The 144,179-nt window shown below is 42.7% G+C and overlaps 1 long non-coding RNA gene across 2 annotated transcripts; it reads left to right on the top strand.

Moving 5' to 3' along the window:
* The first annotated feature begins 43,139 nt into the window (after window positions 1-43,139).
* Window positions 43,140-99,703, top strand: LOC142012008 (uncharacterized). 2 transcript variants are annotated; one of them, XR_012645243.1, is made up of 3 exons: window positions 43,140-43,259; window positions 93,359-93,472; window positions 99,599-99,703. It is a non-coding gene; the product is annotated as an uncharacterized LOC142012008 (long non-coding RNA). The 2 variants fall into 2 exon arrangements; XR_012645242.1 differs by lacking the exon at window positions 99,599-99,703 and adding an exon at window positions 95,322-99,336.
* The last annotated feature ends 44,476 nt before the right edge of the window (window positions 99,704-144,179 follow it).

Genomic DNA, 144,179 nt, shown 5'->3' with positions numbered 1-144,179 from the left:
GAAACTTATTAAAAGAAATGTATTCAGTGCATTCCATTAGCATACTTGCTGCAAAGGGGAGAAAACAAGATGGAATTAATCTAAGAATAAATCCACATCAAAAGATATTATTAGAATGAAAAGTGGCATTTCTTTTGCAAGCCCATGGGAAAATTTCAGGAACAACTGATAAACTAAGATTTTCTTTCCTCTCCCACAATCTTAAAACAGTGGCATGCTTTGCTAGCCTTATTTATGAAGAATACTACTTAACTCGTCAAGATTAATGAGATTTTAAGAACAACATATAATGACAGTTATTTCATTCATAAAATGTTTCCGTTACGTTTATTTGGAAATTAGGAACGACAAAAATGCCCTCTCTTCTTTACTCCTCGCAGATTAATGCATTACACTCCACTTGCTTTAGACACAAAGATAGACATAAAGCAGAGAGATCATCAAAACATGTTGAGCCTGTTAGTGAGGAACCTAGCTGCCTGAAGAAGAACCTTCAAAGAGGATACAAACCCACATCACACATCATCTTGCGCAAAGGCATGGAGGGATAAATATAACTATAACTTTAGTACACAATTAGGAATATAGGGATTTCCAAAGGCCCTGGGCCAGACCTATGTGCTGTTGAAATAAAGATGATATATACAACCCTACATATGACAGATATGCATACGGTGCGTCAGGATGTGGAGATAGGACCATAACCAGGCATTTTGCTGTTCTTCTGGAATTTCAGTGAGTGTATCAGCCAATCCGCCTCCAGTAACATCCCCAATGTTTAAAATACACTCAGTGGCATTCAACTGCCTCATTTTTTTTTAAATGTCTTCGTAGCATTTGTTCTTTTATTGTTCATTTTTCCCTTCTCTTTCTTTCACTCTTATCTTTTGTTCGTGTGTACCTTGATGTATAATTTTCTTTCTCTCTTCCTCTTCAATGTCTGATTTAGTCAACAAGGTCCGAATGAACCTCCCTTCAGAAAAGGGGCAACAGTCCAAGCTTCAATAAATAATCTGTGTAAATGTGTTGAACTGACTTTTGCTGTTGTTGTTGTTTTGGTGCCTTCTGCTTTGAAGATTGCTCTTCACTCGTGGAATTATAGGGTTGACTGTTTTACCGAAATTCTAAAGTCCATCAATAATGACATGGATTTATATTCTGATACAGGAAAGTTCATGTAGTTTAAATAGTCCACGTTAAAAAAGTTAATTTAAAACCATGAAAAGTGAACTACAGTGCATGTTCTGGGTATAGGAAGGCTAAAGTTGTGAAAGGATGAATGGGATGAACGTTGCAACTCATCAGGCAGTGAAAATAAACAGAAAGTTACAAATGTTATTCATGAGTTTGGCATAAATCCCAGATAAGCAGATGCATGCAATGATGAAGAATGACATAGAAATTACCACAAATAAAAAAAGTAGGGCCTCTGCTTTATAGATAACATCAGCAAGATCTTTCCCAGCTCATTAACCAATATTTTAAACTCACTGTGGGTAGCCATCAAGCAACTGTTCTTCATCCATTATGAACTTGAGCTCAAGACAATATTATAACAGAAAGATTGATTACATGAGACAGGAAAGTGAAACTGGGTGTCAGCAGTGCAATGGTGACACCTTACACCATGCTGCTATGACATCTCCCTGAGTGACTTCATGTGCACATTGAATGAGAGTAACAGAAATAACCCTTGTGGAGCTACAGAAGGAGGACTTGCTGGTTCAGTGAACTGTACTATGAGCACTAACTGAAATGAACAATGCCACTGTAAAGCAATCCCATCACTCTGAGCTACTCCACATAAATAGTTTCATGAACTACCAATTTGGTTTAAAAGCTGTTGGTCTGGTGGCATGTGAACAGACTGATAATGGAGACAGCTTTGTTTGTTCCTCCAGTAAGCTTTTCTTCTTGTTCGTCTGCAGATGGTATCTGCTTGGTTACATGTTCAGCAGAACTTCCTCCCATCATGGTGATTTTCATTTGATGTACAATTATTTCCTTCCTGTGAAGAAATAATAAAATGTAATTATTTTAATATCTGCAGAAAATGAACACAAATAAGATGTGGCATAGAAAAGCTCACTGTTAAATTTGAAGGAATATTTGCAGACACTGTTATGGCAACGATCTTCTAACTCTAATAAACAAGAATTGTAACAAACACTTCAAATACTACAGTAAAACGTATTTGATGATATAATTCAGGTTCATAACATTTTACATGGCATCACTTCACTTTATAGGAATAATATTTACAATTCAAACATGTAACCCCAATGTCACTGAGGTGTATAAAAACTTTAGTCCTTATTATAAATTAGTTAACTGCTTTATAGAGATAATACAAAGCAGCCTCAAAAGCTTCCTACCTGGATCTGTAAAAGGGTAATAATTAACAGCTCATATAATATCAACCACACATTATGTTCTCTTTGGAATGTTGACACAGACAATAGAAGATTTTAACACAAGTCAGTAATTGTCTGGCTCAAATAAACAGGACAAATACATTTTGAGAAAGTAAATTCTCATCTCAAAAATAAGGCAAAGGGTTATTTTTTAATTCTTTTTGAGCGCATGCTAGAGAGCATCTCTTAGGATTAATAATGTTTAGGCCCCTACCTATATAGGAGCCTCTGGCTATGTCTACACTACAAAATAACTTCAAAGTTGCTTACTTTGAAATGCAACTTCGAAGTAAAGCATCCACTCACAAAAAACACCCCTCGCTTACTTCTAAGTAAGTGCTCAAGGTTGCCAGGCTGCATACAGCAGGACAGACCACATGCTGGGGAGCAGAGCTGCACACTGTGTCTGTCCAGACGTTCCCTGAGGAGGATCTCCTCACTACCAGCAGCACATTTAGATCACTCCCATGGGCCTCATCCTCCACGCCTTGGCCTGGGTCCTGTTGCTCCTCCCCCACACTCCACTGATCCAGCTCCAATGGGCCTTCACCACCAACACTGAATGGTAGAACCAGCTGGTGCTGGGGGACTGGAACAACAGGAGATGGCTGAGGAACTTCCAGCTGACCTGGCAGACATTCAAGGACCTCTGCCACTGGCTCGCCCCAGTCCTCTTGCACTGGGATACCCAGATGCTGCCAGTGTTCCCAGTGCAGAACAGGGTGGCCATCACACTGTGGAGACTGGCCACTCATGACAGCCACCGGTCTGTCAGCCACCAATTCAGAGTCAGCAAGGACACTGTTGGAGCGGTGCTGTTAGAGGTAAGCCTGCCGCAAACTACAGACCTACCCTGGGGAGGGGGATATTGGGCAAGGTAAAAGGAGTCCCTGGTGGGGAGGGGACAAGGAGAAGGGGGGGCAATTGGTTTGGCATTCATGGAAGCGTCTTACTGCCACCCCCTCAAGTCATCTGAGCCATCAACACAGTGATCCTGTGATGCGTCATCACCTTTGGGGACCTGGATGCTGCCCTTGAGGAGTTCTTGGAGCTGGGGTTCCTGAATTGTTTTGGAGCCCTGGATGGGTTGGACGTGGTGATCCAGGCCCTGGATCACAGTGGGGGTGCCTACATTAACAGGAAGGGGGATCACTTGGTGGACCTAGTGGACCTTGAGGGGCTGTTTCCTGGACATGTGAGTGGGATGGCCAGACAAGGCCCATGACATCCTCGTGTTCTGGAATTTGTGGCTGGGATGCCAGATGTAGGAGGGTGCTGATGCCCCCACACAGGAGCTCCTGAATGGGGACACCATAGTGCCCCCCTGCATTGTGGTTGATGTCATATACCTTCTGCATCCATGGCTCATGCGGCCGTATACCAGATGCACCAACCTGACTCAGGATGCCTTTAACAGCCGCATCAACCATGCCAGGGACACAGTAGAGCAGGTATTTGGGAGGCTGAAGGGGAGGTTGCACAGCCTCCTCATGAGGCTGGATGTCAGCCTCCCAAATGTTCCCGCAGTCACCTCTGTCTTCTGTGCCCACCACAATCTTATGGAGGACAGACAGGAGCTGTTCTACCAGGACTGGGCTGTGGATCCAGGGACTGGGTATGAGCAACCTCCCACTGTCCCATGCTGCCAGACCCAGAGGGATGACGTCTCGCTCTGGGAGGCCTTCTGCCAGGCCTTTGCCTGGGGTCTGCCCTGATGCTCCCACCCACACTCTGCACCACAGGCCCCCCAACTTCCCCATCCCTCATGCTCCTCCCCTTACCACTCTCCCACCATGCACCAGGGACTAGGGGTTAGGATGAGAACATTACATAGAACTGTTAGGGAACCTGGAGGGGTGCTGAGATGGGAGAGGACTCAGTTGCCCAGCAGCACGGAGGGCTGGGCACCAAGGCAGCCACAGCTGCCTCTACTGCCCCCTGCTGTGCTGCAATGGTGCTGGGACCATGAGGAAGTAGGGGTGGGATGGGGATGCCGTGGGTTCAGCCTCAGCAGTGTGTGCTTGGGGAGGGCACTGGTGCTGGGCCAGGTATGCCCACCCCAGCCAGAAGCCACTGAGCCAGCTTGATGTGGCACTTTTGGGGGAGGGCACCTTTGGGCGAGGGCTGCCAGAGCGGTGGCTGGGGGGTTGGGCTGGTGAGAGGGTGAGAGGTTGGGAGAGGTGGGCAGCCAAGACCTGAGCTAAGGTGTCCAGGCTGTCAGCCAGCTGCACCCACACCTCCCGCTCCATCTCCAGCTGGTCCCAGAGCATGCCAGTCATCTCCCACATGACCAACCAGTTGGAAGCCACCTCCTTGTCCCACCAGCATTATCTTCATGTGGCCTGGCCACAGCCACACAGGAATGCAGTGGGACAGCCTCCGGGGCCCCGTGTGTCTGTGGCCTGCTCGGATGGGCTGTGGCAGCTGCCTAACAAGGGACCTGTGGAGACAGAAGGTATCAGGAGAACAGCCCATGAGTGCTGGGTCCCAACCCTGCGGGGGAGTGGGGGGCAGGGCCCCTTCTGTTGGCCTCCACCCTGCTCCCCTGCCATTCAATGGCCTGTGGGCCATGTGGGCTCCTGGGTGCCGAGGGGTTCCCACCTGGCAAGGGTCAGGCTGTGTTTGGTGCCCCCCTACTTCCCAGGGTGGATGGGCTGTGGGGCTCTTCTGGGTGGGGCCCCATCACCGGGCTTTGTGACATCCCAGTTGCCCTGTACCTACAAGATGCAACTTCCATGGGCTTGGAATAGGCTTGGCTGGATGATGTGCATCTGGGTGTCCTGGAGGGGAAGGCGATGATGAGGGTCCCATCGCTGGAGCCCTCTTCATTGCCCTCGGCCTCAGTGGGCCAGTCCCCGCGCAGGCCCTGGTGGTGCCAGAGGGTCTTGCCTCCTCATCAGTGTCTGCGGGGGTGGGGAAGATGGTGTCCACAAGGTGCTTCGGTGCTGCCATGTCCCTTGACTCCAGGAGCCTATGCATTCCCTGTAGTGAGGGCAGTGTGCAGGCCGTGCCCCTGATCGGCTGGCAGCGTAGTGGGCTTTACAGTAGGACTGCCTCAGCTCCTTGACTTTTATGCGGGAACTGCTTCTGGTGTGGCTGGGGTGGCTTCAAGCAGAGAGGCCACTGGCCAGCCTCTCATATGCCTGAGCATTTCACTGCCAGGTGCCTGTTTGGTGAGGAGGTCCTTCAGCTCTCCCTCAGTCCAGGAGGGTCCCCTCCTGGAATGCTCCTTGCCTAGGTACTGCAAGCCATCTGACTCATTGTCCGGGGCCTCTGGGGAGGTGCAGGGGGGGTTCTGCCATGTTGCCATCATGGCTAGATGGTGTGGGTGCTGGCTGAAGCTCATGCTGTCCCTGCTTGTGGCATGCTGTCAGCTTCCTGCCTGGGGTTGCCAGGGAGCAGTTTTCTGTCTGGCAGCTGTCAGGGACCATAGAGCCCCGCCTGGGCTGGCCAGAGTGTCTCCGCACTGCCATGGCAGACTCCTTACTTTGAAGTAGTGAGTGCAGTACGTCTACACACACCCTACTTCAAAGTTATACTTCGAAGTAGGGCACTACTCAATTCCCAGGAATGGAGTAGTGACTTCGAAGTTAGCCTCAGGAAAAGCATGTGTAGATGCTCTGCAGGCTACTTTACAGTAGTCCCTTACTTTGTAGTTAACTTCAAAGTTATTTTAGAGTGTAGATGTAGTCTCTGACTTCTACTGGGACGATCCTGTGTGCTGCATCTGGCTGTGGGACTACAACTCCCAGGAGGCTTTGGGAAGAAAAAGAAAGGAAAAGGGGGCTTTTTGGCTAAACTGGAGGAAGAAGATTGGGGTCTCCCTGTTGGAGAGTGAAGGCTGATCAAACAGACTACTTCAGGGCAGGTGTGGAGTTTTCTCCCAGCCAGGAACTGCTCTGGGGAGCTACAGCCTGCTAATGAGAGACCCTGCAGTGAAGGAATTTTATGTGTGTCTGTTATAGTGCTGCAGAGGTCAGCTCTAGGTCAGAGCTGCTGGTCAGCTTGTTGCCTTGCCTTGCCTGGACTTAATCACAGAATCCTCAGCACAGTCTGCAGTCCAATGGAATAACAGCCATGCGCCAACACAGGCAAGTAACTATAACTTCAATAATTAAAGAGTGCACACCCAGGAGTAAGATAACTGATGGCAGTGCACAGGCCAGTTATGTTTCATTTATTTCTGTGTACAGTATTAATTGATTTTTTTCATGTTTAGTCTGTAACCCTGTTTCCTTACTTTGTTAAGTAAAGGAGTGGTGCTTGCTCTCAAGTAACCCAGGAAGAAAAGAAAAGGGGTTACAAAGGTATATTTTGAATGACTACTTTTCAGTGTTTATGGGCAGCAGCAGCAGCAGCAAACATTGGTGGACATATTTTCTGCTTTTTCCTTGTTCATCTATATAAGGAAATAATTATTCCTTTTCCTCAAACTCATGTAAATCCTAAACTTTACATATGGAAAAGAAGTATTAGGCTAATTGGTCCACTTCTTTTCCATGAAGAATTGTTGACTGTTGTATGTTTTGTTTTTCTTTGTTTGGAGTATTTTTGTTTTTGTTTTTTGTCAATCCTTTTGAACTATCGCAAGCATTGGGGTTTTCATGTCTTCCCTTGGAGAACTATTCCACTGCCTGATACAGGTCATTGTCTGGATTCTTTTTGCAAAGTTTTATTCCATTACTCCTAGTCAAAGTCCCTTTAATTAAACCAAACCATTCCTCGTCCTCCTTAGACCCAAACTGTAGCATTTTCCCACTGGTTTGACTAGAACCAACGTAAGTATTTCCAGACCACTACTGATGTTTAATTGCCTTTTGCACATCTCTTTCCAGTTTGTCAATATGTCTCTGGTGATAAGAAGCTCAGGACTGAACACAGTATTTCATGAAAACTTGCTTCATAAGAGTCTGATTCAAGGTTCACTGGAATCAATGGAAGTCTTCAGATTGATGCCAATGAATTTAGATCTAGTATTGCCAGTATAGAGAAGCATTGTTGCTTCTTACAGCATAAGCAAATACATTCATTTGCCAGTTGAAAATCAGCACCAGTTGAAATAATAGGCAGAATTTTTTTGCTGTCATAAAATGCAAACCTTGAAGTTGAGACTTATGATGAGCTCAACTATGGTGTTGCTAATGATTATTTTTTTATTGACAGTGCCATAATATTTGTTGTTGTTGTTTTTTTATTTCAAAAATGCCCCATTTCTGCAATCATGGGATCACCTGAGAATCTTAGTTTTGTTTTCACTTAAAAAACAGTTCCTAGCCCTCATGATTCATTGCACATACTATAGTCTAAAAATGAACTTTAACAGTCTCAAGACCCAGTAGGTAAACCAAATGGAGATAAATTTATTATTTTAAACCATTTTATAATTTTGGGGGATGATTCATACTTTAGAACTTGGGCCAGGTCAGACTGTAATCACCCTCAATTCCTATTTATGTGAGAAGAAATGAGTGGACTAAATTGAACTTTGTGATATTTATATTGCAAAATAAGATGTTTACAGGACTTAATATGCATGAGGAACTCCAAATTATGTCAATGGAATGGTAATTCCATGTGTGAAATGAGGACAGTAATATATATATCAATATATGGCCTTTTAGAAATCAGTTCACTAAAATAATTGTATTCCCTCTGCTGAGGTCTGGTATGTATGGATTGTAATATGTATAGGCTACACTGAATTTTTGAGGCTTCTAAAATGTGTAAATTAATTTATGCATACTGGAAAAAATTATACCTTGCAGTAAAACACAAATTACCTGAAATAAGAATATTCCTCATCAGAAAATTATATTCCAGATTATTATCATCTCCTTCAAAATTATTACAATAAAGAAGATTTTGCTTTGCTGAATAAAACATTTTTAGAGGAGTATCATGGAATGGAGTTTGACTGAGTGGTTGATTTGTAATCTGAAAATAATCTGTTTTTATGTGTTTTATGGTAACCCAATTATAGATTCACAATCCTGTCATTCACGCAGTGATCATTTTTGGAGACGTTCTATTAAATCTCCTTTATTTCTAATCTGAGGCTCTCGGAGGATGTGTTATACAAGCTAATCCTTTTTTAGCTAACTTCTAAACTGGGTATCTTTTTTTTTCCTGTTTCTGAATTGTCTTGAACAGCATTTTAGATATTCTCTTTAATAACTAAGCTATAATCCCCGCCTTGCTTTTTATAAAAGTAATCCAAAATATTTTCATCCTATTGCAACTGTACAAGTGGATTCAATTTTAGTTCAGTATTAAAGACATCTGTTTCTTTCCCGACGTGGATAAAAATCTCTAAAACAACATAGTTTATGTACAGAACAGTATTCTACAAACTATGCTTGATTCTGAAATACATGAGCTCAGATTCTAAATCTCTACTTAAGGATGCAATTTACACTCTTGTACATGATATCTTTGCTCTCTGGTCATGCCACAAATTACAGCAACTGTAAAAATCCTGTATTGCAGATGGCAAAGGGAGGTGAAACTGTAACAGTTTGTTAATTAAAATGATTCATTTGTTTTATTCATGCGTAAAATACACATCTAAATACATCAGAGCTCATGGGAAGTTTACTCCATAGCAAATGATTTGCTAAGCTCTGAAAGCAATATGCAGATAGCTGTGCTGCAGACAGGAAAAAAAATGAAGTCTCATGTAAGTGGAATTGGAATGACAATTCCATAGTCTAGAATTACTGCATGGTGCTTCTGAAGATTTGGGGACATCAGAAGAACTGTCTTATTTTAAGCTATAAAACAAAGCAGCAGAAATGTAGCACGTTAAATACTAATGAAATGATTTATCCATTGATGAGCTTTCATAGGACAGACCCACTTCTTCAGATTAATTTCATTTCCAATACAGACTGACATTTATAAGTACAGAGGACCAAAAAAAAAATTGCAATTAAATACTGACAAATCAAATAGGATTGAAGGAAGGGGGTGAGAGGTGAGGGGAGATTAATTGTCCTGACTGAGATAATTACGAGCATCAAAGGAAGGGAAGCAGTCCTTGTAATGTGTGTGGTAGTTGATGTCTTTGTTCATACCATATGTTAATATGTTGAATTTGAATATGTACTGTAACTCACAAATCTCTTGCTCTAATCTGTTGTTAAATTTTCTGTGTTCCAGGACACAAATGCTCAGGTCTTTAACAGAATGGCCTGCTCCATTGAAGTGGCTTATGTGCATTGTTTCTTGATGTCTGCTCTGCGTTCATTTATTTGTCCAGTCTGTCCAATGTACACCATGTCAGGGCATTGTTAGCACATAATAGCATAATAAAATGTTGCTGGAAGTGCATGAGAATGTGCCTTTAATCTTGAAACTAACATGGTTAGGTCTGGTGATGGTATCCCCAGAATAAATATGTGGACAAAGTTGACAGCGGGGTTTGTTGCAAGGAAAGGTTCCAGGATTAGTATTAGCGTGGTATAGCCTTTGATTGCTGGTGAGAATCTTTCTCAGGTTAGGAGGTTGTCTCTAGGAAAAGACAGGCCTGTCACCTAGAGACTTCTGGAGTGTAGCATCCTGATCCAGAATAGCTTGTGGAGTTTTAATGATGCATTGCAGGGGTTTGAGTTAGGGGCTATAAGTGATGACAAGTGGTGTTTTGTTGTTGAACTCCTAGGGCCTATCTTGAAGTAGCTGGTTTCTGGGTATTCAACTGGCACCATCAATTAGTTTTTGTGTTTTTGCTTTTTGTTTTTTACTTCTCCCAGTGGGCAATTCAGTTTTATAAGTGCTTGGTAGAGGTCTTGTAGTTTTCAGTCTCTGTCAGTAGGATCAGAGCAGATGCAATTTTCTCTAAGGGTTTGACTGTAAATGATGGATTATGTGGTGTGAGCTGGATGGAAGCTGGACGCTTGTAGGAAAGTGTAGCAGTCAGTGGGTTTCTGGTAGAAGGTGGTGTCGATGTGGCCACTTCTACTGTGGTGTCCGGAAAATGTATTTCTCGTGTGGAACAGTCAAGGCTGAGATTGATGGTAGCATGCGGGTCATTAAAATCTCTGTGGAATTCTTCCAGAGTCTCTTTACCATGGGTCCAAATGATAAAAATGCCAGTGATGTAGGATAAGTAAAGGAGGAGTAACAGGAGATGAGAGCTAAGGAATCATTGTTCTAAGTCAGCCATAAAAATGTTAGCATACTGTGGGGTTATGCGGGTGCCCGTAGCGGTGCCACTCATCTGGAGGTATAAATTGTCCCCAGATTGGAAATTATTGTGGGTGAGAACAAAGTTACATAGGTCAGCCACCAGATTTGCTGTGGTAACATCAAGGATGGTATTTCTGATAGCTTGTAGTCCATCTTCATGTGAATATTGGTGTAGAGGGCCTCTACATCCATGAAGTCAAGGATGGAATTGTCAGGAAGGTTTCCAGTGTTTTGTAAATTCCTCAGGAAGTCAGTGGTATCTTGGAGATAGCTAGGAGTGCAGGTGGCTTAGGGTTCTAGGAGGGAGTCTACATAGCTGGATAGTCCGGTAGTAAGGGTTCCAGTACCTGAAATGATAGGGCATCCTGGGTTTCTAGGTTTGTGGATTTAGGCAGTAAATAGAATCATCCAGGTTAGGGCTCAGATGGTGTGTCTGAGTGAATTTGGTCTTGAGTAGACACAGGGAGTTCTTTAACTAGATGGTATAGTTATCCGCTATCAGAAATACCATCCCTGATGTTACCACAGCATATCTGGTGGCTGACCTATATAACTTTGTTCTCACCAACTTTCTGAGAGAGGGTTCCTTCTTTTCAGTCAGCCATGGTGCCAGAGCAGTCCCAGGCTTGCCCTGGACCCACTCCCTACTGCTTGAGCTACTGCTCATGCTTCTGATAGCCATGCTTCTCCAGCACCTCTGACACTGGCCCTGAGGAGAAAGACCCCGGTCCCCCAGTGCCCCACTTATGCTTGCCCCCTCAGGTGACCAGGTGGGTTGGAGGTACACCACCAGTTCTGATTGGTGGGGCTAGCTGGTCGTGGGGTAGTGGGATGAACAGCTGTGGTGCCAGGACACCTTCATGCAGCCCACCACCACCCTGGAGAAGCAAGTCACCATCATCCTCTGGAAGCTCGCCACCCCTTGACAGCTACCACTTGGTGAAAAGCCAGTTTGGCATGGGGAAGTCTACTGTTAAGGCTGTCTTCATGCAGGTAATGCACTCTTGGGCTGCAGACCCTGCACAGGGAGAAGTGTGGGGGGGGTGCTGTCCAAAGGGGACCCATGAGGAGCAGGGGCAGGGGTTTGAGGTATATGTTTGGCCTCCTCCCCTTGCAAGTAGTGACAGCCATTAACACCATTCTGCTCCACAGGGTCATCCACCTCATAGACCTGGGCGTGACTGTGGCCAGATTACTGCCTTGGGCTTCCACAACTGCTTCAAGGTGATCAATGGAACCCACATCCCCATCTATGTCCCAGACCACGACATGGAACCATACATAAACTGCAAGGGCTACTGCTCCATTGTCCCTGGTGGACCCTTGGGGATAGTTCCTGGATGTCTATTTCAGGTGGTCAGGCTGGGCACATGGCATGCAGTTGTTCTGCAACTCTGGCCTGTTCCAGAGGATGGAAGCAGGTACCTACATCCCCCATTGCGAGCTGGCCATCAGGGACATGGACATGCTGTTATGCATGGTGAAGGATGTGGCCTACTTCTTCCTACCCTGGCTCATGAGGCCCTACAACAGCCACCTGGACCCACCCCAGGACCCCTTCAACGCCTGTCTCAACTGGGCAAGGAACCAAGTGAAGTGTGCCTTCAGGCACCTCAAGATGCATTTTTGGTGCCTCCTGACACATCAGGATGTGGGGGAGCACAATATCCCCTAGGTAATGGCCACATGTTGTCCCCTCAGCAACCTTACGGAGGGGAAGGGAGATGCCTTCCTCCCATGACGGGGGTCAGACGCTGGCCATGACTATGAACAGACAGGTGCAGCCCTGGTCTTCCAGGCCCACATGGATGGGGTTCAGATCTGGGAGGCCCTGAGAGAGAACTTCTGTGGCCCCCAATGACCCTCCCCATGGGAACCCCAGTTGGGGGGGCCTTGGGCCCACAGCCCCAGACCATCCCCACTATGACACTGCATTTTGTTTCCTGAGACATTCTGATCCCTGCCCAACAACAAGGGATGTGTGGGGTGGTGGAAAAAAAAATCATTTACTTTAAACTAGAAAAACTTGGGCAAAATAAACAGTGTGCTAAGAACTATGTACAGTATCAAACAATGGGAAACTATGTACATGGAGGAGGCTTGGGATGGGGATAGGGGGCATCTGAACCTGGAAGAGGGCTGGATGGGGGCGGAGGACCTCAGTCTAGGGAAGGGGTGGGTAACCTCAACCCTGTGAGGGAGTGAGACTCCAAGCAGTGGTAGCCATCGAATCCCCTCCCAGCACAGGTTTGGGGCCCCTGTTGCGGCTGGCTTGGGGATCTGACCATGGGGAAGTATGGATGGAGTGGTGCTGAAGCAGGACTGAGCTCACCAGGGGGAGCAGGAGAGACCTGGGGCATGGCGGTAGGGCCTGAGGGGGCATGGGAGGTGGCCTTATCGGGGGGTCTGGGAGGCAGGGAGGTCTGGGGGACAGTGGGCCAGCCATGGCCATCGCCTACTGCAGGACCTGCAGCATGCCTTGGGGCAAAGCACTGGGGTGAGTGGGGGACAAGGAGAAAGGGGGAGTGACAGCGGTGGAAGGAGTGGGGATGTTGAGGGAATGGTGACAGCAGACATGGGTGCCTGGGCCATCAGGACCCTGCCAGATGGCAATGGTGGCATCAAACCTGGCTATAAGCTGGTACTAGGCCTGCATCTGCCACTCATGATCCTGCTTCTGCCACTCCCATTCCCAAGCCCACCCATGCAGGATGGCCTGCAGCTGCCACTGCAGGATGTTGGTGTGCTTCTGGATGGTGGTGGTGTAGGCCTGAAGCATGTCCCCCCTCAGCAGCTTGATGGACCCTCCACCTGTGGGCCTGGCCCCACAGTAGTGGAGTGCCAGCTGGCACAGTTGCCAGTCCCAGTTGTTGGGCTGCCTGGCTTTGGTATTGATGTTGGGCTAGTCTGGCCCTCTGATGGTGCAGCTGTAGGAAGAAAGGGAGGGGAAATGGTGAGTGATTCCCACCACACAGCCCCTAAGGTCCCACATCCCACCCACTGTGGGCAGCAGACCCCACCCCAGGCTGAGGGATGGGGATGTCCTGGGAGCAATGATGTGTGCCTCGCACTGTGAACCATGACGCACAGGGACTCCATGGTGCTTTGGGGACACGTCTGACTGTTGTGGGCCCCCCTACCTCCCTCCCTGCTTGACAGGCTAGTGGCCAAGGTGGGGTGTCCAGCCACAAAAGGGTCCTTGCATGGGAGATGGGTGAGCCATGTGTAGCCTGTCTCTCCCCAAGGCTCCCTGGCACAGCTGTGCAGCCTGTGGTGCTCTCCATGGGAGCGGGTGCTTACTGGCACCTGCAGGCATGCCTGTGTTCTGGGGGCAGGCTCCTTGGTGGTGTGTCTAGGGTTGGGCCATTTCCCATGTATCTGGCCCATTTCAGCTGTGGCAGGGGCGGGGGCTCATGTATCTCCCCGTTGGGCTGGCAGCAGACTGGCATCTGTGCCCACAGGCTGCCTGCTGGGTCCAGGTGGGATACACTGCCATGCACATGGTTGCACATGCTCAGCCTGCAACATGAGGTCCTGCCCAAGCTGGCCTGTTGAGGCTCTTGGCACACCCCATCTGTGCCCCCCCCATGTCCCAAGGTGTGTGACCTGTGGGGTACTCACCAGACATTCCTCCAAAGAGGTCCAGAGATGCCCTGGATGTCACCTCACTTGAGGGGTCAGAGTCCAGGGTGATTACCAGGGACCCCTGGCTGGACATGGGGTCCAACTCCTGCTCCATCTCAGGCTCCAGCAATGTCCCCAGTTGTTCTGGCTCCTGCTGCAGTGTGGCTGGGGGCTCTTCTACAGTATCAGTGGGGCACTCAGAGAGGGTGCACTGTCCTCACCCCCCCAGGAGCTGGTGCAACTCATTGTAGAATGGGCAAGTGACTGTCCCTATCCCTGAGCTCCACTGTGCATCCTGGGCCTTCATATACCCCTGGCAGAGCTCCTTTACTTTGGCCCACACCTGCTCCAGGGTGTGGGTAGGGTGTCCATGGTCTGCCAGGGCTGTGGCCTGTAATGTGTACCCTTGGGTGTTCTTCTGCTTAGCTAAGGGGGGTTGAGCAGAATGGCCTCAGAGACCCAGGAGGTCTTGGAGCTTGGGGTTGGACCAGGAGGGGGGCCCACTTCTTCACTCCCTGGGGTGGTTCCAGAGACCCCTCAAGCAGGTCTCATGAGCTCCAGGGGGATCTCTGCTGGCCTCTGACATGTTTTCCAAGGGTTTGTGCGCAGCCTTTGCTGCTAGCATGCTCTCAGCTTCCTGTAAAGGGGTTTCTGGGGCTCCCTGCAGCTTTAAGAGAAGCCTGAGGTAGAGAGCCTAGAGCTGTGATTGCTGTGGACAGGGCAACGCACCAAGCCCTCTGGCCATCACAGGAGGACTGTTCTGTTGACAAAAGCACCCCCTCTGACCCCTGCTCAGAGCATCCACATTTGTTTTTTGTCAACAGAATCTATTGGCAAAGGTGTTCTGCCTTGTGGCAGAGAAGGAAAAGGCTGCTGATGAAAACGCCATAATGCCAAACACACTGTTGGCAAAGTGCATTTGGCGTGTGGACGCTCCGCCAGTTTTATCGACAAAACCCTGGTTTTGTCAACAAAACTCTATAGTGTCACCACAGGCAGTATGTATAGTTTACATAGCTGACTTAAATCTTATGAGAAAAGCTTGTGATTACCTTTTTGTGAAGCATTACTCGCAAACCCAAACTACATTGTGAATTAGACTTGGCCTCTGAACCCTACCTTAAACATAATTCAGAGCCAAATATCACTTCTTCAACTATCGCTTCTGGAAAAATGGTGATTTAGTCTCAGTGCAGGAGAAAAAAATGTCATTGTCAATACTCTACAAATTAAATTTCTGTAGTATTACTGAGTCAAGAGGTGTGTAGTTTTTCGAGCTGCATGTGTGACATCCATATAAAATGGAAGTAATAAAAAATTCTGAGATCTTGGCACCTCTCTGTTGTTTCAAAGCTATTCTTCTTCTAACCATTTTAATTTGCTGTGGCTTCTGCTGCATGTGCTGAACTCATGAACTCTGGCATGCCATAAATATCCTGTTGCCTATTTACTAGCTATTCCCATTTATTGCTGGCATGCTGATCTCATTCCTATTTGTTATGGTCTGCCCACCCAGAATTTCCTTAATCTCTAGCATATATTTCAGCAAGAGCACCATGACTCCAAAAGGGGGGAAAAAAATTGCACTTTACTCTCTGCATCCCAGTGTGATTTTTTTAAACAACTGTACGCTCTCCCTGTCTGTCATATTTCATATTTTCATTCAATTTCAGTAAATAAAGGTGTTTCTGAGGACAGTTTATTTTTAATAGCATTATCCATTACCTAGGTAGGCTGATACTTCCATTGACCGATTGCTGTAATGTAGGCATAGCCATGGAGAACTGCTCACGAGATATAAAGGTGAAATGTACATCTACTACATTTCAGGAAGAAAAAAGAAAAAAAAGATAAGGGTTAAGTTCATCCCTATTGTAACTCCATTGAAGTTGCAACATTAGTGAAATTATACCAGCAACTAAGTCTATCCATAGATTTCCTAAAACAGAGATAGTTGCAATGTTTACAAATACCCACTATTTTCAAATGCAATCTGTTCATTATAATATATGAAACTAGGTTTTGTTGCTATAAATTAGTGACATTGGAGGCATTGTCTATAGGGCTACCTAATATAAACAGGATATAAAATGTGTAGGACTAAAATGATCTCCAGGTGTATAAGTAAATTATAAAATACATGATTATTTCTGAACAGTGAGGGGAAACATTAATGTGTCAAACCCAGGTAAATAAACATGTGTCAGCATGTACTGTTGGTTCATTGGTGGCTGGTGCTTTGTTATGCAGAAAAATGGAACTGATTATTCTTTCAATCTGCAATAGTCAATTGTATCACATTTAAGAGCAGCTGAGTGACACTTGTATATTGAATATGACTTTGGTGTATTGGTCATATTTGTTGCCACTTGCCCATGTGGGACTGTACAGCCTCTGCTGTCCTGATCAACAACATTGCTGATCAAAATACTTAGGGGATAGCTGACACAATGGTTCAAAGCATGAGCCTTTCCCATCAGAAAACCTCTCAAAGTTTTCTACCTTGCTCTCCCCACCCCAGTATACATCACACATTTTTGAATTGGGGGAGGGATGTTCAAGAGATTGGGGGGCAATCCCTACATGCTACTGTGAATTAACAACTGCATGTTTACAGCTTTTAAGAAACAGTTTGTTTGGAAGGTAACATTCTGTTCTTTTTTCTTAACATTAACAAAAGCATTCTAGGTATCCAGTAATATTGTTTTGAGATAGTGGGAACTGGATGCCCTTGCCAGGCTAAAACCTACCACAAGGCAAACAACAGAGACAATGAAACCTATGGGAAATGGACTGAAACAACCTGAACATGGCTTTTCTTTCTTCAGCATGGCGGGACACACATTAGAACAATTGGCCATTTCCATTGTGGTGTACAGGTTGAATAGTTTCAGAAAAGATTTATAGTTACCGTAAGGTCTCAGAGCATGTGAGGTTTCCGTTCCATGCACCCTTGCAGAAACCCAGATTTTGCACAAATTGGGATCTGGCTTTTTCCCCAGCAGAGCACATATTCTGCAGCCGGGGGATCAGCTGAACGGTAAGTCTTGGGGTGGCGAGGGCAGTTGGGGAGGGTTAAGCCTGGTGATGGGTTGGGGTTGTGGAAGGTAGGTGGGGGGTGAGCTAAGCCTGGGGTGGGTTAGGGCTGAAGGGGGGTGAGGGGTGGAGTTGAGCACGGGTGGTGAGCTGAGCTGCGGTGGGGCAGGGAGTTGAGCCGGAACCAGAGCCATGCTTGGGTGGTGAGCCAGCAGGGGGGTTGCACCGAAGCCACGTGGGGTAGAGGTGCAGGCGGGCAGCTTGTGAGCTGGCAGAGGGGGGTCACACTGGAGCCACATGGGGAGATGGCAGGCAGGTGGGTGGGCAGTCATCTTGTGAGCTGACAGGGGGGTTGTGCTGGAGCCATGCAGGGTGGGTGGGCAGGCAGGCAGCATGTGAGCCGGTAAGGGGGGGTTGCACCGGAGCCCGGGGGGAGATGGCTTGTGAGCTGGCATGGGGGTCATGCTGGAGCCACGTGGGGCTGGTGGGCAGGCGGGCAGCTTGTGAGCCGTCAGGGGGATTGTACCGGAGGTGCACGGGGCAGTGGGGGTAGCTTGAACCAGAGCTGTTTGCAGGTGGTTTAAATGGGGTTGGGGGGTGGGGTCAGGGTCAGATGTGTAGAAGCGGGGTCGTGCACTCTGAGTTCGCGTACTGAGACCTTACTGTATTGATTTGGGAACTAGACTGTCACCTCACTTTTTTTTAACTATGCAGTACAAGGTAACCTGGTGTTTTATTTAATATATATATGTCATGGGTTACTTAGAACACCATGGGTGTGTGTTGAGGAGTGGGGGCAGAGAAAATCCTTTTTATCATTTAATCAGACAAATTATATAATAATTGTGCCTCAATTCTGTAGGTTGAAAAACAGAAGTAGAATGTCTTTGTTTCACAATCAAGAAAAAGAAGACTTCTGCTACTGACAGATGCTAGAGATAAAGTCTTAAGATTCAGTCTATGCAGAGAGTATTTTATCAAACTTAAATTAATAGAGCGGTACCCAAGAAGCCCCTGAAAGAGCCCAAAAGTATGAATATATAATTGATTGCACATATATTCCTAAGTAAATATGAAAACCTTTTCCATAACAACAGTAACTATGATGGGGTATCCAAGACATGAGCATGTTAAAAAAAAAAAAAACGCCAATTAACATGATAGGTTGCAGGGGGGAGCTTGGAATTTTCTGCCTAAAGAGAAAATGAGTTGACTTAGGACAAGCCATTCTAGAGGGAGAATAAGGCCTAGGGTCCTGCCCTATACTACAGAGTCTGAAACCTTCCCTTGGAGTCAAGGAGGTTTGGATTCAGTTTTCTCAATTCCTATACAGCCTATAAACATGTTGAATCTAGAGGTTCAGAACTATCATTCCAGTCTTTTAGCTCCAGCTTTTTAGCTCCAAATAACCTCATAGCTCCAAATAACCTCATAGACCTAATGCCTACCAACAAGACTCCTGTCTTTGTCTTGGGTGAGATATTCATACAATCCAGCCAACCACCAAAGGGATTTTACCTAGTGATGGGACCTAACTAATTAAATAAGGTTGACTAGGACACCAAGGAAAAGAAAAGTGCTTAAAGTACCTATATATAACTTTTTTTTCCTACTTCTGTTCACTCATGGCCAATATTTATTGAGTCCCTTTTGTGAGATATTTTTCTCAAGATTTCATGCTGTTTTAAAAGGAAACAATGGCTTGTGGTAAAGTCAATTCATGCTGAGATACATTAACTTCACCATGTTATCAGCTGATAATAGTGCTATTAACTTATGTCACCCACTGTGTATATTTGTGAATTAGGACAGTTCCTTGTTAATGGAACTGAGCCATTTTTCTTTGAAAATGGCAAGCAGTGAGCACTTTGGCACCATCAAATGAAGGGGGAAGAATAAAATCTTATGTAAATCTGTACAGTGGCTCTCTTGAAACTCCCAAAGGTATGCATCTCTCTTTCATCCATTGCCATTCTCTGAGTTGTGCCAAAGGTATCCAAAACATCATAAGTACCTTTCTAACTGATCGAGGGTATAAAATTTTGCCATGTTGAAGCATGATTTTTAAATTAAAAATCCTGAACATCCCAAAGTAGCATTGAAATGGAGGTAAAACCTTTCAGATTTTCTAATTAGGAGATCTTGACTAAATACAATATCCCTTTCCTTTCTGGTTTGGTGGGAGTCACAAGAATTTAAAACTAGACAAATTTAGGAAAATATTTTATTCATCTCATGCTCTACTGTAGTCTGAACACACACAATGGTCTTATCCAACCGTGTACACACACAAATACCGTACTGAAAAACCATTCAAAAACATGCTGTTGACATTTTCACACTACATTTGCCCTATTCTCAAAGTGAGCCTGGATTGTGAATAAAGATATAATTCTTCACCAGTTGTGTCTAAGCAATTGACAGTACAATTACATAATTAAATTTGAATGTTGTTTGTGCCTATGCATGAAATACACTTACTGCCTGATCTGTAAATATGCAGCAAACCTATTCTGTATTTTTCATCTAAGGTTGGTACATGAATTTTCAATTACTTGTGTGTTAAACTGCTTTTGAGAACTTAGTGCTAAAATTGTGGGGGCAATGTCAGGAGAATGGGGAGAAGGAATTTGACACATGGAATAATCAAAAAAATTCTCAACTTTTCTGCATATTGTGAGATAATGAAAAGTACCTTTTCATCCAGTGGTAGGTTCATGAATTTTGCTTAAAGGTAAATGCTGTTTTTAGCTGTGAAGACTGTGTTTCATATACTGAAATGGAAATCTGTGCATTGTATTAGAAATTATGAGGCTGGACTGAGCTTGAAGTTGATAATCAACCTCCTGCTATTTATTTTCTTATGTAGAAAGGGTAAACATGCATAGCTTTTCAATAAACATAATGTTATAACATTAATTCTTGCACACAATTGAACAATTTTAACACACAAAAGTATCAAATTGGTCATTTAGCCATTTGTTGAAATGTAATATGTAAGGTCTAAATTCTGCCTCTTATGCATATAAAGGAAGGAAGAAAGGTCCTGTATTTAATGTGCTGCACAGACCAAGGAGATGTGAGTTGACTTTTCAGTTCTGTCACTAACTTCCTGTGAAGCCTTGGGCCCAGTCACTTACTGTCTCTGCCTCAGCTCCTCATCTATAAATTGGTAATTCTACTTTTCTCCACATTTGTCTATCTTATTTATTTATATTATAAACTCCTTGGGATAGGAACTGATTTCACTGTATGTTTTCAGAGTGCCAACCACAGTGCATTTGCAATTTCAGTTGAGGCTGCTAGGCTCTACTCTCTTACATATAAGTTACAGGAGCGAACCATTGTGGGGAGAAGGAGCCAGTACATTAACTCAACATGGGTGTTCCAAGGCATTCTGATTATAATTTAGGCATAATCTTTCTTCAGTGCTTGGGGAGAAGCAATGAGCAACATCCTAGCTATACTTTAGTCGGCGTGCTCATTAGTCATAGTTGGGCAGTAATATGGGGGAAGGTCAGGACTGTCTTTGCTCTGCCAATATACTCCCTGTGGGCCTGAATGCCTGCTGCTAAATTATGGCTACACTTGGCCTGTGTTCATGTCTCCTGAAATTTTTTCTTACACCTATAAAAGCCCAGCCTTCAGCTGACTGTTGATATGAAACTTCTCTGTCGAAAAATTAAGAAGTGGACTAAGGATATTTCTGGGGTGAAATGGAACTAAAAGTTCTGTACTCTTGAGACATTGTTGAATGGTTAGCCATTTTTGTCTGTGTTTGGATGTCTACTTTACCTGTATTGTAACTTCTCAGTGTAATCTCGTTAACTGTGCTGTAAAATGTGTAGTGCAAAGGGGCATAACTGGGGAATCTAGATGCCACCATATAAGAAATAATTAATGTAAATGAGACCTGAATGTTTCCCACTGTCTTGTTATGTATATATTTACACATTGTTTACACATCCAAGGGTCACAGTGGAATCTCTGTCTTTGTCAAATTTAAACCAAGATGGATTTTTTTTTCTAAAACATGTACTCTATGAATTATTCTGGGAAATTTTCTATGGCCGGTATTATGCACGAGGTCAAACATCCAGCCTTCTGATCTATATGAATCTGTATAACATTTCAATGAGTAGCCCTAGAACTCACTTCCGCTTTATGTTTCATATTCCTAAAGGTCATGCATGAGTTTCAGCTGATCCCTGGCAGGAGTAAGGAAGACATTTTTCCCCAGTGATTTCTGAAAGGTTTTTCATTCCCGTTCTCTGAAGCATCAGGACTGGCGAGCGCTAGAGATGGAACATTGGGCAGGAATGGCAAGAACTCTGAGGTGGCACTGAGAATTCTCTCAGTTGTCAATTGTTGCAGTCAAAAGGTATCTCAGGTTTGACACTGGGTTCTCTGAGTACAACACGCTGACAAGATATCTGTTAAGCACAAGCAGTTTATTGCACTGACCAGCTTTAGTAATAAATCCTTAACTAAAAAGCAAAAGCATGATAGCAAAGTGGCATCTCGCATCACTTCAGCAAGCCTCATCACCCCTAAGCTCTCACGTACAAAGTTCTTCCGCAGTTGACCACTACATCAATCTGGCACTTGCTCACATGTTCAGGGTCTAACTGATCTCGATATGTGGGTCTGTTATATTCTCTGTCCGTGGCAGATCTAGTTTTGTGAGGGTTGTAAAACTCTGGTTTGATATCAATTGTTGGGATTAGTGTTACAGGTACTGGCTTGCGTAGGTGGCTTGTGATATTCAGGAAGTTGGTTTAGATGATTTAATGGTCTCTTCTGACCTTTCACTCTGTGACTATAGGAAGTCCTACACCTCCTTAATTCTTTTCAAAGTCTAGAGCTAAAGTCTCATGAGGGTTTAAAATAAAAAAAAAAGCTAAGATCTTGCATTTTCTACAGAATCCTGTGAAGATTCACAAGAGTAAGCCAAGATGTTGCTAATGTTTCACCTGCTGTTGCTGCTGCTGACTAGAAATCTGAGGAAATACTTCACTACAAAACACCTTCTGAGGAAAAATGTCCTGACACAATATGAGAGCTGAATCTGGATAAAAGAGAAAAATGACCCTCCTCAGCAAAAACATGTGCTCTTTCCTCTCAAAATAAGAGACTAGGGGATCTTTTTCACAAAAATAAAAAACCCGGAAAAACTAGCAGCATGATATTTCACTTGCAGCAGTTTAATATTATAGTATAGATTTCTACCAATGTAGTACTTTGGAGGGCAGTGCTAACTGTGCGGGGGAAGGTGTAACATCTTGAAAGGCTTTTGGAGAAAAAAGTGGTTTTTCAGTAACTATTTCAGAGTGGCATAATGCCACAGATTATAAATCCCCCTGAGCAGAGATTGTGTCAGATTTGAGTCCTACAACACCCTGTGTAATGGGACTCAAATACTGAGTCAGGATTCTGGGAACTCCTATTATACTAATTTTTGCTAATAATAAGCCATCATACAATGTTGCCTGGTGTTATGGTGTAGAACTTCATGCAATGAAAAAGACATAACATGGCAAAACACTGATATCTTTCTTGTGGTGAATAATTGTAAATGTCATAATTATAGTAACGGTAAAGGTACTTTGAATACCATCCAAAACCATCCTATTTAGTTTCAAAGGAAGAAAAAGTGTCTCAGAGTTATGGGCAGAATGATAAAAATTACTCTCAAGATCTACGTGTTGTAGAAAATGTTGCATGAAATTTTAGTGGATTTGAAGTCAATGGGAGTTTAACCATTTACTTAAATGGGACCAGAATATCACCCACTAACTTAGTTAACTATTTTCTGTCCCTGCCATACATGATGAAGTCACTATGACATTCTGGGGTACAACCCAGAATAGTGAGGAGCTGTGTCACCCTTCCATGCAAACTTGGGTGCCTCAAGATGCTTTGCTGCTGAAACTTCCACTGGGATATTCACGAACAGTAAACGTCACATATTGAGTGTCTGTGCATATGTGCAGCCTTGTACCAGTATCACTCTGGCTTCTACCAGTATTGGTTACCTCTTTCAGGGTGACCCCAACCATGTCCCAGTTTCTGATTTCCTCCTAAAATATGTACCGTATTTTGCAATATCCAGCCCGTTCTGCATAGTCCAGATTTATTAAATACACTGCTCATCTAAAGTAATCAATGTACAACAATTTGGAACCATAAATGGAGTCACCTACACTGTTAACAAGACTGGATTCATTTTAATTACTGAATGAAAAAAGTTTATTTGTGTGCAAGGAGATCAATTATGAGTGAATGCAAGGCATTAAAAGCAGAAATGTTTAGAAAAGTAAGATTAAACTCTTTCTCATACTAAAATTAGACGATTCAAAATGAAATTCTTACTATAAGTTCCCTGCAATTTCAGGTCAGAATTGCTGCCGAAGACAAATGGCTACTGTTTTTTCACTGCTTGTGTTAAAAAAAGAAATGGCTACAAATACAGAAATCTAAGGGTATTTTTATCTCTCACTCTGTAGCCCCATCAGTCTTTTAAATGCATTTTCCTGAACGTTAATCTCTAGATAAAGTTCATTCCCACCTTGTGGATGGAAACAAGGAGTTTGAGCACAGAGATGTCATACTTTTGTTTGCTAAGATACAAATCTGTTTATTCCTGTCCCCATTCCTTGCCAAAGAAGCAGGGTAAGAATAAATAGATCTGAATCTTTCTTGTCCCTATTCCTTGCCGAAGATTCACTCTAAAGATGGAACCACACTTCTGAAAGACAAGGACACTATCAATTTTGCTTGAAAGAACATTTTGAAGATCTTAACTGTGACTCCATGGTTGCAGATGAAGTCCTAGAGCAAAACCCCTAAAGACTGCTTTGGGATGAGCTTGGAGGCGTTCCCAATATGCATGAGGTACGCAATGCCGTTAAGCACATAAGGAACAACAAGGTAGCAAGTGAAGAGGGTATCACTTCTGAAATCTTTAAAGATGGTGGACCTGAACTAATTCAGCAACTTTACCAGCTCATCCTTAACATCTCAATAAAGAAGGAGATACCTAGTGAAATTAGGAACACTGATTATCATCCTCTTTAACAAAGGGGATAAAGTGGACTGTGGAAATGATGGTGATATAACTCTTTCTTTGCCACTGCAGGCAACATTGTGGCACGGATTCTTGCAACTCACCTTCTGCCCGCATCAGAATAAATTTTACAGGAGTCACAAAGTGGTTTCTGACCATGTTGCAGATAAGTGAATATCATCTTGACAACACGACAGCTGAAAGAAAAGTGTCAGGAGCAAAATTGACTATTATATTTTTCTCTCATTGATCTAGCTAAAGCCTTTGATTCAATGTTGTGCATCTGGATTGTACTTTTGGAAACTGGATGTCCTGATAAATATATCAGTGTCCTAAAGTTGCTTCATGACAACATGAAAGTGATTGTTCTGAGTAGTACTAGCTCCCAACGTAAATCTTGCAAAGTATAAACAGGAACCAAAGAGGGCTGCATCGTTGTCCCAACCATGGTTGCATTTTTTATTGCTGTCTTTCCTTACATAATTGTTGGGAAGCTCCCAGCCATCATTGAAATCATTTATTGAATGGATAGAAAGCTGTTTAAGCTTAACAGGCTCAAAGCTAAGAGTAAGAATTCCACCATATGTATTGTGGAACTTCAGGATGCTGATGACAATGCTGTTTTTGCCCACTCTGAGAAAGATCTTCCGACTATCCTGAATGCGTTTACCAAAGCCTTATGCATGTCTTGGTCTCACATTCAACAGCAAGAAAATGAAGTGCTCCATCAGCCCTCTGCAAATGAGGAACCACATGATTCATCTGTTAAACTTAATGGAGAAGTATTGGAGAATGCTGACCATTTCCTGTAGCTTGGAAGTTATTTCTCATCCAAGGCAGATATTGACGCAGAAATCCAACAACGTCTGAGCTGTGTCAGTGCCACCTTTGCTCATTTATTGCACAGGGTTTTTGAAGACCATGACATTCGAACACACATCAAACTTCTTCTTTATCAACCTGTTATTCTCCCAACATTGTTGAATGAGTCTGATACCTGGACAACCTACAGACATCCCTTGAAAGCCCTTGAAAGGCATCACTACTACTACCTCCACAAGATCTTGAAGATCAAATGGGAGGAGAAATGCACTAACACTAGTGTTCTGGAAGATGCAAAGACCGCCAGTACAGAGGCAATGATCTTCTGTCAGCAACTCCGCTGGACTGGTCACATTGTCCAGATGTCATATCATTGCCTCCCAAAACAGGTCCTATTCTGTTAGCTGAAAGAAGGATACCATAATGTAGAAGGACAGTGGAAGCACTATGAGGACTCGCTGAAGGATAACTTTAAAAATTGCAATACTGGCACTGAGACTTGGGATACACTTGCCCAGAATTGCCCAAAATGGAGAGGAGTACTACACAACAGTCCCCTGCATTTTGAAATTGCTTGCCAACAAGCTGAGGTGCAGAAGGAAGAAAAACTAACTTTCAATCATGGTCAACAGCCTTCTGCCATACCTGGAAACAACTGTGCTCACTGTAGTAGAACTTGTGGTTCAAAGATCAGCCTTATCAACCACCTGAGGATTCACAACTCCTGTGGAAGATTATCATACTCAGCAACATATGCTTGCTATCATCCTCATCCTTGCCAAAGAATGCCCACTTCATAAGTGATTGCCTAGCAATTTTGATGACACCTGGCTAGAAGGTTAGATTGTCCTTTGTCTTTGAGAAACTGGTTTAACCAGACATTCGTGGTATATACATATTATATAATGCTGCTATGTACATTTCACCATGATATTGACAGACAAGATATCATTTTCAAATTCTACCCCATAAGGTATATGTTCTATAAAGATTATTACAATGGTATATATGGTATTAATATAGGAAGTGGTGTTTCATCATACCAACTCTCTGTTTCTGACCAACTGGGAAATTCAAGGTGAGGTGCCTTTATGTCTTTGTCAACCTATTTAGTGACTATCAAAACAAAAAGCAGTCAAGTAGCACTTTAAAGACTAACAAAATAGTTTATCAGGTCTGAAGAAGTGGGTCTGTCCCACAAAAGCTCACCTAATAAACTATTTTGCTAGTCTTTAAAGTGCTACTTGACTGCTTTTTGTTTTGATAGTGTATAGACTAGCACGGCTTCCTCTCTGTTCCCATTTAGTGCCTATCTTGTATCCCAGCCTCATTTCTTAGGAAAAAACATTTTCTATTGGTTGAGATTGAAAAGCATTTTCATCTAAGAAAAAAATATAATGCTGTAAGTTTTCCCCTATTCTTTGAAGCTTCTCTGTCTTATTTCATTTTCTCACAATGGTATTAAAAGTTGTTAGGACTGTATTTAATTCCAATTTTTGCAATCAGATTTTGAAGAGGCAAATGGAAAATTCTCATGTTAGAAAAAAATATTTCAATAATTTTCTGTGCCTCCTTCCTGCCCCCCAGTAAATCAAGGCTCTGGAAAACGTTACTTTATAGTTGAAACCATGTAATGTGTCATCCACGAAAACATGAGAGGAACCATCCAATATGACGGCGCATTATTGGATGCTTTCAGAATCAGGAGCGGCGTCAAACAAGTATGCGTGCTTGCTCTGACATTGTTTGGGATCTTCTTCGCACTCCTCCCGAAGCATGCCTTTGGATCTTCAACAGAGGGCATCTTGCTGCACACAAGATCCGATGGGAAACTGTTTAACCTTGCAAGGCTGAAAGCTAAGTCTAAGGTGCGAGAAGTCCTTACAAGAGACATGCTGTTCGCAGACGATGCTGCTGTAGTGTCTCACACAGAAGACCAGCTTCAAAAACTGCTGGATTGGTTCTCCAAAGCGTGCAAGGACTTTGGGCTTACCATCAGCCTAAAGAAGACAAACGTACTCGGTCAGGATGTTGCTGAATCCCCATCAATCAGCATTGACAACTATACGTTAGAGGTTGTCCACGAGTTCGTTTACCTCGGGTCCACCATCACTGACACCCTGTCGTTGGACACTGAGCTAAATAGGAGGATCGGAAAAGCGGCCACAACTCTGTCCAGACTCAACAAGAGAGTGTGGAATAACAACAAGCTGTACACTCACACCAAAATGCAAGTCTACAGAGCCTGCATCCTCAGCACCCTCCTTTATGGCAGTGAGACTTGGACCCTGTATGTCCGCCAGGAAAAGAGGCTGAACGTCTTCCACTTGCGCTGCCTCAGGCGCATCCTTGGAATATCATGGAAGGACAGAGTGACCAACACTGCCGTCCTCAAGCAAGCTGGAATCCCAACCATGCACACCCTCCTCAGGCAGCGTCGACTCCGCTGGCTTGGCCACACCCACGGGATGAATGATGGAAGGATTCCAAAAGACATCCTGTATGGTCAGCTAGCCTCTGGCAAAAGACCTCCTGGACGCCCCCAGTTGCATTACAAAGATGTCTGCAAGAGAGACCTGAGAGAGGTAGACATCGAGCTGGACAACTGGGAAGATCTAGCAGACGACCGCAGCAGATGGAGGCAGGGGTTACACAAGGGCCTTCAGAAGGGCGAGTTGAAGATCAGACAGCTAGCAGAGGAGAAGCGAGCGCACAGAAAGCACAATAAGGACTTGCCAGACACCCACTACATCTGCAAGAGATGCAGCAAGGACTGTCACTCTCATGTGGCTCTTTATAGTCACAACAGATGCTGTAAATGAAGTCTTCAGTTGAAACTTTAAAGGGCGCAATCCATAGTCTATGCAGACTGAAGGATGCCTACTACTACTACATTTCCTAAAAGTATGATGACCATTAATTTCATTGCTACATTTCATTATTAATTTTTTACAATTTATAATTTTAACTTTCAGCTACAGATGAGCTGATTTTACTGTGTCATTTGCAGCAGGAAGAGATGTGTTCTTATTGAATAGTTAATCTGTTTTGCCCACACATTTTTAGGTAGTGAAACTGCTATGCAGTACCAGAACAATGGCTTTCCAAAGGAAAACAGGTTTTACTTTTTGCATTATAATTATCACTGATGTAATGCATTGAAATGACAACAAGCAGTGACATTCTTTAAATTTTAAAGTTATCAAATTTATTTCTAGATGCAAATGCAGCAAGAACAGCATTTCTTAAAGTGATTCCTGAAGGAGAAATAAGCATATCAAAGTGTTATTTATTGTGAGAATTACTGTCTTGGGAGGAGAGAGAGTTTGCTGGTATGTGACTTTTTCGGCTTCATCTCAAATATATTCTAGCCAACCAAAAATTTGCTGGATTAAAAATAATTCTTATTTTTTTTTACTGTTTCATTTCCATACTACAATTTAAAAGGCAACCAGCAATTAAGCACAGGTTACTCTATAGACACCAGATTTCATCTTGTGTTGGAGATGAATCCCAGTTGTCCATTCTGGAATTATGCTCTGAGGGCTTGATAGAAATAATCACTTTGCTACAAATAAGCAACCCCCCCATTAATAATAAGTACTCTGACTCCAGGATCCACACACAATGCATTCAATAGACCAGAGGTGACCACCAAACGTACTGACCCATCAAGCCATATGCAATCATCTTCAAAGTGTTGGAGTTGGGTGCACCTGTCCAATGGGAAAGGTGTTGAGGGGGGGTGGGTTTCAGGGAGTTTGGCTTCAGCAGGAGTGGGTCTGAAGACCTGAACAACAGTAGGCTCATACTGTTGGGCAGAAGCCCCAAGAGTGCTACTTCTTCTGGGCAGAAGCCCTGAGACTCATCATCCTGATACAGGGCAGAAGACCAGAACTCCTCCCTCTAATTTCAGTAGGTGCCAAGTGGTGGGAGACATGGAAGTCTCTGTGAACTGCACTTTAACTGCAAATGAGCTGAATGCAATTTGCAGTCTACAGTCTGGCCACCCCTGTGATGCATAGCTAAGTTGTATTTGGTGAACCATTGCACAGAGCTAAAAACAGGGGAGTTAGGATGGAGAATCTTTCAAGGAGAGGGGAGACAAACCCCTATCCTTAAGGGCAGTGAGTGAATTTCTGGGAATATGTTTGTTTATTTTCAGTTTGAAAAGTCTGGCTAGAGGAGAACATATTGTAAGATATAGCATTTATCTTTGATAGCATCTGAATCTGGATTACAGGGTCAGGACAGCTCTAGCCAGTGACCTTGTAAAGGTCATGAGTAGCACAGTGTCTAGCATACAGAGCTGAGAAAAGGGGATTTTGGAGAAGGTCAAATGCCAGGGTTTTCTTTACCCCTTTTTCATGGCATATCTGACCACTGAGAGACATTCAAGACAGAGTATTTTCTCATGAGATGGTCTTGACCAGAATAGCAGAGTAATCAACCTCTGGGACACAGTTTGACAAAACTTATTACAAGCCCTTTAAACTAGGAATTTAGGGGTGACAGTTGGGAGATGCTCATGTAATCTCCATGCCTCATTCCATTACTGAACAGGAGGAAAATCAATTAAAAGTCACTAGTGCAGTGAATAAAGGAACAACAGAGTGTAGGAGAACAAACAAGAGGAAAGATTATACAAATGACAGTAACAGGCCAGTAGGCAATACTGGCACTAAAATGACTATATCGAATCTGGCAAAGAGTCTGTGTGAGTACAAGCAGATATAACTAAGATTTCCAATTAAGGAACCTGAGTACTATACGGGTAAAATTAAAATATTTGATGTGGGGAATGAAACCAGATATTATAAAGCTACCAGAAACATAGTGGAATTCTCCCTCCTGGGTGCAGACAGGAGGTGGAAGAGGAGTACGGGACACAAACTGTATACTTTCATCTTGTTCCCTGTTAGTGAGAAGAGGGAGATGAAAAACATGCTTTTGCCCCACACCCTCCCGAATGGCCCCATTGGTGCCACTGGGGCAGCATTTGGCATCTGCTACAGACCCCCAAGGTCTGATATGGTTAGGAATAAATGCCTCTTCAATATTTTTTAATGAAATAAATGTAGCTGCAAATTGTGTGACTATGGGAGGCTTTAATTTCCCAAATATAAATTGGAAAGGAAGAGCTAATATTGGGAGGGACCAAATATTCATTGATGCAATTTCTGAGAGATTTTTTTTCACCAGACAGGCAATGCCATTTTAGATTTAATATTGGTAAATCATGAGGACCTTATAGAAGAATTCATTATCGGGGGGCAATCTTGGTATGAGTGAGGTTCTGCGACCTGCAATGTGCAGATCAAACTAGGTGATCATGCTCGTGCCTTGCAGCCTTAAAATCTGGGTGTAATGTTCCATAAAGCTGCCACTGTCATGTTACTGTGGAAGTGGAGTATAAACTCCAATTATGAAGAATAAAGTCCAGGAGAGCAAAATAGTCCAACAGACAGGGCTCTGACCACAAATTAATCAAAATGAAGATGCTGCTGCTAGGAAGATACTACACATTTTGACATCTTTTAATCAAGGATCCTCCTCCTTAGGTCTATTTCTGGACTCTGAGCTTTTTTTTGGGGGGGCGGGGGGATTATAAAGTTACTATCATTTACCTTTTTGGCCACTTTTTTTCTTTTTTTTGTCATATCTCTTCTTCTTTATATGCTGTCTAATAAAATATTTCATTTATTTGATTAACAGGTAGGCACTATTATAGTCAGACTCCTTTTCTGTAATAATCACAAATAATGTTGCAGAAAAAAAGGTTGCAACACATTGATTTTTTGCCAGATGAATTTTACAATATCATGATCAGCAGTATTTGGGCAAGTGACAGCAACATCAAGTCTTAAGGAGAAAGGAGAGATGCCTTTGAGAAAGGCAAAATGTATTAAAGTAACAATATAGGCTGAACTTCTCTAATCTGGAACTCTCTTGTCTAGCAACATCAGCAATCTGGCATGATTTTAGTTAGCAAGACAATCATTTTTCACAGTTTCGGCCAAGTTTCTCATGGTCCCATGAAGTTTGTTTATAGCCACCAGTCCTGATTCTGTGTTCTGTGCTGTTAGTTGTAATTTACCCCTAAATGTTTTCTAAGAGCCCAGTAAGCAATGGAAGTATTGGTAACATGCTAGATAATATTGACCTTATGTAGTCTGGTAAATTCTCTCATTTGGCACCTGGTCAGGTCCTGAGAGTACTGGATGACAGAGGTTCAACCTGTACGTCTGTGTTGTAACATAAGCTTTATTATCCAGTGCCCCGGGAAACTGGGGGAGCTGGACAATCAAATGTGCCAGATACTTCCGTGAAAGTTTGATCAAGTCCTAAGTGAGAGTTTTAATGGGACATTAGTTTATATTTAAGGAACTCACAACAACAGCAAAAATATAGAGGAAACAAAATTTGCAGTAACGTTTCCATCAAAGGAGCAAGAGACATCCAATAACATAGATAAACCAGCCATTGAAGCAAGATATCTCTGCCCTTTCCTTTTCTTAATTTTACTGGAGTTTGTTCTTGGCATTACTGTAGTAGAACAAGAGTCTTATACGAGAAGCCTTGTATAAGAGGACTAGTGCAAGTCCCTTGACATGAACTAAAGTCAATCCCTGCTGAGATAAAGTGTAATTAGCAAGAGTTAGGTCATGCCCTATTACAGATCAAGCTTCTTGCTTGCAGATTCACTATGTGATACATGAACTTGTCAAGAACAGGGCTGCTATTGCAAATGCACTAGCATACCTAGGCACTTAAGATTCATATAAACATGTTTCCGAAAGGTAATATCAGAACACGCCCCCAGTGAAAGTTGCAGGATAAATATACTTCCTGAAGAAGATACAAGGGCACATTGACCCTTCTCAAAGATAGAGTCAGGATGACAGGGTGATGGATAGACATGTTTTGATGTAATCAATAGGTACAATGTAAAGGGTGGTACTTAGCCAACTCAGAGGATAAATTCATAACTTGTTTGTATAAGTGTATAAATCACAGGTCATGGAAGATTGTCTGTGTGGCCTGCTGGTCACTGAGGAGGTCCACTATAACTGGCATACACGTGTTAATGATTATGTAGAGTTTACAAGATAGTAGGATCATGCTTCATTGAACATACCTAGCTAAGAGCCTTCAGTGCTGATGGAGGCTGTGCTCTTATTGCACAGTTTTATCAAATCCTGGTCTATGAGCTATGTGGCCAGAGGCCATGCAGAGAGAACACATATGTAGCTGATAGCAGTTATGAAACGCAGCCACAGGCACATCCAGTCTGATACCATGAAATATCTCATGATTTCAATGTTGCTGGAAAGTCAACACAGACTATAGGTTGAACCTTTCTAACCTGGAACTCCCCTGTCTGGCAAATCTATAATCTGCCATGATTTAGTTAGCCAAATGACCTGCTTATCATGGGTGTGGCCAAGTTTTCCATGGTCCCATAACGTTTTTTTAAAGCAACCAGACTTGGCTCTCAGTGTTCTGTGCTGTTCTTTATCTCTAGTTTACCCCTAGATGCCTTCTAACAGCCCGATAAGCATTGAAAGTGGTAATGTGTTAGACAAGAATGACCTCCTGTGGTCCAGCAAATTCTCTCGTATGGCACCAGTCAGATCCCAAAGAGTCGGACAACAGAGGTTCAACCTATAGTAATTTTTATGTCACAGATAGATCAGGTAACAAATGGATTTTATTTTGAAACAAGATAAACAACAGTCTTCAACAAAAAAAGACTTCATTACATGCTAGTAATGCTCAAATAGCCAGCTTTTTGTGGAAAGAGAAAACGTTCAAAATAAATTAGCTTTCAAATTCAGAAGTTATGTTTATTAGTTTAACTATTTGCTCCACTGTATTGTCCCTTTCTGTGGACTTCTGTCCTGTACCAAGCTCTAATGTGACTTTTTTGTGTCTGTATGCTGCCAAGCTCAACATGTGTAAGGCTTTCTTACCCTATTTGGCGCACCACTACCACAGAATGGGATGCTGTGGCCTGTAATATTTGTAGCAGTTAGCTGCTGCCAACCTACTGTCAGCAATTCTTATTCCCACCAGGATGTTACTGATGAAAAGCTCTTGATAAGTGACTTAACTCTCTGCGCTTAAAAAAGGCCAGAATGCATAGCAGTTGAAGACTCCAATTTTGATAATCACTTGGCACCCATTCCTTTCACACTGTAGCTCATAACTGAACTCATATAAGCCATAACTGAACACAAATGGGAACTTTTCTTTTTTACATCTGAACTCTCTAGCTTCCAAGTTTAGAAGGGATCAGTTGTCTGCCATCTGCCTGCTGGGAAATAACCTCAAAGGCATGGTTGTTCAAACGGTTGGCTTTCTAGGACGCTTCTTAATAGCATGACCTAACCTACTATATCCAAAACCTATGGTGTGAATACAATCAGCTTAACTAATGCATGTTGTGATTATTCCAAAGCGAAACTTCTTTATACTTTCTAATCTTTTGGGTTTTGTATCGCCAGATAACTCTTTAAAGGCTCATTCTTGCACACTCTCCATACCTGATAGGACTGTTAAAGAGATTTGGGTTCAGGATGGATAGCTCTTGACAGCTTGTTCTCTATTTTATCTCTTATCTTTGTTCTGAAAGATTTGTAGAGTTATGCCAATGTGCATTTTCAGAATGAAGTACATTATTCTTGTAAATATATGTCTGCCTAGTGTTGGCACTATGGAAATACCACTTTTTTCTAAAGTATTCTATACAGTAACGATTTTATGAACCTCTTGCTGTTCATGTCAGCCTTGAAAACCTTTTGTCTGCTTCTCCCTAAAACTTTTCTATGTCTTCTTCTGCAATTCTTCTGATATCTAGAATTCAGCCTCTGGATTGACTCATAAAGTCACTACACTGTCCTCCTTCTTTGTGTTTCTCAGGTCTTCCTGGATTCTATTTTGTGGTAGCACGGCGCTGTAAAAACAATAGTGTCAGGGATTCTAAAGCCATCAGCTTTCCTAGACACACATTTAAATGGATATTCTCTACCCATATAGGCTGTATTATCTATCATTTTCCAAATGGGTTGTGGGTCCAATATATTTCCCCTTGCACCTTCCAAGGGAAGGTTGGTTCCCTCTCCCCCGGAAAAGAGGACTAATCTCTGTGTGTCAGGAATACATTTATATGCCTACTAGAGACAAGAGAAGTTGGGTAAGGTAGTAGCTTTCATTTGATCAACTTCTGTTGGTGAGAGGGACAAGCTTGAAAATTTAAACAGAGCTCTTTTTCAGGTCTAAGAAGCTAACACAGAGTGTCACTGTTAAATACAAGATGACAAGGATTGTTTAGCATAAGTTAACATCGCACTTAAAAGAAAACTTTCCTGAGCCCCTTGTGCTAGTCTTCAAACAACCTCACATATTTTCCAAGTTCATCATGAAAGGCAAGCTCCCAACATATCAAGACACACCAGCTCAATGCAAAAGCACCACTATCCCTCACCAGAACAACAGATACAAATCTGAAGACATATCTCCACAGCTACATTAAGAAAAGCCACCCACAACACATTGGAAAATGCATGGGTTTGGGTCACTTGCAGGTTTAAATTAGTTGTCAATAATAAATTTTCCATCAGGTGAAGACTTTAAAGTGTGATTTGAGGACTTCATTAGAGGCTAGCGGTCTATTTCAGGAATGGATGAGGTGCTGTAGCCTGCAATGTGCAGGACGGGAAACTATATGATCATGATGGTCCCTTCTGACCTTAAACTCTGTGGCTACGTCTACACTTGCCCTCTTCTCTGAGGGGAGAATTAGTCTAATGAAGTTCTGCATATTCATTGCAGCACTTCATTAGTAATCTGCCCTCAGCCTGATTACCATGCCTCATTTGAAGAAGGGGGCAAGTGTAGAAGTAGTCTATCAGTTCTTTAGTCTGTCACAACATGTACCTCATTCAGTTCACTAAATGCTCCAGTACCAGCTACGTGGGTGAAACCAGCAATTGCTGTACTCTCAAATGAACTCACACAGGAAAATGTTAAAAGACAAAAACACCACACTACCTGTGGGTGAACAGCTTTCACAAAGTGACCTTTCTGTATCTGACCTATCAATCTTTATTCTCAAAAAGCGTTCACAATACATTCAAAAGACACGTCTGAGAGCTAAAAATTACAAGTTTGTTAGACACTAAAAGTCATTAACTGAATTGAGACATTGAAACCGCTAACAACCTTCCTCCTTCCCCACAGCTCTCCTCCCTGTAAATGGAATGCTAACAGGGGTTTCACCATGAGTGGTCTCTTGATATGTGTTAACTATGTGGGCTAAATAATGTCCCGCACCTTGTGTTTAGTACTGATGAATGAAGAGTATGGTTACATTATTACAATATTTAGTCTACACTACACTTGCTTACATTATATCACTTGTGCATGTCTACACTTTTTACCTTGTGTAGATCCCCACCAGGAATGCACGTATTGATAATATTGTCAGTAGGATGGTTTCTGAAGTGCAGTGTGAGGGAACATACTCAATGCCCCTCCAAAGTCGGCCCTTTGGCCCCTTTCCTCCTTTAGTCTGGTGCAATTCCTGTGCTCTTTATTCATGATCAGTTTCCCACTAATAGTTTCCAAATGTATGCAAGCTTTTCACTGCTTGGCCTACCACAGGGGTCTGGCAACAAAGTAGGTCACTCATCTGTCTCTGAGACTGACCTTGTTCTCTTTGTCTCCAACCCTCTTCCTCTCTCCCTTCTTTCCAACTTAATTGCTCCTGCTAATGAGGGTGGCAGGTGTGACCAGTTCCCAAGCAAACACAGGGCTGTTCAGTCTGCCCCTGTCTATTCTCCCTGACTGGTGTAGGAGTGGCAAGGATTAAGGGCTTCTCCAACAGTGCCCTGTTACAGACAGTAACAGTCAGTGAAAACAAGCCAGTGACTACATTGACACTATGTTGACCTAACAATATTGACATTGAGTCTGTTCCTTTCATGATGGTGTACATTGTTTGCAGTATATTTAAATATGCACATTATGGCTACCTCTCTTAATGGTATCTAGTATGAATCAAGGTTATTTGTCTATCCCATAAACTGTGCACTTCGCAGACCTATTTTACAGCACCCAAGACTTTTTCCTCCACCACATCCCACAATGAGACTTCTGGTAACTCACTAGTTAAAAAGAGGTTCTTTGTCCAAATACAGCATCTCAAAAAAGTGTAACTTCTGGCAATACACACAAAAATGGCCAGGGACTCAACATCCATGGAAGGTCATAGCGTGTTCCACTGATTCATAGATCACCTGTCCTCCCCCAGTGACAAATGTGTTCATATGTCCATTTCTGCAACCCATTTGGCAGCACCATAACCACATTTACATTTCAGATCTATCACATCTTCTCCATGATTGAGCCAGAATCTCTAGTCCATTTCTGGCAGTTCCCATTATATAGTGTAAATCTAAAGAGCATTTTTTTTACGTATCAGTTTTCTGAAATTTCCTATTGTAGGGAATAAATGCCAAATATTTATTGAATTCCCCCTTGCACAACATTCTTTTTCTCTATCTCTTTTGACATCTAATTTTATATAAAAAGGCACAATATCATATACAAACCACAAAAGGAATGAGATATTGATCTCTGAGTAGGAGCCATACTTTATCGTTCTGTAGCAGAGAAACAGGACAGAGCATCCATGCTATACTACATGGCTCATCTTACAGCTGGCATTTAGTATTCCCTTTAAGAAGGAAGGCATGAGGGCTATGGTGGAGTCATAGGACGTGGATTTATAGAGACCAGGAATGTATAGGGAATTCTACTACATCTATTTTGATTCCATAGCCACAGCAAGGACAACTTGCCATTCACCAGTATGATGTCTAAGTGTACATTCTCCCTGGAAGCACTGCTTAATTAGAAGCTGTAATACCTTTGGTCATCTCCTCCATAACTCTACTGCATAAACCATTAGGGAAGCACTGTTAAAGTTAATGATAACTGTAGTGTCTCTAATTCTAGTGTTGATATTTGCTAGGGAGTGGAAGGTAACAATATTATAGAAAGTTTTACTGGTTTTGGACATATCCGCAAATCTGAAGGTTCCCATCAAACATATGGTATTGGAAGAGAATGGAGTCTGGCAAACTAACAGCAAGAGCATGCCACAGAACGAATTCAATATCCCTTCTTACACAGACCTGTCAGGCCTGGATAACACCACGTGTATTAAATGACCACACACTACACTTGGATTCAGTAGTAAAATGGAGAAAATAGGATATTGTGTTTGTAACTGACTGAAAAATTGCAACAAGCCATGAAACAAATACTTACAACCTTAAAAGATCCTTTTATATTGCTATCGAATGCAATGTTATTTATTAAACAATGAAAGTATCTATACAGTATAGAAGAGTCTTCATCCAATTTGAAAGAAATCACAAAAGTTAAACTTTAAAAATTGTCATCCAGGACTACCGTTGCCCTAGTAAATGCTTTTGGGCATGCTCCAAATCCCACTGAAATTAATGTGAATTTTTCCATCAACTTCAATAAGTTCAGAATCAGACCCTAATTTTCTAAATAGCAACAACCAATGAAGGCTCGTTTTTACATCAAAGGAACATGAACAGGAATAATTTGCAGTGAATAATTCAATCAAAATAAAATTCCCCTGTATTTGCATAGGCAGAAATTAATTTATAAGAGACTAACTTCAAATAATTGGCATGGTATCCATGAAATGTTATTTTGTTTTAATGAGAATTTAAATGAATGAAGTTGAGTACAAAGGATATTCCAGTAACAGATTTTATAAAGGTAGGTGTACATTGAGCATTTAGACTTGCAAAAACTGTTCTTTAGTGCAATTTTCAGTACTGTGTTTGAAGTGCCCAGAACTGCTAAAAATCTAGAAATTGTGTGTTCATTTCACAAGCACAATATAAGAATCTAGTTGAGAAAGCTTTTTAATCTTTAAAAACACTTTAATCATGTATGTCCATTTGTCTAAATTTAGAAGTACATTTAACATTACACTGAAAATGCACTGGTAGGCATAACCAGATGCCCATGCCATAGGCACACTTGCTTCTTTGAGTACCCAGTGACTTATGTGTCCACAATTAATCTGCTAGCATGTGTGCACAAACACACATTTTTCATGTGTAATCCATGCAGAAAAAAGTTCCTGTATTTTCATAGTGCAAAATTTTCAACTTCTGTACAGCCATTATTCCGAAATAACTTCGCTAGTGTCTACATAACACGACCACTATTTTGAATTCTTTTTCAAAATAATGGGCATCTTATTTTGAAATTGGTAAACCTCCGTGTATGAGGAATAACAGCTTTTTCAAAATAGATATTTCGAAATAGGGGCTTTGCAGACAGGGAATACAGCCTATTATGAAATAAACCATAAGGCGTCCAATCGGCTCTATTGTGTATAGCTTTGCTATTCAGAAATAAGCTATTCCAGAAAATCTCTTTGGCCGTGTCCACACATGCTCATCCCTTTTGGAAGGGACATTTAAATGACACAGATTGGAACTGGTTAATGAGGCCCTGATATGAATATTCAGTGCCTCGTTAATATAATGGCAGCCAATCGTGCTTCAAAATTGCTGCTTTTAAAATGCATACTGGCCATGCAGACATGGGCGCTTCGAAATAAACCGCAGACTTTGAAATTCACTTGTTCCCAATTCATTTTGGGAATAAGGAACTTTTGAAAACTAGGGTTTATTTTGAAGTGCCCACATCTACACAGCCTGTTTGTACTTCTAAGGCAGCACTTTCAAAGCATGACTGGCTATATTATGGTAATGAGGTTCTGAATATTCATATCAGCACCTCATTAAGCAGTTCTGATCTATGTCATTTAAATGTCCCTTCCGAAAGGGGGAGCATGGGTGGACATGGTCTTCTGGAGTAGCTTATTTTGACATAACACTGCTGTGGATACATAGCCCAAGAGACATCTTCTACAGATAACCTGTAAGGCATTCTTAATGAACTTTGTTTTCTTGGTGAAAGTGGGTAGGAAAAAAATTAAACAAACAGCTGTGCTCAAAAGCCTGACACAACAGGAAATAAAAAAGGAAAGCATCTGATTCAAAAGATGATAGTCACTACCTGCCTTAAAAAACTTTCTCTGTTCAATTGTCAAGATCTATCTTTGTCAGCTAGCTATTCACCTCTGATCTGCATTCTGCACCCTTGCTCTCCCCATCTCTGGAACCTAGATATTTACATAGAACAGGATCAGATCAGACAATTTATATAGTTCTTCCTTTGGGGAAAAATAGCAACTATGGGCCGTGTCTACACTAGCCAAAAACTTAGAAATGACCACGCAAATGGCCATTTCGAAGTTTACTAATGAAGTGCTGAAATACATATTCAGCACCTCATTAACATGCAGGTGGCCGCAGAACTTTGAAATTGGTGCAGCTCACCACCGCGCAGCTCGTCCAGACAGGGCTCCTTTTCTAAAGGACCCCAGCTACTTTGAAGTCCCCTTATTCCCATCTGCTCATAGGAATAAGGGGACTTTGAAGTAGCTGGGGTCCTTTCAAAAAGGAGCCCCATCTGGACGAGCTGTGCGGCAGCAAGCCACGTAATTTCAAAGTGCCGCGGCTGCCCACATGCTAATGAGGCACTGAATATGTATTTCAGCACTTCATTAGTAAACTTCAAAATGGCCATTTGCATGGCCATTTCAAAGTTTTTGGCTAGTGTAGATGTAGCCCATGGTGTGACAAAAAGCAAATTTTTGTCCCTACACTTCATTGAAGGGCATGTCCTTACATTTAATATTAATAAAAACCTATTTACAGAAACAGGATATAAAAATACTTATAAGAAACAGTCATATGTATATTAAGTGAATAATGACAAGAAATTTCCACATGTGAATTTTAAGTTAACCATTATTTTTTGTTTGCTGTCTATCAGTATTCAAAGAGACAAGTCTTATTAGAAGGAATATTTGCTAAAAAAAGGTTATGCCCTCCAATACTGGAATGTTCAACCAAAGCAAATTTTAAATTGAGCAGTTTGTAGAATTAGCAATTCATACTGCTTGGCTGTGTCTACATTTCAGTAATCCTTCAAAAGTTCTTCCGGAAGAGACCTTCCAAAAAAACTTCTTTCAAAAGATTGTGTCTGCACATAAAAAAAGCACATTGAAAAATTGGTCTGCTCTTTTGATACAGAGTGTCCACACAGCCTCTGCTCTTTCAAAAGAACAGGCCAGGAATCTAAAAATCCAGCACCATGAAGACAGTTCTTTTGAAAGAAGGGTCTGAAGAGCGTCTACACACACTTTTCTTTGAAAAAATCTTTCAGAAAAAGTTGCTCATCTGAGAGAGGAGGAGAGCTGCTGAAAAAAGGATACCGGTCTTTTGATTTCAGATTGAAAGAGCACATTTTGTACCTAGATGCTCCGTGGGTTTTTCTGAAAGAGGATTGTCTTTTCTGAAAAAAACAAAAACAAACAAAAAAAAACTTGCTAGTTCAGGAGCATCCTATTGATTTAGTTAGGTCATCCAGTCAGAGAAAAGAAATGATACCATAAGATTATGTAGCTAGAGAACACATTGCAAATTTCCAACAGTATATTCAAATATTCACAGTTTGCTTTATTTTTATTTCTGATACTTTATTTACACTTAAGTTTTCCCAAATGCTCATTTCTAAGAGTATAACAATGACATTCAGTAACTAGGTCCCCAGATTTCATCTTCAAAATATATAAACAAAAATTCAATCCCATATTCACATGCACTAAATAGTATGCTGCAAGTGAATATTCATATGGAAATATTCTAGGGAACTCTCATTCATATTGTAATTCAACCCTAAGGGCTGAACTCTTTTCAGACACCTGAATAACTGCCATTGATTTTTGTCCCTAAGAGTTCAGATCTCAAAAGTTGGAAGGGGATGAGGTAGCTTTTTTTTAAAATCACCTGGATTCATCCTGCAATTCAGCTGAGGCATCCTTTCTTGGGTTATCATATCCACAGTTATAGTTGGTTCTGGAATGTAAAATAGAGGATCGTTCTTCATAATACTCAAGCAAAATCACTGTTTTTAATAAGCAGTGGTAAAATATTATGTAGGTTGCATGTTATCCTGTTACTGTAGTTGTAATCCTTATCTTCTGCATGATTACTAAGCTAAATTAATTGCATGTGGTTGTATATTCATGCAGGAGTAAAGACATTTTGCAGTTTATATGCAATGTTGTACATAAGACTCTGTGTGGCCAGTAAGTCCTGGGACAGCATGCAGAATAATTTCCCTGATTCAGATCTTGCATATATATTTTATAATGATGTTACACCATTGATTTCACAGGCAGTAGTAATAATTTACACAATAGATTCATGTACATGGAAGAAGAATAAGGCCCTGTTTGTCACTAACTAAGAATATCAAAGTTATTCAAACATAAATCAAAATGTTTCTGAATATTGTTACCTGTAAATTCTGTCTTTCAAGTGCAAATGAGTTTCATTCTTGACACCTAATAAAATTCATACATAGTTAATGGTAGGAGAGGAGGTAAGTCAATAAACTCGCTGGGCCCTTGGCATTTCTGGAAGTGGGTTGCCAGGCTTAGGCAGAAGGGGTGAGGCCAGGGTAACTGGCCCTTCATGCCACCAGGGCAGCAGGTTCCTCCCCTCCAGTGCCATCTGGAGCATGTTGCTGGGGTCTCTGCAGTGCTCCACTCAGGGCTATAGTAGAAATTTAAAGGGCCCGGGTCCCTGTTTGTTGCTGCGGCAGCAGCAGCAGGAGTCCTGGGCCCCTCTGAATTGCCAGGCCCCAGGGCAATTGCCCTCTTCCCCCACTCCCATTATCCTGTGTAAGAGTCAATCAGTTTATTGCTTCCAATTTTAATGTAACATATATAAGTTCACAAACAAACCAATCTATGGCTTGTGTGTATCAGTAAAATTAAATCAATGCAATATACTTTAAATAGGGAGAAGTTTTCCCAAGTGAACAAATATGATTTAAGCAAATGAGTCTAATTGTTTTCATATACCTATGTGCTATTTATTCCTGTAAATATATTTTACAAAGCACTGAATAAAGTGCATATATTGCTCTTAATTGACCAAGCCAATATAATTGTAATGAAAAATTGTGTTATTCACAAGGAAACTAATTAGATTTACCCAGACCAATACACATATGTCAAAATTATGATCTCTTATCAATCATTCCAACATATCATATGCACAAAATAATAAACAACAACAGTAAATGTATCCTCTCATAGAACGTATTTTCATGTGGAGATCAATTTATTAAAATCTAGTACATTTAGGGGAGAAATATGTGTTTTAACAAAAAGCAATCTGCAATAAAAATAAACTATATGAAGATATGTACATCTTGAATGGTTGATCATTTTAAGTGAAGCATGTATGGATATAGCCATTTAAATCACTGATATTGTCACTGTTATATAATTGCAAAAATGTTCAATAAACTATGTCATGGAAAGTATTAATAAAAAGTTAAGATTTCCTAAGTATAATCATCTTGTTTATATGTAGGTATCATCTTTCTATCTGAAATTATGACAATTGGCTTTGTACCGGTAAATTAAACACGTGTTTTGTTCCTGGGTAGCACCTTCCAGATGGAATTTACATTAGTGCAAGAAACGAATATGTTGATGGTCCATGAAGGAAACTTCCATAGACCAAGGAAGAAATTCATTTACCCAGTAAGCTTTTCCTGTGGACACCTCAGAAAGAATATGGGCAATGGCAGTCCCATGAGTCATTAAATCATATAAGGGCGTGTGATATGTTCATGTGACTCTAGACTCCATCTTGGGTCAGTAATTTTCCACACACCTGGACTGTTGGTTTGGTTTGACACACAAAAATCCATGCACATAGCAGAGGATACTAAAAGGTACTTGATACATCTCCATTTTGACCTTATTTCTCTGTACTGGATTTCTGGCACGGAAGCTCAAAACAAGGACTGATTACTCTGAAGCTGGAGAATTCCAGGGAGACTTTGAAACAAGCAGTTTATTCTACCCCTCCTTCCAACCTGACATAAGGACTTTGCAATCACTTGTATGTATATGATCTATTACTCATTCTATAAGGTACCCACTGTCTTCTTCTATTATTAAACCTTTAGTTTTTAGTTGCTAAAATATTGGCATCAACAAGATTATTGGGTAAGATCTAAATTATATATTGATCTGGCTAAATCACTGATCTCTTGGGATCAGAAGGAGTTTATATTTGATTAAACAGGTTTTCAATAACCATTCATCATAAAATCTAGTATTTGGGTGATGAGCCAAGTGCTAGAATTTCTAAGGAGACTGCATTTTTCACATCTTGCTAACCAGTGTGGTGATACAGAAGTTCACTTTTGTTACTGACTTAATGATAGAATAATCTTCACTTTGGGGTGTTTGACCTGTTTCTCAGCAGTCTATCCTGAATTTGGCATCCTAAACTGGGAACCACTGAAGCACTGTGGCACCTTATATATAGTCTCATATTGATAGCCATGTCAGTTTGCATCAGCAAAAACAAGGAGACCTCTGGCATTGTAAAGACTAACGCATTTATTTAGGACATAAGCTTCCATGGGTAAAAAACACTTTGTCAGATGCAGGATGGATTTCACTCATTTTAGCTATTTACTTTCTTCATGTTATCGTTGAGTAATTATTCTTTAAAGTTAGCTCTTGGTGACAAGAAAGTTGATTTTTTAAAATTATCACTCTTGAAATGTTAATTTAATTATGACAAGTAAATAATAAACTGAAGTTCAACAGTAAACACATTCTGACATTCTCACAGTTGTGCTGAGTTAACACAATTAAAAGAAATAATTTGTCATTTTCACAAACTGATTACTCATTTCCCTCATGTTATGTTTATATGTGATAGACACAAAATAATACTGCCTTTCAACGTTCTAAATTAATGTTCCCTGTCTCAGAAAGCTTAATTCTTCACTTGATCAGCCCTAAAAATGTTTTCACTGAGGAGTTATAACTTGTTTTATTAGTTTTAAACACAGCAACTAGATGTTTTCCCTAAAGGGTTATGAAGTAATTGGAAGCAACTTCTTTTAGTCTTCCCCCTACAGACATTTCTATCTATTATATGTTCTTTATATATGAATAGTTAACTGCACAGTAACTTGGAAAAAATAGAAAAGTGAAAATTTCAAAATATCTAGCCATGGGCTTGTAAGTGCATGCTGTACTGTGTACCAGACAATATCTATTTTCAGAAATTTATGGGTATCTGTGCTGTTGAAAGGTAGTTGATAATTGTTCATCTACAAGCTCTAGAGGACACAGATTTGGGCTGCAAAACCCCACTCCCCTTTCAGTTACTGAATATTTATGGGGCCTGTTACCCTATAATACATCTTTTCTCTTATGTTGTTATATTTTACTTCATTTCCTGACCGAACATCCTCTCTGGAGTTCCTCTATGAGTTTGAGTTTCTCACCATTGTACCAACTGGTTCACTAATGTTGATAGTGAATTTATTGCCTACATGAGTGCTGATGATTCCACAGAACAGCTCTCAAGATTTCATTGTCCAGTGGAAAATGCATTCAGATCAACAAGTTTCAGCTCCAATGTTTTGGGCAGGAATAGAGATGGGAAGTTAAATATTAAATCCAAGTCAAATTTGACCATAAACTCCTCTGAAATGGGGTGGACTCACTCTTCCTGTGAAGTCAATGAATTTGGTTTCATAGTCCTCCCTCAGGAATTCATAAAACCATGTTGTTTCCTAAAAACTTAGAGGGAGTTACTCCCAGAGACTTCCCTGTCAATCATTTTGTGAAGCTGATAATAATTGTCAGAGAGGTAGCCGAGGTAGTCTGTATCTTCAAAAACAACAATGACGAAGTGAGTCTTTGCCCACAAAAGCTTATGCTCCAAAATATCAGTTAGTCTATAAGGTGCCACAGGGCTTCTTGTTTTTGATAAGAATTGATTATCCTTAGCCAGTGATGAAGTGGCCTCTTGAGCAACCTCCTTGCTGGCTTTGATGTCACTGTCTACATTGTATTATATATGAGCTGTTACAACTGAAGTGTCAGAAGAATCTCAATGACAAAAGTCTTTGCCTGAAGTTGATTGCTTGCATCAATGATTTGGTGTCTGAGAGAAGGAATGGGTTTGTCTTACCTCTTTGCTGCATGGGAAGCAAAGACAGGTTCAATTACCTCTGCAACATTTACTAAGTCTTGGTCATAAAAGTTGTTTTGTGTAGAGAATGGCTTGGTAAATCTCAGTTGCCTCTATTAATTTATAATTTAAATACTTTTAAATACTTACTACTGGAAAAGCTGTTGATAAAATCTGCTACAGTCAAATATATAGGATACAATTTTGATGTAGGCCATGATATTTGCTAAGAACCACTGTTCCAAAATGGAGTCTGGTAAACCCCTCCAACCCCAGCCATCTGGGAAGGACATCCCAGCTGATGTAATAAGTCCCTAGCCAGCCACATTCCAGGAAGGGACCCTGTGGGGCGTGGACTTAGACTATAGTTAAGGGCGACTGACACGATTCTTTCACTATCTTCTGCTTTGATCCTGCATTGCCCACTTGCTTTAATTCTGTAGAAATAACACGAATTATCATGTCCGTGCAAAGATTACATCAGGATGCCAGATGAGACATCACTGCTTTACACATCAGTGTGTTACAAACGAGATATCACTTTATACATCAGTGTTGACAAATGCACTTTTCAAAGGACTTGTTTATAGAAAAAATGTTCTGTAAACTGTGCACGGAAACTCTTTGTAAATCCCAGATTGTTTGTTAAATCACCTGGATTGCTCATTGATTGCTTATTGATTATGCTCATTTCCTAATGATCTGCTTCTGTTCTTTTCTCTGCCTATGAGCTCTCTATATAACCCATCATAACTTGGTGCCTGTCACTGCATTCTGAAACTCAGCCAAGTTCAGAATCACTCTGACAGCTGGTTGTAATACACCTTTGTTGCTTCACATACAGTATCCAGATTTTACTCCAACAAATATAACTGTCTATCTATTGGAGCAGGGTGAGTTGTTGAGACAAACTCCCAGTCTTCTCTTGATGAGGTTTAGCCAGTTCCATATTCTGAAGTACTGGAGGTATCAGAGCGCCAGAGGAGGAATACTGGCTCTTTTGTTGTCAAAGACTGCCAATGCCAAGTTAAATGGGGACAAATTGCCTGTTTCTTTCAACAAATGACCAGTATCACTGCCTCTCGAGAAATCATTTTTGACAATATGATCAAGTACTACTGTGCCCCATCTTCTCTTTCTGAAGGGTTGTGGTGTGAGAACCATCACAATATCTAGTTGCCTCCGACCTTGACCGTTATCAATCTGGGTAACTGAAACAGAGATAACACTGACTGATTTGGAGAGCAATCTCCTGGTGGTGATGGATGAAGATGTTCTTGATGATACTGATTAGAGATACTGATTAATCTATCAGCTGCTACTAGTACCAGGGCCGCCTTTAAGTGCCTATGTTATTTTTACAAAAATAGTAGTAGTAAAGTGCTGCTCCACTCCTCTGAAAGTGCTCAACTGTGAAGTTAGGAAGGGTGGCTGCATCCAGAACAGCTTTAAAACTAACTGACAGGACTTCTGTATTCTTTACCATACCAGCAGAGTTTAGTACTCTGGTTCTGCTTTTTTCAGCCACTTAATTCCTGTGTAAGCCTTACAAACTATGTATGTAGGTTGACCATATTTCTCTCTCCCAAATACAGGACAGGGAGATATGTGGGGTGGAGCATCCAGTGCTCCCCACCTCTCCAGCCCCAGGGAAGCCACAGCCAGGGGTGCTTCCTGCCTGGAGCTCCAGCAAAGCAATGGCCTTGGGTGCTCCCAGCCCAGAGGCCCAGGGAAGAGTGGGCCATAGGTGCTCCTGGACTGGACCCCTCAGGAAGTGGCAGCTGTGGGCTCTCCCACCCCCACTCCCATCCCCTGAGGGCCTAAATAAGGGATGAATTCTTCCCTCTTAAAAAATAAGTCAGGGCTCCTTTTTGTTGTCCCAGATACAGTACCGTCCCACCAAATACAGGATGGTTGGTCACCCTTCATGCAAGAGATGTATTGGGGGAGGTATTGGCAGAGAAGAGGCCAGAATTTTGCCTGTGGAGTTTTTGCTCAATACATCAGGGCAATGTCTACACTAGCCCAAAACTTCAGAATGGGCATTTCAAAGTTTACTAATGAAGCGCTGAAATACATATTCAGCTCCTCATTAGAATGCCGACAGCCATGGCACTTCGAAATTGACACGGCTCTCTGCTGTGTGTCTCGTCCAGATGGGGCTCCTCTTTGAAAGACCCCGGCAACTTCGAAATCCCCTTATTCCTATATGCTGTTAGGAATAAGGGGATTTCAAAGTTGCCGGGGTCCTTTCAAAGAGGAGCCCCGTCTGGACGAGCCGCACGGCGGTGGCGAGCCACGTCAAATTTGAAGTGCCACGGCTGCCAGCTTTCTAATGAGGCACTAAATATATATTTCAGCGCTTCATTAGTAAACTTTGAAATGGCCATTTGGATGGCCATTTTGAAGTTTTGGGCTAGTGTAGGCACAGCCCAGGAGAGGTGTTTTATGCCTTTCTAACATCGAAGAAGTTGGTCTTTCTGGGAAACTGAACTATGTCGTCTGTGTCACAGTCTTATGTTTCTGTCCTGTCTTTTCCCCTTCCCATTAGCTCTGATGGAAAAGTGAATCCTCTGAGCATAGCTAGGCCTTAAATTACACGTTCATATGCTGGTTATAAAGGAAACAAGTAGAAGTTAATTCTAACTCTTTGTTAATTTATATTACTTTTCTTCCCCAGCATAAGTATGTAGAAGATCGGTCTTCTTCTTGAAAATGGATTACATTGATTAGATTGGACTTCTTAGAAGAGACCTGTTCCATATTCACTTGATATTACATACGTTTTAATTATTTTAGTCTTCCACTTTCCTTATCCAATGGCTCTCTTTCTATCACTGCATATTAGGCTAATAAGAAAAAATTGACTATTTATCTCATTATTCTCTAACGACAGGCCAATGACACTATGGGACTATATTCTGACATGCTCATTTTAATAAGATAGTGACATATTTTCTTTTAATTATTTTTACAGCGCATCTTTGGGATTGTGTCACTGTAGTTTTTGCTCTTCATTAAAATGTAAGATAATAAATGAATAATCCAATTGTCTTTACAAAAAATGCAGAAAGAAGTATAATCCAATTACCATAATATTTGAAGGTTTGTGGCTTAGTTCCTGAAAATGTTTGCTAAAGGAAAGCATGCAAAATATACCTTATGACCTTGTATATGGCAGACTTTATATTTTACTTGTTATTTCTGATTTAATGGTGCCTTTGTACATATTTACCATTAGTTCAGATTCTTATTCAATGTAAATATTCATGGCTCTGTAGAGAATCATGGACCGCTAGAGCTAGCTATGGAACTGAACCCTGCACCTGTGGTTCTGTTGCTGCTCGATGGACAAATGTTCATGCAGTGCAGTACTGAATAATGAACAGAATTGGTAAAGAGAGATTTCAGTCAGTGAAGACAACCGAAGCAGTGGGAGAAAAAAAATGCATGTGGGATCTGTGGAATAGATGTGTTGAGTCTTGGGATTGCAGAGAGGGACAGCTGCTTCTAGTACTGGAAAAACGCCATTATTTGGTGGAAGCAATTTGTCTTGGAAATTTGGGATAATAAACATGTGCTACAGAACTGCAAAACTTCACTGACTTGTCCAAGGAGCTTGGAAAAATCCATCAGCATCAGACCACTTGATTTTGAAAACAGATACCAGTATAACCTGACCCTTTCTAGTACAGCCCCCTGGAGACTTGATTTGTGCCAAATGAGAGAATTTGGTAAACCACAGGAGGTCAATACTGTCTAGCAGCATTATTAACACTTTCACTGCTTACTGGGCTCTTAGGAAACATTTGGGGTAAATTACAGCTATATAACAGCACAGACCACTGAGAACCAGGACTCGTGGCTGTAAACAAAGTTTACGTGACCGCGGGAAACTTGGCCACAGCCAGGATAAGTGATCATCCAGCTAACTAAAATCATGTCATATTATGACGTTGCCGGATGAGAGAGTTCTAAATTAGATATGTTTAATCTGTACTGCCTGGGGTGAGATTCAGTTCTTTCAGGTGTACTGCTATCGAGATAACTATCTGGTCTTTAAAGACTGGTCACCATTTGGAGATGATAGATGTTCTGAATATTCCAACATGGAATATAAGTTCTTTAGAGGACAACCTGTACAATAGAGATGTTTCTGCTATTGATCACCCTTTACAAATTGCTGAGTGGATAAGCTATGAAAGTGGACAAAGAGTATTTGTTCTCTTTCTAAACTTGAAGAACTAACTTGAACTTTTACTACACTGGAAGTTTGCTGAATTATACTGAAGGCACTTCGAGAGGAAATTGATTGAGTTTTATGTAAGAGATGAAAGGGAAGAGGTGCAGAAAATGCTAGAAAGAGTCCACCACCTATAAAACGTCCCCACTTTGTCAGAAACTTGAATTGCTGTGGCCAGCAAACCACAAGGAAAAGGACAAGGAAATGTACTCTCTTCCCTGAATGTTTGGATTTAAAACTGCAAGACAGTTGCCATGTCACTGGCAAGGGGCCTGAAATTGTGTTAGCACAGCTACTGGAGGTAAGGTTTCACCCACATCCTCTTCTCCTGGCTTCTGCGCAATGGCTCAGCATGGGGAGGAGACGGACACTCAGAACTGTATAAAACATTTGAAATGCTCACTGGGAAAATGGACAGCTTCGACTTCCCTTGTACAACCAAAGGATTCCCTTTCCCTTTGCATACCTGCGCAGCCCTGCTCATAAGTCCTTGATCACCTTGACTCCATTCTATGCAGCCCCCATTTGTTGGAAGAAAGAAAATAGCAGTGGGAAAGATGTGGGTTTGGTCTTGTTTTCAATGTGTTATTAAACTGTTCTTTCTCCAGCGCTACTGTGTACAAAATATTGTTCCCTTAGGCAACTCAGTCCATCACCTCCAAAGATGGAGAGACTGCCTGTCTCAATCCTTCTCCCAGCTGGTTCTTGGGATCAGCCCTCTCTCAGAGTTGTTTTACATGCAACCACGTCATCACATATACTCCTACCTATCATGCAGGGTAGCTTTAGCACAGTAGAGTGTCCTTCAGGAACATACTTCAGTGCTTGAAATGTGGACAATAGGGGAGTTATGGCATAAAATAAATATTCAACTGTGTATGGTCAAAAGTGTAGACTCACCCTTGATGGGTTGTTTTTCTTTTTCTGTACAGAAGAATGAAATTCTATCCAACAGTTGGCTGTCAAATATGAAACATAAAATAAAGTAAAGGCTCCTCTAAGAGCATTTTCAATAAGTACAGCAAAAGGATATAATCTAAAGCCCCATGGGTTGTAGTTAAACAAAATATATTAGGAATAGATATCTAATTTTTATCTTAGGGAGAGAAAGAAAACCATACAAAAACAAGAGAAAATGATAGGCATGACATATTCAATTTTAATCTTGGCAAAAGGTAATTTAAATATATACCGTTCATGATGTTACAGGAAATATGTAACATATTTTATTTCATACAGCTCCACTCTATTCTCAGCACCTCATCTATTTCCCTGCTCTTTAGCATGTTAGAAGTCCTTCCTCTGATGCCTGATATCTATTGTTACCCTTCTTCTTTCCTCGCATTTATTTCCTTTGAGTCCAGTTATATTCAAACATCTTCCACGCAAAGGTATTTTCCAGAAGGACTTTCTATGCAAAACAGGAAGTGCAACCAAAGTGCTTTTCTTAAAGAGATTAAGAAGTCTAACTATGATCAGGTTTCTCACCCATATGCCCTCTCCTAAGACAATCTTTCATATATGGTGGTACACCAGTTATGAAAGATTATACCAGGTGGATCTTTAATGGGAAACACTGAAAGAGACTCATTTCACAGTGGCCAATAGCTCAATGTTTAGGGCACACATCTGGGGGGTGGGGAGGGGTAGAGACCATTATTTGAATTCCTGCCCTGAACCAGGTAGAGAGGGGATTTGATTATTGCTGATCCTTCAAATCCTAACTCAGTGCAATGACCATTCAGTATAAGAAAATCTGGATCAAGCACGGCAGGTACGATAGCCTGGGGGTATATCTAACGTGAGGATCCTGCCCAGGCATAAGCACTTACCTAAGTCCTTTGCACATGCCTACTGGCAGAAGTTTAGGATACTTTACCAGAAGAAACATAGGTGCCTAGAGATTTTAGGCACCTAAATTATTAGGTGACATCCAAACAGGGTTTTTATTATCTAAATTTTGGATTTAGGATCCTAAAGTTTTAGTAGGACAGCTAATTTCCCTTGGGATGTAGTCCTCAATGCAGTAATTAGTGAAGTGAAAAATCAAGGTTTTTCAGAATGTCTCAAAAGAAATTAATGCGATGTGTTATGAAAAATTAAGACAACACTGGTAAAATCAGACTACTTTATATCTAAAAACTGAAATGTTCTAGAACTGGTAATGGCTCTTTGAAAGAATTTTTAAGTACATCCATTGTACATACCATAAGAAAAATAAATAAATTAGGAAACAATGGGTATAAATCCACTGAAGCCATCAATGTACCTTTTCAGAGACAATTTATACCTCTTATAAATAACATTAATAAACAATATATTGTTCATAGAGCAATTATATAAATCAGCAGTACATATAATGTTCATATTATGTCAAACATGGAAAAACAGCTTCAAATTATGATTGTAACTACTGCCTTTTAGGAACATTTGCCTTCATATGTTGGCTGAGAATCATCTCCATCTGTGTTCAGAATAAATTATCTTCTTCCTTTTTAAATAACCTTTCAGAAAGTGGAGAAAACAGTCAGCAACACAGAGAAAAAAGGGAGTCTGGTTCTTTCAGAGCCTACCTCATTGGGGGCCTTCAGTTAAATCCAGTATTTGATAGAGAGCCAGTGCAGCATATAGAGTACTTCAGTGATGCAGTTCAGTCTTCTACTGTTGCTTAGTGGTTGAAACTCAGCATTACTTACCAGCCCAGAACTTCCACTGGTTTTCACTTTCAGAATCACAGCATCAAATACTAATCTTACTTATTCTGGAATCATTGTGAAGCAATTCTAGTAAAATTAATGGAGCTACTCCTCACTTACATCAACGAAGGGTCCTGTGGCATCTTATAGACTAACAGAAAAGTTTTGAGCATGAGCTTTCGTGAGCACAGACTCACTTCATGAGATGCTGGTCATGGAAATCTGCAGGCCCAGGTATAAATAAGCCAGAGCAAGGGTGGGGATAACAAGGTTAGCTCAGTCAGCAAGGGTGAGGCTTACTACCAGCAGTTGATCTGGAGGTGTGAACACCAAGGGAGGGGAAGCTGCTTCTGTATTTAGCCAGCCATTTGCAGTGTTTGTTTAAACCAGAGCTGAGGGTGTTGAATTTGCAGATGAATTGTAGCTCAGAAATTTCTCTTTGGAGTCTGGTCCTGAAATTTCTTTGCTGTAGGATAGCTACTTTTAAGTGTGCTACTGTGTGGCCTGGGAGATTGAAGTGGTCTCCTACGGGTTTTTGTATATTGCCATTTCTGATATCTGATTTGTGTGCGTTTATTCTTTTACGTAGAGACTGTCCAGTTTGTGACAGCCCTGTCTGAAGGCAGTGCTATTGCCAGCAGCAATGCACAGGTAAGAGTCACATGGTATGGTATTTCTGGCCTTGACTTCTCCATTGTTGCTGGCAGGGAGCTGCCTTCAGCACTGATCTCCTAGCCCACAATCACCGTCTTGGGATACCCACTCTGAAGGCAGAACTGCAGTAAGGACAGCAATACTGTAACACTCCTATAATAACCATGAGACACTCTCTTGGCTGACTTTTGCTGGTTTGCCCCCATAAGTCTGGATAGTATAGGATAAAAGGACACTGAAGAACAGATTTTTCAGGGAAGACCAGATTTCATGGTCTGTGATGCATTTTTCTCATCTGTGAATTTTACAGATGTCCTAATGAGGGTGATGCTAAATATTGATGTCTCAAGTTGTTTGAAACGAATTGTATGCAGTACCTATGTCAATGGGTGCAGTCCGTCTTAGGTACTGCACTGCTCCTGATTCACCTTTCCAATTGACAGTAAACATTTATGGAGGCAACTCATATTTTGTTTTATTTATTTTTTGTTTTGTTTTATAAGTTGAATCTTCCAATATTTCGTTGTTAACATCACAGATTTGAATTTCTCTGTTGGCACATTTAAGGAACAGCATGTCACACAGGGATATATCAGTCAGAGTGTGATATAAATGTGAAGTGACATAATGTGATACAGCAGATGTAAGGCTCTTTGGCTTGCCAGACTGTATTATGGTTGTTAACAGAGTATTAAATAAAGTAAATGTTACTTTATTTTTAAAAGACTAGTGATGTTTGGTTCCAAGACTGTTAAAACATTCTATATTACAACCAGACACATTTTTTCTATGGATTTACTCATAACAGTGTAGATTTGTGAACTGTTTCTTCCCTAACAGAACACAAATAATTTCTTGTAGAGATAATAACAGAGAGTAAGCCATGCTAGTCTATACACTATCAAAACAAAAAGCAGTCAAGTAGCACTTTAAAGCAAAATAGTTTATTAGGTGAGCTTTCATGGGACAGACACACTTTTTCAGACCATAGCCAGACCAGAACAGACTCAATATTTAAGACACAGAGAACCAAAAACAGTAAGCAAGGAGGACAAATCAGAAAAAGATAATCAAGGTGAGCAAATCAGAGAGTGGAGGGGTGGGGGGGCAAGATCAAGAATTAGTTTGAGTCAAGTATGCAGACGAGCCCCTATAGTGACTCAGAAAGTTCCCATCACGATTTAAACCATGTGTTAATGTGCCGAATTTGAATATAAAAGTCAGCTCGTCCACCTGTCTCTCTAAAACGGTGCGATAATTTCTCTTCAGTAACACACATACGTTGAGGTCATTGACAGAATGCCCCATTCCATTAAAATGTTGACTAACTGGTTTGTGGATCTGGAGTGTTTTGATGTCTGTAGAGATAAGTCTCTGATTTTAAGGCAGAATAGTGAGAATATTACTTGGTAAATATTATTATTATTATTATTATTATTATTATTATTATTTACAATAATAATAGCAATAATAGCAATAATAATAATAATAATAATAATAATTAATGGGCTTTCAATGGGTATCAATTCAGTGGGAATGAATTGTATCCTTATAGGTGGTGAAATGAGGAAGGAATTATGTCCAATGTTTTCTCCTGGCCTTTGATAAAAGTGAGTTACACTTGTTTTTGGTAAGATACTTTGGTTCTTGAAGAGGTGTGGCTTTTAAAATTTTAACATAAGCCCCATTACACACAGAAGTAACCAAGAAAAGGTATCTCATACGTACAAATGTTCCCCTCTCCCTTTCTATGTTCCCTGCCTGCCCCCTGAAGTATAAGGATCAGTTTAGTGTTCTTAAAAGTGACAGATTTGTGTGTTCTGTTCAGACTTAAAGCAGTGTGTGGTTAAATAGTAAGTTTTCAATCAAGCATCTCTCAGAGCTCTTAAATCTTGACCAAAAATGTTTTAAAATTCCAGCTGCAGGCCTCTCTCGAGCAGAGACTGGCAATTGCTCTAATTGTGTAATGCTTTTGCAATGTGGTCAAATGCTTACTGGGTCAATGATAAGACCACAAACACATTTTCACTTGCAACCAATCAATATTTCAATCTAGGTCTGCACAGCTGAAAAGCTAGCACAGTAAATTACTGCATGACATATGCATGCTTTGCAGTGTAAGAGCTCAAAGTACTTGCTATGAAAGAAAATTGAATGCAACTTTTCCAATGGAAAGGTATGTAAATATTCACATTCTTTGACATTTTCTACTATTTCATGCATGAATTAAATGTATTGAATAGATCAGCAAGTTTAGTTTTCAGTTCAGTAACTGAAAGGTGTTATGAAAGTGGAAAGATACAGATGGCATGCAATTATTCATGTTGCATCAGAAAACTGCTATGAAGACACTATTAAAATGTGACTCTTGATTAGTACTCATCATAGTTTCTGGAAAAATAAGCAGTTTAAATAAAATCCTCGGCTGTTTAGTGCTCAATGATGCTTGCAGCTAAAGAAAGGTTAAGATATAGCTGCAATTAACTATAAGATGAGATGACCTAGAATGCTATTTTCCCCTCTAAAAGCTTGCCAAATTTAATCCACTCCTTTTTCTTCATCAATGCTCAGCAGAGAAATTTTCAGCAGCCTTCACATTCTATAACAAAGGTTTGGATTTTTTTTCTATAGTTTTAACTCTTACTAAGCATTCCTTGTATACTGCTTGGGTACATATGGGCTGTGTCCACACTTGGCCAAAACTTCTAAATGGCCATGCAAATGGACATTTTGAAGACTACTAATGAAGTGCTGAATTGAATATTCAGCACTTCATTAGCATTAGGACACTTCCGGCCGTGGCACTTCGGAAGTGCTACTTTCGGAAGTGCTACTTTCGAAAGTGCGTGGTTCGGTGCAGCTACACGGGGGTCCTTTTCGAAAGGACCCCATTCCTTTCGAAATCCCCTAATTTCCCTCCGCTGAAAGGAATAAGGGGATTTCAAAAGGAGTGGGGTTCTTTCAAAAAGGACCCCCTGGTAGCCACGCCGAGCCGCGCTTTCGAAAGCGGTGCGTTCGAAGTGCCAAGGCTGGAAGCGTCCTAATGCTAATGAAGCGCTGAATATGCAATTCAGTGCTTCATTAGTAATCTTCGAAATGGCCAGTTCAAAGTCTTGGCCAAGTGTGGCCACAGCCATGAGGTATCACATTTCCAATACATAATCTATATAATCAGAGACACTTTTCCAGCTATCTCTTCCTAATTTAAGTACAGTACTACCATTTATCTTATTTCATATCACAACTTCTCTGAAATGCACTGCCTGAGTATTATTAACAGTAAGCAAAGACACCTGGCTTCTTGATGTGATGAGGATGTTCACTACACACATGAAAGAAAGGCATTAAAAGTTGTCCAGGCAGGCTGCGCAGGTGGCAGCCAATTAGAGAAGGCTGCACAGAGCAACCAATAAGAGCTCAGCAGCATCACATAAAAATGAGTTGCATGGCAGAGTAGAGTCAGTTGGTGCAGGGAGTTTAAGGAGGGAGGTTCTCCTAGCTGTATGCAGGAAGGTAGCACCTTATCCTAGCAGGGACTTGGGGAGAAACAGAAGATCTCAAGGCTGGCAGGCAGGCAGGCAGAGTCAGTATTTGGTCTGAGATGGATCTGCACGCAGTGATGATGACAGGCGAGACACATCTAAGACACCTCATTAGCTAGCAGAAATAATCCTGGAGACAGCCAGCGCAAGGAGTCACTGTAGTGAATGAACCCTATAACACTCCAGTCACCTGAATATACCAACCACTCGTTATGGACACAATTCCCTGCAGCAATTCTTATTGTGTAGTACTTCTTGGAGTGACATTCAGTATAGTGGTTTCTGAGACCTCACACAATGCACTATACCCGTTTCTGAACAATGTTTACACCATCTTTCACTGAGATGCACAAAATATCAAATCATATTTAATATACTTTACACAAACATAGGCCTTTTTAATCTTAAAGACTCATAGTACTTTACAGTTCTATACCTATAACACCCTGTAAACCTTGCACTGTCTGGAGCAAAAGATAGCAACACTGCATTACATTGAAGTGGCAGAGTTTGGGCCAAGCTCACTGGAGAAAATGCATCATCTCAAGAAAGACATTTGAGATTGTTATTGTCCATGCAGAGAAGGCACAGGACCTTCAGAGAGACAAAAGATTGATAAAAAGATTGGATTCCTCTGTCACACAAATAATACTTCTCCCATTTCCTTTTTTTTTCTTTTTTTTTTTTTTTTAAACAAAGGCTTATTGGGAAAATCAGTCATAATCTCACAAATAGACAGTGTTTATTCAGCTAAAAAGTCACTTTTCCCCTGAAAATCTGTCAAAAGAAAATGGGGACAGAGACTAGAAATAAAAGCCAAAACATGAACATTGTTACATAGAAATAAAGTGTTTTAAAATGTTGTAAATAATGAAAAACCAGTCCATTTCAAAACTTGCAAAAGAGATTTTCTTTTAAAATAGTGTTTGCTTGTTTCATATTCTGGACCAACTCTACCTAAAGTTACTTTAGAATCAGAGGTCTTCTTTTCTAACACTGTCAACAAGCATATGAGGGCCTGTTAGTGACGCTTTTCTTTCTGGCATCTTGTACTCTGTTAGGTCATAGGTAGGCATCCATAATTTGAGGGAAAGGATAGCTATATTTGTCTTGAAGATATCATAGCTTTTCATGAGATGATTTTGAAAAGAAACCAAATTGTGTATTTGTACCATGCAGTGTTGTCAGGGTCCACTTAGGCCTGATCCAATGTTCACTGAAAGATTTGGCTTGACTTCATTGGATATTGGCTTAAGCCCTAGTGAAATGAATCATAAGCAGAATGACTTTCTGAGCCCATGTTGTTTTACCTGTCAGCTAGTTCCCTGAGAGATAACCACCTGTATTTGATGTACTTACATTTAGAAGGATGACACCATCAGCTTTCCCCAAGGCCACAGCTGATGCAGGGTTGCTAGAGAAAACAAAAAAGCAGTCCAGTAGCACTTTAATGACTAACAAAATAATTTTTTAGGTGATGAGCTTTCGTGGGACAGACCCACTTCATCAGGGTTGTTTGTTTGTTTCAAGAGGTGTAGACTGCTTTAGATGCTGAAGCTTTGCTGATTGGAATTTTGTGTATGTGTGATCTGAGGTATGAATTTATAGGGAGATTTAGTACAGCATGAAAACTCCCCTGACAGTTCTGATATGTTATTGCATTTTATGCATTAATTTCCACATGGAGGATTTTCTTTAAAGTGATGGGTTTCTGCTTTAAGACTTCCCTACATGTAGATTCACTCAAATATGAGCAATTGCAAGAAGCATCTTAGACAAAAGAATGTTTGAGAGAACGGCCATGCAAGCAAGATCAGTGTTTTGATGCCTACTGCCAATTGCTTTTAGTTTGTTTTATTTCTCTCTAAAGAAAAGTAATTCAATATACAGTAGTTGCCTCCATAATCACTAATCTCCAGATATGCAAATATCTGCTGATAGGCCATTATCATTGTGGCTGAACATCTGGGATATATTTTGATATATTTGAAGTAATGTTTATATATATATTTTTATATATATAAAATCCATTCCTGAAAATTCTAGATTAATACTCATGGACAGAAAAGTTGGAAATAATGAACAGAGAAGTTGGAAATAATGTAAACAAGTAATTTCTGAGCATTCCATCACTGGGATGAAAGAAACCTGGTCCTGCAATGATAACAATATCAAGCTTTTAAAAGACATTTCATCAGTAGACCTCAAAGTGCTTTTCAAAGAATGTCAGTATAATTATCCATTTAGAGATAGGAATGCGAGAGGGCGTGACATAGCTAAAATTCCCAGTAGTCCAAGCATAAAAGTGGGACTAGAACCCAGGACTCATGAGTCCCACACAAGTATACCATCCACTAAACCAACTACTGCTAATTTTTAAACTATTTCATACTACATCATCCAGAATTATTAATTAAGGAACAGATTCTGCTCAACAGTATTCACATTTTACTGCATGTGTAACCAGATTCTCTTCAATTTAGCTGCTTGTGGAGTAAGGTACTATTCAGTGTGCATGGGGACTCAATTATGGCTCTGTTATCTGCCTTTAAGATTGTCATAGTGTCACTGTTATTTGATCAGGTTACTAGGTTGCTAGACTGTTCTTGCTGTTAAGTCTCTATCACGAGGGGGCAGGTGAAGCCTTCCAAGGATAGATGAGCTATGACAGGACTCCTCAGTAAACTGAGAGGGAGAGAGAGAAGGGAGAAAGAGTTAGAGGCACATGTTGGTCAGTTTATCCAGTGGCATAGTCCTAAAGTACCGGATATGGGACTTCTAAAGAATGCCAGAAGCCTAGGGAACAAACAGGAAGAATTAGAAGCCCTGGCACAGTCAAAGAAGTATGAGGTGGTTGGAATAATGGAGACTTGGTGGGACGATTCACATAACTGCAGCACAGTCACAGAATGTTATAAACTGTTTAGGGAGAACAGATGGGAGAAAAGGAGGAGGAGTTGCACTCCATGTGAGGGATCAGTATGATTGCTCAGCGCTCCAGTATGAGGAAGGAGAAAATCCAGTTGCATGTCTTTGGGTTAAACTTAGAAGTGGAAGTAACAGAGGTGATGTTGTAGTTGGTGTCTGCTATAGACCCCCAGATCAGGGAGATGAGATAGATGAGGCTTTCTTGAGGCAGCTAAGTGAAGCTTCTAAATCACAGGCCCTGGTTCTCATGGGAGACTTTAATCATCCGGACATTTGTTGGGAAACCAATACATCAGCACACAGACAATCCAGGAAGTTTTTGGAGAATGTTGGGGATCACTTCTTGGTACAGGTGCTGAAGGAACCAATCAGGGGCCGTGTGCAACTTGTGCAACTTGACCTGCTGCTCAGAAACAGGGAAGAACTAGTAAGAGAAATAGAAGTGGGAGGAAACCTGGGCTGCAGCAACTATGAGATTGTAGATTTCAGGATCTGGACAAAAGGAAGAAAGGTGAGCAGTAACATACAGAGCCTTGATTTCAGAAGAGCAGACTTTGACTCCCTGAGAGAATGGATGAGAAGGATCCCTTGGGAAATGAAGATAAAGGGGAAAAGAATTCAAGAGAACTGGCAGTATTTTAAAGAAGACTTACTGAAGGCACAGGAACAAACCATCCAGCTGCACAGTAAGAAATGCAAACATGGGAGGCAACCAGCGTGGCTTAACAGGGAAATGATTAGTCAGCTTAAACTCAAAAAGAATGCCTACAAGAAATGGAAAGTGGACAGTTGACTAAGGATGAGTATAAACGTACGGCTGGAGAAATCTGGGCAGTAATCAGGAAAGCAAAAGCACAATTAGAACTGCAGCTGGCAAGGGATGTGAAGAGTAACAAGAAGGGTTTTGACAGGCATGTTAACACTAAACAGGTTATCAGAGAAGGTGTGGGGCCATTACTGGATGAGGGAGGTAACATAGTGACAGATGATGTGGGAAAAACTGAAGTACCCAATGTTTTTTTGCCTCAGCCTTCACGGACAAAGTCAACTTCCACATGACAGTCCTAGACAAAGCAGTATGGGAAGGTGGAGGGCAGCCATCTGTGGGGAAGGAACAAGTTCTGAGCTATCTAGAAAAACCAGATGTACATAAGTCCATGGGTGTGGATTTAACACATCCGCGGGTACTGAGGGAATTGGCAGAGGTCATTGCTGAACCTTTGGCCGTTATCCTTGAAAAATCTTGGAGATCGGGGAAGATACTGGATGACTGGAAGAAGGCAAACGTAGTGCCCACCTTTAAAAAAGGAAAGAAGGGCAATTCAGGGAACTGTAGATCGGTCAGCCTTACCTCAATCCCTGAGAAAATAATGGAGGGAATCCTCAAGGAATCCATTTTGGAGCACTTGGAAGAGGAGAAAGTGATCAAAAGCAGCCAATGTGGATTCACCAGGGGCAAGTCCTGCCTGACCAATCTGATTAGCTTCTATGATGAGGTAACAGGTTCTGTGGACATGGGGAAGTCAGTGGATGTGTTATACCTGGACTTCTCCCACAACATTCATGTCCATAAGTTAAGAAAATATGGATTGGATCCTTGGACTATAAGATGGATGGAAAGCTGGCTTGATGGTCGGGCCCAATGGGTAGTGGTCAATGGCTCACTATCTGGATGGTGGTCAGTTTGAAGCGGAGTGCCACAAAGCTCGGTTGTGGGGCCAGTGTTGTTCAATATCTTTATTAATGACCTGCATGAGGGACTGGATTGCACCCTCAGCAAGTTTGTGGATGACACAAAACTAGGGGGAGAGGTAGATTTGTTGGAGGGTCAAGAGAGAATCCAGGGGGACCTGGATAAATTGGAAGACTGGGCCAAAGGAAATCTGATAGGGTTCAACAAGGAGAAGTTTAGAGTCCTGCACTTGAGGCGGAAGAATCCTAAGCATTGTTATAGGCTGGAGAACGACTGGTGGATGAAAGGCTGGATATGAGTAAACAGTATGCCCTTGTAGCCAGGAAGGCTAACGGCATACTTGGGTGCATTAGGAGGAGCATTTCGAGCAGATCTAGAGAAGTGGTTATTCCCTTCTATTGGGCACTGGTGAGGCCGCATCTGGAATATTATGTCCAGTTTGTGGGCCCCCAGTATAAAAAGGATGCGGATGTGCTGAAGCAGGTTCAGCTGAGGGCAACAAAAATTATTAAGGGGCCGGAGCACAAGACCTATGAGGATAGGCATAGGGATTTGGGGTTGTTTAGTTTACAGAAGACTTAGGGGTGATTTAATAGCAGCCTTCAGCTTCCTGAATGCGAACTCTAAAGGGGAGGGTGAGAAACTGTTCTCAATGGAGTCAGTTGGCAGAACAAGGAGTAATGGTCTGAAGTTGAAGAGGGAGAGGTGTAGGTTAGATATTAGGAAAAACTACTTCACCGGTAGGGTGGTGAAGCATTGGAATGCGTTGCCTAGAGATGTGGTGGATTCTCCATCCGTTGAGGTTTTTAAGTCCTGGCTTGACAAGGTCCTGGCTGGGATGACTTAGTGGGGGTTGATACTGCTTGAAGCAGGGGGCTGGACTAGAGGACCTCATGAGGTCACTTCCAGCCCTATGATTCTGTGATGCTGTGAAAGAACTTTGGAGGGAGTGTAAACCCATGGAATGCAGTGAGGTTCTCTCAGGAAATGTGTCATGAAGGTGACTTCTGAAGGCAAAACTCTGTAGTGTAGACCCAGTCAAGTGTTATTCACAGCTACAGGCTGAACCACTCTAGTCAGACACCCTTGGGACGTGACTGATTCTAAAAGAGAGAATTTGCCAAACTATGGGAAGTCAGTATTGTGTGCCTCATTATCAATATTTCCATTGCTTACTGGGCTCTTAGGAGACATTTAGGAGTAAATTACAGCTAAATAACAGCACAGAATAGTGAGGGACAGGGCTGGTGACTGTTAACAAATAGTAATGGGGCACAAGAAACTTAACCACACACAAAGTAGTCACCCGGCTAATTAAAATCATGCTGGACTACAGATGTTGCTGGGTGAGAGAGTTCCAGATTATAGAGGTTCATCCTCTATTGTCTGTTTACACTCAGGATCCAGAATATATCTGTTGTATATGAATATATACACGCACGCAAGTTCTAATATTTTTAGTCTTTCAGGTGCTACAGGGCTGCATTTTTGTTCTTGTGAAGGTTCTACAGTGTTACAAGGAGGAGGAAAAAATTGTTTTCCTTGGCCTCTGAAAAAAACAACAAAACAGTTGTGTAACACTTTAAAGATTAACAAAATAATTTATTGTGCGATGAGCTTTCATGGGGCAGATCCACTAGGATAATAAGCAACTGACATAAACTGCATCCAGGAAGGTTTACGTTGGACATTAGGAAACACTGCCTGTCAGGATGATTAAACACTGGAATAAATTGCTAGGGAGGTTGTGAAATCTCCATCATTGGAGACATTTAAGAGCAGGTTAGATAAACACCTATCAGGATGGTCTAGAGACTGTAGATGGTGCTTGGTCCTGCAGTGAGCTCAGTGGACTGGACTCAATGACTTCTTGTGGTCCCTTACAGTTCTTGTGTTCTATGATTCTTAGAGAAATTAGAACTATCTATTCATTTTATTTTCATTTCAATTTGGAAATTACTTTAGTCTACGTGTTTGCACTTATAACCACTTAAATCCTACAGTTCATGCTTAATAAAAACACTTTTGCTTATGATCAAGTCCAGTGTAAGTAATTATTACCTGGGGAGGGCAAGTCTGTGCATGTCTCCCTTTCATTGATAAAGGGGGCTTATCTGATCATCCCTCTTTGTGCACAGAGATAGCCAGATTTATTTGAGATTTTGATCCCTTTGGGGGATTAGTTTATTGGGAGCTGTGCCCTCGAGCTGAATCCTCCCAGAGTTAGATTAAATTAGTTTCTTCGTTGCTCTTCTAGGGAGTGGTAACCCCCTCAATTCTGTGCCTTTGCTGTGGGAGAATAGAGGATCTGGCTCAGCAGAACAGGGCGTTGGGGACTCTCAGAGAGCAAGAAGATAGGTATCAGTGGCATGATCAGCACACAAGGGAAGATTCTCAACAGGTATATAAGACCAAAGTAAAATTAAATTGCATAGAATTTATACAATGCTTTCTTATTTACTATATGTCTGGTTCTTGTATTGTACTACACTTTGCATTCATAACATGTTTGATTTTTCTTTAAAAACAAGTACCTATAATGTTTCTGAGTCCCAGAGCATCTCTCTATGTTTTTATGAGGAGGGTTTCATAATCGACATAAATTATTCTATTAAATACATGGTAAATTTAGAAAAAAATAAAAAGGATTACAAACCTGTCATGACAAAATGAAGCCCTTATACAAAAATGTAATTCTCTGAATACAGATTGCTCTACTACCAAATATATTATTTCTTTCAAATAAATAGTTGATTACTTTTTTGAGCGTAATGGATGCTCTACAAGCTTTATTTACTTTCTTATATCATCCTGTATCAGTGAATTTGAAAGAAATACTAACCACAGTTTATGGCACAATGGAAAGAAGATTGTATGTTGCAAGAAACATCTTTGAAGAATGTTTAAATGGGTATAATCTGAAATGTTAGGTAGTATGTTTTGCAAAACAGACAAGTGTTGTGCAGTTTATTTCTTTTAGTACAAGGTATTTATAATACATATACTCTACATCTTATTTTTAACTTCTGGGCAGTAAATATTCCATTCCAATTATACAGATTAAATATTATTAAATTAAATTTTATCACCTGGTAATTTACTTAAACAGAGATAAAGAAAAATTTTGATGGTTAAGTGCAACAGTGTATAGGTTTGAAGTAAACTAACCTGTAACATTGTCAAATGTGCATTGGTATATGGTATATCCATCATTAAGATTTACTATCAGCTGCATCCTTTAATCATCTACTAGCCTTACAGTACTTAGCCCCAAGCCTAAAAATGTGCTTTTAAAACATTAGGAAAATAAAATTATGATGTGCAACAGACAGCATTAGCAAGCATTCACTGTCATCATCATTATAACAATTATACCAGTAATTTCCAAGTCCCCGCCCACTCCCTCCTGCCCCCCCAAAAAAAAGAGGACCCATAATTCAGGAAAAAGGCAAATGTTAAGACACTCAGTAAAAAAGCTAGAAGTATCCTGTAAAGTTACTCAATAATCCTTTATTTTGATGTATTTTACCTGGATGGGCAATTTTATAGGTGAACTGCAAAACTCGCAATGGCAACAAAGATAGCCTCAGAAATCCATGACGTGAAGACTCTTTAGCATTATGTTTATATTTCCTTTTCCCCTCCTGTTTTTAAATATCTATCTATTGATTGATAGGTATTTCTGGCAGTGTGCGGAAGAACACCATTCTGTAACATTTACCTGACAGTAATCCCAAAGCTCTATCCAAAATCCACTAAGGCCAAAGGGGGTTTTTCCATTGATTTCAGTGAGTTTTGAATCAAACCTTGGATGTAGAGCATGAACAAACAACCACTCGTGTGGTTATGTTGTTAATTGAAAGATCTTTGAAACAGTATGGCATATCTGCCAGCACTTATATAAAAAATGACGTGTGCAGAGAGGTCCAAATTCTGGGACCCAAGGACTTAGTGCAAATATTTGGAGAGATGCTACTTATTCCAATGGTCTGGGTCTACACAGAGACATCCTGCCAGTAGCTTCATACTAATGAGCAGTCTTGCAATTGCAAATGACTGTTCACTAGCATATGCCCACAGCTCATTAGCATACCTGTGTGAGATCTTGCTGCTGGCAGAGGGTTCTGCCTGCAGTAAACAGGCCATGTAGACTTGCCTCTGCTGTCAAAACCCCACTCTGACGCCGTCTGCTTATACCTGAATTTTGGAAACATTTGGAACCATACCTCTGGGAACCTTAAGGGTCCTACTAAATCTAGTCTGAGGAGCACATTCTAACTTAACCCCAGGGAGCCCTATCTTTTTCACCCAAACCACAGCCCAGGTTCCATTCCAGGCCCTGGAGTGGAATGGGCTCTTTTAAAAGCCTAAGTCTAGAGCAAGGAGCCCAAATGGCTCCACTAATGTCCCAGGCCTGAGATTAAGGGCGTGGAAAGGAGAAAGTGGGGATTGACAGTCTAAGTGCTTGTCACTGGAAGAAGAAGACAAAGAATGGATGAGGAGGTGGTGGGGGAGAATGGAACTGGAAATCAGTAGATTATAGACATGGGACACAGGCTTCAAGCAGAGCCAGATGGTGGGCGGGGGCACAGAGGAGAAAATGGTCTGGCTAGATAAACCTGGGTGACGTTCTGAGTGGATGAAGAGCCCAGGGAAGAAGAGTGATGTCAGGATCCAGTTGGGATGGGGAAAATGTGAGGCATTGGGCAACTGGAGGCTAGGTGGGATAGTGATCATTTGAGGATCTGTGACTGGGGAATGGGTATGCAAGGGCACTGGGACTGAAGGAAGCGGTGGGAAGATTAGGAAGGAAATGCCAGTGGCTAATACTAGGACTGGCTGGACAGAGAGATGGAGACAGAGACAAAAATCCTGTGTTGTGGAGATAGGGACTGGCTAGGTGAGGAGAATGGGACAAGACTAAGGACTCAGTGGTGGGGAAGAGACAGGTCTGGTATCTGACCACGTTGGAAGTAATGAGGCAGAAAGGTCACACTTGTTGTTGCTGGTTATGGTGACTGAAAAGAGGTCTGCATAGACTAGAGACCATTCCTGTCCAGGGCCTGGAGTAGAAACCAGGTTTCCCAAGTCTCATTTCATTCTTGTATTGTCAGCAAATGTCTGTGGAAATAAACATCCCCTTCCCTTCTAGGTCTGATCCACACAGAGTCTGATAGATATCAGTTACTCCATTAGCTCATGTGGCAGAGGGCTATAAATCTAGAAATACTGTCTCCTTGCCAGCTGCACCACTTGCACAGATGTAGATTTCAAGTATGAGGTAGGAGAAATAACATTTTGATTTTACAAAGTAACAGCTTGAGTCATACTGTGGAAAATATACTCCAGAACTCCTTCGCTAATCAGCTGTGCCACAGCATGAATACCTGCAATATTTCAGCTCTGTTATGCTCTCTGGCAGAACTGCTTCAATTACTAGCTCCTATTGCTACTGCTTCTCTTCATGCCGCTGCTCACAACCCCATTCGTATTGTCTGCCACTATTGTGAGCAGAATCTTTTTAATGATGATATGCTCATTGCAATTTGAAACATATCTGACATCTGTGCCACCAGAACTAAACATAGGAACTAAAGCCCTCCCAAGTCTACAGGTTCAAAGCTTCTATGACTTTGACTAGATTGCAATTCATGGGGAAGGTGAATGCATTTTAGGAGTGTGGGGGGTGGGGAGGGACAGTGTGGAGAACATGCAGTCCTAAATAATTAGGCACAGATGAGGAGAAGGTCGGGGAGGGAGGACATTTCCTTTCATTTAGTTGTCATTTTAATACTTAAAAATGTCCTTTAATATATTTCAGGAAATTGAGCTTGTTAAACTAAAGGCTTTTATTATGTCTCAGCCTCCCTTTCTGTGTTAACTTCCACCAAGTTGTAACTGTTGGATGCTGCTACCATGTTATAAGCAAATGCTCAGCCAATCAGAATGCATGACCAATTAAATATTGTATCAGCATTCCTTTATTCTTTTATGAGTGGGAAGATCTATGAAAATAAATGCTATTTCTTTTTAGATTTAAACATTTTGGGAGAAGAATTAGTTTGGGTTAAAGAGGTTCGTTTTTTAAAAAAGTGTTCTTTTTTAACCACTTGTAAGAAAGTAAACTCTGTACTTAGGTTGCAAGAATGAAGCTGCTGAGTAAATGCACCTAATCTGATGACAGAATTGTGACCTCTTTATTTTTTTGTTTTCCTTTTCTTGTATTTTCTGAATATTATCTAAAATATTAAAATTAACTAGATCAGTAGATGTGGTTTCAACAAAACAGTAGCAAGATGGGGTGGAATAGGCCTTCAAGCCTTCTGCTGGAGGCCTTGTGGTTGTGCTACACCACCCTCCAGAAAAGGTGTTCTGACCTTCCCAGAGAGTATGTGTGGGACAGGGCCAGTCAGGGCCCAGCAGGTCGATATAAGAACAGCTGCAAGGCCAGAGAAAGGATAGTTCCTTTCTAGATATTGAGGAGAGCAGTTGGTGCTCCAAGCCCAGTAGTGTGGGTAAAGAATATGCTGGAGCCATGGGGAAGTGGTCCAGGTAATTATAGAAACATGGAAGTTATCTGCAATGCCTCTTTAAATAATTATTTACAGGGTCTCTCTGCTGGAAACGAAGGTGAAAGTAAGACTATGTGCAAGAAGAAGACAGCTGGCTGGGGCACTCTGCTGCAATAGCAGGCAGCATGTTCGCTGGCCAGCTCCCAGGATTGCCTGTACACTGCCATATTAAGCAGCAGGCAGGCAGGTCAAAAGGGCCAGCTGGAAGTGCACCTCCCTCATCTGAGACTGCCTCTACCCCAATTCCCTGCATGGACTCTTAGGGAGAGTGAGGGGGCAGTGTCTGAAACTCTCCCCGCAACCCCCACCCCAATTGGTATAGGACACCGCTTCGCTCTTGCTCTTACCATCAGGCAACAAAAGGGAAGTGAGTGAGAGGCTACCCCTCTGGTATCTGAGAAAAGAGTACTCAGTTTGCTGCATTTCTCTCTCTCCCTCTGGCTAAGGAGGGCAAGGGGAAGATGATCAGTGCACTTTCCCCTTGCTCCCTGACAGTGATAGGAAGGGGAATAGTAAGGAGCCCTGGTATGAACTTTCTATTCCCTTTCTTATCCCTTTCAGGAAGCAATAACAATCCTATTTAGTTTTAGATAGAAACATCTTGGGAGAATGCACCCTGTCCATGCACCAACCCCTGCTCTAAGCCCCTGACCCTGCAGCCCACGCTGCCCTGACTCCTTTACTTGCACACTCCCCAGCCTCTGCCTGAGCCCCATGCCCAACCCTTACTCCTGCATCCCCTAAATGTCAATCACCCACCCGGAAGGCCCCCACATCCAAAGCCCCTGCCCTGAGTCCTGCACTCCCCCACAGCCAGCCTCCTGCCCTGAGTCTCCCCACCACACACTTCAACGTATGCCCTTGTCTTGTGGCTCCACGCTCCACCCACACTTAAATTTCTTACAAGTACTCTCATATCACCCTTCCTGCCCGGAGCACCTTCTTCCCCAATATGACATTACCTGTAAGAAATTTAACTTCCTTTCACCCCTAGCTGGAACTCAGAATAGAGGGCAGGCCTGAGTCTCCTTCAAACCTCATTAGCCAGTGGGAGGAAGTGGCTTAGACACTGGGGAAGTGGCATCTAGGGAAAGGAACTGAACTATAGTGACAGAGCTGAAAAGTGCAGCAAGAAAGGCCCTCAGAGGGAGAAGACTTTGCCTTCAGGGAAGGTACTGTACCACTTTATTTCAAAGTGAGGACAAACAGAGAGAGAGAGTTCATGAGGTGCTGAGAGAGTCCCTTGCTGTACTTGTACCCTGGAAAAGATGTTTTATTTCACATGTAGACTGTGTGTGACTTGGCCAAAGGGCTGTCACAGAAAAAACACCACAAACAGAGAGAGAGGGTGCAGGCACATGCACTTGGCCAGGGGAAGTCACAAAAGGTGAGTGTTCCCTGTTACAAGTAGTCTTAAGAGACAACTATCATACTTCCCCTATATAAAACTATCATACTTCCCCTATATAAAACTATGGTACGCCCACATCTTGAGTACTGCGTGCAGATGTGGTCTCCTCACCTCAAAAAAGATATATTGGCATTAGAAAAGGTTCAGAAAAGGGCAACTAAGATGATTAGGGGCTTGGAAAGGGTCCCATATGGGGAGAGGCTAGAGAGACTGGGACTTTTCAGTTTGGAAAAAAGGCGATTGAGGGGCGATATGATAGAGGTATATAAAATCATGAATGGTGTGGAGAAAGTGAATATAGAAAAATTATTTACCTTTTCCCATAATACAAGAACTAGGGGACACCAAATGAAATTGATGGGTAGTAGGTTCAAAACTAATAAAAGGAAATTTTTCTTCACACAGCGCACAGTCAACCTGTGGAACTCCTTGCCCGAGGAGGCTGTGAAGGCCAGGACTCTATTAGGGTTTAAAAAAGAGCTTGATAAATTTTTGCAGGTTAGGTCCATAAATGGCTATTAGCCAGGGATAAAGTATGGGCCCTAGCCTTCATAACAAGGGCAGGAGATGGATGGCAGGAGATAAATCACTTGATCATTGTCTTCTGTTCTCCTTCTCTGAGGCACCTGGCATTGGCCACCGTTGGCAGATGGGATGCTGGGCTCGATGGACCTTTGGTCTGACCCAGTATGGCCAATCTTATATTCTTATGTTCTTAACTGTAGAATGTTTGTGGAAAGAGGATTTCAAAATGGCATCCCCCAACATTTACAACAGAACCTCAATGTTAAGATTTATGTTAAATCTAAGCAGGGAGTTTGATCAAAACGGCTGTAATTTCAAATTTTATTATATAACATTTTAAGTAAGACTCATAATGCATTTTTGTCATTTATAGAACAAAATATGATCAAATAACACATTTGTCAATCAGCTTTGAACAAATACATACAAGGAAATTGTGATCTGTTAGGATAAAAGGAGACTGTTTACTGAAAATTTAAGTTATTGGAAAACAGTTTTAAATGACATCACATTTTAATATGTGACAGCTCTTTTGTGATACTACCAAAGAGAGTAAAGCATTTCCGTGAGAAATATGATTGGATAATATCTTGCATGCATTGTCTGAATTTGAAAATGCTACACTGGTTATTATTCCTTCTTACCATTTCCTTTTCATAAAATAATCTCGCATTTCAGGAAACCAAAAACAACCCCAGTTGTAATGGTAACTACTATTGCCATGGCCATAGCTTGTTGTTTAGGGCTTTTCCTCTCATAAAATATTTTCTTCCATTTTTCTTTGTTCTTCTTGGAGAGAGTTTCAGAGTATGAGATTATGGGGACTATTTTCAAAGGTGCAAAGGACAGCTAAATTCCAAATTCACATTGGAAAGTCAGTGAGAGTTCAGTTCTTAACTTTCACTTAGGCTCACATCTTCCCTGTCAGCAGCTAAATCTCATCATATGTACTTACGCTTTTCAGTTACATGCAAGCAGAATTTACAACTCAATCAGTTTTGCTTCCCTTTGTTACTTAGGTGTCTGGGTAATCTCTTAGCGTATATATCAGCTGCATTGTGAAATACATTTGACTTATGCATTTTTGGTTCTAAGTTTATTGATAAAATCTGTTTTCATTGAAATGAATGGTAAAACTTCCATTGTCTTCAAAACTTCATTGTTTGCTTCTGGTATCTTTATTGTGTAGTTGGGTGACAGGGTGGTTGTCCTGCACTAGTAGAAAAAGGGTTAAGAATAGCCCTGGAAAAGAGCTCTCCCAGGAGCCAACTGGGAGAAAGTTTGTAGCAGCCAGTCAGAGCCCAGGAGAGCTGTATAAAAGAGGTCTGTCTGGCCAGGCCCAGGATACTCTTGCTCCAGCCCTGGAGGGAGAGGGGCCTAATGCCTACTGGCATAGGTACCATGGACAGAGCAGTACCAGGAAAAGGCAGGGTGAGCAGGGGAGCTCTGGCTTGACTAGCCCCAGACTGAAGCCTAGTTGCAAGGGGCCTGAAGGGTACCAGAGCTGCAGGGAGACAGACAGGGCAGGTATAGGGAGCATATACACATGTCCTGCCAATGATGAGTGGCCATTTCGGACTGATGTTTGCTGTGTGGTAAGGAGCTAGATGACTGCTGGCAGTGGGTCACTGAGGCAAGTAGGAGGTTGTTAGCACCTGGAGGGAAAACCCCAGAGTGTGGGTGCAGTGCTGCAGGGCAATAACCTCAGAGGGAGGACTCCAAAGAGTGGTGGCACTGTTGCTGTGCACTACCCTTGGAGAGCAGCTCTTCACTTTGGGAGGGATGTGAGTCCTGACACAGCAGTGGAAAAGGGAAGGTGAGTAACAGTAGGTAAGATACTAGCTATAAGAGGGTGTGCCAGTGCTGGGCAGAGCTAATTGCAAGAGTGACCAGCTGGAGGTACTGTGCTGCTGAGTGCATGAAGCTGTTGCAAGTTTTAAGTAAACACTTGCCCCCTCATTTGAAAGGTGACAATCAGGGTGGCTGACAGACTCACTAGGCCCCTGAGCAAGGTGGGGACAGCCCAGCTTCATATGCCCAGGAAGATAAGGGCCTTGGCAGAACTGGGGGGAGGGCGGGGGCTGAGGCTTGCCTCCCACAGTTAGCCTCAGTGCTGCCCAGAACATGCCACGCCTTCCCAAGGAAGCCCTCAGCACTCTGAGAGCGCATTGTGTGGGGCTCTGGTGGCGATTTAAAGGGCCTGGGGCTCCAGCCTCTATTGCTACTGCAGCTGTGACTGCTGGGAGCCCCATTTCCTTCTGAATCTCTGGGCCTCAGGGCAGCTGTCCTCTTTTTCCCCTGCCCTCATCCACACGCCTGGTGATGAGCGTCCATAGGTCCCATTGGTTGCCAGTTTTTTGTATCATTTAATATATCATCTGTAGAAAGACATATCAGGCAGATTATACAAAGACAGGAAGATTATGGGATTGCAGTGGGGAATCTATGGTGCAACTCAGCTAATCAGGTTGGCAGTGAAATCAAAATGGAGAAAAACAATGACTTCAGGGAAAAGAGAGTGCACTGAGCATTTTTATTTTAAGGTGCCAAGTCATAATCAACCAACATTCAAGGTGTAAGATAGTTAGTTTTTCTCTCCCCATTTGAGTGCACATCCTCTTCTTGACTAGTTTTGATGACAGCCATTTCAAGCAATCAACAATCTTTTTGTTAAAATCTGCTCTCTCTCTCTCTCGCTCTCTCTCTCTCTCTCTCTCTCTCTCTCTGTGAAACAAGCCCTCCTATAAAAATATTGAATAGTACAAAAAGTTGGGTATGGTTTTTGGGGACTATTTGCAGACCCAAGCATGCATTTTTAGTTAACTCCCAAAAAAATAAATCCTACATTAATGTTGCATTAAATATATCAATGCAGGAAATGCAGATATTAGATTCCTAAAGTATCATTAACTCTGTCCCTTGGTATATTACACTGACGTATTTCAAAACATGAGCAGAGAACCCAGAGCAAAGTGACTATTTATCAAATAATGATATACTGCAAAGCACTGCTCATTTTTTGTTACTTCAGAAGATAATCATAAACAGTATAATACTTTCCAGTTGAGCAGCGCTTGTCATCTAAAGGCATCAAAGGTGTTTGCAAACATTAAGTCTTGTAGTGGTCCCAGGAGGTAGAACAGATACAGGATATACTAATTTTACAGTATGGGATGCTGAGATACAGAGATTAAGTGGTATATCCAAGATCATACATCTAGTGAGTGACAGATACCAGAAGCCCTGACTCTCAAGTGCCTTCTTTTCACCTAAGATAAGAGTTTCTGCAAATGAAGCTGAATTGTATACTATCAATTTTTGTCTGGTTTGGACTTCTTTGCCTGCAGTAGGGATGGTTAAATTAGGTTTGTTACAGTAAGAAGCATTTCAAACATTTGCCTGTCCTCTGCAATGAAACCTGACAGGAGAAATACTTTGTTTTATTGGCATCCAAGGATAGCCCTCTTCTAAACAGGCTGACTGACAGAGGGGTTGGGGGAAGAGGGGGCAGTTGCTCCAGGGCCCAGAATTTTAAAAGTAGTCAGGGCTTTCTGCCCCTGCTGGTGCTACTGGAGTGACTGGAGCTCCAGACCCTTTAAATCACTGCTGGCGCCTCACTAGGAACATTCCAGAGCACTGGGTGGCATGGTCCAAGTGGCTTGGAGGACTGGTGGAGGAAGGGAGGAGAGATGTGGTCCATGCAGCTCTGAGGGCTGGCTGACCTCAGCCCTACCTGTTCTGTCTGAGTCTCTGCCCTGTCTGGGAGTGCAGAGCAACCTCGCTGCCCAATTTGTCTGTTAATTCTGTCGCTCCATTCCCCTTCTTGTATACATTAACTTGCTGGGCACATCTACACTAACAAGTTCTTTCAAAATATTTTTCAAAAGAAGGGGCTCGTTTGAAATACCAGCAGCACGTCTACAACCAAAATGCATTCTTTTGAAATTAAATCGTAAGAATGCGGCACTTTGCTTTCGAACGCACTCTTCCACTCCCGTTTCAGGAAGAACATCTTCTTTCACAAGCTTCATTTGGAAGGAAACATGTAGCTGCTATGCAGGCCCTTTTTTCAAAAAAAACAGGCACAACATTGAGGAGTAAAGGCACTTCAAAGTAGCATAGGCACTTTGAAGTGCCCATGGCTACATGGCATGACAGCACTTCGAAGTTTGACACTTCAAAGTTGCCGTGGGAGAGAATTTGCCTAATGAAATGCTGCATATTCACCGCAGCACTTCATTAGTAATCTCCCCTCACCCTGGTTGCCGCGCCCCCTTTGAAGTTGGGGGCAAGTGTAGACATAGCATAAGAGTCATATCATTTAATTTAATTAGGATTTATGGGATAAATTTAATCCTCACCTACAATACACTTCATGATGCAATGAGCTCTCTATTGGAGGTCACTACTTGATGGCTTATTCAAAAGATAAAATGAAATAAAGTTGTGATTTAACAAATTCTAAGAATTTCTCTTTCATTATAGACTCCTAATGGCATAAATCAGTAAAATTCATCAAGGCATTTGAAATGAACACATTGAACTTTTACTAAATTTCTTATTTCTCTGAATTTATACCAAACATTTCTGTGAGGAAAAAACATTGTTTAAATTAATTTTCAGTTCTTTTGCTGCATCTGAAGATAAAATAAAAAATTACTGCTTCAAGTGAATTTTTATAAATTTCTTTTATAAACTCCTAGTCATCTCTTTCCAGCGATGAACTGGTGTTAAACCCCATTGCAGCAGAACATTGAATCACCTTGCATAATGTAACTTGCTAATATAAAATTCTGATGACCCTTCAGAACAGAGAATTTTCAGAAGTTGTGGTTCACTAAAAACCAGGAATAAAAGCATAGCAATTGTTTTAGTTAACATTTGCAGTGCCACAAAATTTATACATAGGTGCAAAAAGGGTAGATGGAAAAATCAGGAACATTTAACATAGATGAATTATACTATTTCTTAACATGTTGAGCCTCAGGCTTCATTTGTCAAAAGCATAGGGCAAAAGAATGCTCAGTTATTTTTATAGCTGTGTCAAATGCATTAAGGACAACTCCCTTGCCTCAAGGACACTAATTAAAGTTGCTATTCTAGATATGACATTGTCCCTGCACCCAGATGTCCTACTGCATTCTGCGCACAAAGATTGCCCCACAGAGAAACTTTTAACCCTACACTTAGATCTCCACTCATACCTGTAGCCTGCTGGGCTGAACCTGCCCACTCACATCCGGCCAAGAAGGGCAGGGCCCCGAGATGTTTCTGGGACAGCCCTAACCTTCGTAGTGTGTCACCACCATGTATAGTGCATTCTAGATGTTAGTTGCCACTTTTATCCCAAGCTACTTCGGGAGGAGGCGGAACTCACCCATTATGCTGTTATTCCTTCCTTATTCTTATGAGCAGTAAATGTATTCTTGTACTAACTCTTATGAACATGCATATGAAGTTACTTGTGAGATCTATGTGGCTTTTGTACCATGCTCTCAGGGCAGGAATGGTTTTATGTGGTTAGCTGACAAGTAGTATGTTACTCTTCTGCCAAGGCCAGACCTACCTTGATTCACCCTGTCAGCTTTGCTTAGAAGTCCAGCAAAGTCTATGCTGTGTGTGTGTGTGTGTGTGTGTGTCTCTCTCTCTCTCTCTCTCTCAGGATTAAACCTCGCAAATAATCCAGAGATGATAAAGCTGTAATAGACAGCAACCCCGGTGCAATAATATGTATCAGTAAAACATCTATTCAGTAGAAATAAGGTTTTTTTGTTTTTTGATTTTTTTTGTGTCCTTTATGCCATTTGCCTTCTTCACAACACTCACATGTGCCATTCCAATTTTTGTTGGGGCAATAATTTGTAAAATGTGCCTAAAGGGATAATAGCCATTAAAAGTGCAGGGAGGAGGGAGAAGGGAGCAATGGCTACATTGTACTTTATAGTAATTTTAATATGATTTATTATCTTCCAAAGACATTTATAATTTGTAATGAAAAGATAATTAATCTTGTGAGATCACTTGGCTGGTACAATGGAGTCTCTAAATAATATTTACAGATTAAAGATATCAGTTGGCCTAAAGAGAATAGTGGTGACAGCAAATGACATTTTAACGTGAAACATAAGTCAAATTATACAGCACACTGATACATACAAAAGCACAGCTACTAATAAATTATTAACTTTTCACTATCTCCAATTTGAGTTGTCATTGTAAATTAAATTGTATCAATATTAATTACACAGAAACTAGTTACCTGTTACAGTTGTTTGCTTAAGAGGTAATCTTTGTTTCTTTCACAACTGCTCAGATAGGGTGCATGTCCTGTTTGAAATGAGAAAAAATATTTATTTTGAACACATTAGCTGAGTGACTGAATAAATTAGTTAGATTTCATTGTGTTAAAAAAATTCTCCTCAAGACACTGATTTTAATTTACTAGAAAATGTCAGTGGGTACAATTACAGTTGGCGCCTTAACAAAACAGGCACAAGGAAGCACAGCAGACAGTGCTGCCCATTGTTCTGGATGTCCTGTCTGTCGAAAGAAGGTCCCCCACCCCCCAACCCCAAGCATCCACACAGCTTTTTTTGTTGACAGAATTAGTCAACAACACCATTATGCCTCATGGCTGAGAAGCAGAACGCTTCTGGGTAAAGTGCTGGGTTTTGTCGACAAACTTTTGACAAAATGCTTTTTACGTATGGATGTTCCACTAGTTCTGTTGGCAAAACTCACTAGTGTAACTGTAGTCACTATGAATATATTGAACAAAGAATTTATACATCCAAACATAGACTTTCGTGTTTGCTTTAGATAGTATTGCAAAATATTTCAAAAATTTCAGGGACAAGAATTTTCATCCAGTCTTGTAAGTTCACTAGGTAGTACATTTTACATGGAATGCAACAAACAGCAGCATCTATTCTTAATTAACTTCAATAGTTGTTTATCAGTCTGTGGGAAGATACACTATTCTACCTCATGCAGTTGTGCTGTTATTAGGCAAGAGAGAAGTTCACTGATAGCTCAGTTGTGTGATAAATACCATTAAGGTACTTCCCCAGCTTTTGTTAAATGAGTGACTAAAATCCTCCTCTGGGAACATTCTGGCCACACAAGCTTCCGTAGCGACCATAAGTGTCTAAAGCCAACTCTGCTGATCGTATTTTTCAGTGTCGCTGTTTTTATATCATCTTGTCTCTTTGCCTGGGTCTACATGGAACAGCTCTCCCAGCAGCTCCTTGCTAATGAGCAGCCTCACAATTGCAAATGGTTGCTCATGAGCTTGGTCCTGCAGCTCATTAGCATAGCTGCACGAGAGCTCGCTATCAGCAGAGTGGGTGCTGGCAGTAAAGAGGACGTGTAGTTGTGTCCCTGCTGGCAAAAAGCCCCTCTGCCACCTGCTCCTTATGCCTGAATTAGTTTGTCACAAGCCTCTTATGCCTAACTAATTCAGGCATAAGGGGCTTGTGGCAGACAGGCTTTTTGCTGGCAGAGGCTCATCCACAAGACCCCTTTACTGCTGGCACACCCCTGCCAACAGCAAGCTCTTGGGCAGCTATGCTAATGAGCAGCAGTACTGAGCTAATGAGCAGCCATTTGCAATTGCGAAGCTGCTCATTAGCATGAAGCTGCCAGAAGATCTGCTCTGTGTAGACCCAGCCTTCAAGCTCACAGTCAGTTTGTAGGGTCAATTTGTAGTTCATAGGTCGTGCTGGATACTTCCAACATCCATAGCATCTTTCTATCTGCTGCCATTAAGGAAGCATTTATTTTTCAGAAACACTTCCAGCTGGCATGACATAACCAAACTTCCAGTATTAGGAATGTTAAGGTTGTTGCCTCTTAGTTGTTGGAAGAAATCAAGTTAAGGCTCAAGACTTTTAAGTCCAACTACTTCTAGTGTGTGTGAAGGTCCTAAATACTTTTGAGAATTTGTCCTTAAGTCACTGTACATTTTGCATGTCTCTCTCTCACTCTCTTTCTCTCATTGCCCTGCTGGCGCTCCACAGGCCCCTCTGCTTCTTTGGGCTCCGTCTGAGGGGGCCCTCTGCCCTGGCCCTGCCATAATATGTACCAGTAATTTTGATATATCTGAGTTCCAATATCATCTATATTCTGTCATTTGGGTGGATGGGGTGGGGGCAAATGCCCCAAAAAGTTTAACTTGGAAGAAATATCTACTTGGTTCTGGTGTTTTTGTTTTAATTTTCACTCCCCAGGAAATTGTGGGAGTGGGACAGGACTTTCTTTTGGTTTGTTACATTTAATCAGTTTCCAAAGTGGGCTGAATTGATTAGAGTCAGGGTATGTCATGGTCATTGTTGTAAATATTACACCCAAATCTACTTGGACACATGACTCTCTCACATCATATGAGATCTGAGCCATTGGAGCCTCACCGATTTGTGGTTTTATAAAACCCTTCTGGCCACTGCTGTGATAAGGAAAGAACTATATTAGACCTTACAGCAATGCTCTGACTGCCTCAGTAAATGTTTTGAACATGCCACACCCTTAGTTAATTTTATTTTCCTTTAAATTAAATGGCAGACTCATAAAACTCTTTCCGATCCAGCCTCTAGAGATGGGCAGAGAGACTAAGCAGCAGAAGTCAGTTATTTGAGGCCTGGTCTTAAAAGCCTACAAGGTTATTTTGAACAGGTTCAGATTGTTTGTTTTTTTTTACATTCTTGCAACTAAGCATTTTTCAAGAGTTATTTATTTAACGGAATTTGACATAGAAATCACCTTCAGGTTCCAATGTTGTTTTGTAAATTTCAGCCTGCAGTGCTCTTGAAAGCCGAGTTATAAACACTTAAAAATAAGACTATTACAGTGCATGAAAGTGCTGATAGACCCTTAACTACAGGAACATCAGGGAACATTGCAGAAATGAGTGCATAAGGTACTTTCTTATAAAAAGAATATTCTTTTTGCTTTCTGCAAAGTAAAAGGATTTGAATTTAGGTTGCTACTGAAGTGACAATGTTAAACTAACCTAAAAATATAAGTGGCCCCTAGACAACACTTCTTTGTTGACTAAGCTGTGTAACAGATGGTGAAGTATCTAGATTGTAGGTCTGTGTATACAATATTGAGCACCTGCCCCCTGCTCCCATTGAAGTCACTGGTGAATCTTTGGGATCTCAATAAAATGAAGCTATGAGTGGGAGGCATTCATAAAGAAGAATAATATTTCCTCGACTAGTGGGACTGTGAGTAATAGTCTGATGAACCTTGTAAACTTCCCTGTTGAATCATCTCTTCTTAGTAATCTAGTCTGTTAGTTGCTTTCAGTCAGGCTGTCTGTAATGTGTAAGAACGTCTGGAGCACTTATACTGGTAACTATAGTCTCTAGGTACTCTTCGTTTGTGAAATAAATAGCAATTGTCCCTTGGATGACAATGGATGCTTACCTTACCTTACTATATAGGATGGTGTCAAGGCTTGTCCCTTCTCTGACACTGTGGCTACATCTACACAACAGCCCTATTTCAAAATAAGACACATAATATAAAATGATATAATATAAAATAACTATTTCAAAGTATCTTTTTCAAAAAACACAACCACACACAAAGGCTGTGGCCACACTGTCTTTCTGAAGGGGCATGCAAATATGGCTGCTGAAAATGCAACTGAGGCACACATTTAAATATCTCATGTCTCATTTGCATACTCATGCAGGATCTTGATTCCAGAAGAGCTGATTTCGAAAGCCAAAACAGCTGTGTAGACAGGGTTCATTCAAAAGGAAACTACACATTCAACAGCACACTACTTCCTTTAAAAATCAGCTCTTCTGGAATCAAGATCTCATGTGAGTATGCAGATGAGGTGCAAAATATTTAAAGCCACACCTCCTTTGCATTTCCGATCAGCCGCATTTGAATGTTCCTTCTGAAAGACAGTGGCAGTGTAGACACAGCCAAAATGTATTTCAAAAATAGCACCCAGCTATTTCTAAATAGTATTTCTAAGTCCATAGTGCTATATCAAAAAAGTGCCATTGGAGTCCATTAAGGCCTATTTCAAAATAGGCATTACTCCTTGGGAAATGAGATTAACCAGAATTGAAATAACACACCCACTATTTGAATTTATTAGAAATAGCCCATGCATCCATGGCTACGTCTACAGTTCATTGTGACTTCGAAAGGTACTCTTTCAAAATGCACTTTTTGAAAGAACAGCCTTCGAAATTGCGCATCCACATGCACAAAGCCATGATCTGCTATTTCGAAAGAGTGGCTCAGCATTTTGAAAGGGAGTGTCTACACAGCCACAGCCTCTATTTCAAAATAATGGGCCAGGAAATGCCATGGATGGGGTCACATGGCTGCAAAGCCCTTCCAGGGGCTCTCAGTAAACTCACACCCTGCAGGTGCTTCAGGCTGCAAGGCTTGCCACAACACTGAAGACCCTGTGCAAAGATGTGAGCTCTACCAGGGACACCATGCCCCCCCGCAGCTGCTCCTCAAGGGGGAGTTAATCTGGGCCATGGCCAGCCTGCTGACTCTGCTGTTTGCAGCACTCCTCCAGGAGCACTGGAGGGCTAGTCACACAGGCCCCCTCCTGTGGGCCATCTGCCAGGGGCTACTTCAGAGATCCCTGACCCTGCTGATTTGGCAACACTGAGTCTACCACACAAGCACCGACCAGGACCACCTTGTGCTGGGGCAATGGGGTGACAACCAGTGGCTACATAATTTCAGGATAACCAGGCAGACCTGGGAAGAGCTGTGCTACTGGCTTGCCCCAGCTCTGTAGCACCATGACACTAGGATGTGGCCCACACTTCTGTCGCAGAAGAGGGTGGTGAAAGCAGTCTGGAAACTGGCCACCCCAGACAGCCACCGGTTGATCAGCCATCAGTTTGGGGTAGACAAGGCCACTGTCAGGGCAGTCCTGTTTGAGGTAAGCCAGGCTCAGGCCACACACCCACCATGAGGAGGGGAGCCATTGGGCAAGAGAGGAGCAAGGAGCCATGGAAAAGGGCCCTGCAATGGGCCAGGAGAGGGGCTCTGCAAGGGACCAGGGACCACCCAGCCACACACTCACTGATGTGTCTGTCTTCCACCCCATGTAGGTCATCCAGGTGATAAACACCCTCCTCCTGTGCCAGATCATCACTGTTGGGGACCTGGAAGTCAGCCTCACTGGCTTTGTGGAGTTTGGCTTCCCAAACTATTTCAGTGCACTGGATGGGATGCACATAACCATCCAGGCCCAGACCACAGCTAAGGTGCTTTTGTCAACAGAAAGGGGTACCACTCTGTGGCCCTTCAGGCCCTTGTGGACAGCTGGGGCCAGTTCATGAGTGTGTATGAGGGCTGGTCGGCCAGGGCCAAAGACACCTGGGTGTTTAGGAACTCGTGGCTGGGGCACGGGATGCAGGAGGGCACCTACCACTGCCCCCACCACCCCTGTGGGAGCTCCCAGTAGGAGACATCACCATGCCCCCTGCATCATGGTCATTGCCACGTACCCCCTGCACCCACGGCTCATGAGGCCCTACACAGGATGCACCAACCTGTCCCAGGACCTTTTCAACACACACCTGAACTGGGTCAGGAACACCATCGAGTGGGCATTCAGGCATTTCAAGTGGCACTTTCACTTCCTCCTGACGAAGTTGGAGGACACCCTCCCAAATGTGGCCATGGTCATTGCAGCCTGCTGCACTCTCCACAATATTGTGGAGAGAAAACAGGCACCCGTCATGCAGGGCTGAGCTGCTGAGACCGGCACTGGGCATGAGCAGCCACCTGCTGCCCATGCCGCCAGGCGCAAAGGGACGGGGTGCATGTCATGGAGGGCCTGTGTGTGACCTGCCCACAGCCATCCTCCCCCAACACGCACCCCTGCAACCCCACCCCTCACTGCTCCCCAAATCACACACCTTCCTGCACTCCACCCCTATTACTCCCCCAACAGATGACAGGGACATGGGAATAGGGGTAGAACTTTAACTCTTTAAAACTGTTTCAGAAATAAACCTATAATATAAACTTTCCAAACAGGTGCCTGAAACCACATACAAGGGGGAAATTACATACAAGAGGGATCCGGGGTGGCACTGGGGGAGGGATCGAATTTGGAGGAGGGCACCAGCATGGGGGAGACTCAGTCATTCATCAGGTTGGGTGGCCTGAACCACAAGGATATGGGGGTGTGCGGAATCCTGCAGCCTCAGCCTCAGCCTCACCAGAATGTGCAGGGGAAGGACGGGGGAGCTGCAGGGGTTAGTGTCAGGTTGGCCACATTGGCCACCAGCCACTGCGCCAGTTCCAGGTGGTCAGCTGGGAGAGGTCTGCTGGGATCAGGGCAGCACCAAGAGGCTGTGGGATGGGGCTGGCAAAGGAGGGGGTATTTGTCTGAGGTAAGTGGCCACAGCCTGGGTGAGGGTTTCCAGGCAATCTGCCACCCACACCCACAGCTCCCACTCCAATGCCAGCCATTCTGGGAGCACAGCCATCGTATCCCTCATGTTAGCCTGGTTCGCCACTGCCTCCTCATCCCCTGGCAGCAACAGTGTCCTACCTGGCAGTGAGTGACTCCGCACAGCTGCAGGATGGGGTCAGGTGGTAGCCTGCTGTCCCTTGGCTGCTGGGGGTGGCAGACCTGTGGAGACAGAATGCGACAGAAGGATGGCCCATAAGTCCTGCGGCCTGAGCCCAGGGCCTGTGGCCTCCACTCCAATGGCCGCTGCCCCACCCTCCCCACTCCCTGATGGCCTGGGAGCCCCATGGGACACTGGACATGAGTGGGTCCCCAGATAGTGGGGCTCATACTGGGGTTGGTCACAACCCCATTTCCTCCCCAGCCATGCAGAATATGGGGCTGTGCAGGGTGGCAGGCACTGAAAGTAGGCACGGCCACTTAGATTCTGCCAAACTTATTTCAAAATAACTGCTGTTCTTTCAAGATAACTTGGCTATAAAGACATAGCCTCTGAGAGTGAAAGGTAGGGGCCTGCCAGAGACCATAGAAATATATTGCCTCTAGAGGGTTCTGCATATAAGCTTCCCAAGACCACAAATTCCCTGACCCTTGGAGGTAGCTTCCACTACCCAAGTGAGAAAAACCCTCTTAAAAAGCCAGGCAGACACAATTGGGATGTTTCCCTGTTGGGAAACCCCACGGGCTTAACCCTCCCGTAGGAGAGAGCTTGAAAACAAAGAGGAAGAAATTAAGCTGCAGTCTGATAGCGGATATTTCAGTCTTAGGCATACATATATACAGACCCTTCTCTAGGACATAGGAATCAAATCATTGTCTTAAAAATGTGATTTATTAAAAAAATAAGAGACATATGTGCTAAGGCATACTTGGTTGCTAGGTGTTACAGAGCAACAAGAAAAACAACGGCAAAAGGGGATAGATTAAAGCACAGAGAATCACTTTTGTAGGATTCAGTATAAAAGATATAGGCCGTGTCTACACATGCACGCTACTTCGAAGTAGCGGCACCAACTTCGAAATAGCTCCCGTCATGGCTACACGTGTTGGGCGCTATTTCGAAGTTGAAATCGATGTTAGGTGGTGAGATGTCAAAGTCGCTAACCCCATGAGGGGATGGGAATAGCGCCCTACTTCGAAGTTGAATGTCGAAGTAGGGCACGTGTAGACGATCCGCGTCCCGCAACATCGAAATAGTGGGGTCCGCCATGGTGGCCATCAGCTGAGGGGTTGAGAGACGCTCTCTCTCCAGCCCCTGCGGGGCTCTATGGTCACTGTGTGCAGCAGCCCTTAGCCCAGGGCTTCTGGCTGCTGCTGCGGCAGCTGGGGATCCATGCTGCATGCACAGGGTCTGCAACCAGTTGTCGGCTCTGTGGATGTTGTGTTGTTTAGTGCAACTGTGTCTGGGAGGGGCCCTTTAAGGGAGCGACTTGCTGTTGAGTCCGCCCTGTGACCCTGTCTGCAGCTGTTCCTGGCACCCTTATTTCGATGTGTGCTACTTTGGCATGTAGACGTTCCCTCGCAGCGCCTATTTCGATGTGGTGCTGCCCAATGTCGAAGTTGAACATCGACGTTGCCAGCCCTGGAGGACGTGTAGACGTTATTCATCGAAATAAGCTATTTCGATGTAGCGTGCATGTGTATACGTAGCCATAGTGTACAGGTGGTATATCAACCAGACTGAGAAGTCCCGCACCAAACCCAAAATAAAAAGTAACCTGATCACATCTGATGAAACATTTATTTTCTACTTACATATCTGTTTGCCCAGATCTCCTTGTGGCCTGGTTATTTATTGAAATCCTTAAGCCTTCTCAGGCTTAATCACCTCTGTGTGTCTTTCCCCTCTGGTAACAAAAAAGAAAAGTTTCCTTTGCAGGTAACTGCTTCAGTTCTAAAAATCCCCCTCTCTCTTCCCATTGTCTCACTTGGCTGCTTTCCAGCAGAAAGCCCACTCTTCCTGGATTGAGCACTTTACGGGCATTCATTCATGACAGATGGTTTACTCAAATGAATGGCAATGAGGTTCGCTTGATTACAATAGCACGTGTTCAACTGAAATCAACTTTACCATGGAAATATTTGCAATATGGCATAACTTCCCAAACTGGGGGGCATCAAGAAATTCCGGGTGTGTGTGTGAGAGGCTCCCCAGACCCTGCCATCAATCCCGCCCCCACCCCAAGAAAGAGCCCATGCTGGTGTTACCTCCTGTAAAAATGGAGGTAAGGATGACTTCCTGCAGTGTAAGTGGGGAAAGTCCCCCAGCTGCACACCAGAGCCGGCATCTCAGGAAGCACATGTGCTGCTTCCCCTAACCAAAGAACCAGCACATTTCCTGAAAAGCCGGGTGTGGTGCCTGCCAGCAACTTCCTTCTACTTGCTCCTTTCCTGCACAGGGGGCGGATGGGGAGTGGGAATCCTGGATCCAGACCAGCTCCAGTTGCTGAGGTGGTGTGTGGCTGCCATGGGAATCGAGGAGCAGGGAGTGAAGCCTGAGCAGCTGGAGTTGGTGCGGACCCAGAACTCAAACCTTTCTTCTGCCATCTGCATAGAAAGGGCAGCAGGTGGAAGGAAGTTACTGGCGGGCAACAGACGTGGTTTTTCAGGAAACATGCCAGCTCTTTGGTTAGAGGAAGCAGCACATGTGCTTTCTGAGACCCCAGGCCTGGTGTGCAACTGTGGCAACCCCAGGTGCCAGCCAAGCTGTCCCTTCTTCTCACCCAGACCCCCATGAATACTGGTTCCCTACCCCTTCCTTAAATAAAGATAATGCTGAAACGTTTGTTGGACATTTTATTTAGAAATGAAGCATGGCCAACAAACCCCCAGTTGGGGTCAAGCCTCCATCTGGCCATGGCATCAGAACACCCTGCACTCCCCCACACACCTCTGTCCTGAGCCTATCATACACTGGAAGCCTCCAGAAGAGGCCTGCACGTCAGCACATGTATTTTGGACTTCTTCTGGACTCCAAATCACATGGCCATATGCTAATAAGGCATGGAAAATTTACATCCGCGCCTCATTAGCATCTTCCGGGCTGATCATTACCATGCCACTTCCAGAAAAAGCGTCATGTGTAGATGCAGCCCCCTGGTTTTGTCAACAAAACATTCTAGTGTAGACATAGCCACACTGTTCAACTGTTACTAAAGCTATATAGAATACTATAATTTTCTATACCTCACAGTAGCTCTCTCTGGTGCTCAGTAGTCTCTAACATTAGTTCAAACTACAGTTCACAATTTTACACCATTGCTGGTCACAAATCTCATTAGAATTTGAATTCTATTAGCATTTCAACTTTCCCTTTTTTGTCTATTTCCCATGCATTCTGTGATTTTTCAGTGGAATTAATAGTTTAGGAATATAAAACAAATACACTAAAATTAATACATTATTTTTATCTATATTTTTTCAGATTAACTTTGAAAGGAATTTTTTGCTTTCCAGCTATGAGGCAGTAGACTATTGTGCATCCAGGTTTGATCCTATTGGTATAACCAAGGGAGTGAACGGTCGCAGCGCCCCCACAAACTAAAAGGTCCCCATTAGGAGGGTGATCCATTAAAATTATATGGTTCCCAAATACTCATGGGGGATGTAGTGAGTCAGTATGGCCTCCCGCAGACTCAGAGGCAGATGAGGCTGTGAAGAGGCCCTGGTGGGCGGGCCCGGAGCTAGGATACCAGAGGCCTGCCCCTCAGAGGGCGGAGCCCAGGGCTAGAAGAGCCCAGAGCGGGGCTCAGGGCTCATTAAAGGCTGGGCCTCCAGGCAGGGAGGACGTGCCTGCCCGAGCTCCCCGGCGCCAAGGGGAGAGGGCCTGTCGCCGCCCGGCCAGGCCGGAGGAGCAAGCCCCCAGCGGCTCCGAACAACCCCGAATCCAGATGCCCCAGGGGGACTACCCAGACTTCCCAGACCTGCCAGGGCCCTGATGCTGGCGGAGACCCCCCGTCTGGGAAGAAGCCCCAGGAGCGGCCTGCCCCAGAGCCCCAGCGGACCGCTGCAGCCCTCAGGCCCGGGATCGCCGCGGGTCCCCCGTGCTACTGCCGCCCGACTACCCCAATGACATTAAGATGGGCGACTGGTCGGAGCCCCCGAAAGTGGATGACCTGGAGGAGATCGACCTAGAGGGACCCCCTGACCAGATGGACTGGGACCTTCCACCAGTGGAGGTAGAGGTAGGAAGTGGCCCGGGGAACGACGCTCCCGAACCCATGGCAGTGTGTTGCGGCCTGGATCCCCACTGCCGTGGTCGTGTGTGAGCGACCCCCAGGGGCCCGGGCTGGGTCGCAGTGGAGTGGGAGGGCCTGTGACCCCCTACCCCCTCCTTGACAGGGCCAGCCTGTGCTGGGCCTGTGCTTAAGCCCTTGCGCTGGTGCCCCGCCCCAAACTGAGGGCTGGGCCTGTGCTTAAGCCCTTGCGCTGGTGCCCCACCCCAAACTGAGGGCTGGGCCTGTGCTTAAGCCACTTTGAACTGCTGCCCTGCCCTGGACTGAGGGCTGGGCTGGGATTGTACTGCTACTTTGAACTGCTGCCCCGCCCTGGACTGAGGGCTGGGCTGGGATTGTACTGCACTGGGAACTGCTGACCGCCCCAACTGAGTGCGGGCTGGTGCTGTAACCCCTCTTTGGTTACCGACTGCCCTAGGCCAAAGGCCGGGCGGTCTAGGACTTCCTACAGGGGACAAGTAAAGAAAGAAAAGGAAAAGGTATGGGAGCCAAATGGCCAAAATAAGGGAGCCAGGGGGGATACCTAGCAGAGAGCCCCAGACAATGCCCACTGCTCCTCAAAGGTGTCAAGGGAGCCAGTGGATGCTGCCCAGAGGAACTCTGCCCGGATTTGTGAACGGATGGTGGAACTCAAGTAGGCCCCATGATTGCAGTCCCCACCCCTGGCCAGCCTCTTTCCCCTGGTGTTATAGATGGCCACCTTGGCTGTGGCCAGGAGGAGTCTGACAAGGAGGTCCCGTGAGTTTGTGGGGCCGTGGATGGGGTGTGCCAGTATCAGAAGGTGAAGGGAGAAGTGCAGCCAGAACCTCAGCAGGAGGTTCTGAAGGAGCCGGAAGAGGATGTCCCGGTTTAAGAGGAAATGGATTATGCCTTTTAATTTATCTATATTAGCATATACTGAAGAGTAGCTCACTTTTCACTTATAATTCTTTATTTGTCCACCTTGAAACTAAGCTAAATGCATCTATTTACTTTTATGGTAGTTTAAGTTCCCCTTTGCTCATGGGGGGGAGAGGTAAGTAGGGGGAAAAAAGACTGGCAAATGTTATGTTTAAGATACAACATAATATATCAACAGCTATTGATATGTTATCTTGGCAGTTGTTGCTAGTGCCATACTTCTGAGAGATATTAAATGTATGGCCTCATTTTTCTTCATTCTCAAAAAAATGTTCTCAAAAGCTCTGTCTTTTTTTTTTTTTTTTTGGATTACTGCCAGGGTTTAATTCTATACTGACAGAAATAAAGCAGTGTATGTCGTTTTATATACTCTCAAATTCTCATTATTTTGTTTGGCTATCCATTTGAGAACCAACATTACTTAATATTGTTCTCAGGAAAAAGAAGAGCTATAGTAATGCCTATTAAAAGCAGTCGTATCATTGGGCTATTAGTCACAACATGTGTAGCTTGAAATGTCCGAGATGTTTAACTCAAACAATATAGACTTGGTCTTGGAGCCTTTTTTCTTAATTTCCTGCCTTTTAGTGACTTTACTGGTGCATCCTTTACATTCTACTAACACAATTCTATGCAATTAATATAGCAAGAAATCAATCAAAATTCTGGCTAAATATTGATTTTAAAAAATCTGGTTCAAGCATTTGCCAGCCTCAAAAGCCAAATGTAGTAATAATAATAATAATTATAATGCATGAACAACATTTTACACAGATAAATCACTTTTCTTCCTTTATTAGAATAATGCAGAATTCTCATATATGACAACTGATTTATTTTTACCTTGTATGATCAAAATGCCTTAAATTTAATTTTAAATTTTCAGAAAATATTCTGTTTTTAAATACTTTTCAACAGTAAACTGTGGCTTGGTTCTCTTTTCGGAAATTGATCTAAATAAAGGTTCTCAGGTTGCTTATAATGCTGATCAATTATTTTGGTTAATTGCTAATATTAATGCCATTAAACAGAAAAATTAGAAACGAATTTATACTGAACACAGAATTAATGACAGGTGCGATCAGGCATCAGGCCTGCCAAAGCAGTGGGAGGGTCAGAGGGGGCTGGTGCACTGGGCACTAAACTTCAAAGAGCCCCGGGATGCTGGCTGCCACCACTGCTACTTCAGCTGTGGTAGCAACCAGAGCTCTGAAGTAGGCTGAACTGCTGCAGCAACGCTGATGTGTAGCTCTGAGGGGGAGCAGGGGAGAGGAGCTGCAGGCACTGAGGGCTTATTGCCCATTCTGGGGACACAGAGTTGAGTCCCCCTTCCACCTTGCCCTGGGACCCATGGTGGCTGTTGGCCCTATTATCAGGCATTGTGTCAGCTAGGGTCTTGATCTTGCAAATATGTTCACATACTTAAATTCAAGCATATAAGTTGCCTGTCTGAAGCCATTGGTATTTCTCACATGTTTAACTTTAAGCAAGCAAATAAATATTTTCAGGATTGGGAGCTAAATTACATTATTATTGTCCATGTTTATTTGTGACTGGAACAGTTGCATGGCATTGCTTGGGTTCCTGGCTCATTTCATTTTTTGTTGTTGTTTTGTTTTTAAATTAAAATTGGGGGGGCAGGAAGAAGCTTCATTTAAATCATTGTTCTGGGGTGAGGCTAGTGATGAGCAGTTCAGTATGCAGGCTGCCCCTGGGAGCAGCTTCTCACTGAAGCAGCTTGGGGCCAGGTGAGTGCTGTGTCTCTGGCCACTTCAGCTCCAGCAGGCACAGCCCAGGGAGGTGGCCATGTCTGCCTGCTGCACTCTCCAGCCAGAGTGAGCAATACTGTGCACTTTCTCCTCACTTCGTGATGGGAGCTTCAGCCCTTCCTGCCCTCCCTAAAGGGCACCTGGAGGTGGGAAGCTCAAGGCAGAGGAAGTCACAGAGACAGGGGTAGGGACACACGCCCAGCCAGGTCCTTTCACCTGCCTGGTGAGTCTGTCTCTTTTCTGTTTGGTATTATGAGAAGCAAAGCTATTTCCGACACTCCTTTTTCATAGCACATCCAACCCCTTACTAGTCTTAACTTATAAGAGGAAGCTGCACCGAATTTGGTGGTCTTAGTTCTTACTCTTTGGGTAGTGTTCGTCACCAGACAGACAGACTCACAGATAAACTCTCTCAAATATATAGACGTAGCAAATTATGCTGAATTATGCCCAGAATTATTTGCATCCAGAAACTGTTAGTATAAAATTAGAGGCCAGTACTTGAGAGAGAGAAAGGGAGTCTTTAGAAGCTTTTGAAATTCTTTAGCAAACATATCACAAATCTGCTTCTGAGTGGTGTGTAAATTCACTGCAGTAAATTACATGTTTATATCATGTAAAGGTTTTAAAATGGTATAATTCTCTTCTAATTACACTGGATAAGAACAAAATAATGTTCTGCAATCAATATATTGGAATATGGAGCATACATGAGTAGTGTCCCAGAGCTGTTCAGCTTCTTCACTAAAAAGAAATAGAAATGGCTGTGATATTTAAAAGGCTTCAGGCAAGGACCTGATGAAGGAACGTTCATTGATTTTTTTTTTCACTTGTTTGATATAGTTGACTGTTCTGATGAAAGATTAAAAACTTTGGATTTTTTTTTCCAGCAGTTCTGGGTAAGCCTTCTTTAAGCTAGCTGACTGAGAGAGTTAGCCATTTTAATTCATTAGACAATCAAGGTGGTTGAACTTGACTTGTACATACAAAATATTTTGTTACTCTTTAAACCATTCCAATGTAAATATGCATTCACTCAGAAGTGAATGTTAACAGGGCTTGTAAAAAGAGAGGTGTGGGAGCTGATTACATGCTCTGTACATGCTTAGGACTCTCTTCCATTGGGAGAATCCCCAGATGCTATTTTACTGCGGGTTTGAGCTCAATTTGCACCACTTGCGTGGTGAAAAAGATGTGAAAGAAGGCAAAGAATCTGCCTCTTATTATTGATTGATATATGACTCCTTGAACTTTTTTGGGAAAAAGAAAATTAGCAAGTTGGGTAAAAGTTGTATACAACTGCCGAATGCATACCATGAAAATAAACAAAAAATAAAAATCAGACTGGAGTACAGATAATTCACTGTGACTAGTATTTTACTTGGTCACACGATAATAAACAGAAGAAATAGTCTAGTTTTTCCACGCAATGAAGAAAAGCCCACATATGGCCTGTGCTAACCAACTTGGGCTCCTGGTGCTCTGGTTGTGGGGCTGTTTCATTGCTGTATATACATCTGGGATTGAGCTTAAACCCAACCTTAGGATTCTCTTTTCATAGGGTCTTAGACACCAGACTCCTGCAAGAGCCAGTAAATTTATAAAGCAATTAAATAGGCCCACAACTGAACCCAGCAATCCCAAGTTAGCTGTCATGGGCCGGCTGAGGGTATTTCTTTATTGTGTAGATGTGCCATTGTTGTATAAAGCCCCCACAGAGTCTGTTAAAATGCAGCTGTAAGTTCTGTAACTTTCAGTCATTGCTGGTTTTAAACCCAGTAACTTTCTGTAAGCTTTGCAACAGTGGCTTTGTTTTGTCAAAGTATCTTTGTTCTATATGATTGTGTTTTGCTTTATGTGCTTTGTTTGCAGCAGCAGCTGGGTCTGTATTGAGTGTTAAAAGTTGATAAGATTGTTTATCGACACACTAAGTATAAGAAATCCTAACTTTTCCTCTCCGTAAAAGAAACTGCTTTCTCTATAGTGAGCTTTCCTTTGTGTGAGTGAGGAAAGTGTGATCTGGGTATGTGTGCAATGAAATCAGTCCCTGAAGCCAGGCTGTCTGGATGACCAGCTGCCAGCAGCAACTGAATGGGCAGAGAATAATAGGAGCTGAGTGGCCCAAAAGAACTCACCGAGGAAGAGGCCCCATCAAGAGAAGATCTAACTCCCATCTGCTGTTAGCCATACAAATTCCTGGGGCAGTGAGACAAGACAATTGCTATTGGACTGATAAGTAACAAGAGGAGTGCAAAGCTACAGTTCTGTTTCTTAACATCACCTCTCTGCAGGAGTTAGTTTCCCCAGGTTGAAAGGTGCTGACTGCTTCTGATTAGTACATTGACGAGAAAAAGAGCAAGCTGACAAGGTGGTACATTCAGATCACTGCCCAGGATTCATGACTGCTGGACGTGCTAGGCAACTCTTCAGCTGCGGGAGTACGTCTGTGTAAGGGTATGAGTACTGGAGGGTATAAGCACGCGTGGGCATGTGCTTGAAAGCTAGCTCCCCCTGTTCCTTTAGTACAATAGTGGCATTTAATAAAAAACATATACATATAATCCTAGGGTGGTGTCTAGTGTAAAATTAGGGTAAGAACTATTGGGTGATAATCTCAACACATCTAATTCTCATGTCAACCACAGAAAACCAGATGTTGATTTCACTGGAGGTATTCCTCATTTGCTTGTGTAACTGGGGAATGAATCACATGCAGAAGCATGATGACTTCCAACTCAAACATCTTAGGGCAAAAAGATTTTTGGACAGATGCTTTATCTTTCATCATGCAGATAACAAAATAAAGATTTGTGGAAGTATTGTGAATCAGTCACTGCTGCCTCTGAAAGCAATCTTTTCAGATAATCTTCCTTTGAAACTTTCCTTTCATGACTTTAGTGTGTATTTCTCAGTGCACGTGTGGTGTTAAATTAAGCCTACTTTTTCTTATCTCTCTTGTTTGACCTTTTTGACTTTTTCTCTTTGACTAGATGCTGTGTTTTGACCCAAAGTACTTGGGTGCTTTGCATACTACTTTCAATGACAGACACTGCAGATTTTTAACATCTTTTGTTTAAGAATGATTTTCCCTTTTGACCACCTGAGTGATACTGAATTTATTAAATAGATAGAAGAAATCTAAAAGGAGCAGTTGGATTTTATTGTAGTAGTTTTAAGTTAGGGTACAGAAGGCTTGCTCCTATGTTAATTTAAGTTAATGGGAAAGGTTGCATGGACTTCATTTCTGCAGGATAAGGTCTTTTCTCTTGCATACTTATTTATACTTCTCAAGAGATTGCTATCCAAGTTTGAAGAGAGTCAAAGAGATATTTAGGGGCATCTTTCAAAGTTCATTGAACAACACATTTCCACTTTTTCTACTACACACACTTTCTAATATTTACCTTTTTCTTTTCCATTGAATATTCCACCCTTAAATCAATAAAGGTGTCAATGTAATGAAAATTATATAAATTTCTTATTAATTTCAGACAACGAATGGTAGTCATAAAAGCTAAAACTAGTTAAATTAACTTTAATTTGGTAGAAAGAGACATGCTCCAATTCATTCTTTCCTTAAAAAAAAGTCAGTTAATATTTAATTTTAGATTGTCAAAGAATCCACTGTGGTTCTGGAATAATCTGACACGTTTATTAACTCCACATTGAGTGAAATCTTACAAAATCAAGGAAAAGATGAGATTAATTTAAACAGAACAATAATCCATCTGGAGATGAACCTCAAAATGTAAGGTGGTTTAGATCCCAAATATATGAATTTTCCCTGTCTGATTGGCAAACACTCACATCCAGTAGAAGAACACCACCCATAATCTTTGAGGACTTGTCGTGGCTTGGTTCTTCTCTTGAAAGTTGGATATCAGTCAGCTTGAGGTACTCATGACCCCAAAAAACCTTTTTATCATCCAGTCAAGTAGGTGAAGAATTACTGTGTAGTTCCCATAGTCACCCCTCTACTTTGTTCAACCAACAATAAGGAAAGAGGAAATAGTGCAGTCTTAATTTAATGGCATTCAAACATCAGTGGTTCAGGAGCCAACTTACCAATCAACATTACCCAAAAGAGCCACAGTAGTGTGAATTTATTGTTTCATTTATGACAATACATGTTCATATTTAAACAGTATGACAAGGGAACAATTTTGTTTTTACTAGTTAATAACTTAGTGCAAATTAATAACTTAATTGGTGAATAACATATAAAAGCTTCCTGATTTGATACGTAAATCACTGTTTTAATATTATGAGCTTCAGAGAGATGCAGGAGAAAGATTTAAAAGCCATTTGTGGCTCACAAGCCACAGGCTGAGTGTTATTTAAATATATTCTATCTTCCAGGCAGAAATGGTTCCAGCAACTGCTGTGAGCACAATGGAGGAGCCTCTCTGAAACACATACAATTGGTTCAAAAGGCGAAGGGGAAGAGTTGACCTACTTGCATCTGACTTCGAGGTAAGTTCAAATGGAAGACATCTTATTTACATTTATGAACGTGTTTCTCTGTGGCTGCTAGCCCAGCAGTAGTTACAGACTATTACATTTGCTGACTTAAAGCACCCATCTTCAGCACAAGGTGTACTGTAGACCAATGTTTTACTGTAAAATGTCCCAGATCTGATACATGCTTGCAACTGTAGTTATATAGCCAACAAGTGCTACACACAAGATTTCCCTTAGTTCTAGGTCTGCTGGAACTCCCTCAGGACATCAAAAAACATGTCAGAGATGGGAAAGGATGGTGTGCACATGAGAAACAATGGTGTTCTTTCAATAACTAAAGTTGACATTGGTTTGAGGTTCCTGAGATTTCTAATGTGCAGAAAACAGGAAACTCCCTTATGGGTTTTTCTCTAGGAACTGTGTGACTTCCTGACCATAGAGGGTTGTGGTATGTGCTTTTTCCCCATTTCTGTAGAAGGTTAACTTATGCACTTGACTGCATCTACACTAGCAAGTACATTTGAAAGTAACACTTTTCAAAATCCCCCACAGAGCGTCTGCACACAAACAGAGATCTGAAAGACTCTTTCAGAAGAGCAAATGTAAAGGTGCCGCAGATGGCTCTTTCGAAAGAGGGAGTCCTCTATGACACCAATCAGCTGGCAGGAAGCAGTGCCACACACAGCACAAGCAGAGCTCTATGGCTCAGGCGTCCGCCTGCATTTAAAGACTCAGGCTCCCACAAGGCTTCCCAGAAAGGGAGTTGAGAGCATGCAGGCGGCAGGGAGTTCATGCTGCTCCCCAGTACACTGCCTGCCATGACACCTCTGCCAGCCTACTGGCGCACTCCCTGGGCTCATGGCAAGACAGACAGATGCCCATCCACCCCAGGCCACCCCCCCAAGTAATCTGGGGAGCCCTCCCAGGAGGCGAGCCAGGCCCAAAGTGCTGGAGCCCTTCCTCAATGGAGGCCGAGCCCTGGGACTGCCTCTTCCTCTGGGAAGACAAGGAGATCCTGCATCAAACAGGGGTCCAGCACTACAATTCTGTGGCCTTCAAGCAGCTCTTGAAGGTCCTCACCAGCCAGGGCCACCCCATCCACACCCTGGAAAAGGTGAGGCCCAAAGTTAACGAATTACATGAGGGCTATTGCAAGGCCTGGGATGTGGCCAGATGGTTGGGGGCAGCGCCCACCAGCTGTCCATACTGTAAAGAACTAGACTGCCTCCTTGGGCTCAAGGAGGTGGGACCTCTGGCTGTCATCCTTGACACTGTAAAGCCCAAGACTGAGGTGGAGATGGGGACAGAAGGTGAGGACTGCTTGGGACCAGCGGCTAGCACCAGGTGCCCACGCAGGCCAAGGATGCTGGAGACCATCAGCCATGATGAGGCCTCAAGTGAGGGATCCCTCATCATTGATGTCCTGTCTGCGCTGTCCAACTGGGCTCCATCCACCTATGCCTTGCCTGAGTTCCCGGAGGGACCTTCAAGTAGATGTCATGCATTCTGGTAGCCCCTGGGCCCAGGGAGGGGGTGCTTGGTCTTTCCTGGGGTGGCCACAGCCCATGCACATGGCCATCTGCCCCAGTGCATGTGGAACCCAGATGGCCACCCTTCCTTGGGCCCTGGGGGTGGGGGCGGTGCATGACACTCAACACCATGCAGCTGGGACAGCACCATGGGCCACATAGCCCTGGAGGGACTGAGGGGAGTAGGGGAGCCTGTGCACATGCTACCCAAGTGGGAAACCCTGGGATCTGGACATCGCAGGGCCCCCAGGACAGGGAGGGGAGGGGCGGGGTCACAGGAACCATTACATGGGACTAATGGCCCATTGTTCTGTCCCCGTCTGTCTCCACAGCTCCAGCAGCTGGCAGCCAGATGAACCCCATCCACAGGCCAGGGAGCCTGACCACTAAGGGCAAGGGGATGCAGCTTGGACAGCATGGGGCCCTGCCAGGCCATCTGCCAGTGCCACCAGAGTGGAGAGGAGGAGGCAGGGGACCCTGCCACACTGCGGCCCTGTGGGACCTCACAGGTGTGCTGCAGGAGTGACTCATGATGGAGCAGCAGAACTGGGACAGGCTGGCAGACAACTTTGCTGCCCTGACCCAGGGTGTGACCAGCCACCACCCCCTTGTGAGCCACTCCCACACACCCCCTTCCTATTCCCACCCCACCATCCCCCATCACCCAGTCACCCTCCAACATCCCCTCTTGTGATATCCCACCCACTCTAGTCCCCTGTCACACCCCCCCTCACCTCACACACACTCCAGCCCCCTGACCTCCCCCCTGCACCATTCCCCCATGAGCCTAACCTCACTGTACTGGTCCCAACCCACCTCCCACCAGCCAGCCTTATGCACCTGGCCTGCATGCTGCTGGATAGGGCTGGCCAAGTAGCACCCTTGCCTCCTGCTCCCCTGGTACCGACCACAGCGAGGCTGTGGAGGCTGCATCACAGCTGCACCCCTACATCCCTGTGCTCCCAGCACCAGCCCATGCCTGCCCCAACCCTCAGTCCTCCTGGGGCATTGGAGTTGACCCACCCTGGCCTGTACCACCCCGTAAATAGTTCCACCAGCTCCCCCAAACCCCAGGTCATGGTTTCCCCCAGACCCCCATTCCCCCAACCGCCCTGTACATAGTTCCTTAACTCTCCTGCACATAGTTCCCCCATATCCCAGTTCATAGTTTTTCAGACAGCTGCTCGAAAGCATCCTTAGCCTCCACCAGGTTGTACAGGGTGCAGCATGCCCCAGCCACTGCCAGGATGCTGGGGAGGCCCACCTCCAGCCTGGTGAAGAGGCATCGGAAGCACCCCTTCAAGTGGTCGAATGCGTTCTGGGCCCAGTTGAGCTGCTCATTAAAATCATCCTGTGTCAGCTGGTTGTGACCCATGTAGAGCCTCATGAGCCAGGCCTGAAGGGTGTAGGGTGCATCCACCATGGTGCAGGGGATTTAGGTCCCCTCAGCCATCTGGTGGCCCAGCCCTGAGTTCCTGAACACCCTGGTATCATGGGCACAGCTGTACCAGCCCACACAGATGTCCTAGAACTGTCCCTTGGCATTGATGAGCACCTGCAGCACCTTTAATGGGGTGGCTGGCAATGGCCCCAGAAGGACTTGGCTACCACGCGACCCTGCCTGTGGTGTTCCCTGGCTGTTTACTTTCAAAAGGGCACCCTGGGACATGTGGACTCTCTCTTTTGAATGTGTGGTGGGTCCTTTCAATGTGGTGGGTTGTGCCTTCAGGCCCCATTTGCCTGTATGAAAACTCCTTTTTGAAAGGCCATCCTTCAATGTTCATTTTTGAAAGCTGTCCTTTCGAAAGAGCGTTGCAGTGTAGATGCGGCCAAAGTGAGCCAGTCAGCCCGGAAACAACATTTATTACCTTGGGCAGCTTTCATAACAATCTGGGCCACATTCAGACACACACCACGCCTGCCATTGGGTGTGAAAACTGAGACCTTCAAAACCAAAAGCACATAACTCTGCTATCTAAGTTAAAAGAGAAGTTGATCAGTGATGAAATAACAGTAGAATCGCTGGCCTTCAGATATCAAGGAAATCATATTACATATGCTCAGGCATGACTATGGAAGGCACAATATGCTTTTTGTTGGATTGGGGCATATCATTTAATAGATAATTGGTTGGTGTTTTTTTAATTAGCTCTCAAATTAGTCGAACAGAATTGTAGCATAATTCTGTGGTTTTCACTTCCTTAATTTGATTATAACGGTTGTTAAACCGTATAGGATTTGTCACTTAACAAGCAGTAGGAAGCTCTTAAGCATGCTGATCTGTAGGAAGAAAATCATTAAAATACACAGAATAACAGAAATCAGAAGTATGCTGCACAACAGAATTAGGTTGATAGGACCTAACTGCTCAAGGGCAGAGGTTATGCTATTAGAAATAAAAATAAAAATAAAAACTATTGGAAAATGTATCATGGGGCAAAAAATTATAAGTAAAAGCAGAGAGTTCTAAATTAGATTGGATAAAAAATGTATTCCAGACACTTAATTTATCTTGAGGAATAAAAACAATTTCTTCACTAAGTTCTCTGACTGAATAGCCACCATTAGGAAACAAACCATATTTAATGAATGACTGCAGGTTCAAAGGGCTAAGGCAGATTGCCAGATGCTACATATTGCAAATGAGTTGCAAAACAAATGGGACCAGACCTAGATCCAATTATTAATTTATTTCTTGTCTTGTTTATATGACAGATACTATTAACTTCATGTGAGATACTAGGACTTGAGAGATTTCTTTTCTGCTAGATAGAGAGTATAAATTTCTGAATATGTACCATAGAAAAGACATGAAATTAAATAGTAAGTTCCAAATTCATGAATGTGTATTTCAAATTCAATGGTAAACCCCACTGAGGTCTAATGTATAAAAGACTATCATTTAATGTCAAAAACAATTTGAATTAGTGTAAAATATAATGTATATTTTTACTGAATTCAGTGAATGTAATACCAACAAAGATGACAGTGGCTAATAATTATTGTAATAATCTTTAAGCTTTCTATTCAGGAAGGTACTTAAACAGGTATTTACCTTTTCACATGAGTAGTTCAACTGAAGTCAGTTAGGGGATTTGCTTGCTTTAAGTCATACACATTCTCAAGTGACTTGTTCTACTGATACTTGAATGCTCTATGACGTGTAAATACTTTCACTGAGATAAACAGAAATAGACTAGTAATTTCAGATAACAAACTAACCATCAGTCCAGTAGATGATTATACCCCATTGCCTTCACAGCAGGCATTCAGTTCAACATTGATGACTGAGAAATTTGCTAAAAAATCAACTTTGTAGGACCTTGATAGCTTTTAGGCTTTGTGAGAAATTAAAAGTGCCTGTAAGATCAGATTCAGCTGCATACAATGAGCATACACCTCTGAGAATAAAATTTCAGCATCAAAACAATGGCACTTCTGGTATCTATGCCATTAAGTGGAGCACCAGTGGGAATAAAAAAAAAAAACAAACAAACCAATAGTATTAGCATTTCTATGATGAAGCCCATTCCAATGAAGGAGCATACTGATGAAGACATCAACAACTTTCTGAATATTTTTTGTTCCCTATATTTTTTTCCAAATTTTTTCAACTGCCCACATGTATTGGACATTCAAGTACCAATATATGGCCTCAGAATCCATGTATTATTACAAGAGAGCAGGCTAATATAGCTCTACTGAAAGCAAGTTTGTGTCTGGCATAAGAAACAACTTTTTTTTAATTGGAGATACACAATTGGACCTTGGGAGACTGGACCTTCGGAAGTCATCTAGTGTAGTCCTCTGCCTTTGGGGCAGGACCAAGTACTGTCTGTGACATCTCTTTGTCCCAATCCCTAAATGTGCTCCTCAAGGATTGAGCTCACAATCCTGGGTTTAAGCAAGCCAATGTTCAAACCACTAAGCTATCACTCCCCCTCTCATAATAACAAAACAATAAAAGGACAACTTGTTAGGCTCTGAACATCTGAAAGGGACAGTCACTAAAAAAACTAATCCCAAACAAACATAATGCCCAGAAATAAAATGAATGATTGGTGCTCAAGACAGTTCCCTACCCCACCCCACCCCACCCAGGAATTTTAAATGTCTCTGAAATCATGCCTACCATTTTGGATTTCTCATGTAAGCGTCAAATTTCAGTTGTTTGATTATGTTCAATATTTTAAATAAGGCTATGTGCAAAGTTTAATGTAAGTTATCATATTCTAGTAATGAATGTATTAGATTAGTGACAGAAAGCAGACAAGGTTTTCCTTTCACTTTTAGACTAACTTGCTCTAAGCGTCTGCTGAACCAGTGTTCTCTGTGCTGGTTACATTTCGTGCTATCATTAAAGACCATTAATAACTTGGTAGGTTATACTGTCATCTAATTTATATATTGATAAACTTATTTAGTTTTTATTAGACAAGAAATATTGTCAGGTAGAAGCTGTTGCTCAGGCTGACCAACTTGAAAATGCCAGTAAATATATTTGCTACTTCAAGGGTAGGTTATCTGTCATCAAGTGCAAGATATAACAGCTCACAACCTTAGAGGACTCAGCTGATTTAATATATTAATCCATATGTACCTCACACAGGTAATGAAAGAGTTCACTGGTGACAGAAAAATTAGTGCTGCTGGTTGCACCTGGAGAGTAGACCAGTACTAAATGAAGATGAAGATGCTGTTAGAGGAGCTGGAGGGTGAGCATAAATGTAGTCTAGATAAGTGTGCCTTCAAGGACAAGATGGGGGGGGGGAAGAAGTGTTGTAGTGCTGGAGGAGGGGTGCAAAAGCAGAGGATGCTATTTAGTATGGCTCTCAGAAAGGGATTAAAGGGTAGTAGGCTTACAATGTCTGGAAGAAATCTAGGGAGACAGCAGGAAGTTCGTGGGTGCACATCTTGGCTGCTTACTTCAGGATACCTGCACTGGAAGGTAGAGCTGAGAGAAGGTCTGGGTTCCTCTACTGCTCTATTGAGAAAAGTGGCGTAGAAACATCCTGACATAAAAAGCGAAGGACTAATGAATGAGAAGGAGACCTCTGTTAGGTGTCTCTGCCCACAAAAGTGGAAGGAAAAACTTCTAGAGCCTCAGAACTGTTGGAAAATCTTTGTAGTGGGGAAACCCATGTATGGAGGGATGGGAGAAAGGGAGATTAATATTTGCTTCAGTTGAATTGATTAAGTTTTCTTTTTCCTTGGAAAGGTGAGACTACCTCTTCACCTGCCAGAAAGCTCAGGTTATGAAAAAGAGACACCTTGTTGCGGATGTTACAGCTTTCAGGAGCGGGAAAGAAAGCAAAGAGTAACTGCTATACCACAGCTACTTCACAAAGGGATAGCCCAGCTGGGAGGCAATTCTCTTGTGTTTTCAGTTTTCAGAATTCTGTTGGTTTCCTGTGTCACTTTTAGTGTGTGTAGGTGGCCAGTTAACAGTTTTGTTCCTGCACTTATTCTACTATCTGACCTTTCAGCTATTTTAGTCATGTACACATCCATTGGCTATCTAAGGCCATGTCTACATTAGCCCCAAATTTCGAAATGGCCACGCAAATGGCCATTTTGAAGTTTACTAATGAAGCGCTGAAATGCATATTCAGTGCTTCATTAGCATGCGGGCGGCTGTGGCGCTTTGAAAGTGGCGCAGCTCGCCGCCGCGTGGCTTGTCCCGACAGGGCTCCTTTTCGTAAGGACCCTGCCTACTTCAAAGTCCCCTTATTCCCATGAGCTGATGGGGATCCTTTCGAAAAGAAGCCCTGTCAGGACGAGCTACACGGCGGCGAGCCACGTCAATTTCAAAGTGCCTCAGCCACCCGCATGCTAATGAAGCGCTGAATATGCATTTCAGCGCTTCATTAGTAAACTTTGAAATGGCCATTTGCATGGCCATTTCGAAGTTTGGGGCTAGTGTAGACACAGCCAATGTATTATCAAGGAACTCTTGGGTTATGTCTCACTCATCTCAAATGTGCAGTCATGAAGGTTTGAGATATTCAGGAAGGATTTCTATATTACTGACCTTTCGTTGCACCACTGAATATAGGCTCATATGTATACTGGGCTTCAGGTTGGCATTTTTCCAATTTTAGTTTGGGGGGGAATAACTTCCCTTCCACTTTGCTGTCATTTATAGTTTGAATTCCTATCAATATCAGCTGAAGTTTTGTGGCAGGTCCATCCCATTGTTAAAATGACAACATAGCAAACACAGAAATGAAATTTAAAAATTCATGAAGCATTAGTATTCCACACTGAACTGTAGCAACACTGCATCTGCTGGATAGTATATTAAGACTGCATTATTTAGTATTTGCATTCTCTATCTCTTTTCATGAATGTTAATTAAAAATATACTCCACTGAGGAAACATGAGACTCCTCTATGATTTTAACAATTATCCATGATGCTTGCCTTGCTGATCAGCCTCAGTGGTGCTGGGTGGATGCATATCATTATTGATAACATGTGGAGGCCACCCTCAGAACTAGCAGCTGGTTTTTGTTTGGTTTTTATCCCTCCACCACTACCCTGTGCCAAAACAACTTTTCTGGCAGTATTAATTTGCAGACTGCCCACCTTAATTTTAGGAATGTCATCAATTGGAGGAATCCTGGAGTTACAGCATAAAAATGAGTGTTGTACCTAAAGCAAAGTAACCATGCATTTGGGTAAGATTTTTTTTGGGGGGGTGGCTTTATATCCATCTTATTTGCAGGTGTCTAGTTTTATTATTCAATGGATACTGATTATTAGCTTGTATATTAGGCAAAGAAAATATTGCATGTTAACCAGAAATCTCTCTGAAAGTGAGAGCAAACACATCTTCCATTTAAAAATTACACTCACAGGGGACATTAATGGGACAGTAAAATAACTTATTTCTTCGGAATCCATTTTGCACTGTACTCTGCTATACTGGGGTTTATATTTGCTCACTTGGGAGGTCATAACACTTGCAGTTATATACCGATGTGCTCATAATTTTTTTTTCCAAACCTAAAACCAAATCATTCAGTTTGTATGAAAACAGCTTTCTTTGTGGAGAGAACTCCAGGGCTTTTGTCCAGAAATTTGGCATAAAACTGAATGTTTTGTAGTAACCATAAAATAAAAATCCTATGCAAATAGACTTCCAAATTCCTCAAGGCTTAAAAAAAGCATTCATTTAATTAGTTTTTGTTACTTGGTAACTTTGATCCCAAAATACTCCATTAGTAGTGCACTTGTGAGAACAGGATATATGACCTTCTTCTGGACTACTCAGTAACATATAAAATGGCTTAAGGAGATGTTGGTGTGCCTGACTATAACTGAACCCATCACCCCCTCTCTCCCTCCACTCCCCCACCTCAAGACCTTTCTTTCAAATCCTAGCTTCTATTTTTGAGGCCTTAAATTAGTTAGATGGCAGCCATCTGAGATAAGCATGCCCCATACAGCCAGTACAAATGGTCTCCTCTAAATCTCCAAAATTTCTTAAGGATCCCCAAAATGGTACATGTAGACATCCATTGGCAAAGCATTACTAGTGGAGGGTCAATGAATGTGCGGTTTGTTCCATGTTTATCCTTAACATATACTTCAAGGGTCATAGAATGCTAGGGCTGGAAGCGACCTCAATAGGTCGTTGAGTCCAGCCACTTTTCCAAAGCAGGATCAACCTGAACTAAATCATCCCAGCCAGGACTTTGTCAAGCTGGAACTTAAAAACCTCTCAGGATGGAGATTCAACCACATCTCTAGGATACACAATGCAGTGCTTCACCATTCTCCTGATGAAATAACTTTTACTAATATCCACCCTACACCTCCCCTTCTAACTTTAGACCATTGCTCCTTGTTCTGCCATCCATAACTACTGAAAACAGCCTCTCGCCATCCTCTTCAGAGCCCTCCTTCAGGAAGTTGAAGGCTTCTATCAAATTGCCCCTCACTTTTTTTCTTCTAAATAACTAAATAAGCCCAGATTTCTCAGCCCCTCCTCATAGGTCATGTGCTCTAGCTCCCTAATAACTTTTATTGCCCTCCCCTAGAGCCACTCCAATACATCACCATCTTTTCTGTGCTGGGGATGGGGAGGAGTCAGAACTGGCTGCAATACTACAGATGTGGTGTAATCCATCCAGTCATCCAGGTCATTAATAAAGATGTTGAATGATACCAGCCCTAGAACTGATCCTTGGGGCACTCCACTTGAAAGTGACTACCAACCAGACATTGAGCCCTTGCTTGGCACCCATGTTTGTGCTTCACCATCTGAGTTTTCAAGTATGCAAGTAGAAATATCCAGTCACCAGAGTCTGTCCATTACAAAAGCTAGAGTTAAATGAGCTAACTGACAACTTCTTGTTTTTATGTGTGTAACGTCATATAATGTGAGCGCTTCAATGAGGGGGCAACCAAGCAAATAACGTATACCACTAATAAAAACACAGAGAAGCATATCACTGCTGGCTTCACCACTGACATACAAACTTTCAAGTGAAACATTTCACTGTCTGAAACCAAGAATTCTGTAAATGTTGATTAGCTGTAAAGTGTGCATGGATTGAGCTGGTGTCAAGAACTAGTGTTGTAACCTGGTAATCTTTCTCCATGTGAGAACCATACTGTGCCTCCAAATATCAAGTTAGCAAGCCAGATTGAAACAGAAGATTTGTCAGTAAGCGAGTGCATCTACAAATACTTGACTGAAGTTGCATTTCTTTGTTGTAGTGCTGATAGGGATCAGCATTTCTCTGGAAAAACCAATGAACATCATGCTTTACCTTCTCAAATAGGGATGCTGAACAGAAATTTCAGATGACCTGTCACAAACTGACTGGCCCTTCATAACATTAGTTTATTAATTTATAATTTTTAAGATTAAAAAGCAAAACTAAATGCCTATGGTGTAGAACTAAGGTTTCCTCTGCCTGCCTTGATTTAAACTTGTACTCAGCGCAGACCATAATATTTTGTTAGTGAAATGAGTTAACTTGCATAGATATTGGAAGCAATAGATTGAGGAACTATGCTGTAAGCAGAAGCACACAAAATATAAGAGCAAAATTATCCAGGAATAGTTCTCAGTTATGTGCTTCATTTCAGTAGAAACAGTCAGTTTTGTTAAAAAGTATTTTGTGAATTAAATGGGTTTCACAGTGGCAAGTGGACATACAGATTTTTTCTGATGTTTTTTCAGTGTGGAAATAACAATTTCACTCCCCACACCACCAAAAAAAAAAAAAACACTCAAAGCACTGTGGTGGAGGAAGTGAGAGTGGGGGAAAAAAAAGTTTCCGTATGAAACAGACATGGTTAAATTAAAATTTTGTTTGTCAGTAATCTTAAAGATAATCCTGAATGTTCATTCTTTTATCATTCCATCTACTAGCATGAGTACTGATTAATTAACACCCTGGAGATGTGTTTAGTCCCTTTAACTACCCTGAGAGCATATCCAGGCACCTAACTCTACAGGAACATGCCTTTAATCTTGCAGGATAGGATTAGACTCAATGCACACTAAAGCTAAGAATGTTTTTGTACTTTGTTGAATTAGAGCTTTGAAACCGTAAGTAATACTTTTTCAATACCTGTGTTTGTAAGTTGAGTGGGCAGCCTTCCCTCACTAATAACAAAGTGTGTTCTATCTCTTATAATACTGTAAATTCTATTTAAGTAAATATTTTTAAGGAATAATGTAGCCTATTCTTGAATCAGTTTTTACTAAAATGCTCCACTTCCTATAACACCCTACCAAACTCAGTCTACTAAAGCCAATTTCATGACCATAAGACTAGAAAGTTGATTATCCTATTGTGGCCATTTAAATGTGAAATTTCATGGTATTCTAACCATGGGGACCTGACCCAAAAAGAGATGGGAGAAGACATCACAAACCTATTGTACAGGTGTCATGGGATTACCTCCCTCTCTTCTGCTTTTTGTTCAAAGAGGTACAGGTGGGTGTAATCTTCTTGTGCTGCTTGGGGCTCCTAGAGGCTAATCCTGGTAAGCTTGGGAGGGACAATACTGTGCTCTTTCTCCTCACAGCTGCATAAAGCTCTGCACACTTTGCCCCGAATCTACCCTTTTCCCCCTCCCATAATGCTGCAGTTGCAAACGAAAGGGTCACTGGACAGAGTGTGCCCACCTTCCAGATGCACCTATTAGCTTGTTTCAGTAAGAAAAAATACCTCACCAGGATTTGTTAACATGTTAAAACAGTAAATAATACTCAGTGCTCAGCACCCTGATTGATACGGGCACCTGAGACAGCTTTATAGGGTAGGTAATCTCACTTGGTAGCCTCAAACTTGTGACCACAGCTTTAAATAACAAAAAAGTGTGTGTGTTGTGATCTGCCTCCAGAAGTCACTAATTGAAAGCCTGCTGGATGCTCCATGTTGACATGTCTGTCTATATTCACTGTCTGTGTGCTGAAAATACCTGCCTGTGTTTAGACACTGCTTTCCATGCATCCACAGTTTGTAGGAATTGTCGGAAAGTGCTGAGCTAATCTCACATGTTGGAGTAATTCTGTCTTCCACTGAGTTCCAAAAGTGTAGCACAGGCAAACTACAGCCCATTTCTCTTCCACAATATTTTTTTAGGCAGGCATCTGTAGCCTACAATTGTCACAAAGCAATCCCTGTCTTGGAAGAGGTAAATTAAATACTCCATCAGCTGGTGCATTTGAGCAGGATCAAAAATGCACACTGCTTTTAGGGACTCTGCTGCAAGTTGTTGAAACTCATGTAGTACAAAAAATCGCTCAATACTTAACCCTTCACCTTAACCCTTATTATTGTCTAAGCTTCTTTGCAACACAAGAAACCACAGGCTCAGCCCTGGTATCTTACTCAGCGTTGTCAGTGATTTTTTTTCACTTCAACTGCACTAGAGCCCAGAACAGGACATCCATTACTTTGTTCTAATCCACCTACCTTGGTGCCTTGTGTCATGTCTGTTCAAACCAAATGCTTAAGTCAGTCTGGCATCTTTAGCAACAAATTTGAACTTCATTCAGGTGAGCATTGTTTAGAAGGTTTTAACACTTACCATGCTGTTGGTATTAGTATCAGCTCTCCTGAGAAACTCGGAGTAGAGCTTTGGGGGAGCCATGTGGCTTGGAGCTGTGAGGTACCAGGAATAAGTGTATTTATGGGTTCTGTGGAAATGTAACTGTTTTTGTTGCCCCATTTGAGTCATGTTAGCAATGTGCTGTCTGTAGCATATCTTGCAGCTAGCGCCGTGTTTTGAGAGGCTCTAAATGTAGCTGATCCGTTCAATTTTATCAGACTCACAGATCACTGAAGGGAGATAGATGTGCATTACATTCAATGACAGCATTGGATAACAGAGCCTGAAAGTCTGATCCTAAAGGTTTTTTTGTCATGTAAGTTGCGTTGTCACTTATGAAAGCAGATACTGTGTCAAAGTTCACACAGTATTTTGAAATGGTTTTAATTATCACTTGAGAAACTGCAGTGTGAGTTAACAGAATCTAAAAAGTCAGCAAGCACTGTTAGCTTTCCTGCTGCTTTGGCCTTGTCAGAAGTAAAATCAAACTGAATATGCAGCACAAAGTTGTCTTGCTCATCTGTGGACTCTGCTGAAATTAAATGCAAAAGTCTCAAATTAACACACAAGTATCTCCTCACTGTGTCCCAAAAGCCTTTGGAAGGTAGGAATTTTTTAAACTACAAAAAGACATTCTAGCTAAATGACAGGTCTCAGATCTGTCTTAAAAATAGGTTTTAAAAAGGAGAAATTAGAAATTACAAGCAATATGCTACTTTTGAGTGTAAGTGGTACTGAATGGTTGCCCAATTTGTGTGATCCAATGAAACTTAGCTGCTTGTAGAAAAGTTTGACACTATCAGCATGTACAATTTGCCTTCCAGATTCTTTCATGCCCACAACTGCAGTAATCCTGTTTAAGGATTTTGCTTTATTCTGCACTCATTTTACAATAATTGCTCATGTTTTCTGTTAGGCAATCAGTTGAAATACTACGCTACCGGGCCTACCAGCAGAGGTGTAGGCAAAGGGGACAATTGCCTCACTGGTGCAGTGATTCAAAAGGGCCTGAGATTCCCAGCTGCCATGGCTATTGAGGTGCCATGCATTCTGGGTGATCCTCAGGGCAGCCTGAGGGGGGTGCTGCCCCCCTCCGGCCTGCCCCCTTCTGCCCCAGGTCCTGCTTCTTTCAGGAGTTTGGAACTTCTCCCTCCTTCCCCAAAATGCCCAGGGGTCTGGTAAATATCAGCTTCCCTGTACCCTAAATTGCCCCAGTGTCTGAGTGTTCAGTGAGTTGGCACTTCCTAGAAGTAAATCTAAAAGGTAAGGGGTTTGAGAGCTTTTGTTTTATTAAAATAAGCCAATTGCACCAGGAATGGGAGGGCAGTTCCTTGCCTCTCCAAAGGCAGCTGCAAAGAGAAGGAGATAGGAAGCAAGTTGGGAGAAGAGGGTGTAGTTATCTGCAGCCAGATGACAAAAAGCCAAGAGTAGTCTTGTAGGGACAGAGCAAGCCTTGCCATGCCCCAGCCCTGCCCAGACTACTGGCTAGTAGTCCCATGCTGACATAGGACAGGGAAGATGCATCCTGCAGGAGAAGACACCTACAAATGGATCTGGTCTCGCCCCAAGCAGTGAATACAGGAGGGACAATTCCCATCCCTCTCCTCCCCAGCCAGAGCTATGAAGGCCTCTTTGACAGAGCACTTCTAAGATCAGAGATGCTAGATTTCAGGGAGAAGTGCTTGTTCCAGAGTTCATGAGGTGTATTTCCCCAGCCATAAAACCAAGGACCTAGCAATAACTATCAGCACTTGTTTCCTGCCCATCTCTGTCGGAAACTGAATGACTTGTACATGCTGTCCCAGTGCTGATTACAAAGGATTTGCGAAGATATGAGTGCCCAAAACTAGCTGGTCAACAAAAATTAGGAGACATTGGGGTGTTCTTTTGTAGGTTTTTAAACTTCAGGACGGAAAAACTTGGACTGTAGCAGTTATGTCCACCATCTCATGGGACCACAGGCCTATATCATTCTGACACTCATGGGCATCCAGATTCATGGAGCCACGCCCGTGAGAAGGTTCCAAATGACATCACCTCTGTTGGATTCAACTGAATCCAAACAGCACCTGGGATGAAATGGAATTAGACTCGAACAATAGTTGCAGTGCATCTCACTGACTTTTTTTTTTCTCACATGGTAGCTTGTGTCACAGAAACTTAATGATCTCCAACTAAATGAGGTTGGCCAGATAAGTTGATTCCAGCTAAGCAATTGTCATAGCTAGAATTGCATATCTAGAATCAACTTTCAGGTCTAGTTCAGACATATCCTAAGAGGGCCCTAGTTCTGGATGAAGATAACTGACATGTGACAAGTATCTGAGGGATAGCCATGTTAGTCTGTATCTGCAAAAATGAAGTCCTGCAGCACCTTACAGACTGGTTTACTGGTGCATAAGCTTTTGTGGGGGAAGACCCACTTTGTCAGACCTGAGGTTTGTTGCAGGGACTGGTTCCTGAGTTAGTTGCTGTGGTGTGGTGTATAGTTGCTGGTGAGAATTTTTCAGGTTGGCAGGCTGCCTGTAGGTAAGGACTGGCCTGCCTCCTGAGGCCTGTGAGAGTGAGGTATCGTTGCCCAGGATGGGCAGGATAGATCACCAGTAATGGTGCACTGGAGAGGTTTTTAGCTGGGGGCTGTAAGTGATGTTTAGTGGCGTTCTGTTTTTACTTGTTGGGCCTATCTTGTAGCAGGTGGCTTCTGGGTACACATCTGACTCCATCAGTCTGTTTCCTTCCTTTCTCAGGTAGGTGTTGCACAATCAGTAACAAGATATTTATTATGCAAGCAACTGTAGGCATCTGAGCCATTTTAAAGGCAGTAGGCAAAGCCTGAATATTAAGAGTTCTCATAAGCAACTTCATCTTCAGAGTTAATTCAGACTTTCAAAAATAATCTGGTCCCACTCTTTGCAATGCAGTTAAATACCTAAAGCAGGGGTTCTTAACCTTTTTGCCTTCACACCTCCCCTGAAAGTGAACTTAATCTTTACTTCCCATCATTCCCCAAATTAATCAATGAATGAATCAAGGCATAATTAAGATGATAAAGGGATTTTATTTCTACCCAATTCCTCACCTACACAAATATAAAAATAAATTAAAAAGTCTTCAGGACCACCTTAATGAGACGTCTGTCTGCTGCTTTTGGTCAGTACGGACAAATTCGAAGGACAGTCTTAGACAATGCTAGGTGCATGTCATGCCTGTCATCTAACCAGTCTCTAGCCTTTGTCTTCACGCTGACCAATGTCAAAATCCAGATTTGCACAGAGAGGTTGTAGCAAATGGGATCAAGGCTGAAAGAGCTTTCTTTCCCAAAACTGGGTAGGCAGCTATTTGAGAGCACCAAAATTCATCAAGATTTTGATTGGAGAATCCTTGGCCGTGTCTACACTAGCCAAAAACTTCAAAATGGCTGTGCAAATGACCATTTCAAAGTTTACTAATGAAGCGCTGAAATACATATTCAGCGCCTCATTAGTGGGTGGCCGCAGCACTTCGAAGTTGACGTGGCTTGCCGCCATGCAGCTCATCCAGATGGGGCTCCTCTTCCTTATTCCCATGAGGGGACTTTGAAGTAGCTGGGTCCTTTTGAAAAGGAGCCCTGTCTGGACGAGCTGTGCAGCGGGGAGCCACGTCAATTTCAAAGTGCCCCGGCTGCCCACATGCTAATGAGGCACTGAATATGTATTTCAGTGCTTCATTAGTAAACTTCAAAATGGCCATTTGCCTGGCTATTTAAGTTTTTGGCTAGTGTACACGTAGCCCTTGCTTCAGCAAAGCTTTGCTCTGCAAATCAATGAGGTCGTCCTTCTGCATGTCAGCACCATCTATCGAGGCCAAATTAAAGGTGAAAGGATTTTGAATCCACTTTTCACCTTTTTTAATTCATCTTTAACAAAGTAATTATCAAGAATCCATGAGACTTTCCAGATGCCTCAAAATATCGCCTTGAATCCAATCTGGGACGGTCTCTAATAAATCCTCTCCAGAGAAAATATTTTCCAGAGTAGGAAAATTTGCATAATTGTTCTTCACCATGCATCTCTTTCAAAGAACCAGTTTTTGCTGGAAGGCAGCAATTTGTAATTTGCATCCAGAACAGTCACTTCTGACCCTTGAAGTGAAATGTTGAGGTCATTCAATTGTGAGAAAATATATGCAAGATAGGCCAACGACACAGTGAAACCTTGGGTTTCAAACTCTTCAGTTTTTTTCCTTTTCGTAAAGAAACATGGCTATCTCAAGTCCAAAGGGCAAAGTCACTTTCTTGAGTTGCTCCAAAATATCAGATGACATGTCCAAAATTTGACAACTGATATTGTTTGACAGAGGTATTTCAGCAATCTGTTTCCTCTGTTGCTTTCTGAGAAGAACTTCTGTCATTTGAAGGGCACAAGGCTTGATCAGAGTCTTACTGATTGTGTGAGGCTTTTTTGTTCTTTGTGATGGAAGTATGCCACTTTATAGGAGGTCTGAAGGAGTAGCTTCTGAGCAGATCCAAAACCCAGCTTGGGTAAAGTGCCTAAGTGGAATCTAGCTTTCTTCTGTTTCAGCGACTCCAGCGAGTCTACAGAATTTCCTGAGTGCATATTTGCAAAATGGTGTCAGAGTTTAGCAGGCCTCATGTTGTTGCAGAGGACTTTTACACATAAAAAGCACTGGCGGTTTTTGGTTCCATCATGGTCAAGACAGCATATGAACCCAAATTTCACATAATCCTCACTGTATTTCCTTTTCTTTGACATGCTGTCATCTTCTTGAGGGGACACAAGTGTAAACTATTGATTGTGCTAGAGTTAAACACAAAAACAACTACCTGTGCCAAAGACAGTAAACTGAACCAGTGTGTGTGGACAAAGTACATGATAATACATTGCAATGCAAGAGAAAGCGGTACGCCTGACCTTGAACCGGCGTAATCAACATACGGGATGTGTGTGAAGATTGCAGTAATTTTTACAAAGGCACAATATTGTGTCTGACCTAATTTTTAAATGTACCAGCCTTGGGGGGAGGGGGAATCACCTCTTGTTAATTTTGATTGGCTGATGCAACACTGTTAGCAAGATGTTAATTTTGTCGTAACCAGTTTAAAGCAGTTGAGTGGAATATGGTCAAACAGCTCTAATGGTGAAAGTAGCCATTATTGTCTTAAGTACCCCATCTCACCCCAAGTTCCCCTATATTTAATAATAAGCAATTAATGTTAATTTTAATTCATAATATTAATAAAGAATTCTAAACTTTAGAATTTTATAAAGTGAGAAAGCAATTGTGATAAATTTTCTGCGAGGCACCTCACACCACCTCTATCTCCTCTGCACTTCCCCAGGGAGGCACACCCCACAGGTTAAGAACCACTGACTTAAAGCATCAGAAAAGTATCATCCCAGACAGAATCTGATAATGCTTTATCACCAGGGAAGATACAAGTTTGTCCAGGTCAGCATGAACTGACAAAGACCAAAGCTTAGGCAAATGTAAAAGTATTTTCCTCTAACCAACTTGACTCCTTGAAAAGGACAACCTTAGCCTCTACTCTAAGCCCTGCCTTGCTTAGTGAGGCTACTACATAACACCTGGCTTCAGAAGTATGAAACTTGCTCTTTTTTCTCTCCTGTGAAAATTGAGATGGTCTTATATTTTATTTAAACTTGTGTTTTTGTTTTTTTAATAAAGCAAGTATCTATCCCATGCTTTCATTGTTTTGTGACATTATTTTTAATCAGAAAATCTTGTTGGAAAGTTGCAAACTATAACATTTATTTTTTGGATTTCATAACAGAGCAATAGCAGGCTGCTCCCTACAACAGGACCAACTCATGACAGGCGAACTAGTGACTGTTGGCTTGCTTGTGTACTTTGCTAGTATTCTCTAATCAGTAAGCAGCACCAGGAAACACCTGAGAATTAATAGATCATTTTAAAATATAATGCATTTTGCCATAAACCAGAGCTTTTGCATAACTCATTCCACCATACCAGCCAAAGGGATTGCATAATAAAACCAAATTGTTCAATAACATAATAGACGAGGGGCTTGATGACTACACTTTTCTAATTCTCGTGATATCATGATGGTGCACTGCTCTGGAAGCCCATAATCTTCTTTAAAAAGACCTACATTTCATAAAACTAGACTGCGTTTGATAATTCTGGAGACGAATAACTATTATGGATGAGCACTTTTAATGAAGATTGCAGAAGTGGTGATAAAGTTCTGCAGGACTTTTACTGTCTAATTTTTTAATATTTTGAAACCTTCCTTCCTTCCTGTACGTTCACTGGCAACCAAGTTAAACTAGTGCTAACACTTCTGAATATCCCTCCTCCTCTGATCACAGCAGAAGAAACCTACCGGAATGGTTTTCTTCTCTCTCAGCAAGGGGGGAGAGAGAGAGAGAGAAACTCATGCTCTCTATATATGAGTGTAAACTCCTTCACTAGAGTAATGTTTGAAATGTGCAAATGTTCAGGAAGGAAAACTCTGATTTTCATTGGGGCTGGTGTTGGAGTAGCACGTTGGACTTGGATTAGTGCTTCATGGTGATAGCATAATAAATACACAAGAAGTAGTCCTTGGCCCACAGAGCTTACAATTTCTCCTCAAGAAGAGAGATGGGCAGGGAGGGGGTGCATCAGGAAATACAAATAAGCAGCTATTGTATTATAGTTGTCTAGTGGCACCAATCATAATCTTGTGGTGTTTTTAGATGGGCAGTGGGCATCTCAGGCCAGAGGATGCTAAGCCTCCTCAAGCTTCCAGCCCTTGTTCCACCCTGGGGGCACTCTCCTACATGTAGTTGTCAACCGTCCAGGACTGTCTGGGTTTCCAGGGATTAAAGATTAATCTTCAGTTAGAGTATGTATTACTGAAAGTGTCATCACATGCCACACAACCAAACTGACAATTGCTGTTCCTTCCCAAAGTGGGTGTCGACTTGGGTTAAAGCAGACCCCCTTGCCACTCCAGAGCTGGTGTCACTAGGACTGCCCACTTAGTTTGGACAGACCAGCTGGGGTGACCTGGTGCTGAGACTGGCCACAATAAGGTTCCAGAGGAAAAAGAGTGGAAAGAGCATAGGATGAAGGGGCTTCAGGCAATACGAGCAGGGTGTGGGGCTAGCATCCTCAGACAGGCAGTTGATGTATTTTGCACTCATGGGGCTTGGCACAGTGCGAATACAAGACTTGTCTGACTCTGCTGGCTCCCTCCTGTACTCTGAGTGATGCAGTTTCCAACTTCCTCCTTGAAAGCTTACTGTCGAGAATTTTATGGCGAGGTTCAACAGGAAGAAAGGGGAAAAGAGTGGGTGAGGGCTGAAAGGGTGAGTTAAACATGTTTTTCATTTTATGGTATCTTTTATAAAAAGTAATCTCATCACTGATCTAGCCACTGGTAGAAGGTGTCATAATTCTAGGGGAATTTGAGGATGGCAAAGCTGTGACTCCACAGATTTGTGGCATGGAATTTTAGCATACTTAAGGGGCAATATGGTAAAAGCATATAGGTATTTAAATGAGAGGCTAATAGCGCTGGGGGGAGCAAAAGTAGGATCACTGGATTACTCGACACAAAAGGCAGGACGCAGCTCTAAAAAGGTGAAGGCGAAGAACTTGTTTCAAGTAATGAAAAGACTTCCCCTAGCTGGATACAAAATGGTGTTGTCAGTGTGCCAAGCCAAAGATGGGGGCAGGGGTGGGGGTGGGAAACGTGGAGAAGTAAAAATAACAGGCTGAAATATAAAATGGGAGAAGCAAAGTTATATTCTAAATGAGGTTCTCCTCCTTGTTTTGAACTTCCTTGGCTATAAGTGGCTGACAAAGAGCTGTTTTAAATAACACCTACACTTACAAAGACACGTGGCTGTAACATGCAGCCACTTGCTGGCTTTTCTAGAATTGTCATGGATGGAAAAGAGGATTCTCCAATTTCCATTAGATTCTCTGTGCTCTTTTCCTAGAAGGACTTCAACCATGATAAATGAAGTACAATTGTAAATGCAATCATGATTTAACTGAACTCCCATTGTGGAGCTCTATCAGTTATACAGTCACTTGTATTTTCACTGTTCAGACACTGCAGCGTTATTCAAAATTCAAAGCAAGATCAATTTTTAGCTCGCTCAGTATATCCAAGATGAGTCTAAACATGTGGTGACATTCAAGTAATCCAATTTTCATGTACAACTCTTCCTTTATGTGAATGATAATTCAGAGTAGATTTAATTACTGGATTTAAATACTTAAGGGGACTCCTTAAGTTAGATTTTGTCTACACCCAGTGGAATTGATAATATGATGCTGTAAATTAGCTCTGTGTATACAGGATCCATGTCTTCCCTTTTTGCTCCTATCTTTTGAAAGGTCAACAGCCTCCTCTGTAAATCCTGGTAGTTGTGAGATTGTGTGTGAGAGGAGAGTCAAGCAAGACCAGACAAGCTGCAAAATATATCCATCCAGATTGTCGCCTCCTGAATTAAAAGCTGCAAGAGGGGACGTTTTGTGAGGAATCTCCATGGGGATTTTCTCCCTGAGATTCCCTCATATCACCTAATCAGACGTGGTTCTCCCTGCCAGGGAAAATCCTCATCCTCTACTAACGCAGGGTTAGCTGCAGAGCTCCTTCACCCCAGTAGGAACATTGACGGGTATCCCCTTGTGGGAGGTAAGATTCCATTGAGGCCTACAGCTGTAACTTTTTGCATTTTGGTCATGCAGAAGGGGGACAATGTATGTTCGCCCTTCTTACTGTCTGCTGTGAAAACATTTGTGTGGCTCTCAGAGAAGGTAACTGGATATGCAGAAAAAACCTAGCTTGGCAATAATACTTTATCTACTTAACATTCACTATACTTATAGGAGGTAGGCAAAAAGTATTATCCACCTTCCAAATGTCTGCAGAAATGTCTTCTGGAAGGGGGATTTCCTCTGGATGGACCCACGTGTCCTTCTGAAGGAGCCCCTTCTACACAGCACCTGATCTTCCAGAAGCAAGATCTTTCAGAGAGAAGCTAATGAGGCATGAGATTTTAATCTGCACCTCATTAGCATCTCCCACTCCACGCATTAACACCCCCCTTCTGGAAAGAGGGGGCAAGCATAGACACAGTCCTGAGGTATGTCTATACAGCAGCCTCATTCCAAAATAAGCCACTGCAGAATAGCTATTCTAAAATAGGTTATTTTGAAATAAGGCTGCTACACACAAATGCATTTGAAAGTGGCACTTAATCTGCGTGTGTAGATGCTGTATTTCTAAATAGCTGTGTTGAGACTGCAGAGTTGTGCTCACAAAATGGCCATTTTGTCAACATAGCCTGGGGAGCATCCAGGTTGTGAAGCATGCTCTGTGAACAGTAAGTGTACAGAATGGAGCACATCTGTCAACAGCTGTAACCTGCTCATCAAAAGGAAGAACACCGCTCCAGAGAGAGTTGCTGACAAAAGCCAGTATGGATATTTTGGGGGGCCTTCAGAGTGCCTCTGATGCCACACAGGTGCCCCAGTAGACACCCCGTCCACAGCAATCAGCATTCTGATTCCTGCCTTTGGCCCTTAAAGCCACAGGGCACCCCAGGAACCTTATGGCAGGAAGCTGAGGGGGCTGGAGCAGCAGAGCTCCACTCTGCAGTCCCTTATAGCTGCAACTTTCCTGAAAACTATAGGGGCATGGTTGAGCAGCAGGGAGCTTGAGGTCCCACCCCCAGGCCCTCGCACCAGCAGCCACAGGGGTTCCAGGTCCAAAAGACAGGCCCCTGCTGGAATGGGGCAGAGATCCAGGTTAGCCAGGACTGAGGAGAAGACCTTGCAAGACTCCAAGGCTTGCTGCAGGAATATGGATATTGACAGCCCACTGCATGATGCCCTCACCCATCAGAGCTACCCCTGCTGCACCCTAGAGCAAGTACAGGCAGAAGTCAACTCTGGCAGGGGTACATGAGAGCCTAGGATGTAGTGGGACACTCAGGGCCAGAATCACCATCCACTGCAGCCTAGGGGGGACACACCACACTCCCTTGGGACTTGAGCCCCCTCCCATGGAGAAGGAACCTGTGGAGAAAGACCAACCCCCACAGAAGCTGGACTCAGTCGAGCAGGCTGGTTATTGCTGGGGACCTGGTTCAGGGCAGCCAAGCCACCTAGCTGAGCTTGGAGAGGGTCCCTCTGCTGAGTGTTCCATGTGTCACCCACCCCAGGGCTTGGGAGGCAGACACAGATGGAGTGGGGTATAGGTGTCACTTGGCTGGTTGGGTGGGACTTCATGCTGTGGTCCCAGCACATGGAACTACGTGTAGTAGTCATGTGTCACCCACAACCAGCATGCAGCCCCAGGGCACAGGCAACATCCTGTTGCTAGGCTCACAGGAAGCCAGACAAGTTCCCGGTCCTGGGATGGGGGTCCCCCCGAACCCCTACCACAGTTGGAAGCAGGCTAGTCACAAAGGCCCTAGCCTGACCCCATACACACAGTGCAGCACCTGGGCATGCCTGCAGGCATGAGGCAGCACCCGTTCCCAGAGGCAGCATTGCAAGCCACAGGGACGTGAGTGGACCCTGGGGATGACTAAGTTGCTCACAGCTCAGCTGCCACCCATGAGGGGACCCCTCAGTGGCCAGACACCCTGTTGCCTGTTAGCCCACCTAGGGAGAACTGCAGTGGTCAGCATGATTCTGGAGGCACTGCAGAGCTCCTGTGCAGTGGGGCCCACTGTGCAGGCCACCCATGGCTCTGTTCCTGGGACATCCCTTTCTCTTGGCCTGGGTTGGGGTGTGTTGGTGAGGCATTCATGCAATGCAGCAAGCACCTCTCTTGTCTTCTAGACAGCTGCACCTGCACTTTGAAGTTGCCGGGGGAGAATGAGCATTTCATGGCTATGTTTACACTCGGCCCCACTTTTGAAAGGGGGATGCTAATGAAGTGCTACAATGAATATGCAGTGCCTGTTTAGCATAATGGCGGCCGCAGCGCTTCGAAAGTGCCGCTTTTGATTGTGAACAGCTTATCTACACGGGGTCCTTTAGAAAAGGACCCCCGTGTAGACAAGCTGCACGATTTTGAAAGTGGCACCTTTGAAGTGCCACAGCTGCCATTCTGCTAATGAGCTGCTGCATATTCATTGTAGTGCTTCATTAGCATATCCTGAAGTATCTCATTAGCATCCCCCTTTCAAAGGGGGGGGGATAGCGTAGACATAGGCTGATTACCATGCCCCCTTCAAAGAAGGGAGCTACTGTAGACACAGCCATACAGGTCTTTATTTGGACTTAACTACATGAGCCGAAGAAAGATTTTAAAATATTTCTTCTTTTCTTTAAAAAGTGAGTTGTGATTGTTCCCTTATGAGATCTCCTTTTCTTGCTATAATTGAGATTTTTGTAAATCTCCTCTCATCGCTGATTCCAATAGAAATGACTTCAAGTTACCACAGGTTAGAATGACAGAGTATGTTTAGTAGCATCCTGCAGTTTGTATGCAGCACCAATGTGGTTAAAAATGAGATTTCCTTGGAGCTCACGTGCTCTTGGTGCTAAACTGTGGTTTAATGTCTCATGGTCAACTCATGTACTGGGGATTAAGTTAATTAAAAGAGCTGACTTTCTCTATTAAGATTCCCTGTAGACTAATTATTAAAGTGCCCTGGACCATTACAAACCTACAGCAATAGAAAGTCACAAAAGAGGTTGCTTATATTATGAGCACTACAGTACCCAGAAGATTATCTTCTGCATTAAAGAACATGCACAGTGAGAAGCAGATTGCCTTTGCTACTACTATTGTGCCATCCAAGGAGAAACAAAGCAGGACAAATAAATATTCATTGGGTTTCCTGTACACAAGTCTGCATAGATTACCTTTAATAAACTTCCTTACGAGTAGAAAAGGTCTTATTCCTGACTTATATTTTTCCAAACCTGAATCAGTGTTCTACAGAGGAGACCACAGTCTTATATTCAAATGACTAAAATATAAATATAGATAAATAAATTTAAATTAAAGAGAAGAACAGGAGGGTTGAAGGGACGTATTAGGTCATCTAATCTATTACACTATAATTTCAGTACCGTCTTCTACAATACAATCCTTCCTCCTACGTGGTCAGAACAGATTGAGATTCCAAGATCCCACACCAGTGTGATGGGAGTGGGAACTCCACTGGCTGCAGTGAACTTTATCCTGATTTATACCAGTGTTTATTGAACAAAACAAGGTCCATAGAGCAGGCTGGGATCAGCATGCCAAGCTCTCTTCTAATGTATTCTTCTATGTCAGATGAACATATTTTCTGTTTTGAACCAAGAAGAATAAAAATACCAAGAACAGCTGGGAAATCCTCGTCCTAGAGCTAGGTGATATTACTGAATTGCCTTTCATTGAATGTATGTGTTTTCTGGAAAGTGATTTTTTTGAACCGTTTGAATTTCAACCCTGACTTTAATAGGTGCCATTAGGCCAATGATGAATGCTTTTGAAAATTCCACTTAGGCTCTTTTCCCCTGTGTTTTCACACCAATGAGCTAATATACATTAAAAGTCTGTGTAAATTGTAAGAATGTCCCTTTTTCTGTAGTGGGGGGAACCCTTTTGTGTAGGCAGGCACTTGGTAAAGATTTCACCAAACGTTGACCTATTGCTGTGCTTTTGTATGTTGTACTTTGCAATTCTAATGAACTTATTTTGTTTAACTGGTATATTTGCTGTCATTTCATATTGTACTGTGTCAGAATATGCAAAGTCACACACACACTCCTATGATTATGAAGAAAGTGAAGAAAAGGAAGATGAAAAGTTGTTTTTAAAGGCCTGACAAATTAATTGGCAACAGAAAAAGAAGCTTATGTATTAAAATATAAATCACTCTACTGAACTTACCTACCATAACAAGTCATCATTTAATTAAGTCTTTGTTAGTCATTAATTATGCATTAGACCTTGTGCTTTTATAGCTTTAAATAGATACAATATCTGATTTGATGAAAATAACTTTCTTATATTTAATTGTAGATTTGCATAAACTAGCAGCAGGGAGATTTCAGTGATTCCATAATCAGTATTGGTGACAGGAGAAGTACCAACAGATCTGAATGACACGAAAGTTTAGTAAATTTCAGCCATCTTTATCTGCAAAGGTATATCATAACTCAAAACCAAAACAAAACAAAAAAGCATCAATCAGCCTTAGATTGTTGAAATAGTTACTGGTACCTAACTCTCAGACAGTGCAGGTTGAATTATATGAAACCAAAAAGGTGATTGTAATTGAAAACAGAATTACCCTTTTGAACCAATTGTACAAGGTGCCAAGTATCTACTTTGGTTAGTTAGCACCTTCAATTTCCAGTGTCCTCAGTGGGAGTGCACACTATTCATCCTTTCATAGGATCAGGACTTTACTGAACCAAGGACAAATATAAGCCATGTTGGCTTGTTGCCTTGGTTGCTGTGCATTTCTTTTCTATGCTGATTTATTAGTAACTATAGCTTTTCCTTATTGAATCTGTGGTGGTACTTGGGAAAGTAAAGCATCCAGCTGGAAGTAAGCTCCCAAAAAGAGGAAACAGGAGTTTAACAGAGCATATATAAAAGTTTCCAAAATATTGGCCAATTATCAAAAACAAAGCTTATCTCTGGTTGCCCTCCAGAGTCTGCTTCCTAAAGCAGAATATGATGAAGGCCTAACTTAATTATAGTCAAACCTACCAGAAATAATCCTTTTTGAGTAAACTTTGTTCTTTTTATTGGCATTTGATATCTTTATCCCAAATTACATTTTGTTAGGTATGCTCAAATTCTTAATACTCTGAAATTTCTTGCAACCCATCTCCAACTAGCTATCCAGGGTAGAATTTCAACAAATTTGCTTTTATAGCTCAGCTCAGACTTTGTTTAAACAAAACACTACAATGCCTGGCACAGTTTTCCTTGTGTTGATACAGGCAGGTAATTGGTCACCATTTCTGTTCAGAAAACTGCAGTAGGAGAAACTTTAAAAACCAGAAACATTTTCTTATAATATGTACAAAATCCATATTAAAAAAAAACACTTTACATTCTCTGCTTCTCTGGGAATGATTCTAAGCAGACAGTTCAAATCTTTCATCCTGGATTCCTTCCCCAGGTACAAAGAGACAGAACCCCAAAAGATCTAAACTCCTTTTGCACTATTTGCAGTCATGTTTTGTTCCAGATTTCTGCCTATCAGATAACAGTAACAAAAGACTACATGGGCAAGTAGATTTTTCCTGGGACAATATGTCTTAGTAACTGTGTTCTGACTCAATAAGACTTGAGCGGGGGGAAGCAACTATCGCCAACCTCAAATTTGTTTTGTTTCTTAAATTTGAGCTATTAACATGATCACAGCACCTGAAACAGAATATTTGATTGGGGGTGTGCTCAGCTGGTGGGGGTTGGCATGGAGGAATGTGTTGGCAAAGTAATACATTATAATAACACCTCTGTTCACTGGAAATTCCAACTATTCTAAAATATTCCAGTTTTAGTAAAGCTATTTTTAGCTAAAATTCTTACATAGTTAGGTTATCCACAGGAAATTAATATTTACACGTTATAAATGATTCAAGAAAACAGCTAAGGCAATCTCAGTAAGACTCTATTGTCACGTAGGCTTTGTAGGATGACATTTCCATGAGGGTTGCAAACTTTCTGATTGGATAAAACTGAACACCCTTGTCCCTCCCCTTCTCACTCTCGCTTGTCCCCACCCTGTGCTCCCTCCATTCTACATCTCTTTGCTCTCCTCCACCCTCAATGACTTTCGCTTGTCTGGGGCAGGGGATTAAGTGTAGGAACAGGTGAGAGCTTTGCCCAGGGATGTGGCTAGGGACAGGTGATTCGGAGTGCAGGTGGGGGCTCGGCTGGGGAGCAGGAGTTTGAGGTGAGAGGGTGTCTGGGTTCTGTCTGGGTGGTGCTTCTCTCAGGCAGCACCCTGGAAGAAGCTGCCATGTTCGCTTCTAGGCACAGTCTCCTGGGGGCTGTGTGTGCTGCTCATTCCAAAGCTCAGACTGGGATCTGGTGAACTGGCACTAGGGTGAGGGCAGAATGTGGAGTCCCCATTGCTGCCCCCGTTCCTAAGAGCCAGATATTCCATCTGCTTCTGGGAGCTGCTTAAGGTAAATGCCATCCAGACAGAACCTAAACACCCCCTCACACTAGAGCAGGCTGAAAGTCTGGCTTAGCCCCACTGTGCTGCTAACTGGATCTTTCGCAGCTCAGACAGACAGAGCCGAGCAGAGTCACTAGGGTCCCCTTTTAATTGGGCATTACAGATGAAACCCAGATGTCTGGCAGCCCTAATGTTAAGTTGGTTCAGTTATCAAAGCCGTGTCCTAATTAAGTCAACAAGAGCCTTTCTACTGGCTTTAACCAAGAATTGTATGAGAGTGAAATGATCGATTCCTTTGGAATTGATCCCACCTATTAGGTAATGGCCTAGTGCAAAAGGATACGGTGATCACTACTGTTTCCCCTATGAGGCTACAACTTGCATTCCCCTCCAGGCCTGGATCCTGTCTCCTCATCCCTGTTTGGAAAACTAGTATGTCCACTGGCACTAGAAGGAAAGACAGAAGGATTGCAATTTAACTAACCCCTGCTGCACAGAAAACTCCTAGAACATCCTACCTCTTGTGTGTATTTGCAGGGGTGAAATATAACTTGGCCCTTTATATTTGTCCTGATTCCAGCAAAACTAAATCTTGCAAGAGTTCAGTTGTAAATGTGCTTTGTGACCAATAATTTTATACAACATTTTTTGTAGTAATAGAATATGTAGAATATTTCTTTACATCTGGTAATTGTGACATTTCAAAGCATTTATCAAACATTTCCTTTATTGTATAGAGTTGAGTCCTGTTAAGTAAGCAGAATCAGTGCAATAATGAAGCTGGCACATGTTTGTTTTTCTTTCTCTTAGAATAAAACTCTTAATACATCTCAAAAGAGTTCCTTTTTATTTTTAATACTGTTGCATGTAATCTAAAACAGTGCATTTAATAAATGAATTCAATTTCTTGTTTTATTAATCCAGTTATAAAAAGAGAAATTCCCTCTTCAAACATCTTTATAAACTCAAGTTATTTTCCATAACTATAAATCTTTTATAACAAATGACTTTTAATTAGTTTCTATCCTCTGCCATGTAAAAGAGGACGGAATTATGCAATTCATCCATTGTTATACCCTATTAAAGTCTTGTACTTTAAGCACGTTTAAAATACATGCCATCCAGCTTAATACCTTAACTTGAGTACAATTGCATAGTTGTAATTTGAATCACCTCTCTTTTCTTGTGTGAGAGCATAGATCAGATTTTCTAAAGAAGATAGGACCAAACCTTGTATGTTCAGCTCCAGATGTGTTGCATCTATCGTGTATTGAATCAAAACCCCAAAATCAAGTGTGTTTTTTTAAATATTTGGAGCATAGATTTCAAACCTGGAGCCAAGCTTTCCCACATGTGGGGCTATTTGTGTCTGCCTATCCTAAAGACAGGTTTGAGCTGGGAACTCAGTCCAAACAATTTCAGATTGAGCACGTTGTTTAGGTTATATCTCTTTCAGAAAGTAGAGTTTCATTCATATTGAAATGTGTTTTGGTTTTGCATTAGCTAAGATCCTCCTTCTCTCTCTTTCGGGGAGTGGAGGAGAGAAAGAGGAAGTGAGTAATCACAGTATCCATGCAGTTACTTCATGTGAACGTAATAACAAAAAATTGTACCCAACCTCAGCCTAAAATATTATACCCTGTTTTTGTGTCAATAACATACTTTCTTGCAACGTTCTACTGAATTATGTTGTTTCTACAAGTAACTCTTAGCACACACCAGCAGTACCAAAACATTCTCTAATGCCCTTAATCCTCTTTTCTTTCACATGACCAGAAAAAAATATTATTGCAAAACAATATTACTTAGCATTAAAAGTGGTGGTTGTGCTGTCTACACTGATTATAGGAAAGTGATCTAGAAAAGATTTAACATGCCTGAAAATTCCATAATTCTTCTGTTCTACGTCATCTTAATTCCATAAGCTGCTCCCACCTTTGGTGTGAAAGAAACAATCTTGACTGAACAAGAAGCAACTTGATTATACCCAGTTCCTTTTTAATACAAATAGATTCACCCAGTCAGGGACAAACTATAGCATGTGGATTAACTGTCCTATAACAGTTGTAAAAACAGTGAATATGTCTGGTGCACCTGGTTTATGGCAGTGTGTTGTCATGTACCATACATCATATTTTTTTCAGAGGTCAATTAATGAACAGAGAAAAGAACAAAGTGTGCTCTCATCTTTGCTAACATAGTTCACCAGCTCTAGTTATAATGGACAGCAAATATGACAAGTAAAAATCAGCAAGTTAGAAATAAGCAGCATGAACAGGGACCTAATGTCACAGAGGAGGAAGGTGATAATTTTTCTCTATGTGACTCTGAGGAACACCTATTTAAATGCTCTGCTCAGTCACAGGCACCTCATTACCAATGATAGCTATAAACTGAAAACACCTCAGGGAAAGGGAAAGTATGATAATAAGGTAGTTGCATTGCCTTGCGAAGAAAATAATGGAAATAATATACATATTTTGGTAAGATTTTTAAAACAGGGAATTGACAATGTACAATTAGTTGAAGGGTTAGATATAAAGGAGGAAAATTGTTTAATTTATGGTAGGTGAGTTAAGCAAAGATAGATTTAATTTTGAAAACAGATTTTTTTCTTTAATACAGAAAGCCACCCTTTATTCCATTTTATTTTCAATGGCGCAAAGAGTGGGGGCTCATGCCTTCCACTTTCACCCCATCACTGACAAGGGCACTGTTGCATGGCCTTGTGCCAAATAACCATTATTCAGGGTTGGTCTATTTAAGTCTTCCTCTTATGACACAATCTGCAACTGAATGTTGTTACCCTCCCACTTTGACTTGTTGCTGGATCAAATTTCTGTTGCCAGACCCAGTATATTTATTGATTTTAAACTGGCATTACACATTCTCTATCTATTGCAACAACATGAGCAAAGATGAAGGTATTGCACTCAGGAAAGGATTATATTTGCCTTTTTTTCCTGAAACGTGTGCGTGTGGTTTTTTGGTTTTTTTTTTCCCACTAACCTCAATTTTTCCGCCACCCCCCGCCCTCCCCCACCTTGACACTGGTTTCCCATCACTTGGCAGACTGACTGAAGTTGCTATGTTGGTGTATTTAAAAAAAAACCCCACTATGTTCTCTCCTGTCCAGTTAATTTGCCAGGCACGCTGATCAGGGTTAAATATGAAACACGTAAGTTGCAGTTAAAACTGAATTAGAAATATTTTTTTGAATTATAATCCCTAACCACACATACATGTACATTCTGTCCTGGACTCCAGGGATACTCTATCAGAGTGAACCAGAAGGAACATACGTGAACACACTGAGCTTTCCATTAACATGTGAGTGTTAGTTCCCACCCAATTTAAAATGACACACAAGATCATAAAAGCAGCTACCAACAAGTGTATGAATCTCTGCCTTGATTCAATTTAGAAGATATTTCTATGCTGTAAGAACTTATGTCATCCTGCCATTTTCCACTAACGGGGCCATTAATACATCAGCACTGTAAGAATGCAGAAGTTGATTAAATAAGAGGCAGAGCTAGTGAATAAGTGCAGTAGATAATTGCACTATTCATGCTATCTAAGGACCACCACCATTTGATTAGCTGACTATTTACATTATATCAGTTGGTTTCTAAAAGGCTAATGGACATCATCAGTTAGATGTGCTCAATGTTTTGCCATATAGTTCAATGTGGTGTTAGAGAACATGGACAGAAATTCTGTTTATTAATAATATCTACTGATAACATTACCATCTTCTAAATAAAAACAGGAGGAAAAAAAAGCAAACAAACTTGGAACAAGATCCAAGCAGTTCATAAATCCACTTGCAAAATTTCTTTTCACTAGAGTTAAGAGGCTACCTGTTTATGAAGTGGCAGTTTTCATTATTACTCTGAGAGGTGCTCAGACATCAAAGTATATGAGCTTTGGCAGTGCTCATTTGTCAAGCTAAGAAATCTCTTCCCTGTATTAAAACAGAGATACAAACACAGGAGAGCAATATACAGAGAGATAAGTTCAAGTATAAAGAATGGAAGGAAAATTTCAGTTTCCTTAGCGTAACCTGCATTAACTTATTTCTGTGCTGTTACCTATTGATACTATTGTCTGTAATAAGTGAACTAAAACGGAATAGCTTGACATAAATGCTTCATAGAACCATATGAAGAAAAAACAACCATGAAGTGAAAGTCCATATTTGAGTAAAGAGATCTTTTGCTAGACCTGACCTATAGAAAACATTCATACTGCAAACATATAAAACAGTTGATTCACATAGACCTGTGGATTTTAAGGTCAAAGCACCAGCATGATCGCTTCGTCTGACCTCCTGTAAATTGCAGGCCATAGAACCTCACCCATCCATTCCTGACATACACTTTTAACCTCAGGCTGAGCTACTGAACTTCTCAAACAATGCTTTAAAGACTTAGTTACAGAACTCACCATTTATACTAGCTTAAAAATGATAGATCTGGAATCTTTACTCTTACAGTTTTCATTACCTGGGCTTCGTTTCAGCAGGGCAGAAAAGCATCATGGTCACCTCTGTTAATATGATAGTATCCCACATGCTGAGGAAAAGAGGCCTATATCCACAAATGGCTCTTTAGCTGAGCAGCCTCGCTTTACATGGGATACCATGTCATGGAATTAACGATCCCAAGCGCTGAGATTTTCCATAAAATGAATCGGTAGCATTTTGAAGCCGGGGGCTATGATTATACTACAGTGATGGGTTGACAGAAATCACTGTCAGCAAAGATTTCCCAACAAAACTTCTGTTGACAGTGGGGCCACACAAAAAAGCCACTCGCATGAGTGCTCACCTCTGACAGAGCAGCCGGACTGCCCAGCTGTGCTCTTGACAAAACAGGTACCCACAAGCCCAGCAGACAGGGCTGCCTATTGTTCTGGATGCCCTGTCTGTCAAGAAAAGTCACCCCCTCCCCAGCCCCCGAGCAGCCACACAGCTTTTTTCTTAACAATCTGTCAGCAGCAGCATAATGCCTCTTGCTGGCTGGTTCTGCTTCCAAGCCATCAGTGCTGCGTTTGGTCGACAAACTGTCAACAAAATGCATTTTGCAGATAGACGTTCCACCAGCTTTGTTGACAACCAGTTTTTTGTTGGCAAAACTTTCTAGTGTAACCATAGCCATGATGGGAGCCAGAAAAAACCAGCAATACTGAACCAGGGGCGGTCTAAACTAGCCAGTAAAAAATACTGAGAGATATGTGGCCGAACTGAAAACATGATCTGAGACAGAGGGGTTCACAGCTGTGAATCCTACCTTGGAGCTGAGCACTTTCAGTTCTCTTGCAAAACATGGGTGTGGTGGTGCTGATGCCCCTGGGTTAGTGTTCTCCAACTGCATGAGACCAAAGTATAAATCCTACTTTGAATTACAAAGGGCAAATAAAAAGATGCTATTCCCCCACTCCCATATCCCAGGTAACTGCCCTAATCACCGGACTAACAATCGTAAGGTGGCGGGGGGAGGAATAGAACCACTACATCTGCATCTTTTGTGGGGGATTTTGCATGCTTTGTGCACACTTACTGGCTCATGCCCTATAGGCAATTCCTCATGTACCTTGTCATGTTTCATGCCATTGGGGGTTAGTCATGGGTTAGGGGCCAGGGGTTAGGGAGCTATTTGTATGTCTCACTGGAAGAAAAAAATGGCAGAAATGTGCAGGTCTCCAGGACTTTACCAATGGAAACTTAGGTGCCTGCAGGGCTAGGCAACAGCTGGGTGGGTGTAAGGACCATCTCAGTTTGCAGGTGGGTGGCTAAAGTGGCAGAAGGCACCTAAAATCATCATGAGCAACTTTCACACAGAGCTTTATCAGTGGGTACAGCTTGCTCTCACATACAGTAAATGCTAGACCAGTTTTTTTTTCCAATCTCATAAACTAAACTTGCATCTCTAACTTAATATTTATGCACTGAAATAAACAGTCTGATTTTTTTCAAAGGCACAGGCTACCTTCAAGCACAATGAAGTCACTGGGATTTACAAGAGTGCAATACCTCTGAAAATTACCCTCTTTAGGTACTGCTATACAGGCTTAATTTAGGTACTTGAATTGAAATCTGCCATGGAAGGGGAGGATGGCTAATTTGCTCTCTATCCCGAACACAACGTTTTGTTCTCACAGAGACCTAGGTGCTGGGTTGGCTTGTAAAGAAAGAGGAATGCAGAATAATCAGGGTTAAAGGAAATATAATTTAATAAATCAGATGGAGAAAGAAACCAAAGATAAGATTACCATACTTAGCAATATAAGGTATAAACACCAGTTGATGTGAAGCTCACTAGCAATATAGGAACACGAGCTTCTTAGTATGCTCCTGTGCCTTTATTTATATATATATATATATATAAATCCTACTTCTTGTATTCTCATTCCCATTCCCTTTCTCTCCAGCAGAGCTTGGTGAATCTGGATGTTTATTAGCTTTTGCCCAGGAATATGCATTTGCCTACGTCCTCTTTCTAGCTTTCTTGGAAGCATGCACAGATATCAGGTAAAGCACTGGGTTATATTTCCCCGTCCATTTATATCCACTCACATATTCACAGCACACACGAAGAAAACCATGACAGGAACAAGAGGTGAATCTCAGAGGGTAAAACAAACAAACAAATTTCCCTTCCCAAATGACACAGGCACAGACCATCCTGTGTAAGACAAGTGTCACTGGGGTGAACTGGACATTTCCCTGGGCTCCTGAACTCATCCTGTACTTGCAGATAGTGCTCTAGGTGGGAAGAAAGAAGTGAGGGATCTCTGCCAAGTCTGATCTGAGGAGGATGTCAGAGTGATATGGCAAAGTAGCAATGAGCACTGCTGTATGAGACTGATCAGAACTTTGACTAAGCAGCTGTGTTCCCCACCGCCATTTCATTCTTGAAAGCTGTGCCTCACTTGCTGAAGTGAAAATGTAAGAATATCTTACTTCAGAAAAAAGCATTAGGGCTATTCTTCAACTCCTGTACTTGGAGGGGTGGTGGTGGCAGGTGGTACTTTATATAGTGTGGTGGATCATCACAGGGAATTGCTATTAATGGGGAAAAAAAAATTCCACAGCACTTATTAGGCTCCCAATAGAAATTAGGAGAGCATCAGCTATGCTAAAAGTTTCAAGACTAGTAGTCATCTGATTTTCCTAAGTACTGAGAAACAGCAAATCCCAGTCAAGTGACTATGAGCTGCAGACAATTAAAACATTTAAAATCATGTGATGTTGCTGGGGGAAAAAAAACAATCAAACATGATTCTGGGATGCATTAACAGGTGTGTTGTGAACAAGACACAAGAAGTTATTCTTCCGCTTTACTCTGTGCTGGTTAGGCCTCAGGTGGAGTACTGTGTCCAGTTCTGGGCACTGCATTTCAAGAAAGATGTGGAGAAATTGGAAAGGGTCCAGAAAAGAGCAACAAGAATGCTCAAAGGTCTACAGAACATGACCTATGAAGAAAGGCTGAAAAAACCGGACTTGTTTAGTTTGGGAAAAAGATTAAGGGGGGACTTGATAGCAGTTTTCAGGTATCTAAAAGGGTGTTCTAAGGAGGAGGGAGAAAACTTGTTCTTCTTGACCTCTGAGGATAGAACAAGAAGCAATGGGCTTAAACTGCAGCCAAGGAGGTTTAGTTTGGACATTAGGAAAAAGTTCCTAACTGTCAGGGTGATTAAACACTGGAATAAATTGCCTAGGGAGGTTGTGGAATCTCCATCTCTGGAGATATTCAAGAACAGGTTAGATGAATGTCTGTTAGGGATGGTCTAGACAGTACTTGGTCCTGCCGTGAGGGCAGGGAGCTGGACTTGATGACCTCTCAAGGTCTCTTCCAGTCCTAGCATTCTATGATCAGGCTATGGGTACTAAAAAGTAGTCGCCAAAAGTAACATTCACGTAGGCCATTTCTACACAAACCACACTTCCTCTGGAAGCAGCATGGTAATTTCCAGTGCCTTATTAGCATATGGTCATTTGATTTGGAGTCTGGAAGCAGCTCTTCCAAACTCCAAAATAGCTATGTAGAAGTGAGGCTCGTGGAGAACTCCAGTAAGGTAATCCTCCTTCTGGAAGCCGTGTTTTCCTCAGAAGATGCTAATGAGGCACAGATGTAAGACAGGGCTTCTGGAAGGAGGATTTCCTTCTGGGAAATACCTGTGGGCCTTGCTTCTACATAGCTATCTTCCAGAAGGAAATCCTCCTTCCGGAAGCCCTGTCTTACATCTGTGCCTCATTAGCATCTTCTGAGGAAGATGGGGCTTCCAGAAGGAGAGTTACCTTCCTGGAGTTCTCCACGAGCGTCACTTCTACATAGCTATTTTGGAGTTTGGAAGAGCTGCTTCCGGACTCCAAATCATGCAACTATATGCTAATGAGGTGCCAGAAATTTACATCCATGCCTCATTAACATGTTCCAGGCTGCTCATTACCATGCCACTTCCAGAGAAAGTGGCATGTATAGAAACAACCATATAGAAATATAGTGACTGTTCTGTTACAAGGGCCTTCAGAAGGGCGAGATGAGGATCAGACAGCTAGCAGAGGAGAAGCGAGCGCACAGAAAGCACACTAAGGACTTGCCAGACACCCACCACATCTGCAAGAGATGCAGCAAGGACTGTCACTCTCATGTGGGTCTTCATAGTTACAGCAGACGCTGTAAATGAAGTCCTCAATTGAAATTACAAAGGGCGCGATCCATAGTCTATGCAGACTGAAGGATGCCTACTATCTGTTACGTACTGAGGATCTAAAGTTCACATTGAAATCGAGAATGACAATCTAACTACCTATACATGAATTTAGCAGCCCAACTTTGGGCATGTAGATTAGACTTTGGTCCACAGATAAGCAACTCTAGAAATATTTTGTGTAGACCTTGCTAGTCATAATGACTGAACAAATGACACTAAACCTAATATCTGTTTTGTCTGATGTAGTTGACTTTCAAGGGTGACATCTTACAGAAACTTCATTTTTTTAGCAGTGGTGACCACTTACCTTTCAAAAATGGTCTAAAGTTTGGGTACCTTTATCTAGAAAGAAAAGTCACTTTTGAAAATCACTGGTGATAATACTTTATTTGAATTTAAAATCCCTCCCAAGTCAAACATAGATTTATAATGAAGGAATGCCAGTGTTGTTCTTAACCACTTAATCAGACATCCCCCATTCAGGAATGCCAAAGAAATTTAAGTGGTGCCGGGGTGCTATGGAAAAATTCATGTCCAGAGGACTCATTCTGTAGCCTCTCATCTTCAACTGATCTCACAAATCATTGTCAGCGTCAGAAGCTACAGTAGAGAGTAGAATTATTTACTGGGCTGCTGTAAAACATCACCCAGTATTTTCATAAACTACATGGTAAATCATGGTAACGCTACAGTGTTATTTCACAATAACCCAGTAAATAATCTTGTCATCACCATAAATCTGTACCTGCAGCAGCAGCAGACCTATCATCAGCAACATTGATATTAAAATGCAATTCTAAATTCTAATTCTAAAAATGTTCTTGGAATCCAGGTACATGCAATACCCAGTAACAATATTTCCTCCTACTCACTAAAAACAAATTCTGTCTAAACACTGGGAAAAGCAAAGTTAAAATACTTGACAGCAATTATAGTACAGACACCGTATTTTATTGTTTTGAAACAAATGCATTCAGGGCCATCGTCCAATACTGCAGTTTTATTATCATATATGTATTCTTCATACAACAAGCAGACAGTATCCATCTACCCAGTTTTGATCACAACAGCAAAGTTTATATTTCTGAGCTCTGGGCCCTTGTAGGAAACTCTGGTTGAATTAGAAGAGGCAACCAAAGAGATAGGAGACAAATATATAATTCTGGATAGCCCGCTTCTCTGCTTTACATTACATTATGGTTTGCTGGGATATAATTTAGTAATTATGTACTCCTGTCAGATTAGCATGACTGCAAATTATCAACCTTAACTCAGATAAAGTAGCCACAATATACCAACTTTCATGATTGATATTCTAAGGTGTTTATCAAATCTAGTACATAAAACACCCACCACTTCACAGCAGCAGCTTTTGTCAATTGGATGATCCTTTTTGAAAATCACGTATGGTTTTCTCTGTTCCTAAGACATCTAAAAAGTGGATTATTGTGGCAATATCAGCCATGTTCTTATTGACTTTCTATGGGTCATCTTTGAAAACCATACAATTTGACAAAATATCCTATTAAAAAGTCAGGAATATCCTGAAGTCTTTTTTTGACATTGAATATTTTATCGATGGATAACTTTTGCTTCTTCATCCATTCCATCTGATAAAAAGTATATTGTGCTCTCAAGCAATTACTTCCTGTTTCAATTTGTGTATAAGTAAATTGTTTTTCTTCTGTGGATACAGAATATATATTCATGCTTTACAGAGTGGCTGGAGGTTTTTTAGTTTTTTCCCCCCTCTTCAAATTTTGCAAAGCCCAGAAATGTTTAATGCTGTCATGAATACTTGCTTCACTTGGCACACTGATTTACTCTTCGAACTTTGATGGTGTATCAGCTGCTTTTCAGAAGCATGCAGAAATATTTCAGTGCAAGCAAAAAACAGTGATTCGTGTTCCTTTGCCAGTTTCATGAAGTTGGGGGTGAAGGGAAGTAGCTGTGGATGGCAAAGATTTTGTGCAAAAAAGCCATAAAAATTAACTGCACTCTTTGGTTATTTTTGTTCTGCTTTTTAAATAAAAATCTAATTCTGTATTAGTAAGTTTAAATTAACTCAGCTACATGTTCTCTGTGGTGGAAAGGTCAAAAGATTGAGTTGATTATATTTTTCAGAATCTCAAGAACTTTAATCTGATCTTTTTTTCCTTTAAGTGCACTAAACCATGGAAGAAGTGGCAAGTGCAGCAAATTTAATTTTAACACATATAGTGGAAAGGAATTAATAAAAAAGGTATTGGTTCATACCTCCTTCTAAATGATTTCATAAAAATGTATTTGATATTGATACTCTGTTTTAAAAGGTGATATACATGAGGAAACAGAGAAAGTTACTGGAAAAGACAATAAAAAGCAATAGTGTCTGGAACGTGGGGAAACACATAATATCCTTACAACTCTCTTTTTTTGTCTTCTCACAGCTACCACTTTTGAAAGTAACTGTCAAACCTTGTATGTGTATGTTTTATGGGACAGAGGCCATCTATTTTGTCGCTATTACCCAGAAGAATGGAATCTTAAAGAGGACCTCTACAGACTATTATAACACATACACAAAATAAAGCTAATCTCCCAGAAAAGCACAAAAGCCACTCTATTGCAAAGCAAGAAGCCAAGAAAAAATGTAGGAACAGAACTGCTAGTAATTGTTGCAAAGGTGGGAGAGGGCAGTTTCACTAGCATCCAAACCATGTCACTGCCCTCTGAAAGATTGTGCCGTTCCCCCAACATTTCTCATGGGGCCTTGGCCCTGCTGTGCTTCTTTCTTCCTTATCTCTGCTCCCTTTCTTCCACCTAGGCCGTGTCGACACTTGCCAAAAACTTTGAAACGGCCATGCAAATGGCCGTTTCGAAGTTTACTAATGAAGCGCTGAAATACATGTTCAGCGCTTCGTTAGCATGCGGGCGGCCGTGGCACTTCAAAATTGAGACGGCTCGTCCCGACAGGGCTCCTTTTCGAAAGGACCCCACCTACTTTGAAGTCCCCTTATTCCCATCTGCTCATAGGAATAAGGGGACTTCGAAGTAGGTGGGGTCCTTTTGAAAAGGAGCCCCGTGGGGACGAGCCGCGCGGTGGCGAGGCGCGTCAATTTCGAAGTGCCATGGCCGCCCGCATGCTAATGAAGCACTGAATATGCATTTCAGCGCTTCATTAGTAAACTTAGAAATGACCATTTGCATGGCCATTTCAAAGTTTTTGGCTAGTGCAGACACAGCCCTAGTGTGATGCCCATGCTCTGTATCTTTTTCTAGGGCCCTATCTCTGCTCTGCTTTTCCCTGAGGGGACCTATCTGCTGCCCCATCTCTTCCCCTGCTGCCTCATCTGAGACTTGCTTCTCTTCATCCTCTGCAAGGCTATGCCATCCCACCTTTAAAAATGATGGGTAATAAGCCCCTGGCCCCACATTAAGGGTGGGGGGATTGTCAGGTATGTAAGGAAACTATACAAAATACATAGAAATGAAAAAGGCAGATTCCTACGCTGGAAAGATAGGAAGTAAGGCAAGGAACATCCTGGTTTTCCCAGAAGGTCTTCAGTGATCTGGAAGGCAAAACAGAGTCTCACAAAAAATGGGAAATTGGCCAAATTATATAGGATGAATATAAACACGAAATACAAGTATGTAGGGACAAAATAGAAGCACCAAGACACAAAATAAAATTAAACTATTTAGAGACATGAAGACTAACATTCAAACAAGAGGAAAGCCAAGAACAGAGCAGGCCCACAACTCAATGAGGGAGGAAAAATATCAGAAAATATAGAAATGGCAGAAGCATTTTGACTTATTTCAGTTTTCACCAAAAAGATTTGTACTGAATAGAGGTTTAGTATAGGAAATGTAGCTGAAAATGAGATAGGATCAGAGATTAAAAATCACTTAGACAAGCCTCCAAATAACTTTCTTTGGGTAACATGGCTTGTCTATGGAACAAAGCAGCAGAATGGTATATCTTGTCTATAGTTAGACTCAAAGAGGGGGTCACCTGAGGCAGTATCCAAACAACCTGGATGGAGCTACAATAAAGTGCATGCACAATTTGTGTGAAAAGGATTCCCAGAGAGTAGTCATTCGTGGTTCACAGAAAAGTTAGAAAAACATATCAAGTGGAGTTCCACAAAGATTAGTTCTGTTCAATATCTTCATCAATGATTTAAATAATGGCATACAGAATATACTTTTTTAAAGTTTGCAGATGATACAAAACTGGAAAGGTTGCAAGTGATTTGGAGGATAGAATTAAAGTTCAAAATTACATTGATAAACTAAAGTGGTCTGAAGTAAAGAGGATGAAATGCGATAAGGACAAATGCAAAATACTCCATTTTAGAAAGAACAATTATTTGTGTGTGTTTAAAAAAAATGGAAGGAGAACTGTGGAAAATCTGGAAATCATAGTGGATCACAAGCTCAAAGCGAGTCAATAGGATAATACTGTTGCAAAAAAAAAAGAATCATTAGGGATGTATTACTGCAGGTGAATACAGGGCTTCTTAGCCATTTAGGGGAAAATTACAGGTAAATAGCAGCATAGACCACTGAAATCGAGGACTGGTGGCTGGAAACAAACTTTATGGGACGTGAGAAATATGGCCACTCCCATGATAAGTGGTCATCCAGCAAACTAAAATTGTGCCAGATTACAGAGTTTGCCAGATGAGAGACTGCTGGATTAGAGAGGTTAGACCTGTAGAACTGTTCTAAGAAAATAATTCTTCTGCTCTGCTTTGCACTCAACTAAAGTGCTGTATTTTGTTTCTGTGTGCCACGTTTCAGAAAATATGTGGGCAAATTGGAAAAAGTCCACAGAAAGATAACAAAAGTGATTAGAGTGCTAGAAAACTTGAGCTATGAGGGAAGATTGGGGAAAATTGTTGTGTGTTTTAGGCTGGAGAAGAGAAGACTGCAGTGGGACATTATAACAGTTTTTAAATACATTTATTTCATTAAACAGGAAAGAGAAAACTGTTCTTAACCACTGAGGTTAGGACAAGAAGCAATGGGTTTAAAAAGCAAAGAGTTTAAAAAAGAGCTCGATAAATTTTTGCAGGTTAGGTCCATAAATGGCTATTAGCCAGGGGTAAAGTATGGTGCCCTAGCCTTCAGTACAAGGGCAGGAGATGGATGGCAGGAGATAAATCACTTGATCATTGTCTTCTGTTCTCCTTCTCTGGGGCACCTGGCATTGGCCACTGTCGGCAGACGGGATACAGGGCTGGATGGACCTTTGGTCTGACCCAGTATGGCCATTCTTATGTTCTTATGTTCTAATGGCCTTAAACTGCAGCAAGCAAAATTTAGGTAGTCCTCTCAGGGGGATTAAGCACTGGAATAAATTGCATAGGAAGGCTGTGGAATCTCCATCATTGGAGATTTTTAAGGAGGTTGGGTGGTCTAAATAATACTTAGTCAAAAGAGCAAAGAGGAGCAGCTGAGATGGCTGAGTGCAGCAGTAATAGTGCTGACACTACAAATAAGAGCTTGGGATTAGCTTTATTTTCTTGGCTAACAATGACAAGGCCTATTTTTGGGTGATCAGGCTGCAACCTGGAAAACTGAATGCAAATGAAAATTATTATTCAGGTCACTTGTCCTACCTGAGGCTCCAGAAAATCTTGAGGATCTAAAAAGATCTAGTAAAGAGCTAGTGTAACAAAGAGCAAGTGGACCAAACCTTCACTAATCTTTTCAGTTCTTTCCCAAACTCCAAACTTGAATCAAAATTGTCCAGATAAGGCTCAAGCATCTAGTCCTATTCCAAACTCAAATCTCTATTAGACATTGGTGTCCAGATCATAAAGGTATGTAGTTAGCCACCACTCACTGATTTCAATGGGAAGTAGGCATGCTTATTATTGGGAAACTTAGCTGGGGAGATTTTGCCCAGCCCATGGACTCTTTATTCCAGAATTAGTCCCTATAGGCACTCCAGCTACATTTTTTGCTTTCTGTAGCCAAGTCTACACATGCCAGCTACTTCAAAGTAGCCGCTCCAACTTCGAAATAGCACCCACCGCGTCTACACGTGGCGAGCGCTATTTCGAAGTTGAAATTGACGTAAGGCGGCGAGACGTCGAAGTCGCTATCCCCCTCAGCGGATGGGAATAGCGCCCTACTTCAACGTTGAACCTCGAAGTAGGGCACGGGTAGCCAATCCACGTCTCGCAACATCGAAATAGCGGGGTCCGCCATGGCGGCCATCAGCTGAGGGGTTGAGACACGCTCTGCCAAGCCCCTGAGCTCGATGGTCGCCGTGTGCAGCGGCCCTTTAAAGCTCCCTGCCCCCTGTGTTCCTGTGCAGGAAGCTGAGAGAGCATGCAGGTGGCTGCACTGCCACGGGGACAGACTGCACGCATCTCTGCAGCCCCAGGCCACCACCCCTGCAGTGATGGCCGCCCGCCAGCCCCCCAAGCGCCCCCAGGGCACCCCCCCCAAGGGGAGCCAGGGCTCCCAGCCTTGCAGCCAGCCCGGGAAAAGGCAGTGGGGCCCCTCCTGGATAGAGGCCGAGATCTGGGACCTGCTGGGGCTCTGGAGCGAGGAGGAGGTGCTCCAGGTAATGGGGAGCAAGAGGCGGAACGCGGATGTGTTTGCTCGGCTGGCCGAGGGCCTGGCTGCCCGGGGTCACCCTGCCTGCACTCCTGACCATGTCAGGAATAAGGTTAAGGAGCTGTGGCAGGGTTACACCCGGGCCCGGGATGTGGCCAGCCGATCTGGGGCCGCCCCTGCCACTTGCCCCTTTTACAGGGAGCTCAGGTTCATTCTAGGCCCCTGGTACACCTCCTCCCCGCTGGCCACTCTTGACACCTCGGCCGACAAGCCCCAGCAGGCCCCGGAGGCGCAGTCCGCCCCGGAGGCAAGCCCCGCACCCCAGGGGCCCCCCCAGGAGCCCAATCCTGGGATGCCGGAGGAGGAGGAGGGGGAATCCTCCTCCAGCGACGGGGGTCTCCACATCACACTGCCATCCCGGAGCTCCAGAAGGGCGTCCGCCCAGAGGGTGTCCCCCGACCATAGGAGCGGACCGTCAGGTACGTACCCCCCCGGTGCACACCCCCAGGGTTAAGGGGCGGGGACAAGGGACATGACCAGGGCCCTCCACATGCCCAGATCAACATGGCCCCAAGGACAACAGTGGCATGTCCCTCAGAAGAGTGCATCAGCCCCTGCCCCCCCGCAGGACAGCGCCATGCCCCATTCCTGGGGATGGGGGGAGCGGAACCTAGGGTCCTCCGGGGGGGGGTGGGACACCCATCAGCAGAAGCAGCATCTCCCGGGGATGGGGATGGGGAAACAGCAGCAGAGGGGTGGGGTGACAAGGGCCATGGCTGGGGGCCCACACTAACGGCTGTCTCCACTCTTCTTACCCCCGTGTTCCACAGCTGCACCATCGGAGGGCCTGGAGAGTGCCGGCGAGGTGTCAGTGGTCCCGGAGAGCCCACCGGGGCCATCCCAGCAGGCCAGACCCTCAGCGGAGCACCAACCAGCCCCAGGGCCGCCAGAGGAGGAGCCACCACCAGAGGACGGCGATGGACCCCCAGCTGCTCGCGACCCTCTGGCATCAGCTGGAGGTGTTGGAGCGGCACTTGTGGGTGGAGAAGCGGTGGCTGGAGCTCCAGGAGCATGCGCTGGCCTGGCGCCAGGAGGCATGGGGGGGCCTTCATGCGCACCTTCAACTGCATAGTGGACTACCTGGCCCCCCATGCAGCGCCGCCCGCCGCTCCAACCACCATCGCACCTCCGTCTGCCACCCTGGGGCCTCCCACCGAGGGGGACCTGGGGCCTGCTGACACCCACCGGCCTTACCTGCCGATTCGCCCGGCCCCCAGCCAGCCTCGGCCAGGGCTCAGGCCGAGGCGAGGGTCACGCCCGCCAACCCTGGGCACCGGACAGTAGAGGGGTGCGGGGCCCAGGACGTGGCCCTCCCCCTTTGTACATATCCCCCATCATACCTATTTGTTGTATATAGTTTATGTTAGACCCCTGTTCTTTTATGGTGCCTGCCCCCCCCATGTAAATAGTTCCCCCCTTTTGTTCTGCTCTCTCTCTCTCTCTATATATATATATATATTTATTTGTACTATTAATAATAAGAAAAATCACCAGTTTTGGTTTCAAAAACAACAGGTCTATTTTTATTTGCAAGAAAAGTGGGGGGGGCGCCTGCTTTTGGGTGCTCTGTGGTGTGGGCGTGGGAGCAGGGAGTGTTGTGGAGGATGTGGGGGTGCAGTGGGGGGACTTCCAGTGTTCACCCTGCAGCCTGGTCAAAATGGGCCCTCAGCGCCTCCTGGACCCAGATCCCCTCGGGGTCCACCTGGCGACTGGGGGCAGCGGGTGGCTGCATGTCAGCCCTGCCAGCCTCCACAGCCCAGCCCTGAAAGAATGCCTCCCCCTTGCTCTCTACCATGTTGTGGAGGGCGCTGCACGTGCCCACAATCTGGGGGATGTTGTGAGGCCTGCATCAAGGCGGGTGAGGAGATATCTCCAGTACCCTTTGAGGCGGCCAAAAGTGTGCTCAACCACCTGGCGCGCATGGTTCAAGCGCGTGTTGAAGCGCTCCTGGTTGACTGAGAGATGGCCCATTTAAGGGTGCATAAGCCAGGGCCGGAGGGGGTATGCCGCGTCTGCGATGATGCAGAGGGGCATGGTGGTGTCCCCCACAGGGATCTCCCGCTGGGGGATGTAGGTCCCCACCTCCAGCTGGCGGCACAGCCCCGAATTCCTGAACACCCGGGCATTGTGGGTGCTGCCAGGCCACCCAACATAAATGTCCAGGAAGCGGCCCCGGCTGTCCACCAAGGCCTGGAGGACCACAGAATGGTAGCCCTTCCTGTTCAGGAAGCGTCCTACATTGTGCTCCAGAGCACGGATGGGGATATGGGTCCCATCCAGAGCACCAAAGCAATTTGGGAAGCCCAGGGTGGCAAACTCCACGATGGCGGCATCCGGGTCCCCAGGCTGCACGAACCTGTGGAGGAGCAGGGCATTGATGGCGCGGACGACGTGCAGGGGAAGGACATGGGAGAGCACCAGTGAGGTGTGTGCAGGGTGTGTCTGGCCCTCCCCTCCCAGGGCTACCCTCCACCCCAGGGCTCCCCGCCCCCGTGGGTCCTCTTACCTCCATGAGGACAGGCCTGACGGTGGCCTTGCCCACGCCAAACTGCTGCCCCACGTATTGGTAGCTGTCTGGAGTGGCCAGCTTCCAGACAGCGATGCCGACCCGTTTCTCGACGCTGAGGGCATGCTGCATGAAGGTGTCCTGGTGCCTCAGTGCGGGGATGAGCCACTGGCAGAGCTCCAGGAATGTCTGCCAGCTCATGTGAAAGTTCTAGAGCCAGCGGTCGTTGTCCCACTCGCCAATCACCAGCCGCTCCCACGAGTCGGTGCTCGTGGGGTAGCTCTACAGCTGCCGGCGTGTGTGGCAGGCGGGGTGGAGGACAGCAGGGTCTGGGGCTGCTTCCTCCTCCCCTGGGGGCAGCTCCCCTTCTTCTGTGAATAAAAGGTGATCAGCTGCCTCCTGCATAGCATTGATCAGGGCAAGCACTGCTCCTGCAGGGGTGGCTGTGTGGACCTCTGACTGCTGCTGCTGCTGGGTGTCCATACTGCTTCGATAGGTGTGCGTGCCTGTGGCTCTGCAGACCGCGTGCTGTGCAGGCTGCATGTGTCTGGGAGGGGCCCTTTAAGGGAGCGGCTAGCTGTTGCCCCGGAAGTGCTAGTCCGCCCTGTGACCCTGTCTGCAGCTGTTCCTGGCACCCTTATTTCAATGTGTGCTGCTTTGGCGTGTAGACGCTCCCCTGCAGCGCCTGCTTCGATGTGGTGCTGCCCAACATCGATGTTGAACATCGACGGCACCAGCCCTGGAGAACATGTAGACACTATTCATCAAAATAGCTTATTTCGATGTAGCATACACATGTAGACGTAGCTTGTCAGGCCAACAATATACTGTGTTAATCTGAGAGGATGAAAACAACACAAGCTGCTATGATTTTGGTAGCACTCTTGGTAAATAGCTAATGGCCCTTATTCTTCACTCAGTCATACCAGCTTTACTGCATAAATATCAGTGGAGTGCATTGGTGTAAAACTGGTGTGATGGAAAGGAAGAGGAAGACCCATACCTAGGAGTCATATTTTTTTCTGCAGGCATTTGCAACAGCAAATTTTTCAATACTAAAAACTTTAAAGAGGCCACCTCCCCAGCTAATGTAGCTGCATTTTATTCCATGGAGTTATGATGATTTACGTGACTGGCCTTATACAATTATTGCTTTGAACTAAATAAAACTTAATAGATACTTTAAATGTTATTTAAATTACTACAGCTCCAAACTGTAGCTAGTAAACTCTGTAGTTCTATACTGTCTTTGAAATGCTACCTCCTAACTACAAACCCAAGGAGATTATTTTTGCCTCTCCTGCTATTTTATGTCATCATGTTTGATAGTGACACATACTTTAGTATAGTTAGGTCAATGTTAACAATGCCAAAAGCAGACATTTTCACAGACCTGAACTAGATGTGCTTTTTAAATCCCCAATAGTAATGATCGCACTTTTAATTAAAATTGAAGTTGAAATGTATTAGTTCGTTGAATTCATTTTTAAATAGGAGTGGTTACACTATTTAAAGAGGACAACAGGACTAGTCTTAGAGTTGTAATTAAATTACTAGGAACTTTTATTTCTCACTGTAGTTGCACATTTGTCTCAATAATAGATTAATTATGTGACATTTCCTTTTCTTTTTTAATACTAAAAATAAGCCAAGGGAATTTAAAACCTGCCATTTCAGACACTATTATGTGCTGTTTTATTTTTTGTATTCTGGTTTCCACATGGACTGGCCCATTCTATTTGTTTGCCATACGCTAACTGCAACTTTTAAAGAGAGAAGAACAGACAGTACAGAAATAAGAGTCTGGGATAATATGCAAAGGTACAATAGCAAATAATAGGGTAGCAGGGGTATAATGCACAAAGTATATTAGGCATAAAAATTTAATATCTTATTCTGGTAACAAAGATAAGAGAGAAACATTTTAATGAAACAGATCTATTTCCGCAATAAACATGAAGCAGCAACAGAAATCAGAAATAAAGAGCCAAATAAAGGGCATAAAACACTTTCAATATTTTTGCCTTTATGATATTTTATTAATACAGATATTTAGGGAATAGGATGTGTGTAGTGTGATTAGTGTGTATTTTTGCCAATATTTGCATCTTGAGGCCGTGAGTTGATTAATTTAACCTTACATTCATTTCTAATGGATGCTTTTCTTTGTTTGCTTGCATAGTTATAGGGGTATCACACTGTCAGTTTAATACTGTGGAGGGTCTCTGGAAAATGGAACTGATGTGGTTCCACTGTGCAATTGGGGTAACAGGATTTGCAGAGATTGGGCAGAACAGGAGCTACATATTCTGAATATGAAGGGATGGGGTCAGAAGGATGTGGAGGACAAGCATAGCAGATCATTGCACGCGCTCCCTCATCCACACGCCTGACAACTGGGAGGGAAGAGGGAGAGAAGGAGCAGCTGTCTAGGGCCTGGTGATTTAAGAGGGCTTAGGTCTCCAGTGTGCCACTGCTGCTGTAGCATTCAAACACCAAGAACCCTGTAAATCACCACTCCTTCTACCCAAGACCCCATCTTCCCTAAGGACCCAGAGCCTCCCTTGCCCAAGGCCCAGCAAAATCTGTTGGTTTCCCTGCTCATATGCAGCAATGAGGTATATTAGGTTTGTGCAGTCTCATGGCAGTTGTACCTGCTCTGCTGATGAGAAGGTAGGGGATTGTTTTCTACTAACTTCTCCCATGGAGCTGCCCAGTATAGATAGAGCAGCACATGACAGGATATGTGCCTCGGAGAGCCTTTTTTGTTGTTGTTGTTGTTGTTTAAAATATACTGAGAAAATACTGTGCAGCTATCTGTTCCTTTAAAAGGAAATATTCTGTACCCCTGTTATCACCAGCCCCAGACCTGAAAAACCTAGAAATGTCCCACCAAAACTGTTCTTCAAATTTTGAGTTAGTATTATGGGCAGGAGGAAGGTGCGGTAGAGGAACGGTCATGGATTGTAGCAGTTGTTAGATAGCCCACTGATAGTTAATACCTCTTAAACTCCCATGTATTCCTGTGTGCTTTCTTCATATGTTATGGAGACCCTTTCTAACACAGTGGCTGTTAGCATGATGGATACCATTCAAAACAGAGGCTGGAAGCTTGCATTGTTTGGAGAGTTAGTTACATTCTCAGGAAACTTTAGTCAGAAAGCTTTTTTTCTGTGTTTAGTGCAAAAGCAACAGGAGGCTCAAGGGGGGATAGAGAGAGAAATTATTTCCTCCAGGCCAGATTGACTGACTGACAGTTTGTTATCTAAGGAGTCAATTTTAGGTTGTATGCAACTGAAGTGAATGTAAAGTTGGTAGATTTTATTTATGTGAAATTCCACTGTGGTAAAATTGTTATTTAAACATGTAATTTTCCTTTTTTTTGGGGTGGGGGGGTTCAGGAATTGAGGTGGCTTTCCACTTTATAGGCATATCAGTAGAAGATAGTTAAATTTTCTTGAAGCCTTTGGAGGATTCAGAAGCAGATTGGGAGAAGGAGCCTGGATTGTAGGGAGATGACCTGGGACTGGAGGATGGCAGAGGGGAAAGGCAATTGTGTCTAGGGATCTGAGATAGGGAGAAGACTGGAAATGGCTGGTCAAGAAGATGAGACAGGGAGGAGGGGCAAAGAGTAGAACTGGCTGGGCAAGGAAATTGGGACATGGAATTGGGTGTGGAGTCTGAGATCTGAAGTATGAGGGGGTGAGATGACAATTGACAGGACAAGAAGACAGTCCTTTCTCTGCCTTAAACATGAGTCCATCCTTTTTCTTACAGCAACACTCTGCCTTGTTCATTACACATCTTCCAATTTCTGTGATGAATGAGACAGAGCCCTACGGGTAGGACTCCTTCATTAGTAGGGTGATCATCTGTCCTGTTTTTCCCAGGACAGTCTCTTATTTATGCTGTCTCACGGGCATCCTGATTTTTTTAAGAAAATAGGCAAATTGTCCTGTATTTTTTGGGACCCCTGTTCCCTCGATCCTGTGTCTTGGGGTGGCAGTCTCTCCTGCCAGGGAGTGCCTCCACTGGGTGCCTGCCCTGTTCCCCAGACCTCTGCACCTCTGCCACCACACAGTGGCAGCCACTACTGCTGGCAAACTCTACAAATGTGGTAGCTGCCTCATTCCCTGGTGCAAGGTCAGCTGCCTGGTTCCCCAGCCTTCCATGCCTCAGGAAGACAGCTCCTGCTTCATTTCATGGCTCACTCTGACAGGAAACTTTGAAATACACCCCCACTGGGGATTTTGGAGCCCCCTTTGTCCCTGGTGCCTCCCCATTGGAGGCTGCAGAGCCCCCCATCCCTGGTGCCTCACGTGGGAGCAGAAGCCCCCGTTGCCAAGGAGACCTGACATGGGACAGCAGCACTGCCCACATCCCTGGAAGCCAGTGTCCTGTGTTTTCCAGAGGCCAATGTGGCCACCCTGTTTATTACACACTCCTGATTCATTTCTAGAGGCAATCTAACCTGTGCACTGAATGAGCCAGGGATCCTGCTATAGAGATCCTCTGTGATCATGTAAATAAATGCTATATCATAATGCATATGCACAAGGGGCTGAACTAAGGTTGCACCAGAAATCTTAATTATGACATTTTCTGACTTTTGACTTTTTGAAACCTTGAGTTCTTTAAAACATATCTTCTTTGTGTGTAAAGTAGTTTGATGGTAGACCTAAATTAAACAAAAATCTTGTTATACAGTAGATGTAAACATATTTTAAGTCCCGGCTGGACAAGGTCCTGGCTGGGATGACTTAGAGGGGGTTGATCCTGCTTGAAACAGGGGGCTGGACTAGATGACCTCCTGAGGTCCCTTCCAGCCCTGTGATTCTGTGATATTTACAAAACTTCAATTTTGCTACTTTTGGTGAGAAATAAACATTAGGAAAATTTTGGAGGTAAGAATATCTTGCTTTTCTGACATAGGCTGTCTGTTTCTGGCATTATTGTATATGGAGTCCTTAATTCAACCATGAGACTTTCTAGTATGAGCATTGTTGCCAAGACATGATTTTTTTTTCTGCATAATTTAGTCTGAAGTATAGAATCACTTGCCACATGGAAATTTCTTTTGAATGATAGAATAGCTTACATGCAGAGCTGGAGAAAATTTTAACTCAGTTGAC

The sequence above is a fragment of the Carettochelys insculpta genome, chromosome 4 (genome assembly GCF_033958435.1).
Source record: "Carettochelys insculpta isolate YL-2023 chromosome 4, ASM3395843v1, whole genome shotgun sequence".
In the NCBI taxonomy this organism is placed as follows: Eukaryota; Metazoa; Chordata; order Testudines; family Carettochelyidae; genus Carettochelys; species Carettochelys insculpta.
This window is presented reverse-complemented; position numbering and strand designations above follow the sequence as displayed.